Source organism: Prionailurus viverrinus, chromosome B1 (genome assembly GCF_022837055.1).
Source record: "Prionailurus viverrinus isolate Anna chromosome B1, UM_Priviv_1.0, whole genome shotgun sequence".
NCBI classification, from domain to species: Eukaryota; Metazoa; Chordata; class Mammalia; order Carnivora; family Felidae; genus Prionailurus; species Prionailurus viverrinus.
Window position 1 is genome coordinate 145,665,837 of NC_062564.1, and position 144,179 is coordinate 145,810,015.

General features: G+C 40.9%; 1 protein-coding gene across 1 annotated transcript; it reads left to right on the forward strand.

Moving 5' to 3' along the window:
• The first annotated feature begins 5,884 nt into the window (after positions 1-5,884).
• Positions 5,885-51,080, forward strand: BTC (betacellulin). Its single transcript, XM_047856287.1, has 6 exons — positions 5,885-6,236; positions 31,108-31,206; positions 41,298-41,415; positions 46,060-46,206; positions 48,299-48,409; positions 49,903-51,080. The coding sequence occupies exons 1-5, from the start codon at positions 6,173-6,175 to the stop codon at positions 48,405-48,407; spliced, it is 537 nt and encodes a 178-aa protein (XP_047712243.1). The 5' UTR covers positions 5,885-6,172; the 3' UTR covers positions 48,408-48,409; positions 49,903-51,080.
• Positions 51,081-144,179: the final 93,099 nt, after the last annotated feature.

Genomic DNA, 144,179 nt, shown 5'->3' on the forward strand with positions numbered 1-144,179 from the left:
CCTTTTACACTAAATTTGTTCATTGACACCAAGATGATGGCAAATGGTATTATCATCTCAACATGTTATCTCTCTCAGGTAACAACTCTGAAGTTTTTATGAGCCCCTGTGGGAACTTTATTCACTGGAAAAAATAATTTTAGTCAATGGGAGTTTTAGCAAACCAGAGAAGGGCAGTTGAATGTTTTTATTGGAGGCCCCTGAAATCACACAGCTGAGTCACCAGCATGTCTGCTGAAACTGTGCTGCCCCAGACCAGGAGATAGAGGAGTTTATAATTTTGAGTTCAAAATGCCATATTGTATCTAATATAAAATCCCATTGATAAGATGCATATTATTTTATAACAGTTAAGAAGGTTTTTGAATTAAAAAATTTAAACTATAACCCATCCTTTCTTTTTTTATAATGTTTCTCTCTTTTTTGAGAGAGAGAGAGAGAGAGAGAGAGAGAATCCAAAGGAGCAGAGACAGATGCTGAGCTTACGTTCAAACTCACAACTCACAAACCATGAGTCATGACCTGAGCCACCCAGACGCCCCGTATACTTTCTTATTACTTAGAATTTTAATTTTGCCCTAGTTGAGGTATATATACATAAACCTCAGGATTAATCACATTAATACATGAGTATTGATACACATATGTCAACATTAGATGTGCACAACAAGGAACACATAATAAGTGAAATAAATTGGTTAATATATTTCTAAGACTTTTTCAATTCCAAGTCCTACGTTCCCTAACCATGTTCAACTCTGAATCTTTGGCATTTTTGTCTTTTCACACATTATTTTCCCTTATGCCTTTAAAAATGTTGGTGACGTAGCATTACTTAAAAGGGTGTTCCCCTTTGCTCTACGGAATTTTCTTCTAAGCCTTTGCAACTGCTCACAAGCCATGGCGATTTCATTGTAACTGCTGCCCGACAGCAGCAGGGATACATCCTGACGTCAAAGTATCAAAAAATATGCAGCTTAGGATGGATACATTCTAAATTAGTCATGACTGATAAGGGTAAATATTTACATTTTCAATATGTATTTTTTTTCAGTGCATGAAGCTAAAATGAGAAATCACCATGATACTTGACCCTTGTGTATAACTAGTTGTCAGAGCATTTTTATACACATTATCTGATTAAAATTTCAGCCAAGAACCAAGGTTAGCAAGAGGGTTATTTTCTCTGGTAGTAGATAATGAAGATCAATGTATTCACCCATGTATTCCCTTTCATCTCATTTGCTAGCTGGGGCAGAGGCTCTACGTCCACCCAAATCCATTCTTCTCTTTCCCCAGGGCACAAAATCCAAACACAACAAATTTAAACAGAGATGTTTGCTTTGTTTTCTTTGGATTACAGTTCTTTGAATCTCAAAAGTAACTATTGGTGTGGACCACCATTAGGTGATAATGCTGAAGACTAAAATTATTAAAGACCTCCTGTAGTTATCAGGAGGGACAATAAAAACTTTTAATTCATCAAGCGAACAGAAGACCAAAATAGCAGGATACTCTGCAGGCACGATACCAAATTTTCTGCGAAGTCATTTGACAACATTTTACATCGGTTCTAACATTTTAAAAATACTGTATCAACGGACAGAGAGCAGGTATACATTACAGGGCTAAGGAAACATTTCAGAAAAAAAATTTTTTATGCTATGAGAAATGTGAAAACAATTTAAAGCTATCATTAAAAGAGCATGCATGGTTTCCTCTGAAAAACAAACTCCAGGGATTTTGAGGTTAGGACATAACTGAATTGTCTGTGGGAATCATAAGAGCCACTAAACTATACTGATCAGGTTAAAGAATTATTTCAAGCTTACGTCTCCTCTCCTTTCCTGTTTTGCTGCTTCCTACTTCTTACTGTCTCTTTTTTTCTTTCCCAAAAAGTTGGAGGAAGGAGAGGGAATGAGCTTCTAAAGCCTGGGGGGATTTATCTTCTACTTACTTGTGAAAAACTCATTGAACATTAATTTCTTTGACTTAAAAGATTAAAAATTTATTTCTTTGGTTGGAAAACTAGATAGCTCATTTATTTGGACCTTCAAAACATAGTACTTTCAATTTACTGTTTAATAAATTATTATACCTTGGGTTCTATGTCATCTTGGTCTCTAAAGAGGAGGAATGAAAAGGAGGGAGAAGAAGGTCAGAAAGGTCCAAGGGAGGATGAAGAGGGAGAATTAGTGCCCAAATCCCTGGAATTTCAGGCCTAGCATTACTTTCCCATCAGGGTTTTGCTGGGTACTGTTTCCTTCCCCCCAGCACAACTGTTAGCAAGAGAGGGCTAGTGAAAGAAGCCAGTTCCTACTTTCTACGGACCTACAAACAGATTTTGATAATAATATGACACCCCTAATGCCCTGAATAACTTCTAGTATGCAAGATTCTTGCCTTAGAGATATACATCATTGTGAATCATAAGGATTGCAAATCGTTACCATCACATTTTACAGATGAGGACACTGGGCTCAGAAAGGTGAGTAATCTGTGACCCAGGCCTCCAGCTCCAATTTGCACAGACCTAACATACTCAAAAACCAATTGTACATAATAGCCCACCTCTGTTGTCCTAGCCAGAGTGTCTGGGACCGCATAGGAGTGGATGAAGCCACCGTGGAAGGTTTTACTAGGTTGGGATGTCTAGGGCCTTGCCATATTATAGCTTTAAAATGACACCACTTAGGCACTTGCTTACTTTGTCTACACTAGGGCCAGCACAAAAGCCCAGGTTAAAAAAAAAAAAATCAGCATTTATCTTTTTGGTGTATGTATCAATGGGTAAAGACAAAGATCATAATGATGGGCTGAAACTAATAGATATAATATCACAGAGAAGATTATATCTTAGATTTTATTAAGTTTGTATTAAGCTGCCATTTTGAAAATATGGCAAGTCAAACAGATTGAGGCATATACATTAAAAAAAACAGCATCCCTAGGAAAGGGGGGGAATGGATGAAATAGGTAATAGGGGTTAGAGCGTGCCCTTGTCATAATGAGCACTGAGTAATGAGTAGAAGTGTTGAATCACTGTATTGTGCACCTGCAACTGATATGACACCGTATGTTAATACCTATACTGGTATTAATGACCTAACTGGTATTAGGTATTAATTAATACCTAACTGGTACTAAAATTAAAAAAAAAAGCTTAAAAAAAAATCCTTGAAAGACTGAACAGGAAGGTACAATACAATAGATAAGAAAAAAATAAAAATAACAATCCTCTCCTTCCAGAAAAACTAGATTGTAAAACCAAATCACTTGAACGCAACTTTTGGGCAGTGGTTTTTCACTGGTTTTCCTTAGAGACTAGGTCAGTGACTTCAAACGGAATATTTAAAAGCTCTCTACATAGATCACACTACTAATTTTCAACGAACTACAATGCAAAATGTTTACCATTACAACAGAATATTATTTTTGAAAACGTTTTTCACCGTTCATATTTCTTTTCAGTCGCCCACTCTTACTGGGTTAAATAAGGTTAGTAGCCGTTAGGAAGTCATCCTATACTACTGAATGCCTTAAAGCGATAATGGGGAGAATACAGGCTGACCTAGAAAGAATACATTCCCACATTTTCTTTTCTACCACCACCTGTGGCTTGTATGTTGTGCCCACAAATAATCACAAGCTTACATTGTCCTATCCAGAGGTGGGAGGAGTGTCCCAGCTGGAGGCTGATCTGTGTAGGAGAAGATTCTAGCATGAAGGCCCTCCAAAGGAATCCACTCAAGCCTCATACCAGATTTGGGAGGGCTGGTTTTACCAGCCTAAAGCTGGCACAGGAAAGACACCACTAAGCAGTCACGTGGCCGGGGACAGTGGGGATACAAATCCTACCTTGTGACTCTGGTGGGACTCTCCTTCCGTCCTTAGTTTACAATCTTAAGCTCAGCTTACAATCTGAAACATTCAGACACACCTCAGCTACCCGAGTGAGGCCACAGAAAGGTCAGTTCTTACCTTGTACTCTTCCAAACTTTATGGCTGAAAGCATAAGAGACTCTTAAAAACTGAGAACAAACTGAGGGTTGATGGGGGGTGGGAGGGAGGGGAGGGTGGGGGATGGGTATTGAGGGCACCTGTTGGGATGAGCACTGGGTGTTGTATGGAAACCAATTTGACAATAAATTTCATATATTGAAAAAAAATAAAACAAAACAAAACAAAACAAAAAAACAAAGTTTATGGCTGGATCACAGATTGACCTTCCTCCACCGAGTGAATGAATTGAGAGAGAGTGGGGGGGGGGGGGGAAGGAAGGGAAGGAGGAGGAAGAGAGGTAAGAAGGAGGTGAAGAAAGGTAGGAAAGAAGGAAGGGAGGAAGGAAAAGGAAAGTGGCTTGACCTTGAAGAGATTGGACCTCCAGTGCCAGGAAATTTGGAAGGCATATTCTCCAGAGTGCTTATTTTATTTCCAGCATTACATAAAACCCTTAGGGAAGGCTATTAATTGATCTGTGTATTAAATTACACTCTTTCATACTCTAGAGGCCTGAAAAAGTTAATTTACCATTTGAATGGTACGAATGATGAATACTTACACCAAGGCCAGGCACTTTACAATACTCGACAGGCATTTAGCCTTTTTTATTGTTTTGGTGTGCTTTATTTTTTATTAGTATCTATGGAAAAGGAAAATAAAATAGTTATGTTCTGTTGGGGATAGCAGGACAGCTCCTCGACAGTGAAAGATGCGTCAACATAGGGCCCTGGAGGAAGGAGAGACTATCAGAAAAGAAAAGAGAGGGAGGGAGATGAGGCCAAATCCCTAGCCTCCTGTGCACCTACCCTTTTTATTTGAGATGGGGTAACTTTCTTTCTCACAACCTTGGATTTCTTTAACCCCCATGCCTGTCCTATCAATGCTTTATGAGCTGTCATGTGGGGGCTAGAATGGGATTCTGAAAATGAACAGCTGATTTTTATTCCTCTGGATATATCAGTTGCCTGGAGCACTGAAATCATGGGAATTGGTTTTGAAATGAAATGTCACTTGTGGAAGACACGTGCATTACAATTTGTTTAATTTAAACAATGCGGGGGGACGGCCATCAGAACTGCATTTCACAGGCTAATGAATGTTTATTGGACTTTGGATACTATAGAACTGGGACTTCTGTACTGAGGGGGCGTGATTACATAGCGATCTTGCAAGACGAATACAGATCAGCATGAAAACAGCTGTGCCCTTTAGTTATTTTGCAGGCAAATATATTTAATCACATAAGGTAACACTGGATGTGGCGGTAAGGATGTCTTTCTGTTCCAGAAAATGATTGGTGCGGAACCATCGGATTCCACGTCTCCATAAAGAGAGGGTTTGATGAGGGAGCGAGTGCGGGAGGAGCCCAGGCAAAAAGCGTTTTTTAAATAGATCCAATACAGTGAATGAAAATACAGTGAATAAAGGAGTCACTGGGCACAGAAGAAAACAGAACGAAATTTCCAAAGTAGCTCTCGGTGAGCCAAACTTCCACACACGCAACACACGATCCATGTGAGAGAAAGGCTTGCAGATTGCCAAAGGCCTGCGGTTAACCACAGCGAATGTTGGCTCTGGTCCCTCCGGAGACCCCAGCAATTGGTTGAAATAAGGGAGGCTAGCATTCAGGTCGCGCGTGGGGCTCCAGGGCGTTCCAGAAGTCTAGAGCCCGCGTCCCTCAGTGCTGCCTGCCGGCCCAGCAAGTGGGCCACCCCTCCGGGAGCATTCTTCTCTGCTCCCCACCTACCTGGCTTACGCCCCAGAGGGGAGGGAAACCGAGAGCCAGGTGCGACCCAGCAGGGGGAGTGGGTGAGCTGGTCCCAGGGCAGCCCGCATGTGTCCTCGAGCGTGGGTGTGGGGTAATTTGGGTGGGAACAAAGTGGAGGCTACCGCGACCGAGTCCCGCGCCTCGCTGGCGGGGTGTGTGCAGAAAGAGCGAGGATAAATAGGAGGCTCCCTCCTCCCAGCCCCACTCCCGGAGCCGGCCGGCCGCCCGCCCCGGGTGTTTGCCCGCCCTGTGGCCGGGGTGCCAGCCTGGGGAGTAGTTTCGTTTCCTGCTGGCCCGAGAGTAGTTTCCAGGCCCGCCCTCGGGCGCCCGCGGCCCGGGAAGGGGCGCAGGAGGAGGCGGGGGACTCGGCCAGGGGCTGCCCGGCCCCGCAGCGTGGGGTTGATGGACCGGGCCGCCCCGGCCGGCGGCGCCAGCTCCCTGCCACTGCTCCTGGCCCTCGCCCTGGGTAAGTGGCGCGCCGGGCACTGGAACCCCAGGAGGAAAGTCTGGGGTGGAGTGGCCGGGAGGGCGAACCCTGATCCGCGCGGGCATCTGGACCCCCGGGCGCACTGGGGGCTGCAGCTCAGGGGCCTGTCGGAGCACCGGGACCATCCGGCTAGCGCTGGGTTAAGGCTTGGGCACTTGGCACCTAAGGCTGCACCTGTCGGGGTTTCCGGAGGGTGGAAGGATCCCGTGGGCCCGGCTGCTGGGGCTGCAGACGTGAGCTCAAGTGCCGTCGGGGCAGTGGGGGCGCCTTGACCTCCCTCGAGTGAGGCGCGTGGGAGGCCAGTCCAGCAAAGAAGGAGCAGGAAAGACCGGCCGGAGAAGGACCTTTGGAGGGAAGCAGAGGACCGAGCAAGGTGGTGAGCAGTTTGGCAGGTGTGTGCGTGCCCTGGGCGTGTGCGAGAGTTAGAGACTTAGGGGGATGGCTCCTGGAGAGCCGCATAGATTCTGACACCCAGATCTTGTCAGGGCAGTTGGGAGGGGCTGGAGGAGAAAAGGAGACAACTTCTGAGACCTCAGTCTCCTGCTGCTGATAGGGAAATGGCATATTCTGCCGAGGACACTATCTAAGAAAGGCAGAGGTGTTTTGCTTGGAATATATTATTTCCTATTTTCAGAAGAAAGTGGGGAGGGAAAACTTTTCTTCGTTGAGAAAAATTACACTTGGGCTGTTAGGTTCAGGAGCACTGGGTGCTTTGCTGGTGAGGAAGGGTGGTGGGGATGGGGGACGTCTCTATAACTGAAGTGTCTGCATGATTATCATTCCTGCCTTCAAGCCTGGGAAGGACTGGAGGGGTCCATTTCTCACGTGGAGGGGAAAGAGGTGGAATCTATATGGACACTTTGATTTGGCTGTGGTCCTTGGAGTAAGAGAGGTGGCTAGGTGTCACGACCTTGGTTGGAAGTGCATCTGACTTAGGGCCGTGATTAGAGAGAAGGGACTGACTGATTTAAGAAACCCAGCAGAGGAAGAAGTCGGTAACCATGTGATCGGGGCATCATGTGGAGTCTGAAGAAGAGCAATGGGGGTAGGGAGTTAGGCTCAGAAAACGGTGCTGATGCTTTGGACGGCATCACTCAGATGAAGCAGGTGTTTTCTTCCTCCACCTTGTCTGGACTGTCCAACAGAGTATTGACTGAGAATCTGTTACCATCAGCCAGATGTTAGAGTATATGGAGATAGGGGTGGGAAGAGGGCTCAAGAGATTCCTAAGACATGAGTCTTGCCTTCAAGATGTTATGCTGAATTTGGGAATGCCAGACCCACCGGTAGGAAACAGTAAGAGAAAAATTCATAAAACCAGGGAAGGGCTGGCTCACCAGTGACAGACGGAGTAGGGGAAAAGGCTGTGGTAAAGGACATGAGTGGGTGCTTCGATGCTTGGGTAACATTTGAAAATAGGGAAGAGAGGCCAATGATAGAAGGTGCGGTGTGGGTCGAAATGGGGGACCTGGGGGCCCAAGGACCTGATTGTCTGACAGGCAAAATCCAGGGGTGAGCGAAGCAAGGCCTAGGTGAGCGCACTGTGCCAGCAGAAAGGTTATGGTAGGAGGGGTTGATAGACATTCTTCCCCCTGTACTATCACATCGTGCTTTATTTTTTCCTCAAAACATGTCGCAAGGCAGAAATGGAAACAACAGCAACAACAAAACTCTCCTCCGGTGCTGTTGTACCCCCAGGATAACCTGGTTGTACATCTGCCCTGTTGAATGTTCAGTTTAGGGAACTGAATCTAGGCTCCAGATCCCCTAAGCTCCACTGCTTGCAAAATTCCGAAGGATACAAGTGGTTGGCGTCAGCGTTCCCATAAAGTGATTCTAGTTCTCTCGCACACGCTTAGCTTAACTTTTCAGTCTCATCCCTAATTTAAATCACATGTCCATGTTATTTACTTTTTGAACAAAATGTGAGCAATGCACTGTGTGCTGCACTAACGTGTGTGTGTGTGTGTGTGAGACTGTGGAAAGTGCCTTGAGAACTCTGTGTGTGTGTGTGTGTGTGTGTGTGTGACCGTGGAAAGTGCCTTGAGAACTGGCCTGGAGCAGACATGAGACCTGGTTCCAGCTGGGCCATCCTGTGACTCTGAGATGTCTATAAATGACAGGTTTCTGGACATTGTTTTTTTCATTTGTAAAATGAAGTGGTTGCTTTAGATGAGCCTACGGTCCTTAGCAACATGACATTGTACTCATCTTTAACTAACATTTCCACTGGGAAGTTTAAGAGAATTCTTTGTACAACACTTTAACTTCCAGTCACTTTGTAAAGGGATCTTTGTTTCATGCAAACTTTGTAATAACAGAGAGAATCATGGATGCATATTTCTTTGAGAAAGAAATTTCTTTGGGAAAGAGGCAACAACTGTGCTTAAAGTATTCTTTTTTTTTTTTTTATCTCAAAGCAATCAAACTATTCCTTTTTAAATTCTGTTTTTGAATTCCTTCCTCTCATCCAATTTCCGTGTAAAACTAAAACTGAGGGGCTCCTGGGTGACTCAGTCAGTTAATCAGTCCCACTCTTGATTTCGGCTCAGGTCATGATCTCCTGGTTCTGTGGGATCGAGCCCCGAGTGTGGCTCTGGCTCCTCACTCTCAGCATGGAGCCTGCTTGGGACTCTCCCTACCCCTCTCTCTCTCATCCCCTCCCCTCTAAATAAATAAATGAATAAATAAACAAACTTAAAAAAAAATAACAAAAAACTGAAATCATAACCAGTGAAAAAGTTAAAAAAAAAAGTTACCTTTTAAAAATTGAGTGAGTTTTAAAATTAAAAATATGTTCCCCTCCTCATTAGAATCAAACACATTAGTGTTTGTAAGTTGGTTTCAGTTCTGCTTGAGAATACAGGCATTCATGCCATTTACCTACCTTCCAAGTTATAGAGCAGGTAGGTGACAGCAAGCAAAATTCCCATTAAACAGATGCAGTAACTGAAGCCCCGAGTGCTGTAAGATTTTGGGCTTTTCCTCTTAAGTCGTACTTCCGGTTTAGAAGAACGGGAGGAGTGTTTTTTTTTTTTTTTTTCCTCTTCAGAATCCCAGGTTTTGCACATAAGCAGCTGTTGCTAATTGATTTTTGCTATTGCCCCATTCTCAGTTGTTGTGTGGAAATTCCCAAATAATTCTGGAAGATCCCACCATGGCAGGCCTGCTTTGTCATGCCCACAGGAGGTGCCCCTGCTGCTGCTTCGGCCTGCCAGTGTCTGTGCTGAAGTCAAAGGCCCTGAGGATAGAGAGTACCTACGTCTGTCCCAGAGTCTCTGCTGACACCACTCGTCCCAGCACCCCCGTGTTCCTCAAGTCCTCAGAGAACGCAGCGTGAGAACCTCGTCTTGTTTTTTCTCGCTCTTTTACTGTAGTCCGCTCGTGCCAGGACATAGACATGAGTGTCACGAAGAGGACAGTCAGGCGGATAGTCAGAGGCACGGGCACCCAGCTTGTACCTTGAATCAGCTCTCGGCACCACCAACTTGGCTTGTAAATGTCTCCATTAGGACTTAGCGTCTTCCCAGGAGGGTCCAGACAAGCCAGAATCTAGGCTGCATGCAGTTGGGTCTAAGCCATGGTCCTGATACGCTTCCAAAATTGTTATGACAGACTCCTGGATCCGCAAAGAATCCATAGACCAGTGTATCAGGGTCAGGAGGGCTCCGAAGTAATATGTAGGAGGAAAGCAATCTGATTAAAATGGGTATGCTTTGTAATGCTACTAACAGCTAGCTTTCCCAGGCATATTAGTATCTTAAAGAAGGAATCTTGGTAGCTCAAATGACTCTCTAATTGCTAAAACTTGAAGCAGTCAGAGGGTTTTTTAGATGGTTGGAGAGAGAGGGGGGATTTCCTCTTAATTCAGATCAGTTAGGCAATAACCTACTTTGATTGTCAGCAAAGTCCACTCAAATAGCCACGAAGTACTTTTGCTCATTCTTTACATTTTTTGAGAATATGTAGCATGTTATTTGGCTGACCTGTAGAGTAGAGGCACTGAGTCCAAAATAGTGATGAAAAGTGTAACAGATGTTTGTGTTCAGGCTTTTTATTGAAATGTGCCTGAGTTGGTGGTATAACAGGATGAGTTATTGATACAACATTTCCCCCTTTCCAAAGTCATGGATTTATTCATTCATGTAGCCTTATTTACTTTGGGGGGAAGGTGCATAAAGAGCGCCTGGCACATAGTAGGAGCTCAAAACATATTAGTTACTTGAGCGGGTGAATGCAAGTGTCTGTTGGTGACAATGCCCAGTCACTGAAAAAACGGCAGATTCGGTAAAGAAAGCTGTTCCATTTCTTGTTGGCAAAACACGTGCACAATCCAGAGATGCAGAAAGACTTGTCTCTTCGTCTCTTTTTACTTGGGACTTGCTTCCAGCAGCGCTAGAGATGCTTTCACAAAAGGACTTGTGTTCTGCCAGTAGGAAGTTTACTTCTGTTTCTTATGTGCTGTACGGTAAATGCTATAGGTCTCTCACATGTTTGCTTCGAGGACAGACCTCATCGTTCATAATAGGAGTTTTTAAAACAAGTGTTTAGGGGCACCTGGGGGGGCTCAGTAGGTCGAGAGTCTGACTTTGGCTCAGGTCATGATCTCATGGTTTGTGAGTTCGAGCCCCACGTCAGGCTCTGTGCTGACGGTATGGAGCCTGCACGGAGCCTGCTTCGGCTCCTCTGTCTGCCTCTCTCTCTCTCTCTCAAAAATAAATGAACATTAGGGGAGTCTGGGTGGCTCAGTTGGTTAAGCGTCCGACTTCGGCTCAGGTCATGATCTCATGGTTTGTGAGTTCAAGCCTCACATTGGGCTCTGTGCTGACGGCTTGGAGCCTGGAGCCCGCTTCAGATTCTGTGTCTCCCTCTCTCTCTCTCTCTGTCCCTCTTCTGCTCCTGCTCTGTCTCTCTGTGTCTCTCAAAAATAAATAAATGTTAAAAAAAATTGAAAAAAAAACATTAAAATAATGTTTAGGGGTGGCTCGGGGGCTCAGTTGGTTAAGCATCAGACTATTTCTGTTCGAGTCATGACCCTAGGGTTGCGGGACTGAGCTCTGTGTTTGGCTCCATGCTGAGCATGGAGTTTGCTTAAGATTCTCTCCCTCTTTCTGCCTTTGTTGCTATCCCCTTCTCTCTCTTGCTCTCAAATAGATAGATAGATAGATAGATAAAGTGTTTAAAGGGGGAAGCAGGAAGGGCATTGGATTTAGGGTGTTGTCCAATGGGTCACTTAAAAATGCCCTTTGAATCCTGTGAGGTGTGAGGTAATTTGCGCTCTCGTCTGATGATGACTTTTCCTAACACACGTACGTTGCATCGACTGGGCGTAACCGAGTTGCTATATTCGTGGCTTCTGCTTGGTATTAAATGGAATAAAAACTATGGAAGTTGAGATAGATTTGCTGTGCAGGCCGACTGCAGTCTGAGTTTTTAGTGTGGAGGAATCCTTACGTGATCTAACATTGTATGTAAATATCTCACAGCCATCATTTGTCACAGCCATCCCCTGTCTTGAGGTGAGTCACATAGTCCAGGCCTTTCCAGAGCAGGAGAGGACAGCCTGCCTCTGCCTCCTACTCCTGGAAGCCTAGTGGGAAGGCCAGGAAACTGTCATCAGAGCTGAATGAGGCCCCTTTAGGAGGATTCACCTTTGACTTTTTCATGACCACCTTCCCACTGAAATGCCATTTTGTGTTTCTGACACTTGACTGGTCCCGTCTCCTAGAGTGCCCGACCCAACACGTTGCTGATGACACAAGCAGATACCTGCTTGACCTTTGGTGATGGAATCTCCACATAACCCTTTACATTTTGGGGACGTTTACAATTGAAGAAGCATTTTCGTGTCCTTGTCTCATTTGATCTTTACACCAAAAACAACCAGAGGGCAGTTATGTGGTATGCACGCCCGGCACTAGTCTAGAACCTAATGACCTATTGTATCCGTATGACGCTATCCATCTAACACACAAGCTACACATCGTTCCCGTTCCCATTTATACATGAGGATATGAAGCACAAAGGCATTAAGTAACTGGTCTAAGATTCTGGCTCTATGAGCGTGACCTATGGAAGATCAAGTAATGGTGCCTGGATCGTAGTCGGTAAATACTTGTTGCTGAAGGAGGTAAACAGAGGGGAGATGGGACAATGATATCTCATTGCATTGCAGAGGAAGCATTGAACTTCATCCTAGCCGTTTTCTACCATCTTTGCTTTCCCTTGCTGCCTGCCCATGTATTTGTGGCATCCCCAGCTCTGGATACACCTCAGCTTCGTGGATTCCTGGCTCTTTATCCCAGCCAGGAAACCTGCCTGCTTATATTTTAGGCCCAGGCCATCCTAGCTGTTGGTGAACAGTTGGGGGAAAAATGTTCCTAATTGAATCGCAGGCCTATGGCTAAGAATGGCTAAAAACATATCCTGAGGCAGTATGGTGTTGTGGTCAAGAGTGTAGACTCTGGGATGGGCGATGTCTGGACATGACCCCCTGGTGCGGTGACTTACCAACTCCTTAACCTTGGGAAAATCTTTTAAACCCCCGGGCCTCAGTTTCTTCATCAATAAAGGTCAATAGTGATAGAACCAAGGCTATTGTATGGTTCAATTAGCTAGTGCATAAAGCACTTAAAATGTGCCCAGAACATGTAAATTCTGGATGAACATGGGCTATTATAATAGACAATACGAAATCACAGAAGAAATGATTAGTTATAATCTGTGTATTTTTAAAATTGTGAGTATTTTGATTTGGGGTACTTCTTTCATGTAATCCAGGTCTACCAGTTGATGGGGTAACTGTCTCTTATCTTTACTGAGAAAATTCCTTCTCCCAGTAGTTATGAAATAGGAACTAGACAAAAATTCTCAAGAGTTCTATTTGACTGCTTTGTTAGAAAGGAACAAATGTAAAAAAATAATCCTGCAAAAGCCAAATGCATGTCTGCTTTCTAAAAATGTCTCTATAGATTCTTCTTCATCTGCCAAATTTGATCCTAGTTTTATGCCATGAAAAGCTTTACAGCGCTCGCCTGGCATTGACACTGAATCCCAACATCTTAAGGTTGAACCAGACCCAAAAGTCATCCTGCACCAGCAAAGAAACATGAAATATTTAGGAGATCTTTTTAATATTTTAGGTACTCTCATCAAAATGGGGTTATGTCACTTATTTGAATTATACAACTAATTGCCTTAATTAAAAAGAAATAAAACTCATCTTGGCAAAATGGATGATAGCACAGTGTCAAAATTTGTTTCTAGAAAATCAGAAAAATGGAAAAATAACTAGAAATTATTTTAGGGAGTGCTCTTGTGACAAAATAATTGTTTTCAGGTTATAAAGTGTAAACAGCCATGCATAAATATTGTTCTACAATATTGTCTTGTAACATTGAGGAAGTTATTTAATCTCCTTGTGCTGCGTCATCTCACCTATAGAATGATAGTGATAATGATGTCTGCCATCTAGGGATACAGGATTGTTTTGAGGATAAAATGAGATAATTCAAGAAAAGATTTTAGCAGAACAATTGGCTACTAAATGTTCAGTATGTTACTAATATTCTCCCAACTTTGTGAAAATGTAGATAAGTTATTTCATAGGTATTGACTGAAGAGGAGAAATGGAATCATTGTGTTTTGTAAGCGAATTGAAGTATTAGTGTTTGTGCTTTGATCAGAGGAAATTGCTGTAATATTCACCACTGGAAGCAAAGGGGAAAAAAACAGGAATCTGCTCCATCATAACCATGCTTTCAATAGTGCTTTAAAGAGTTCCATTGGAATATAAGTTCCATCATGGCAGAGATTTTTGTGTGATTTGTTCCCATCTGTATTCCTAGAGCCTAGAACAATGACTGTACATCGTAAGTGCTCAATAAACATTTGTTCAGTAAATGAATCTGAGTGCCCATCAAGGAGTCCTCCTAGACCAGTAGCTTCTCATAGTGAATCACAAGGATTGTGATGTAAACTTTGTGTATACACACACACACACACACACACACACACACTAGCTTCTATATTCAAAAACAAAGAACACTTTATGTCTTCCAATAACTCTTTATATTTCATCTTCACTGTCTCTGAATTTGAGAACAGTGACTTAGGTAATTCTTCACTTGGATGGAAGCTCTGCCTGGTTTTACTGAGTAAGCTGACCTGATAGAATGAGATTTGCTCATGAAATTTTGGTATTGACTGTCACCACCAGCAAAAACATGAACTTATCCAAAAGCAAGGGTCTCTTGCCCATGGCATAGTGTTGGGGGGGGGGGGCTGTTGGAAAGTACTCTTTATTTCTAAACCATGTAATGATAAAGAAGACATAATCTAAAATTTTTTGCTAGCGTGTGTCTAATAGCATTATAAAATGTGTCTAATACTGTGTTTAGCATTAAGGAGAATGGTCTAAGTATGCCATTGTCTTTCCACAAAGAGTTTGCATTATAATGGGAAAAATGTTCAACAGAAATGAATACCTAATAATGTTCAAATTACATAGTAAAACCTAAATATGACCTCAGAGAAGGAGAATCTGTTATGGGCTGGAGGGATTGGGGAAAAAAAATCATGAAGGAAATAGGGAACTGCGTTAGTTTTTCCATGATGATGGTGGAGGAAACAATGGGAGAAAAATTAGAAAGTGGACAAATTAATAATTACCTTTTCTTTGTGAGTGCAGCAGAGAGTGAGCAGACCCAAATGTCTAGAACAAAGAGGTAATTTTGTTTGGTATTGAGGGAAATGTTGACTGGATAAGGACCTGGTTTCCAGGATGAGAATATTAGTTAGGATCCTGAATTCTTGATGCAGTGCCATTTTTTCAGGATTTTCTAGGAATTAGAGCCAGAAGATTTTGTAATTTAGATAAATACATGCATTTAGTTATATGTTAAGACTTTAACTTTAAAATGTTACATGGTGTCCTACCTGGGGGACTTGTTTGAATACTATGGAAACATCCAGATGCCATTTTACTGCATGCCCTGTAGCTTGGTGAAGAGCTGACCTCGTCCCTGTTTAAGTCCAGATTAGAGGCTGACCTGAGTGGTTTGTTTCTCATTCCTAACCATGTACTGCTAGGCTTTCCATGGCTGAGTGTGGCTTATAATCATGAGGTAGCCCCAGGCCCATCTTAGAGTAGTGAATGCATTTGGTGAAAGAGGCTAATCCAAGAGGACCGATTCAAGAGCGTTAACTCCTGACCATAGAACGTTTAGAGAAAAACAGAAGTGAATGAGCTTAATGTGCCTAGCTCTTGACAGAGAGAAAGCACATTAATGGAAAACTGGTGGAGTTAGAACGAAGTCTTGAGTTTATTTATTCTTCTCACTGGCTCCCCCACCCCCGTTTTCTATGACAGCTTCATTCTCTAACATTAAAGATGTCATTTAGTGCCTAACTCATGTCAGAAGGCCTCCTTCTTGGGAGTGTAATAATAATGGATAATGGGTAGCTATTGTAGTATTTTCAATAGGGGATTAATACAGGGAATGCAGTGGTTTTAAGATTGCTTTTCATTTGCAGAATGGATCAGATGAGGAGAGGTTAATAAGAGGCAAAGCAGAAGCTACTGTTCTAGGCTAGGAAGTAGCCTAGAAAGTCTGGGCCAGGCATCGGAGAGAAAAGAATAAATTCAATAAATAGTTTTAAGTAAGAATTTATGAGACATAATGACAAGTCATGTGTAGGTAAGAAAGGGGAAACAGGAATGAATTAAAGTTGTCTCCAAGACTGCTAACCTGAGAGAGAAAAAGAATTTATGATGCCATATGTGAAATAAAGCTGCTTTTTGGTTTTTTTGGGGTCTTGTTTGTTTGTTTTTTGTTTTTTTGGTGGGGATGTGAAATGCTTTTGAGACATTCAAATGTCTTACTTATGAGCATTTGGAAATTTGGAAATTGACTTCAAGTTAGAGCAGTGGTTCCCAAATCTGATTGTTTTCCCAAGAAATGTAAAAAGTACAAATTATCAGTCCTCTTCCTAGACCTATTAAAGTCTGGTAGAGATGTCCCTATGAAACTAAATTTTTAAAGACTTTCCAGGAGAAAAAAAACCCCAAGTATTTCTTATGGAATAATTGCAAATAATATATGTAGATTTTCCCCCAAGTAGGGAGTAGAGATTAATTCCTTGCTCCTTTTGAGTGTAGGCTAGTTTTAGTGACTTGTTCCCAAAGAATAGAGTATGAACAGGAGAAAGAAAATGGTATCTTTATAGTGTAAAAATCTGGCAAATGCTACTTTAACTAAGTGGCCAGGATTAACATAACAGGGTTAATGATGTCATATAGATATCATGTATCTTTCATATAATGTGATGAGGGAACACTTCTCTTTAGTGTTGTTCCTAAAATCCATAATCCCAGTCCAATCATTACAAAAATACCAGTCAAACCCAACATTGAAGGGAATTCTACAAAATACCTGACCAGTACACATCAACTTTGTCAATAAAATCATAAAACTAGCAAAACAAAGCACAGAAAGAATGAGAACCTGACACAGACCACAGGAGACTAGGAAGCTTGACAGAGAGAAAGCACATTAATGGAAAATTGGTGGCATTAGAACAAAGTCTTGAGTTTAGTTAACAGTAATATACCAATGTTGGTTCTTCATTTTGATAAATATACCACCTCGAATGATGACATTAGAAGAAAGAAAAGTGGGTGAGGGGAGTACAGGGGTACAGGAATGCTCTGTATTTGCAACTAGTCTATAAACCCAACATTATTATGAAATAAAAAGTTTAGTACAAAAAAAAAAGAGGCTTTATAGGAAATTCTAATGGCTACCTAGTTTGGACAGTCACCTGGTCAGAAAATACGGCTAAAAGCATAAAGTAATTATTTAGCTGATTATAATTTCAGGATCTACCACAGTGCCTAGCACATGATAAATTCTCAGCCAATATTTATTTAAATACTGAGTCCATGGGTATTTTGTGATATTGTCTGGCATTGTGAAAAAGAATACCAAGGCAAAATCATAGCGATAGAAAGTAGAATGGTGGTTGCCAGGGGCTGGAAGAGGCGAGAATGGGGAGGCATTATTTACTAGGTAAAGCATTTCAGTTTTGCAAGATGAAAAAAGTTCTAGAGAGGGATGGCGGTTATGGTTGTACAATGGGTATGAATATGTGTAGTAGCACTGGGCTGAACACTTAAAGATGGCTAAGATAAAGAATTTTATGTTATGTGTGTTTTACCACAATAAAAACATTTGGGAAAAAAAAAGACTGAGAGCAGAGTGCTGGTGGCACCAATTTATGTGGTGTGGGACAGGAAAAGGGTTGGCAGAGTTGAGTGAAAAAGGAAGGACAAGTCAGGAAGCCAAGAACGGGGGTGGCTTTTAGATGGAAGATTTGGGAAGGTCAACCATATCAAATACTATGGAGGTGGAGGAGGCTGAGGATCAAGAAGATGCCACCAGTCGGTGAGCTATGAGGAAATCACTGGTGCTCTTACAAAGTCCAAGACAAGACACTGGTGGTAACTGAAGACCCCCCCCTGCCCCACACACACATGACTGAGAGGATAGAAGTTGAAACGGTGGGTAGAAAAGACAAAAGTTTGGCTTATGAGAGCCGATTTCACCCCACTGAAAAGTTGTCTCAACAAAGGTTTCCTCTGTGCAGTTCAGAGGGCACAACTTGGATTAATGAACTAAAATTCCAGGAATACATCTCTCACCTTAATTTTCTCTCGTGTGGAGCTTTGAAAAAAGTGGAATCAGCTGCTTGGGATGTGGTGGCTTCCCATGCGTGGACATGTTTATGGTCTGCTTACACTTATGGAAGTTGTGTAAAAATGATTCCCGAGTTAGGTAGGAAGTGTGTCAAATGACCAGCAAGGGTTCCTGTGTCTCTGTGAACATACGTCATGTTACTGCACTTTGGGAATGCTTTGGAGTTTGGAAGATAGGGTTTTAAATCAAGACACTGTCAGAGGACCTCTCTGAGAAGAGAAGAGGCGGGACACTTGGAGCCTTGTGAACCAATGGTGTTGAATTTTGAAAAGTAGCTTGAGTTTTTCCTTCCTAAACTGTATTCAGCGACCTGTCTTCTCATGAATGGAGATATCAAGGTTAACATCATCAGTGATGTCACGTGGGTATCATGTACTCGTCACATGATGTAATAAGAGGATATTTTGGGATTTAGAACCAGTCCCATGCCCAGGCTATTTTGATCTTCTATTTTACCATTTATTAGCACAGTGATTTATCAGTGGGGATCTGATTATGAATGCAAAAAAAAAAAAAAAAAAAAAAAAGAAAGAAAGAAAACCCAAAACCTCTGGCATAACTTTAACTGATAAATTATATTGACAAAAGTTTCAACTGTGATTCTTTCAGGAGACACATGTTTAACATTGCCATCCTTTGTTAGGAAACATCTATGTGAAAATCCTGTAATCACTTTTAGATACCTGACAATTGTAATGGAGGGTAAAAAAAGTGATTGAATGTGTGATTTAGACGCAAGAAGAAACTACACCCAAGAATAAGCTATGCTTCCCATTTGCCTTTGCAGAAGCCCACCAAAGGAAACCCGTCCCTTTTTCTTACTGGTGTCTATCCATCAGCATTCACCACTATTAAATACTTCTTAAGTGGTTTTCTAGACTGGTCAGATCCTTCTGTTGGGAATCTGTCTTCCAGGATGTGGTGAACAGACACTACAAAGCTTCATCTGGAAATATGTGGTGTGACCATGTCTTAATGCATCTTATTTTCCTAGGTCACACAAGGAAATCAATTGAATTATTGCACAGTCACACCATGCACATCAAGAAGGCCCTTGTTCTTAATACCCTTGGTGGAATTCTTCCCTCCAGCTGGACAGCTTTACTCATTATCTCCCAAACACACTACACTCATTTCTATGTCATTGCCTTTGATTCAGTTTAGTTCCCAATCTCTGAAACCTTTCCCTATGATTTCTCCAGCTTAACACATTGCCTCTTTTTGGGGTTCCAATAGAATCTGTTTTCTATATGCCTGACACTTAAACTATATGGCCTAATATTTCTTTCTTTCTTTATACTTTTGGTCTCTGCAAATAGTTTTATTGGTAAAGAAAATAACTTATTAATGTTAAGTTGAATTGGCTTTCCCTAACGCATTTTTAAGACCCTAAATTCTGGGGCTTTTTCAGGTTGGGTAAGCATCTACTCTAAAATTCTATGTTCTTTTCCTTACCATTATTAAAGTTTGATGACTGTTTCGTCATGGGTCAGAGACTGTGTTATCACTAAATCCAGAGGCCAACTCCACATTTTCTCCTCATTCTGCAATCGGATAATCCTCCCTGATAACAAATTGTTCTTTTGGTTGGTTCCTTTCGCCTCCTCTCTATGAACTACTATGGAAATTCAGTGAGCCAAGAGCTTTTCATTTAAAGTATTATAATGTCTGACTGTCTGGAATGGTCTTATCATAAAGGAATGGGAATCAAAAAGTCAAGTTTTGACAACTGATGATTTCTAAGAAACTAGCTCTAGGTTATTATGGGGCTCCCATTCAATTTAGTCATTGTCACAGATTTAATAATGGTCATGGTGAGAAAAAAAGAGGTTGATTTACTGGCAAAGGCATTATTGTAGTGTTGACAGTTTTCAGATATATTAGTTTATGTGTGACAGGTTGTTAAATTATTTCCCTCTCTGGGCTTTAAAATATGAGATTGTGGAGTACTCATCAAAAAAGTGTTATCCATCATTCCTTAGCCTTTCTTAAATAACAAGATACTGTTTCTGCCATTTGGGGTAAAATTTTACATTGGAGAAGGAAAGAGTTTATATTTTAGTTTCTTAATTTTGAATGAACATAAAGTATTTGTGAGGACCCCCTTATTTTTTTCTGTCCTATCGCTGCTTCTCTTCCTAGCTCTGAAAATCCAGAAGCCTGTCCTTGAGTTTTATAGCATATGCAGTTTTCCGGGTGATTTGAGAGATCTTGGAAAAATACATCCTTATCTTAGAACATGTCTTTCCGTGAGATGTCCTGATGCCCCAAATCCTCACTGTCCTGGGACTCAAATATTACACCCCTCTTAAGAGTCTTCGACTATTTCCCTTGTCTCTGCTCAACTCCCTACCCATAGCAGACTGCTGTTCTTTTTTCTTTTAAAGTAAGCATTTGTGTTTTTTTTAAATGTTTATTTATTTATTTTTGAGACAGAGAGAGAGAGAGAGAGAGAGAGAGAGAGGCAGAGAGAGAGGGAAATAGAGAACCCCAAGCAGGCTCCTCATTGTCAGTGTAGAACCCGATGCGGGACTCAAACTCATGAACCATGAGATCGTGACTTGAGCTGAAAACAAAAGTCAGATGCTTACCTATCTGAGCCACCCAGGCACACCTAGGTTGCTCTGTTTTGGGACTTGGGTAACACCATGTCCCAGGACATCAGTTCTGGCCTCTCATTCAGCAGGGGCCAGAGATGGAAGGAGTTAGCACTCATTATAGGGAATTTTGTCCAGGAAATGGGTGATGAAAGTGATTGAGGCAGATAAATTTCTCCTTCATCCTTTTTTCCATGATCTACTTCAAGATGCATTCTTGAAAAATGCTTTGTGTAGCTTATGTATGAGTGAACATGTTGTCTGAGCAAATTTCAGTGTCTTTTTGTGGTGCAACCTGGAGCCGCATCGGTGTGATGAGTACACACATTGCATTCATTGCTTTGCCTTCTTCTTTGCTTCATTTCCTTTTTTTTTTTTTTCATTATCATGACCCCAGAGCATGTACCTCCCAAATAAAGTCATAATCCCTTCATTTGTATCTCAGACTTTGCTTTCTAGAAGACTCAGGTTGAAGCACTTGATTTTAGAGTATTTGAGTTAAGCCATTTCTCTCCTTGTATATCTGCACTGAAAGAAAATACATTTGGAAAGGAAATTAGATTTAAAAGCTATCCTCTATTTGGAGGAATTGCAGGCCAGGACAGAGATTCTGGTTTATAGGAGGGCAAAACAACAATGGAAAAAGAGGTAGTTAACAAAACATGCCGGAAGAGAACACTAATGTCAAACTTCACCTATTTCAGTTTTTGTCTCAGTCAACCACAAGCCCATGGTGATAAACATCATTCCATTCCCTTATAGTTTTTTCGACTGCATGTTAAACATTATTTCTTTTTTCACCTTAGAAAATTCTCTCTGTATAGTACGCATACTCAGGATTCTGTTTTTCTTCTTGACAATGAAGATACAATGAGAAAATCCCCCAGATCCTGATAGCTTTTACTCTGAATGTTGATTACAACTTCGAAGACTGTATGAACTTTAGTTTTTTTAACTAGAGATATGATTTATAATCCATTTGGTTGTTAGACAGACCATCCCAAGGATCTGCCTTTATCTATTGTTTTTGTATCACTGAATCACTTAACCAACCAACTGAATCAGTAATCCCATCAGACATACACAGTGTGCTAAGTCAGGAGCAGAAGTGTCCTGAGCCTACAAAGAAGCATACAAGTAGAAGATGCAATATTTCTATTCATCAATTAAAAATTCTGGAAAGGAACAGTGCGGGGGAAAGGCCAACACACAGTTTTGCCTCGCTAAGTACATACATATAATTACACTGTAGGAATGTGGTGTGGTATGCATACATATATGTGTATGTATCTTTTGTACTTTATTTCATAACCATGTTTTATACGTGGATCAAATCACAGCATAGGTGTAGAAAAATGTCAATATCCACTTATGAGAATGATAATTTACTGTTTTACCAGAGTAATTAGAATTCTCTTTTTTACTTCAGGTCTTTATAGCTGCCACCGTGTGGAGTACCTACCCTGTGCCAGGTGTTACCAAGGTTAATAATTCATAATTTCTTTTTCTTTTTTTTTTTTAATTTTTTTTTCAACGTTTATTTGTTTTTGGGACAGAGAGAGACAGAGCATGAACGGGGGAGGGGCAGAGAGAGAGGGAGACACAGAATGGGAAACAGGCTCCAGGCTCTGAGCCATCAGCCCAGAGCCTGACGCGGGGCTCGAACTCACGGACCGCGAGATCGTGACCTGGCTGAAGTCGGACGCTTAACCGACTGCGCCACCCAGGCGCCCCAATTTATTTTTCTCTAAGCACATAGCTCTATCTCTACCATGTAAGTTACTTACAGTTTACAGATGGAGACCCTGAAGTTCAATGTTCAGTGTCTTAATCATAATCACAAAGCTAGTGATGAGAAGGTGTATCCAGGATTCAAATGCAGTGCCATTTGACTCCAAACTTACTCTTTCCCCATTAATCTGTACTGCTCCTTTCTAATATAAATAGAATTTTAGGGATTTGACTATGAAATATTCTTCCAGTTTCTGCTTACATTCATAGATTGATAAATTCTCCTCTGACTTACAGTTGGATTCTCTTTCTTTTTCTTTCTTTCTTTCTTTCTTTCTTTCTTTCTTTCTTTTGAGAAGAAAGGAGGGTGCAAGTGAATGAGGGGCAGAGAGAGAGAGAGAGAGAGAGAGCGTGAATTCCATGAGGGGCAGAAAGAGAGAGAGAAGTGGGGCTTCCCTAAAGCAGGGCTCATCCAAAGCGGGGCACGAGCTCTCCAGAAGCAGGACTCGAGCTCCCCAACTGTGAGATCATGACCTGAGCTGAAGTCAGACACTTAAACTGACTGAGCCATCCAGGCACCACTACAGTTGGACTTTCTAGTGGGGCATGGAGTGTGGTTCAAATCCTAAAATCAGATATATATGATGTCGTAAGAAATCATTGGATTTGAAGTTGTCCTACATCATCAGAATACAGATGAATGGCCATTTTGTGATAATATTATATTTTTTATTTTTAAAATATAAAATGCTCTTGGCTCTAAAAATGGAAAATTCAGCTCAGAGATGAGGCAAACACAACGCACATGACTGTTTAGGTTGGTCACATTTGATTTTTTGAAATAGTTGACCCAGCTGGCGTATAACTTACCTCAGCATTTAGCAGTTAGCTGTGAGACAGTGGGTCATGCTTCTTGTCAAGCTGTGTCTCTTTCAATGCTTATATTGTTCCCAATGACTTCATTCTCCGTGTTGGCTGACAGGGATAATACTTTTAGTAAATTCAGTCATTTTTAATTTGAGCATCTTGTAAATGGAGCTTTGACGCACGAAAGTAGAATTGGGTTGCTTTTCTTTTTTATCTTTAATGTTATGAGTACGGTGGATATTTAAAAGCTAGCACCAGAAATACTCAATTTCCAGTCACTTTGCAAACAACTGATCTAACGTTATTTTGTTTTGTTTTGTCTTTATCGCGTTAATGCATCTTTCAGAAATTCTGCCGGCCACATGAAGTAGGTTGGATGAAAGAATAAAAAAGGAAAAAGACTGTGAAATATATGAATGATAGGTGACATCTAATACAGTTTTAAAAGGGACATCTAAAGAGTTTAGAACTATTTTTTAGGTAAAAAGTAAAATATGAAACAAAACAGAACAATGACAAAAAAGAACAAATAGACCATCAATATACCACTTCCCAGGAGTACAAGAGATTTAGCAGTTTCCTTTAATTGTACGGAGACTAAAACCCCCGTGTTTAATCAGACAGCCAAAAATGGCCAATGTGCTATGGGGCTGCATTACCAGAAATAAGGTGCCCTCAATTTGGGGGCTGAGAGCCCCATTCTATTCTGTCTTTGCCAGACCATGTGAAATGGCACCTTGGTTTGACCTTACATATAGAGGACCGTGGCAAGGCTTCTAAGGGTCTTGATGATGACAGGGAAAATGTACTTGAAGGATCCAGGATGTTTAGCCTGAAGAGAAATTCTTTCAGGGAGACTTGATAGCTGGTTTCAGATAGATGAGAATCTGTCATGGGAAAGAGTAGATTTATTCCAGGTGATTCTAATGAGCAGAGTAAAATTACAGGAAGGCAAAACCCAGCTTCACATAAAGAAGCATTTATAGAGCTTAAGACATAGGTGCTTAATAAACGTTTTAAAAAAGATGTTTTTTAATGTTTATTTTTGAGAAAAAGAGAGAGAGAGAGAGAGCACAGGGGAGAGGCAGAAAGAGAGGAAGACACAGAATCAGAAGCAGGCTCCAGGCTCTGAGCTGTTAGCACAGAGCTGGAAGCAGGGCTCGAACCTACCAACCAGGAGATCATGACCTGAGCCAAAGTCGGATACTTAACCAACTGAGCCACCAAGGCACTCAATAATCTTTCTGAATGAAGGAAGGACTGCAGTTGAAAGAATGGATGGATGGTCTCATTGAAGTGGACTGCCTTAGAAGAGAGTGAATACTCTCTCTACTGAAATTTTGAAGGCCAACTTGATGAACTCTCCCAGAGGATGATTTTAGTTGGTTGGTAGGATATTTTAATACGTGTAAAATTCTTACTAATTCTGGAACTGAAATTTAACAAAATTTGTGACTCTTCTGAATGAAAATCTTGTTATGTTTTCCACTCTGAGTACGATATTTTCTTTCATTTTCTCTAAAGTAGAATCCATACTTTCTCTGATGCAAATAGGGATTATTTTAATAACATGTTGTTTTAAACAAATTCTTTTACTCTATTATTTCATTTAATTTTAATGAACTAGATTATTGGATGGGCAGAGAACCTATGATTCTAATTTTTCTTGAGGGAAAAGGTCAGGAGAGGTTGCTAATTAGCTCAAGGTCACATAGTGAATTAATGACTGAGTTCAATGATCTTTCCGTGAGATAATGGAACTCTCCTTAAGAAAATTTTTAAGAAGCCAAAATTCGAGCCTTCAAGGTTGTGTGACTGATTTATATTAAAACAACACATTAAAAATGAAAGCTGTATTTTAGAGAAAAAATATTAAAACAGGTTGGAGAGATTGCAATGGTTCTCAACCAGGTCAATTTTCCTCTCAGGAACATCAGGCAATGTCTGGAAATTTTTTGATTGTGACAACTCAGAAGTAGGGGGCGGGGAAGGGGTGGGATGCTACGGGAATTTAGGAGATAAAAGGCAGGACTAATCATCCTAGAATGCACAGCCTCCCATAACACAGAATTATCCAGTGTGAAAGTTGAGAAACCTTTGGATGTTTTGCATCCATTTAAACCAGAACTTGGATTCCTTTGAACAGTGAGGTGAGATGTATAGCATGTAAAATACCTTTAAGCTCTTATTTTCTAAAGACTTTTCATTTACTCAGAATAAAGTTATATTTGCCAAATTGCTACCTTTGACTGCCAAGGATTATACGTTGCGGAAGAAGCCCTGCCTTTCAGGCTAAGCACTGTAAGTCTTTTCTGCCTCTACTAATAGTCCTTTCTTTGCCTCTTTCCTATACCTTTGGCATCTTTCTATCAATTTTCTCTCACAATAAAACCAAAAACAACCGGGGCCCCTAGGTGGCTCAGTCGTTGACCATCCGACTTCAGCTCAGGTCATGGTTTCACGGTTTGTGGGTTCGAGCCCCGCATCGGTCTCTGTGCTGACAGCTCAGAGGCTGGAGCCTGCTTCGGATTCTGTGTCTCCCTCTCTCTCCACCTCTCCTCCACTTGTGCTCTGTCTCTCTCTCAAAAATAAATAAAATGTAAAAAAAACCCACCAAAACTTAAACCAAAAACAACTCTCTTTTTTTCTTTATATATTGACTGATCTTTTGCCTCTCTTTCTCAGTTTGACATCTTTGAAGAGTCATCTGCAATTATTTGCATACTTTCTATGCATTAATGTTTCTTCCTAATGTTTGTTTTTTGGCATCCCTCATACCTGCTTGGTACAGCAATCCAGCGAATCACTCAAGCCACAAACTCCAGTCACTCTAGACTCCTTTTTTTTCTCACTGCCTACCTTATCCCACCAGTCACCGAGTCTTTTCTATTTTACTTTGTGACTGAGTCTCGCAGATTCATTTCTTCTCCTCCATACCCACTGCTGCCACCTTTGTGTTAAAGTACTGGTGTTAAAGTAACCTTTCCAAACCAAAAAAATAATTCTGTTGTTTCTCACTTAAAGGTTTTCAGTGACCCCAACTTAGGTGCCTAAGAATCCAAAGTAATTAATATGGTCATTTGTTGTTACCTACCCTCCCCCCAGCCTTCTCTCCAATCACAATCCCCACCAGACAAACCAGAATAAGTTGGGTTATGCATATTGTGTCTTCTTACAAGTTGTCCCTTTTGTTCAGAATGCCTTGGTCAATTACAACTTTATGTGTCCTTTTCGTAAAAATTAATTTTAGTTTAGGGCTCCTGGGTGGCCCCTCATTGGGCTCCACACTGGCCATGAAGCCTACTTAAAAATTAATTTTATTTTAATTAGTATGTATAATAAATCATCATAATATGTATAATAAATATTTTAATTAAGTTATGTATAATAAATATACATAGGTTTTTAAAAGTCCAACAGTACTAAAAGGTTTATAACCAAAAATAGCATAAAAACTTAAAAAACAAAAATAAAACACACAAAACAAAACAAACCAAAAACAAACAGCAGATCTTTGCACCAAAGCTTCCTGCCTCTCTGCCTCCTGGAAGCAACCACTTTTGTCTATTTGAAGTGTCTCTTCTGCATTTACCTCCCTCATGCTAAATAACTTGCTTGTAATGCTATTTCTTGGCTTGTCAACTTAAACTTTCCCTACTGAATTTCTCCTCTCCCATAATTTCAGTGGGGTTACCATTAGGGATGCCGCTGAGAACATTGAAAAACCAGCACAGCAAAGATACTGATTCATCGCAACGGTCTCCCCACATGGTGTAGGTGGGCTAATTACTGGCCTTGATTTTATGACAGTTTTTGATGTAATGGATTTAAATAATCAGTGTTTACATCACTATTACCATGTAAGTACTGTCTCCTGCAGAAACAAATAACATCAATGATTATGTCATCTTGCTTACACAATTTTGTTCTTTCTAGAAGTTACTGGTTGATGTTTACACCAATCATTTCTTCCTTCTTAAAACTCACCACAAGCCTCACCTGTTCTATCAAGTCTTTGCAGCTAGGTAGAGCCGATTCTCCATCCTGTGTTACCTCTGTTGGTGTCCTTGCTACATGCACGACCCTTCAAGATTTCTGTGTCTCTCTTCCTCACCAGAAGAACTCCTTCAGGTTAATGACAGTATCTGTTATCTTTGAACCCTCAGTGTCTTGTGCCAGTGCAAAACACATAGTACTTACTAAATATTTGTTGCATTATGGATGGAACAAGAGTGTCTTTTGTCTTTGAAGCTGCCTTCAGTATCGAGCAAAATGGTTTTGTGTGCATTTCTCTGATTTCTGAGTCACTTCGTATAGATCACAAACTGAAATGCCTGTCAAGATGTAGGCAGTTAAAATAAATGAGTGCGGCCACGTCTGATGGGGTCTGTGGCATTAAACGGGTCACCTGCTGCTTGACTCCGGCTAGTCGCTGCCCGGAAGGTGTTTCAGACCTGTGTTGCCAGCCCTTCTGCTTTTTCGGCGGAAGTAGAAAAATCCAGGTTTGCTAAGAACTGCCATGATTCAATTTTTTTAAGACTATGCAGACTGAGAACATGATTCCTGGGAGCGGATTTGGTTCGTGGCCACCAGCTTGTGACGGTGGCCTGAAGATTGTGGGTGAGCAGTGGCATAGCACATGTGACTCCAGTGCCTTGTGCTGGGTGTTTGGTTTGCCTGGGCATGGATCCTCCCTGGGGGGGTCCTCTCCAGGGCTGTCCCCAGTGGTGGCATCCCTTCACCAGCTGACGCCAGCGTGTGGAGTGAGTCGGAACAGGAGAGAGTCTGGGCACAGGCCCCAGCCTGCCAGAATGTTTGAAGGCGCTGGGCAGCGTTTCAGTGGAATCAGGGCTCCCACTGTTAGGTGGAAGTGGAGAACGATGGGTTAAATAATACGTGGTAGAAGAAAGCACAAGTAGACTAAAAACTGTATACTAGGTGCCAAGCCATGTGCCTTCTCATACGTTATTCAATTTTTTTTAATTTTTATTTATTTTTTAGAGAGAGAGAAAGAAAGAGATATAGAACATGAGTTGGGGAGGGGCAGGAGGAGAAGGAGACACAGAATCCGCAGCAGGCTCCAGGCTCCGAGCTGTCAGCCCAGAGCCCGATGCCGGGCTCGAACCCACAAACCGCGAGATCATGACCTGAGTGGAAGTTGGACATTTAACCAACTGAGCCACCCAGATTCCCCTTATGTTACTTAATTTAATTTTTACAATAACCTCGAGGAGATGGTGTCATCTCCAGTTTGCAGAGGTTGAATCTCTGTAAGATTTAGGGGTTTTTAGTAAAATTCCCGCCATTAAAATAGATTAACACCAGAATTAAGGCTTCCTGATTCTGCCCATGCAGAAAGCCCATGTATGGGATTTTAAAAATGAATTAAACCTATTTTATAATAATAAAGACATGGATTGAAATTTTCTACTAGAAATGGATCCTGGGATCTTTGAATCTGAAAGTTGTTTTCTTCATTTACAGATGGACTATTCATTCTTTCAACATTTGTAGAGTATCTATTGTGTTCTGTGTTAGTTACCAGGGTTACAAAGATGCATAAATATACAATCCCTGTGCTTGGAGAGCGCTAAATGATTGTATGTTTCTGGTTTGTTATAAGTGTGAAAGGAGGGTGGCAGGTGTTGGGATAAAAGATATGAAAACTCTAGAAATTTGGTGGCCAAATTGTTTTTTTTTTTAATTTGGGAGATACTCCTTTGTTTGTTGTTGTCACAGATAAAATATGCTAGTAGGAAATTGAAAAATGAAAATAAGGAAAATTAAGGCAAAAGTCTCCTAACCAGTGTGAGCAACTCTATGTACTTAATTACCTACCTTTTGATTATCTATCAATATAAACATTTTTTACATTTATCACACACAGATGCAGAGAAACACACAGATCACACTGCATTATTATTCTATAGCCTATTTCTCTTATTTAGGAATATATCAAAATGTTCTATTACTATTTGAATTATGCCTGAATAGTATTTTATTGCATGAAAACAGTTCTGTGTATTTAATCAACTCTATCTTGTTAGATATTTAGGGAATTTCCAATTTTTTATAATCTATGTCATAGAGAATTTTTACAGCTAAATCTTTTTATGTATCTTCAATTATTTCCTTAGGAAAGATTACTAGAAATGAAATGACTGGATTTAAGCATTTGTATATTTTTTGAGTTTTTTGCTTTTAGAACCTAGAGCACTAAATTGTCCTCCAGAAAAGTAGTGCCAATGTATCCATCACCAGTGGATTTGATTTTCCATTTTTATTCACTATTTCAAATGCTAGTTACAACCTTTTTTTTTTTTTAACTTTTCTAATTAGACAATTAGAAAAAAGTCTCTATATTGATTCTTTTTGAAAACTCTTTTGGCCTTTGAACTTGCTAGATACTATTGTCCTCTGGTATAATACTCTCACTTCTTATTATGGTTAATTGGTTGGCTGATTACTTGCCTTACTAGCTTTGGAACACTTTGAAGGTAGAGCATGTCCTCTCTGCCTGGGTGTTTCTGGATGCTCATGGATGTCTGTTGAATTGAGTTGAATTAAAGAAGATGCATAGCTTAGAAACCATTGGCTAGATGGATAAATGTCAATACACCCAGTGGGCAAGTTATTTGATTCCTGCCAGTTACATGATAATGAGTAATTTAAGTGATCATTGGTCACATGCCAGCACTGTGTTAAGTGCTTTGCATACTTACCTGATGGAATCCTCACAGAAATGCTCTGGAGAAGAGATAATAATTATCTCCACTTTGGCAATGAGGAAATTGAGAGATTATGAAATTTGCCCAAGGTACATGGCTGTAAAGTGGCAAAAAAGGTCATGAACTCAAGACTAGCTAACTCCCAAGCTCTCTTATCTTTTCCCATCTGTCCTCCCTTACCTTCTCCTCCCCTCTCCAACTTATAGATATTTAAATATATTTATACAAAAGTAGATAGAAGAGCATAATAAACCTTGGTTTAGCCAACACCCAGCTTTCGTAATTATCAATATGTGGCCAATCTTGTTTAATCTGTAAGTTTCTCCCTCCCCCTTGCACCCGTCTTCTCTTGTTGGATTATTCTAAAATAAATGTTGGATACATTAATTTCATTTATAAGTTTTTAAATATATATCTTTAAGAGATATGGACTCTGTTCTTTGACCTAAACCACAATATTATGAGCACACTTTAAGTTCTCTAGAACAATTCCTTAATATTACCTAATGTGTAGTCAGGGTCTGATTTCCCAGATTATCTCATAAGTGACTTTTTACATTTGACTTGTTTAAATACAATCTGCACATTGTATCCTAAACTGTGCTAACCACAACACAGTATTCCTCTCTCCCCCATATTTTTTCATGAGACCTATCCTTCTCAACAACAGAGATACTTAGCTGAGGGAAACTCAAACTTTCAAATAATTCCCACAAATTGAATATCTAGTTCACATCTCCCAAGAAGGATGTACAAACACTAGTTAATACCAGAGAAACACTGAGTCTGTTTGGAATGGAGAAAGTATGTTGCCACATGGGTTTGTCATTCATTCTCCCTGGAAATTCATCAGTGTATTTGTGCAGCGGCTGAGAAGTCTTATTTCTCTGCCTCTGTGATGTCTCCCTCACAAGCTATGGCCAAATCTCTTCACTTAAGATGCATACTTAGTTGCAAGTGTTGCTGGCTTTTAAATTCTGTCTTTGGCATTGAGCTTAAAAAACGAGACGTGCTGGCCTGTGTACCACCCCCCTTCCTGTGGGAGAATGCCTTGGGAATGGAAGGCACAGGCTTGTTATTTTCATAAATGGGTCATGGCTTCGATAGAGTATTTTGCATTGAGGAAATTTTCAAGTTTTCATGCTTGTTTGGTTCTGTTTTGAACTTGAAGGTCTAGTGATCCTCCACTGTGTCGTGGCAGATGGGAATGCAACCAGAAGTCCTGAAAAGGATGGCCTTCTCTGTGGAGATCCTGGGGAAAACTGCGCAGGTAAGGCTTAACACACAGTGCCTTAGTGTTTTACCAGCCTCGTGTTCAGTCTTGGAACATTGATTTTCCTAAGTTTTAATTTTTAATACTACACTAATCATAAGACTGGTTAGTTTTGTGAGCATATATAATGGACCAGGCTCTCTGCCAAGTGCTTTATATACAGTAATGCGTTCTCTCCTCGCGAGAGCCCTCTGAGCTGGATCATATTTTTGACTTTATTTCAAGGTGAAGTCCAGAAAGATTAAGTAACTTGCCAAAGGCTACCCAGCAGGTAAATTGCAAATCTGGGATTCATACAGGTCTTTCTGATTCTAGTGCTTCCATTTTTAATCATTACATTATTTTAGGTATTGCAGGTGTATGCTCCAGACTCTGGCATGGGATATTTTGGACTGGATGCATACAGAGTTGGCATATTCTATTCAAATTAACTTCTTTCTATTCCATAACTTAAAAGAAGGGAAGAAGGCAATGACTTTTGCATATTTTTGCCCTAGAGATGCTTCAATCAGTATTCTCAAAGTTGTTAGTCTAAAGCAAAGGTGAGCCTTAGTAAAGGGTCAGGTAATAAGTATTTTAGGTTTTGTGGACCATGCAGCGTTTTTTTGCAGCTACTCAAAATTGGCCACTGCACTGTGAAAGCAGCCATTGACACTTTGCAAATGAGTGGCGTTGGATATGTTTCAATAAAACTTTATTTAGAGAAACAGGCTGTGAGCCAGATTTGGCCCTTGTGCCATAGTTTGCTGACTCCTACTTTAAGGTTCTGTCTGTCCTTTATAGATGCAATGGTCTGTTCTTCTCCAGGGTTGTTTCTGATTCAAAACAAAACAAATCAAATCAAAACACAACCCAACACAACGCAACACAGACCAATTCTAAAAGTAGGTGGGAGAGATTCCTGTATTCCCTGGAAACGTTTTGGAGCTCGGAGGGTAGTGACCTGGTGTAAGTGCTCCTGTCCTAGCACCCTGGAGAAGTCATAACTGAGCTGGGAACATGCTGAGCAAGTCACCGTGACGTGAGCCATCAGTTCCAGCCCAGTCTTCTGCTTTCTTCCCTCACGCTAATGGGTGGTCTGGAAAGTGCCTCCAGGCTGTGGAATCTGTTGGTGTCTTAGATCATGCTTGTGTGGGTCTTTTCACTCGCGTAGAGAGAAGAACAAGGCCCGTGTTATGTGTTTGTGTGCTTTTCTTCAGTTGGGTTTTAAATATCTCCAATGATGGCATTTTCACATTTCCCTTGGGGGTTATTGCATGATCCAGTGACTGACAGTTCTAAAAAACTTGCCTCATCATTATCCTAAATGTGTTTCCTATTTTTTTTTTATTTTAGTGAGACTATTTAACATGAGATCTATTCTTTTAACAAAATTTTAAGTGTACAACCCAAGATCGTTAACTATGGGCAAGATGTACAGCACCTCTCTAGCAATTATTCATCTTGCATGACCCAGACTTTATACCCAGTGAATAATGACTCCTCATTCCCACCCCCCCTCCTCCCTGGCCCCTGGCAACCACCATTCTACTCTCTGCTTCTGTGGATTCAGCTGTTTAGATTTTTTTTTTTCTTTAATAAGTGGAATCATGTAGTATTTGTCCTTCTATAACTGACTTATTTCACTTTGCATAATTCTTTCAAGGTCCAATCATGTTGTTGCAAATGGCAAGATTTCCTTCTTTTTTAAGACTGAATAGTATTCCGTGGCTTGCATAAACCACATTCTATTTATCCATTCATGTGTTGATGGATATTTAAGTTGTTTCCACATCTTGGCCGTTGTGGATTGAATAGTGCTGCAATAAACATAGGAGTATGTGTGTTTCTTCGAGATTCTGATTTCTGTTCTTTTGGATAAATACCCAGAGGTAGGATTGCTCAATCGTATGGTAGTTCTGTCTTTAATTTTTTAAAAAAACTCCGTACTATTTCCCATAGCAGTTATAGGTTGCCTTGTCAGTCTATTGTTTCTATCCTGTGCAGAAGAATTTTAGCTCATTGAAGGTCACACAGTAAGCAGAGTAGCCTGACATGAATTTGGAGAGACTGACTCCATTGTTAATCACAATGCTAAACTCCTAGAATCGTGGGGGAAGGTCAGAATGCTGAATATGTGAAGGAAATTCTGAAAAATAATCCTTGAAAGTAAAGCCCAAATAAGGGCAAAATGTTCTTTTTTAAAAAAAAAATATTTTAAATGTTTACTTATTTTTGAGACAATGTGAAAGACAGAGTGCAAGCAGCAGAGGGGCAGACAGAGGGAGACACAGAATCTGAAGCAGGCTCCAGGCTCTGAGCTGTCAGCCCAGAGCCCGACGTGGGGCTTGAACTCACGAACTGTGAGATCATGAGCTGAGCCGAAGTCGGACGCTTAACCGACTGAGCGACTCAGGCGCCCCAAGGGCAAAACATTCTTAAAAAGGAATTAATATGGAGTAGGAGAAGATTGTCCTTATTGACTGTGTGACCGTGGGTGAGTCACTTAAGCTTTCAGACATCAATTTGTAATCTATAAAATGAAGGAATTGTTCAGATCATCTTTAGGAGTTGGTCTTTTTTTTTCTTTCAATTTTTTCATTTTTTATCTTTTAATTTTTTTAGAGAGAGAGCACTCAGGCATGCAAGCAGAGGAGGGACAGAGAGAGAGAGAGAGAGAGAGAGAGAGAATCTTAAGCAGGCTCCACACCCAGTATGTATCCCAACACAGGGCTCAATCCCACACCCCTGGGATCATGACCTGAGCTAAAATCAAGCATCAGGCAGTCAACCAGAGCTATCCAGACACCACAGGAGTTATTTTATTTATAAATGATTTTATTCTTTTATTGTCAAATAGCCCCAATCTCTAAGCATTTCACTTTTAGTTTGTCCTTTTCTATCTTGAGTAAGGAATTTGTTCATTCCTACCAATACTTCTGCAGCAGGCTCTGTCCCCGGTACCAAGGATGAAACAATGAACAACATAGTCAAAGATGAGGTCAGAGAGGTAATGCAGAAAGAGAGGTAATGAGTAATGTCATGCAGAGCCTTGCCAGGGATTATAAAGCCTTCAGGTTTGAGTTTTAATAGCATCACTCTGGTGTCTGTGTGCAGACTAGACAGTTAAGAGTGGACAGGATAGAAGCAGGGAGACTAGTTAGATGTTGTTGCCATGGAGACTACTTCCAGCCTAGAGATGCTGTCAGGCTTAGACCAGGCTAGTAGAAATAGAGGGACGATTCTGCATACATTTTTAAATACAGCCAATAGAGTTTTCTGATGAATTGGATGCATAGTAGAAGAGAAAGAAGTCAAAGTGGCTCTAAGATATTTGGCCTGAATAACAAAGAAAGTATCATTTACTGAGATGGAGAAAGACCAGACTTGAGGGAGAAAATCAGGTGTGCCCTTTGGAAGTGTTCATTTGAACTGCCAGTTAGGCAACCAAGTGTTGGTTGGACAGTTGGACACTGAAGGAAGAGATCGGGGATGGAAACATAAATTTGGGAATTGTTACCATAACGGTGTTTAAAACCAGGAAATGCCCAGAAAGGAGTGTAAAAGCCCTGAGTCCCAATGCATTGCAAAATGTAGAGGTTGGGGGATATAGGGAAGAACCAGCAAAGGAGACTGAGCAAAGGGGGCATTGTATACATAAGAGTTCCAAAACATGCACTCGTGAAAAACAAAAGAAACACAAGTTTTCTTCCCGTTCATTGTTCTTTGTTTGCCCCTCAGCTATGGATAATTTTTAACATGCAAATATACACACACATCTACACTAAACTCTTTTTTTTCTTCCTTTAGAGGGATGGCATGAAAAAGGACAGCTCTTTTTTGTTTTGTTTAGTTTTATTATTTTTTTTTGATTTTTAAATTTTATTTAAATCCAAGTTACTTAAGATATAGTGTAAAAATTTAGTGATTCATCACTTACATACAACACCCAGTGCCCATCCCAACAAGTGCCCTCCTTAATGCCCCTCACCCATTTAGCCCATCCCCCCCAACACCCCTCCAGCAGCACTCAGTTTGTTCCCTGTATTTAGGAGTCTCTTATAGTTTGCCTCTCTTATCTTATTTTTCCTTCCCTTCCCTTATGTTCGTATATTTTGTTTCTTAAAATTCTACATGAGTGAAATTATATGATATTTATCTTTCTCTGATTTATTTTACTTAGCATAATACCCTCTAGTTCCAACCACGTTGTTGCAAATGGCAAGATTTCATTCTTTTGATCGCTGAGTAATATTCCATTGTATATACACACCACATCTTCTTTGTCCATTCGTCAGTCGATGGACATTTGGGCTCTTTCCATACTTTGGCTATTGCTGATAGTGCTGCTATAAACATTGGGGTGCATGTACCCCTTCGAATCAGCATTGAAAAAGGACAGCTCTAAGTGAGGGCCCACTCTTGTAAGCTGAGAAATCATTGGCCTAATCCTCCTGCTTAAAACACATGCTACCTATTCTGATTAGCCCCCTATATGAACATATTCTAGTAACACTGGAGGGTTAGCAAGGACATCTGTGAGATCTATTTTTCTTTTCCTGGAAGAAACGAACTCTTTTACATTTCTGTAGGGAATGGCATTGGATATGAAACCAAATGGTAATCCTCAAATAAGAGAAATTTTCAAATTTTGCACTTCTTCAAGGGCATTGTGAATTTACCTTCCCCTGTCTCAGGGAGAGAGTGGGCAAGATAAGACGGAAAATTAACTTAGAAAATAAAAATTTTTTTCCTCACCTCCTGGCTTAACACGGTTGTAAAGTGAGGAAACTCATATTGAGAAGTTGCCAGGAAGCCAAGGACTAGATTAAAGGCTTAGGTTCTACTTCATGGAGTAGGAAGAAATTTTTCTTCAAATTTTTCTGTGACTACTTAAACTCTTCTGTGCATTAGCTCTTCCCTTTTTAAAAAATTGTTTATTCATTTTTGAGAGACAGAGAGACAGAGCATGAGCAGGGGGAGGGGCAGAGAGAAAGGGGGATACAGAATCCGAAGCAGGTTCCAGGCTCTGAGCTATCAGCACTGAGCCCAAAGTAGGGCTCGAACTCATGAGCTGTGAGATCCTGACCTGAGCCAAAGTCAGATGCTCAACTAACTGAGCCACCCAGGTACCCCTACCTGTTCCCTTTTTAAGATCAGATAGCTATGTGGGAAGATAAATTTATAGGTATTTGTTTCATTTCCTCTCTGTCTTTGTTAACACTTATGGGACTTTTATCTCAAAATTTAGCACCTCCTTTTAATCTCTTGCACAGAGATTTAACTATGTATTTAACTAGGGGGTTAGAGATACTATGAGGTTATCCACATTGTAATGAGAATTACATAAAATAATTGTATATTGTAATTTTATAATAAGTATATATTACCCTTAGAGTTGATTTTAGAAGAGCTGCTGATATTAATATTTATGAAATCATTAAATAAATTTGTAACAAGCACAACTAGAATAAGTAAGTGAACGTTTTATGAAAAATAAACCTAATGTGTCAATTCTGAGGAGTTTTTTTTTTTTTTTTTAGTTTATTTATTTATTTTGAATGAGAGAGAGAGCCAGCACGAGCAGGGGAGGGGTAAAGAGAAAATCCCAAGAAGGCTCCGTGCCGTCAGCACAGAGCTAGATGCAAGGCTCAAATTCACAAACTGTGAGATCGTGACCTGAGCCAAAATCCAGAGTTGGGCATTTAACGGACAGAGCCACACAAGTGCCCCAATTCTGAGGGGTTTTAAGCAGAAAAGCATCACAAGGCCTGTTTTGGTTTGAGAATAAGAGTTATGTACAAGAAAGACTAGAGAGCCATACTGTTTAATCAAACCATTCATCCATCTGAGGAAAATTCCACATTTAAACTAAGTCATTTGAGTGTGTGCTATATTCCTCCAATTTAGTTTGGCCCAAGAGAATCTCACGTCTCATCGAACTATTCATAGGATTCAAGAAAGATGACCACTTCTTGTCTGTCTGCCCATATGATGGAAGAAAGACGTTCTCGCTTAGAATTAGGTTTTGACGTACACCTATCTGCAGTAACCCTAGTAGTTCCTTATTTAACTGGCTTTAGCATCTTTGGAATATGGCGTCTCAAGAAGAGATTGAGATACATTACCCCACAAGTAATGTGGGGCCCATTCACTTAGGAGATCGTGTTGCAACCTGGCCTGCTAGTGGGTGTAGTTTTCCAGTGCGATTTTGTGGGAAAGACTCAATCCCAGAGAATGCTTTGGTTTTGGAAACGGGTTAGAAAAGAGTAAGGGCGGCGGGCGGGGGGGCGGGGGGGAAGAACGACTAAGTTCCAGCACCCCCATTACCAGGGGAATTTTCATGTCGCATTTTCCGGACCAGGCGATTCACTTCTCAACAGAGAAACACAGTACATGGGACTAATCATTCTTTTGTCATAGGATTAACTTTTCCTTCTTGATAAGCATCTCTGGAATGGAAGGACAGATTTTGCCATCCTCTACCCTATGTCATCGGGTCTCGTGATAGGCAGAAAATGTTAGATTTCACAGTTGTTCAATTTTCAGATAATGTGACCTTGATGAATATTAGATGAAAGCAACTGGAATTTTAGGTGCATTTTGAAAGGGGGTATGCTGATAAGCCTTCTCATTTCCATCAGAGAACTGAGATGATCCCATCTGTTTTGGGGAGGGGGCAGTGTGTGTGATGTATTATTTTTTTTTCCACGTTTTAAACTTCCATAGAGAAATCACTGGACATTTTCTGCGTGGTGGCATGGAAGGGTTTTCAAATCCAAATAATGCTGGGAATATTTAAGATCATGTTTATTTGGCAAAGGAGAGAGCTCTGGGAATGATCCGAACAGTGCCTGGCAACCGTTTCCCTGGCATGGATCTGTGCTGCTTGGATGGGCTGAGGCTGGTCAAATCCCTGCACCCAGCAGCTGCCGGTTAAGGCACTTTTTGGGATCATGCTCTGTATGATGTTTATTAAAAGGGCAGCTACATTTAAAGGGACATAACCACTAGAGAAATTAGTAAAGCTCAGGATACAGAGCCATATGGCTTATATTTAAAGTCAGGTATGCTTTGCAAAGTAGGAAGGACCTTCCTGGATCACAGCAGATCCGTGACTAAGTCTTATTGCTTCTTACATTCATCTCCTTGACCTCAGTTCCCCTCCCACAGGCCCACACGACATATATTTGCATGGCTCAGGCATGCCTTGGTTTTCTCCTTGCTCTTGGCATCTTCCTACTCTAACTCAGCCTGCAGATTCCTACCTAATACACTGAAAAATGTAGTTTTTACATATACCATTTAATTTAATTCATGAGAACCGTCTTCAGCTCTCCTTTGCCTTGTATTCAAATGTAAACACTTCAGCCTACTGCCATTTGATGACTCTAACTTCCATTCACAGACCCCCTTGGCTGTTCCCCTCCATTTCCATTAAATCTGCCTCCCACTCCCCACATGATGAGGCTTGCATGTTCCTGACCTTGAGTTTTTGCTCCTAACATTCTCCATAGCTGAATAGATTGCTTGCCTCCTCCTAAAACAAACAAACAAGCAAAAAAACCCCCAAAAAACAAAAACCATTTCCCAGAACTTTTTCTTTAATTAGATAAGTGCTCTTTGTAATGATACAACATTTCTCTTGGAATTGCTAAGATCTTGAAGATTCTAGAATCAACTCATTGACTGAGGACTCTTTATTGTGCAGGGTACTCTGCTAGGAACTTGTGCATGCACTCTTTATTTGAGTTCCTCAACAGCCCTTTGAGGTAGATGCTATTATCTACAGGTGAGGAAACTGAGGCTCAGACAGCTTCATAAGCTTGCCCGGACCCATCCAGCGAAGGAGAGGCAGAGCTGAAAATAAGACACGATTTTTCCTTCCTCATCTGATGTTCTTTCCTTCCCCTGTTTCCAGTGTGCCACAACTATCTATGCGGTTACTATGGTTGTTTTTACGGGTTGGTTGCTTATTTTGTTACCTTTTTGTTGTTGTTGTTGTTCTATTGTTCTAATTTAGATAGACAAGATATGCTTCATTCTTTTGATGTTTTCCAGTGCTCACTACAGGGCTCTGGAAATAGAAAGTAGGCATGAAAGTTGGCCAATACATTTATTTGCCAAAACCTACAGATCTTTGTTTTTGAGACACTCTGGAGTTATTTCCGGAAGAAATTTCGGTAAGAGTCCCATTGACCGGTATGCGTGGGAGCAAATGTCTGGCGTGTAGAAGCTGTCAGCCTAGCTGGTAATCAAGTCACCCTCCAAAACCAGGTCAGCTAGTTCCTCAGCAACATCCTGCCACCCCCTGAAGCTTTGTGACCTGGCATTGTGGGAATTGAAACTTTGTGACCTGGCATTGCGGGAATTTGCTGTGTATAGATTATCTGAAGTTCTTGGCAATTCCTCCCTCTGGTTGCCCTGGGGATTTTTTGTGCTCATTTTATAATACTAATTAAGAAGTTTAGCAGTCATTACTATTAATATCACTCAGATGCCAGGTGAGTGTGAAATGCCCTTCTGAAGTGAACATCACGGTCCTTCTGGCTTCACAGGTGGCTGAGTCTGTAAGCTGTTGGTCATAGCATGAATGTGAAAAAGTCCAACCCTGGGCTGGAGCTGGCTAGTTAGCTGTTGGCTCTGGGTGTGGGCACATGTCCGGTGTGAATCAGCACATGAAACAGCAAGTCAGTATTTCTGTACCGTTACTCTTGTCAACCCTTACTTATTAAAACCTTCTACATGCACGGATGGGAGAAACTTACATATCACCGTCCCTAGTTGAAAAATTAGGCAATGAAAACTCTAAATGGTAAGACAAGGAAGTCAGAGCAGGATGAAAATCTGGGATATGAGGCTTCCAGTATCTTCCTCTTTCTTTAGAGCAAGAGAAACCATTGAGGGGTTAAACGAGAGGGAGAATCTCCCATTAGGCAAGCGTGACTTCTGGATGCATCAGGCTGAGAGCAGATGACAGCTACCTGCTGAACGGCTGACTTGGCAGAGTGCCAGAGTGGAGAGGTCAAGAGCATGGACTCCGGGGCAAGACCTGTTGGGTCTGAGTCTCAGTTGGACACTTCCTAGCTGTGTGATCTTGGAAGATGACTTAGCCTCAATGTGTTGTGCTTTGTTCATCCATAAATAGCAGATAAGAATGATGCTTACCTCACAAGGCTGTTACGAGCATTAAATAAGTTACTATATATTAACTATTATGTATATAACTATTATAACTATATATAGTAGTACTATATATAGTAGATATATATATATATAAGTACTATATACTATATATATAGTTATAGTTATGATAGTTACATATATGTGTGTGTGTGTGTGTGTGTGTGTATATATATATATATAGAGAGAGAGAGAGAGAGAGAGATTGAGAAGATGACCAGTATCTAGCTCTTGGTTACTGCTACATGCATGTTTAAGGGAAGGGAAGGGGAGGGAAGGGAAGGGAAGGGAAGGGAGGGGAGGGGAGGGAAAGGAAGGGAAAGGGAAAAAAGGCCTTTTCTTTTTTTTAACGCCATGTGCCCCATGGCTCCGATAACCTTCACAGAAAGAATAGCCTTCTCTCACAAAAACTATGCTTCCCCCTTTAAACAACACCAAGGTTTCTAAGAGGTAGGTTGGGCACCAATCTTTGTTAAAATACGAAACATTCCCAGGGCATCAGGGTGGCTCAGTTGGTTAAGCATCCGACTTCGGCTCATCTCATGATCTCACAGTTGGTGGGTTCGAGCCCCGTGTCGGGCTCTGTGCTGACAGCTCAGAGCCTGGAGCCTGCTTCGGATTCTGTGTCTCCCTCTCTCTGTGCCCCTCCCATGCTCATGCTCTGTCTCTCTCTGTCTCTCAATAATAAATAAACATTAAAAAAAATTAAATATGAAACATTCCCACCAAGATCCCCATCACCCTATTGATAGAGCTATTTGGGGACCACAAAAGTCTGGCTTTTATCCCAGTGTTGAGAGAAAGGGATACTCTATAGGAGTATCTCCTATAGAAAAACCTGCAGCAAAGAGGGGAATATGATTCCACGCAGAAATAAATGTGTATCTAAAGTGAGTTGATTTATTGGGCTTTTTCTCATTTGTCAGCTACCACCATGCAATCGAAGCGGAAAGGCCACTTCTCTCGGTGCCCCAAGCAATACAAGCACTACTGCATCAAAGGGAGATGTCGCTTCGTGGTGGCCGAGCAGACGCCCTCCTGCGTGTAAGTGGACCCCTGAGCCAGCAGGCAGAGGGCTGCAGAGCAGTGCTGGCCGTGGACTTGACAGGGCCGGGAAGTCTGAGCTAACGGAGCCCTCTGTGTCAGGACACAGCTCCCCTGGTCCTGCCCTCGGCCATTTGTTTAGGGACCCTTTCTGCAGCCACTTATGGAGAAACTGACACACAATTTCCTTCTGAAGTAGGAGCCTGCGAGAGCCCAGATCGGCTCCCAGGCTGCGTCCTCTGCTGCCTTACGCAAGCAAGCAGAACTTTGTGTCCAGTGTTAAGGATGCTTTTCAGCTCCATTCATCTCCCAGGTGGTTCGAATGGAAGCAAATTCTTCTGGAACGTGTTAGGTGGTTTGCAGTTAATGTAAATATGAAGGATTTTCTGCCAAATTAAAAGTTACTTTTGCAGGTGTCAATTAAGTACCAGGAAATTAGTCCTGCTTCTAAGCAGAGATTTATTTGCAAAGCCTGTTTATTACAGAAGGGAATTGGAAGAAAAGTTCTCTTTCTGCCTCTTAGTAGACTGATTCCAAGTTTAGTTTTTATTCAGGCACAAACAACATTTTTGCACTTACAAAATATTTATTTTCTTCTAAAGAGATATCCTTCTAGGACATCTAAACAGATATCTAGGTGTTCTCTGAGACCTCTTCTGAAAGATGAGCAAGGTGATTGTTTAAGTATAATTTTGACCTAAAGTTTATAGAATGTTTATGTTTTTGTGTCGTTCCCTCGGTATACATTTTTTTTTCATAAGTGTCTCAAAACAGTGATTCGGAACCCTAATTTAGTGGAACATTTAAGGGTCATGGACTTCATAAAAATTTAATTATAATTTAATTTAAAAATAAATATACTGGACAATACTTTGAGGGGATAAGAATTGCTAATGTAAGGAAATAAGGGAAACTTGTGTGTGTGTGTGTGTGTGTGTGTGTGCTGCGTGTTGGGAAAGAATAGAGTTGTTTTTTTTTTTTTTTTAATTTCCTCTAATTGCTCACTGGCTTAGAAGAATATATTGCGTTTTGAAAATATTAATGCCCTTTAACCTAGTACATTTATCTAACCTGTCCCTACGTCTGCAGATTTGTTGTCCTTTAATCCTGCTGCCTTCTAAAATGAAAACCGCAATATGTAATCTCCCTGCCTAAGATCGATACACAGCTTGTCCCCTTCAGTGTGAGGCTAAAACTCATTTCCATGGTCTCCACAGCTCCTCTGATTCCGGCTTACCTTTCTAGCCACATCTCTCACCATATTCCCAGCTGTTCCTCTGAAATCCCACATTCCTTTCCACGGTTTATCACACAAGCTCTGCTAGTCTGGAAAGCTTATTCGCACTGATGTTTTGGATGCAGCTCAGACCTCAGCTCCTCCTGGATCCCTGCACTGACTTCCCTCTTCTCGGACACACACTCAGGTGTGTTAGACGTCCTGTCTCTGAGATCTAGTCTCCCTTCCATGAAAGCTCTTTTCCTCTGGAGCATAGCTGTTGGTCCCTGTGAGTGTCCCTTCCGTGTCTGCGAGCACCCAGAGGCGGGTCTCGGGGCGTATTCGTTTTTGTGTCCCAGGGCCAAGCGCAGTGTCAGAATTCTAATAGGTGCTCAGGAAATGAGTGGCGAATAAATGAAGAAGTCCCTCTAGCATGGCGCATCGAATGCTACGCTGACAACACCAAGGCCTTACTCTGAGCCAGGAACAGCTTCTTCGTGGTAAAATGGTGCAGAATGAACAGCAAGCAGAAGAGCAGAGAAGCCAGCACACAGATTTTGAAGCCAGGTAGACCCAAGTTAAGGTTTTGTTTGTACCGAAAGAACTGCTAACAACAGGTCAGTTACCCTTCCCGAGCCTCAGTTTTATCATCTGTAAAAGGGGGTAATAATATCTCCCTCTCAAGTGTCGAAAATAAAGCAGGAGAATTCATTAAGCAAAAATACTTTCTGTCGTACCCAGCACAGAGTAGGTGTTCCATACATTGTCCTGCTGACGAGCGGGGTGTATGTGACCTGGGCCTGACCTTTGAGGTGACTGGTCATAGCACAGGTTCGGGCAAAGCTGTGTTGCCATTGGTGACTCTGCCAGCTTGGAAAAGCACAAGTATCTCCTTTTGCTTGGAATTACAGGAGTGTGTGGACTCCTGCTTTTACATGAAAAAAAAAAAAAAAGTGTGCGTCTCAAATAACTCAAACCCCTTAGTCTTCTTAGTATTTTCTTGGAATGGGAATGATTTCTTTCCAGATACATATCTTCACGTATCAATGTGGTACAGTTCATTTAAGCAGTATTTCGTGTGCTTGGGGCATCAACTTGAGAGTCAAACAGCTTGAATCTGAATTTCTCTCTGCTCTCAGTTTCTCCACCTTCCAAATGGGTTAATAACGACACCTACCTCAGAGGTTGTTGTAAGGATCAATTGACTTAATAGTTACAAAGCCCTTACAACCGTGGCTGGTGATTATTTCAGGACAGTGATCCTAACTCTGATTTTTCAGAATCCTGAAGGGTCATGGGTGTCTTTAAAAGTGATTTTAAATGCTATAAGATGTTTACTAAATAAAAACTGATGTATTCAGCTACTCAGCGTTTCATAAACACCTGCTAGGATCTTGTACTCTTTGCCTCTTCTTTTCCCATTGAAATGACCATTAGCTGACATGTTATTGGTTTGATGAGAAGTGAAATAACATGAGAGCCATGGTAACTGCCTGTGCAAAGGTTAGCCTTCTGGCCTGGCCTCATTGGGTTATAGCTTTTGCAGGAAATCCTGCTTACTGAGAAATTCAATTAAAGCACGGCTACACCACTGAACCCAGAGCCATAATAATAATAAAAAAAAAAAAAGACAAAAAACATTCTAAAAGAGCAGCAAGTCATTTCTGTGTATTTTATGGGCAAATTGATGGTTTAAAAATGCCAGATTTAGTGAATGTGTTAGAGAAGCCCTTAAGCTAATTGGAAGAGACTCTATATATTGGTAAGATTTTCATTATGACCTTAAAAAAAAAAAAAACTCTTTAAAAAAAATCTCCCTCCCACACACGCAATAACAAGTGATTCCCCCCAAGAGTTCCAGTTCTATGTGCAAGAGATTTTTGATGTTTCAAGATCTTTCTAAGCTCTCTTCCTGTTATTTTGACCTTGCCAGGAAGGAATTTTCCTCACATACGCGGGGGTTTTCTGGCAATAGACGCCATCAGGTATCGTTTCTCTACAGCTTGCACTGATCGTCACCTTTCTGTATGGATGTGACCAAGCCAGATGTTTCTTCGTGCTGTTGTCTCAAGCATTATATCAGCGATAATGTCGGCATTATGGGATCTCCTTCCTTGTGCAGGATAGGCTTTGTGGGAATTGACTGCACTGCTCTTGTCAAACACGAACCAGAAAATGATCTGGCAGTAGATCCTTTCTTGCAAAAACAAAACAAAAAAAAAAGAGAACAAAATAAAACAATAGCTAAATAAATAAACAACCGAGGTAACACAGAAATCTTTTTAAGAAGCAGAATTTCATCTTTTGGGGATTTAAGCAATTATGTATATGACCACTATCTCTTTTGTTTTGAATGAGTCTGAGGAGAAAAAAGGGAAGATACTTGTTAATGCAAAGGTACTGATGTTACAACATAGGATTTCAGTTTTGCAGCGTCCTCAAACTTCTTACGTGCCTTTTAAGCGTCTAATGGGAGTCAGAGAATACTGTGGATAGTCCCCAAATCACTGAGCCTTTAGCTGAGTGTTGCTCACACAAGCCTTGGCTTGGACAAAGGGAATCTGCCGGGTTGGGGTAAATCCTAAGGCTGTATTGATAAAACGTTGAGAGATTGAGGAGAGTGAAAGTCACTCTTGGAGATTCCTTGACTTGTGGCCACTGCACTTTATGAGGGCCGCAGAGAAAGGGGCCATTTACAGGACAGTGGAGGGAACGTCTGAAAATGGGCCTTTGAGCATCAAATAAAGGAGCTGGAGAGGACAAGACCTATTGTATTTTGGGGAGGTTTTACTTGGAGGGGTGAAGAGCATCACGTAATCTGTGGCCACTGTGAGCAGAAGAATCAGAACTGGTGGGTGGCAGTTAAGAGAGAGAAAGGAATCCTGTGGAAAACATTTACGGAGCTTTCTATGTAGTTCATAGGCTATCGGTCTATGAACTTTCATACACGTTACCGCGTGTGATCACATGAAACAGTATAATTTCTAACAGTTTGGAGCAGGAGGACTTGGGCACATTGACTGCCCTCCAATGACATGGGCGGTCGTGGGGATTTTGAGTTCCTTGTCATGGCGGTATTTAAGCGCTTGGGGGGCACCACGGAGGGATTTTTTTGCCATCTCCTCTCTTTCCAACTCAGAATCTAAAATTTTAAAGTAAGTTTTAGTAAATTGTGATTACCTCTGTTTATTTAAATTAGCCATGTTGCGAATGTTCAAGTGATGACAGGCTTTCAGCAAAGCAAAGAAAGTGAAATTACTTGTGAACACAGCGGTATCCAGCTTTATTTGAAAAAAAAAATTTTTTTAAAGGAACTGAGCCCTTTATTAATTCCAGTAAATGACAACAGTGTTAGTTCCTTCAAAAACAGAAATAGTAGAGGTTCTTAAAAGTCTTGCACGGTTTCCCTTGTTGTTTTATTTTCACAGCTGTGATGAAGGCTACACTGGGGCAAGATGTGAGCGAGTTGACTTGTTTTACCTCAGAGGAGATAGAGGGCAGATTTTGGTGATTTGTCTGATAGTAGTTATGGTGATTTTTATCATCTTGGTGGTCGGTGTCTGCACATGCTGTCAGTAAGTATTTTTTTTTTTTTTTAGTATCATTTTAAGTAAATCTGAGAAATTTTTATTTTGCGATTTCTTTTCTTCTTGCCTTCTTTCCCTCCTTCCGATCTTTCTTCTTTCCTTTTTGTTATGATTGAAATAAATCACTTACAGCGAAGTGTCTACTTACAATGAAACACATGATATACGGCATTTGTCATTTTACTGAGCATAAGTATTATCATTGAAAATAAAATGTGGGGGCGCCTGGGTGGCTCAGTCGGTTAAGCGCCCGACTTCGGCTCAGGTCGTGATCTCGCAGTTTGTGGGTTCGAGCCCCGTGTCGGGCTCTGTGCGGACAGCTCAGAGCCTGGAGCCTGCTTCAGATTCTGTGTCTCTCTCTCTCTCTCTGACCTTCCCCTGTTCATGCTCTGTCTCTCTCTGTCTCAAAAATAAACAAACATTAAAAACATTTTTTAAAAATAAAATATGTATAAAACTCTTCATTAAAAGAAGAAGAAGAAGAAGAAGGGCAAAAAGTATGAAAGTGATCAAAGGTACAAACTTCCAGCTGGAGGATAAGATAAATAGGTCCTAGGGATGTCATGTGCCGCATGGCGACTGTAGCTAACAACACTGTATTGTATATTTGAAAGTTGCTAAGAGAGTAGGTCTTAAAAGTTCTCATCACAAGAAGAAAAATTTTGTAGCTGTGTGTGCTGACAGATGTTAACTAAGCTTACTGTGTTGATCATTTTGCAATATATGTAATATGTATTTGTGTATATATATATATATGTGTGTGTGTGTGTGTGTGTGTGTGTATGTAAACATTGTACACCTGAAATTAATCCAATGTTATATTTCAGCTACATCTTAATAAAAAAGCCAGCTATGTAGTCTTAAATTCAATCATGTTTTATGTGGGTTTGTTAGTAGGCAAACTAAGAGTTTTACTACCTTACATTGTATCATGACCCAGTAACTTAGGAAGGTAGAGACAAACACACAAAAACATTTTTTTTCCCCCTTGGCCACCATAAAATAATGGATTTTATTTACAAAAGATGATTGCACTGGTTTTCTTGTTTTTACTTTTCATGATGTACCACAACTTTGGAAATCAAGAAACACCCTGATTTTTTTCGCTGAGACAGTGTTTTGATACACTTCTTAAGTTAGTTTCTTTCGTGAAGCTATCAAAATTTGTATCAGACGGGGACTCCGACACAGTATGCTAAAAAGACCTTTCTTAACGTGCTGTGTTCTTGTCTTGCGAAGCTAGTTGAGCCTCCTGAACTTCTCCCTTTACTTTTGGGCTACTGGGCACACCAAAGAGGGTGTCTTGTGACTCCTTTCTTCACAGAAAAACTTCAGCGTAGCTACTAGGAGTCTAGAGTCTTGGATTTTTAGCCCAACTCTGCTATTCAATATCTTTGGGACCCTGGACAAATTTCCTAACATCTTTAAACTTGAATTTTATTTTTTTTGTAAAACAGAAAGATTAAACCAGGTAATCTGTAAGATTCCTTGTAGCTATAAAATTGCAGGGTATTTAAAAATTTTTTTTACCTTCAAAATGGCAAAAAAAAAAAAGAGCTTTTATAACAGCAGATTTGGACAGATCTGAGAAAATTAATTATGACATCAATTTTGCATTATACTTTAAGAAACTGGACTATAACCCAGAGGATCTAACACATGTTTTAATGTATCTATAAGCTTAATTAACAAATCCTGAGGCTATCTTCACCCTCTTGGTTTTCTTATGTCTGTTTCCAATTTGTGTTATTCCTTATTCACATACTACACAATGCTTATTAGTCTGTTTTGTAAAATGACGTGTCCTGAACATTTTTCTTGTGCTAACCAAGCTCCATCAACAGCCAGGTGCCCTATTCTTTCTATTTGGGTAACTCTATTCACCCTTTTGCCTACTGTGGCTATCATGGGAGCCTAGAAAAAGAGACAGGTTAAAAGAGAACTTAACATAGTTAAGAAAACAATGAACCTACAAATTTTTAACCATCTAGAAATAAGATCAGAGGCCCTCTTGATGGTTAATTTTGTGTTCATATGAATTAACAGGTCCATACTAACTTCTAACACCTTATCTTCCAAGCCCTCTTCGGAGGCGTCGCAAAAGAAGAAAGAAGGAAGAAGAAATGGAAACTCTTGGTAAAGATATAACTCCAATAAATGAAGATATTCAAGAAACTAGTATTGCTTAGTGGTAAGTATGAAAAATTTGGTAGGCGAGAAACTATTCAAGTGATAGTTACCTGGTGAGATTGGGCTTAACTTGATGTAGTAAATCAATGATTCGAATTTAATTATGCTTAGAAACATCTGAAAGTAAATAGATTTTTTTCATAGAATCTGAAGCCAAATGAAAGACTCTCATATCTTTCTTTTGCATATCTTACCTTTACCATATCTTTCTTTCTCATATCTGAAGCCAAATGAAAGACTCTCATATCTTTCTTTTGCATATCTTACCACATTGACAGGCATGCAGAAAGAGGACTTTTATACACTTTTTCTAGTTTACTGAAATCAACCTGCTTTCTAATTGTACATGGTTGTGGTGGTGATTTTATATTTTTTTCTTCCTTGCTTTTGGGCACAAGGAAGAGGTATTGTAGCTTAAATATCTCACGCTGAAGAAAAAAAATAATAGCTACGTTTTAATCATAACCACATTTACATAGCATTTACCGTATGCCCAACGCTGTTCTAAGCCCTTTCAACGTTACATCCGTTAGGATCCCAGCAGGATGGAACAGCGAGATTTATTGAGGGACTGGGAGGGCAGGGTTGAGGGACCCACAGGAACTTCAAGGCTCCTGGAGCCTAACATTGGCAGGAGGCCGCTCCCCTCCCCTGCCTGGAAGGGCCCGGGAAGCTTACCTTGGCACTGAGAGGCTGGCCACCAGAGGGCCTATACTCTGTAGGAGCTGTACCTGCGGTTAGAAGTAGTCACTGCTGGAACCTCAACAAGGAAGAGGAGCAAATGAAGAAAAAAACTCCCCAAACTGTCTCACCACCTGCTTCAGATCTTCAGCAGGTGCCTCCCATTAGCCAAACCCAATGAAGATCCAGGGGACAAGGGGGCCCTTGTGATGTGTCAGCCCCCCCCCCCCCCCCCGAGCTCAGAGCAGGACAAAGAATGGCTCCAAGGGGGCAAATGGATCACGGCGCTCGTACAATCGGCTAGGGTAGTTTGGCTGTGATAGCGTCAAACCCAATCGAAAGGATTTCAAATGAAGGAAATGCGTTGGCTCATGTGAACCGGCAGTCCGGAGGAACGGTACTCTGCACACTTCGGTGAACGAGAGGCTCCCACACGGGGAAACGTTATTTCTGTTTTTCTGCTCGCTCACCAAAGAGATGGCTTCATCCTTGGCCGGTTTCCCTTAAGTCATGGCAGTAGCAACGGGAGCCACATGCTTCCTTGTTCATAGCCAGCAAGAGAGAGAGCAGTGACTTTCCCTAGCTCTGCCAGCAGCGTAAAGCATCTCCTTCCCCCCCCAAACACCCAGCGGATGTGTGGGGTATAGTAAATGCTTATGGAGAAATCGTATGTTCCCCTAACTTATTACAGGATGACGCTAATCATTAATGAATGGAAAACAAAACTATTGGCTCTAGATTTTTTTTTTTTCTTTTAATTTGCACGATCCATTTGTATTAACTAGCGTGTTCTCTTTTCCCTTATTTCTCCAGGCTGGTGCAAGCTGCAAAATGCCTTGCTCATTCGAAAATGGACAGGATGTGTCTCAGGAAAACAGTCAGGAGAAAATGAATTTTAAATAATGTATTTACTTTTTGTTTGTAATGTTAGTCTGTGTTTTTTACTATTTTTGTAATAATAAGTAATTTCAGTATTGTTTCGGAATTGGGAAAAAGCGCTCACTTAAGACATTTTAATAAACTTCCACTTAAAGTTTTGTTACCAGGATTACTAGTCGAATAAAAAATAGAAGCGAAAAGGAGTTTAGATTTTAGGAATTGGATTAATCATAAAGCTGCCATTTAGCCAGCACTTGCCATGGGCCAAGAGTTTCAAGTATATCATTTCTTCTAAGCCTTTCAAGAACCTATGGGACATCTATCATGATCTTCATTTCCCACATGTGGAAACAGACACAAAAAAGTTAAATAATATAACCCTGATTTATACAGTTCGGAATTGGTGGAGCTAGAATCGGAGCCAAGATTTACCCAATTTCAGTTTGTGTTCTTAACTGTCATTTTTGTTGATCTGAGTGGGTGCAGCTTAACTCACTAACATAGCTCAGGACTTTATACTAAACTGTGTTTCGCCAAGACTCTGAGATGCCGGGGCTATTTTCCTGCAGATACTCAGAAGGCAGAGTCCTGGATTTATATTACTGTTACCATCGCGTTTTCTATAGCATTGACCTCTATTATGTTTCTTTGCTCTTTTGTAAATTCTCATTGACATGAATAAATTCCTACATTAGTAAAGCAAACAGGTTTTCCCCGTAGCTAGGGTAATGAATAGCGATGGAAAATAAAAAATAAACAGGTAAGTGTTTGCAGTCACTAAGGGATAAATGATAGCGCTGGAAGAGGTTGTTTATTCCAGAGCAGTGGTCAGTGATAGCACAGCAGAGCCCAGCAGACATGGCTTGTGACCGTATCCTCATTTTTCTTCTTCCTGATGGTTCTCAGGTGGATGTTGTTGCAATGAAATCACGACCATAAGAATCGACTACTTGGGACCATCTCGCCAGATGTTCCTTCAACTCCATAGCATATTTAATAAAGACTCTTTTAAAATTGAAAAAGCTAGGGGCACCTAAGTGGCTCAGACAATGAGCTTTTGAGTCTTGATTTCAGCTCAGGTCATGATCCCAAGGTTGTGGGATCAAGCCCCATGTCAGGCTCCACACTGAGCATGGAGCCTGCTTGAGAATCTCTCTCTCTCTCTCTCTCTCTCTCTCCCTCAGCCCTTCTCCCCAGCTTGCACTCTTTCTCTCTCTATATATATAAAAGCAATTTAAAAAGAAAAAAAAAACACTGATAAAGCTAAATCTCCCTTTAGCCAATATTACATAGAAACTGAAACTTTCTACATTGATCGGGTGGGTAATTTACGAAAACCAATAGAAGATGTCCCCAAATTGCTGTACTTTGGCTGTTGTGATGTTAGCCAAGCAGCTTCTTTTTTTCCAGAATCTTTTCAAATTTTACTTTGCAGTGTAGACTTCATACACAAAGTGAAGTGGAGAATTCAGACAAAAGGTGAAGTTGTGTATCACCTTCTAACACACATTGTGTTTTGAGAATGAGGCTGCCTTCACAGAAATAGCTCAAATGTATTAAGAACTAAGCCAAACAACTAATCATCTTCTAAGTCAATTTTTCTTCTGACTTAATAGCCATCCTTGAAACAGGATTATATCCAACTGATTCATGTTGCATATGCTTTATTCTCAAAAGTCTTTTGGGCTCATTTATGCCCTTGCTTTTTCTCGGTGTTCTTTGATGCCAAAGTGCTTGAAACAAATGCTTGTTAATAGTATTTAAAAACAAAAACACAGTGCTGTAAAGGTTCCTACCCTGAATTGTTGTTGGTTGACCAATGGACTCTCTTAAGCCAACCCAGGCTTAGGAATTTTGTTTTGATTCTAAAATGTAAATGGTGTCTCTTGAAATTTAGTAGGTCCCATATCAAGAAAGAACTTCAAAGATTTTCGTATCTTTTTAAAATGTAATTTTATAATTGTTTTGCATGTTCTAAATGGTGTTGTTTATGTAAACTGTCAACATTATCATATAATAAAATACGTTTATTTTTAAAACAAAGCAATCTTATTTCTTTGGAAATTTTTTAGTGGTACCATGAATTACGAAAAATAAATTTGCAGATTATTGCTTTGAAGACTTTATATTTTATAGAGATGACCATTGATACATTTGAAATAGTCCATTTTGATTATGTGTTTTTCTTAGAAACTAATGAATTTGAAAGTGTGGTGGACGCCTATGAGATTGTCTGCCCAACAGCCTGGCCATATTTTTGAACCCCACCAGCAGCTGCATTTGGTTGGTTTAAGGTGAGCGCTTCACGAAGGTGAGCAATTTGGAGTCATTCCCGGTAGGACGAGGAACCAGAACAGAAGTTAATCTTTTGGGGTTCTTGGTGCATAAAAAATGTACATTTTGAAGATACTGCCGTCATGTCTTGCTCCATGTGGTCCAGAAAAGCAAAAAATGCTGGTCAGAGAAGAACAGAGACCAAACTCAAGTTTCCTGATGGTCTGAGTCCCCATTATGTGTATTCTCAAAGTTTAGCCTCATTCTGCTCCTATCTGGGGGCTCTATGAGACATATTATCATTATAATAAGTACTCTGTTTGGATTTCTGGAACCTGGAACCAAGGTCCTGACCAACTCTGGTGCATCATGAGATTGTGGACAAGTTTCTTAAAACAGAAATGGCATCCTCTCTGAAACAGAATATCGAGCTATGGTTTCCAAACAGTGCCTTCGATTGTAGGAGAGGAACGTTTCCAGCAACAATATCCCATCTTCATCATACAGTCTTTCAAGACGATAGTTGCGACAGGTATGGAATTCAGGAAGCACTGACTGGGCACCTACTGTTTTTAGGCGCTGTGCCACCATGACAAATGCGAGGGCTCAATAAGACATGGCCTCTTAGGAAGTTTACGGTTTAGTGGGAGAAGCAACAACGCACTGATGATTTCAATATAATTTGGTGCTCTGGGACAGGTTCGAGGTAAAATGAGATTCGCGGACTAAACTAGCTTACAAAGAATTGGGGTAGGTTCCTGAAAGATATTACATCTGAACTGATGTCTCTGAGAAATAAAGGTTTCTGCCCCAAATTCTGGGCCAGGCCAAATATTTCTTGGATCCTTGTCAAATTCTATAGAATTTCTTAGGAAGTTCTAGCAGTGGAGGAACAGGGAATGAAAGAAAAGAACAAATTGAGCCTCTATACCTTTTTCCAAAATGCCCTGGGCATGACAGGCTAGGGTATACGGACGAGTGAGCTGAGAGGTGAGATGTTCCTGGTTCCAGTGATGTTATATTATTAATTGATGGGCTGAGATGGGGAAGAAATTTTGATGTCCTTCCTGAAGTGGATTATGTGGGCCTTTCACATTTCCCACTTCCTATCGTTGCCCATGGAGTAGGCAAGTTACACAGAAAATGGAGTAAATGCTCTGGGACACATGACTTGCTATTTGGACAAAGCTCTGGTTTATGCAAAATTTTGTGACGTTTCAGTGCCCATGGCTTTAAGACCAAGCTGATGCCTCAATGAGACCTTGATTTTAGTATGTTCCGCATATATTCTGTTATGAGAGCCTAAATATATTGGGGCATTGCTGTCATTCCCAGAATATTTAGTAAGTACCAAAAGGGCCAAGTATCTTAGATGTCGGGGCTACATCAGTGAAGAAAAGGTTAAAAAAAAAAATCTGTGACCTCATGGAGCTTATATCCCAGTGGATATAATCTTTCATAGCATGGAATTCAAAACTAGGCTTATCCACAAAGCATAAGAGACTGTTAAAAACTGAGAACAAACTGAGGGTTGAGAGGGGGTGGGAAGGAGGAGAGGGTGGGTGATGGGTATTGAGGAGGGCACCTTTTGGGATGAGCACTGGGTGTTGTATGGAAACCAATTTGTCAATAAATTTCATAAAAAAAAATAATAAAAAAATAAAACTAGGCTTATCCAGGAAGTTACGTTGCCCAGAGCACGTTGTCGTTAGACTTTTAACCTATGCCATGGTCTCGGAGCGTGAAACTCCAGATGAGCATTCACAGCAAAAAATTCGTCATATGGAAGGACTAGCAGATTCCCCTTGATCTCCAAATGATTTACCTGTTTTGATAGTGACTTTCAAGAGCAAAAAAAGTATAGCCATGTGTCTTTGGTGTAAAAATCTTGGTTTATGCTTTATTTTGTTTTATTTTTTTTGCCATGATTAATGAATAAGTTGTCACATTTGCGCATCTGTTCTTTTTCAAAGCATCCTCTATGCGTCAAAGAATTTTTCAGAAAAGGACCCTGTTCCCATGTGATCATCTTTGGCAGCTAAGCGTTAATACCAGAACATAATGTGCAAATAGTTTATTCTTGCCTGTTTGTTAATGTTACTGGATCCTGAGAATGCGTATCTTAACAATAATATCTAGGTGGCACTTCTGTAAACTGATTCTTCCCCAGAACCTTTGAGCTATTGGTGTTTGAAGCCATCTGAAATTCTGTATTAGGAAACTAAATAAATTGTATAACTTCGAAAAACTCTATCAGCAATTAATTTCAGGTGATAAGTTATAAGGAAACTTTCTGCTACTGGAAATATCAAAATGTGGATCTGTAGGTATGTTTAGCTAACAATTCCAGTCAGTACTTGTATTATAAAAACAACGGTAACCAAACATGTTTGTGAGGTTTTTTTTCCCTCCATGTTTTATTTCGTTTACTCAAGTTTAAGTCACAAAAAAGTAAATGTGCAACAGAGGTACTTCGAGAGTGGTTTTCTTTTTTCTTCTTTGGTTTATTTAAAAGACGTCAAACAGGATTCTTCACAAACACAGAGCTCCTTAATATTGCTTGTTGTGGCAAGTATAATTATTTTTGTAGGACGTGTGCAGAATAATGAAATATTCCAAAACTCTGTGATCCAAGCTAGATGAAGAATTTTCATACACTGGGTTTTAGTAAAAAGTGAGAGGGCACCTTTTTCTGACTTGCTCTGTAAAATTATTTTTGAAATACTGCAGTGTATAAACTAATTTTAGTAAGCCTGTTTCTGGCATATTCTTTTTTAACACCTAAAAACCTTTGTTTACTCAATGAACTAAAACTAACAATTCTAAAAAAAAAAAAAAAAGAAAAGAAAAGAAAGATCATTTACACAGTGTTTTTTTTGTTTGTTGGTTGGTTTTTGTTTTATTTTATTTTTTTGATGTTTATTTATTTAGTTTTGAGAGAGAGAGGCACAAGAGGGGAGGGGCAGAGAGAGAGACACAGAATGTGACGTAGGCTCCAGCCTCTGAGCTGTCAGCACAGAGCCTGATGTGGGGCTCAAACCCATGAACTGTGAGATCATGACCTGAGCTGAGGTCAGACACTCAACCATCTGAGCCACCCAGGTGCCCCTGTTTGTTTTACCCTTAAAGATAATCTAGTCTTGGGTACTGGACCTCCACCCCTCTGCCTCCTAACTCTGACTGCATGTCAAAGTATCTGAAGTCTTTTTTTTTTAATTAAAAATTTTTTTTAATCTTTATTTATTTGTGAGAGAGAAAGAGACAGAGCATGAGCAGGGGAGGAACAGAGAGAGAAGGAGACACAGAATCCGAAGCAGGCTCCAGGCTCTGAGCTGTCAGCACAGAGCCTGACACAGGGCTCGAACCCATGAACTGTGAGATCATGACCTGAGCCGAAGTCGGACGCTCAACCAACTGAACCACCCAGGAGCCCCCAAAGTATCTGAACTCTTAACCAATCCAGTGCCCCTCATCATTCCCTAAATGGCATAGAGATGGGGTAACTTGCTGCTGAGCTCTTAAAATGTAAAGGTTATGAGCACAGAATCTTTGTTCAGACAGACCTGGGCTTTACTCCAAGGTATCTCACTTACAGTGGGGCCCTGGGCAGTTTCCTTAACCTTAACTAATGTTCTCATCAACAGGTGGGAAAAAACAAACAAACAATAAAACCGGGTGGGCTGAGAGGATTAGATGAGATAACTCAAGCAAAATGCTTAGTTCTCTGCACCTGGAATATTTTAAACACTCTCTGGGGGAAGGGTTCACTTAATATTAGTTATTATTAGTAAGATCAATAAGAATAGTGATGATGATGATGTTCTCGAATAACTGTTATGGAAAACAAGGAATTCTTTTTGGAAGTTAAGTCATGGCACTGATACCGTGAAGGTTTCTGTATTTTAAGGATTCCTGAGCCCTATGGAAAGGCATGTCTCTCTACTGTTGTCTGAATGAGCCATGAGCCATAGGTAGGTGAAGAATTCCACCTCAGTGACTGACTCTGAGGTTGCCTCTTTTTTCTCCCTATCTTCTTCTCTCCCTCCTTGAAAGTACCCAATGCGAAAAATTGAAGAAGAATTATTACAATGCTGTTGAAGATACTTCAAAGCCTAATAATTTTTAAATGATGCAGAGATAAGTTTGCTGTTTTTGGAGATGGACTTTACTACTTGCACACTCGACATCACTAGAAAAAAAAAAGCTGGGGCTAGGGATGCCTGGGTGGCTCAGCTGGTTGAGTATCCACCTCTTGACTTTGGCCCAGGTCATGATCTCACCACAGTTCATGGGTTCAAGCCTCACACTGGGTGAGCTTGAGCCCCGTGTGGGGTTCCACACTCTCTCACCCTCTCCCTCTGTCTCTGTCCCTCACTTGCTTGTGCTCTTTCTCTCTAAATAAATAAATAAATAAATAAATAAATAAATAAATAAAATTCAATCTTCTGTGCAAGTTTACCAGGCTTGGCTATTTCTTCTTAAGTTAAAATATCGGAAAACAGGAGAAAAGGACCTTGAGCAGAACACATATTGATTTAGCAATATAGCATGCACACTAATGTAACATACGCATACCATGCTCTTACTGGAGAGTAGTTCATTTGGTGGGGCCAAGATAATTTTTCAAACCAGGAAGGATGTGAAGAGGTCAACAACCTGGAAAATATTTGGCTGTTCCTGAAGCTTTTATAATTAGTAGAGTTTTGTACACACCGATGTAATTTTTAAAAAAAATTTTTTTTTGCAACGTTTATTTATTTTTGGGACAGAGAAAGACAGAGCATGAACGGAGGAGGGGCAGAGAGAGAGGGAGACACAGAATCGGAAACAGGCTCCAGGCTCTGAGCCATCAGCCCAGAGCCTGACGCGGGGCTTGAACTCACGGACCGCGAGATCGTGACCTGGCTGAAGTCGACGCTTAACCGACTGCACCACCCAGGCGCCCCCACACCGACGTAATTTTAAGAATATCTTTTGGCAGCTACAATTAATTCCACATTGCTCAAGTCTCTTGAATTCAATGGAGCCTCATTAATGTAAACCCACCAATCCAGAATTTTCAACCATTCAGGCATGGACGAGGCAGATGTTTACCTACGTGATAATTAAGAAATAGTATTTTATAAAAATCAGTGCTGCAACCTTTTCCAGTACATTGAACATTACACTTGTACAGCAGCATCTTGTAATTGTCTTCATGGTAATATCATCACCTCATGTAACATCACTTATATGTTTAGAATCAAACTAATCATTTTTATAAACTACCTTCAGATCCTAATTCAATTGATTAAATACTCAAAAGCTGACAATGGGCACACACACAAAAGTGTCTTAAGTGCAGGGAAGGTGGGGAGGAGAACAAGAGACAGCATATTTTTCAAGTAGGAGAAAAGACAAATAGCTATAATAAAAATCAGAATAAATTCATTCATTCATCCAATGAATATTCAACATTTATTATGCATAAGGTAGCACCCAGTGCTTAGGATAAAAGGATGAATGGACTAGACTTAATCCAGGTCCATATGAATTTACCTTCACTACTAGAGAGTAGAGAAGATGAGAGGTTTTTTTTTGGGGGGGGGAGGGGTTTAGTTCATTTATTTATTTTGAGAGAGAGAGACAGAGGGAGGGACAGAAAGAGAATCTCAAGTAGCCTCTGCACTGTCAGTTTGGAGCCCCATGTGGGGCCTGAACTCACAAACCATGAGATCATGACCTGATCTGAAATCAAGAGTCTGCTGCTTAACCAACCGAGCCACTCAGGCACCCTGAGAAGTTGAGAGTTTTAAATCTATGAAGAATGCCTTGCTAGTTTGTGCAAGGGATTGTCGTGGTTAGGTAAGACACAGAAAAGGTGACATTTATCTAGTCCTGGAAGAATGAGTGGATGGAGTAGGCACGTTTTGGTAAGAAGACATTCTTGGAGGCAGGTTCAAGCTAAGACCAAACTAACCCTTTTTCCTGCTGGGTCACTGTCTGTATGGAGATGCTCCGAGTAACCCCAGTAGCCCACCTTGAACCGGTGGCTTGTCAGCCTGTGACCAGGAGAGGGGGGGCACTCATCAACTTTGCCTGAAAGTGAACATGTACTGGATTCCGTCCCTGAAGAGATTTCTGCAATTGTCCGCAGACTGTTCAAGCTAAGAACAGATGGGGAGGAAGCTGGCCTCAATCAGGGCTGTCCCAGGACTTCAGAGGGTCTTCCAGTGCCTAATGTCTTCCCCTCTACTTCCCCTCAGGTCCACTCTCCCTTCCCCATCTGTTGATCCCATTCCTCCTTGATCAAATCTCAGTCTCCTCAGGTCCTTCTGGCGTCTCACAAATTTAGCAGCCTTAGCCATAGAATGCCCATGTTTTTTTCACAAGAAAAGATGGGCTTCATCTCAAGGTTTGCCGGCTTCTTTTCCACCCCCACCCCAGGCAAGGTGGACAGGGATTCCACTCTTTCCCTATTTCCAAACAAACAAAGCTTGGCACTAGAAGAATTCATTCTCTGCCATGCGTCTCCCAAAGAAATCGGAGTCCCTTTTATGATGAAATTTTTACTCTTTTTTTTTTTTTGAAAAGTGAGTTAACTTGGCATTATCATGCTAGACAAGCATTTCTGCCTCCCTCTCATATCCCCTTGAGCTACATCACAAAACTTTCTCTCTTTAATAAAGGGCACCTTAAGAAAAAGGAGAGGGGACTCTCAGGTTTACCCCACTGCAGAGCTTTAGATGAGGTCTATGCCCCAGGAGGGAGAGGAGCTGGATCTCTTCTATTGGTAAGAGATCCATAGGATGGATGGGAGATAAGGGCAAAGAATTCCAAAGAACCACCATTACAGATGAGATCACATGGGTTTGTAAACGTGGGGCATATTTGGAGAAGACTGTATGGGACAGTGTCACAAGATAAGTGAAAGACACCCAGTCAAATCTGAATTTCAGATAAACAAACTTTTTGTATAAATATTTTCAGGCATTGCTGTCTAAGTGGGCATTCTGTATTTGTATTTATTATTATTATTATTGTTATTATTTTGCTAAGTCTGACAACCCTAGTGTGGGAGAGTGGATCATGGGGTGTTGAGGGGAACACAGTTGAAGAAGTGGCTGTCGGGTAGGGACGGGGCAAGATAATACTGTACCTGCCACGTCGTGCTAAGAATTCTTGGACTTTACTGGATGGGAAGGACAAAATGTTTTGGGCAAGAAAGTGACATGATAAGATATATCATTGAGGAAGACGAGTCTCTAGACATCATGAAGGATAAACTGGAAAGCTGGGCGATGAGAGCCAGGAGCACTGACAGGAGCTGGAATTGAAAGATATATGTATAAACACTGTGATATCCTCAGGGCATTTGGTAAGAGAATCCCCCATGATGTCGTGATCTGTTGCATTTGGGGATGTGAGAGGAGGAAGAGGCAGAGAAGACTGATAACTCTACATTGACAACCAGGAAGCTCTTGGTGTGATTAGTTGAGATATGGATCGAGGAGGAGGAGCAGGCAAGGGGAGAGGCTTGGGCGAGGGAGTCAAGAGGATGACTTGGGCTTAAAAAAATGGATTGAGGACTCCAGGAACATCTTTGTAGAGGAGCACCAAGCAACTGAAATGAAGACCTGGGGTTCCTGGCATGTCCAGGTCAAGAAAGAGGCAAGCCTTGAGCAGAGAAAAGATATAATGAAATTACAGCTTCAGGAAGCATCACCCGAGAGTGCTGGAGAGGGACCGAAGAGTATAGATGCTGAGCTCATGAGCAGAAACTTGCACGTTGGTGGGCATTATCTTGATGTGTGGTAGTAATGTAAAAATGGGAATGGAGAAGTAAGGGGTAAAACCTAGACCCACCTGGCACTGGTTGCAGCTTGGGACGAATGAGAAAGGGGGGAGACAGAGGTGCCTTTGATTCTGTGAGCACGGGACACTGGGATGTAGAAATGTCATGTTCATGAGAGCAAGGGCAAGGTAAAACTGGAACTGGAAGTTAGGGAGAGAAGACAGGACAGGGTCCAGCGGGCATTCACCGAGCTTGAGATTGCTTACGGACCATCTCCGCTAAGGTGCCTTGCTGGTAGTTTCAGTATATAAATTATACACAAGGACTGAGAATACAGATTTTGCCAAGAGGTAAAATCAGAAGTGATTGGTATTTCTGAAGCTATGAATATAGAGTAGGAGTCTTTGCTCTCAGAGGTGCTGTGGACTCCTTGAGAAGAAATGCAAATTTTGAGCGTTTTAGAAAAAAAAAAATGCAACTCACACTCCAAATTGGTTGTGCAGAAAAAAATCCCGTAAATTAATTTGGTTCATTACTAATTAGTTTTTCTCTCCTGAATGCTTATATGCTAGGAAGTGAGAAAACAAACTAATTAAATGTCCAATCTGGTTTAAGTTGAGCCCAGCTGAGTAATGTAAAATGCTCCATCCAGAAATTTCCTGGATCCCTCAGAATGCAAAGCTCAGGCTCTCAGAGATTCTCCATCTCCCCCTGTCTCTCTCAGTAAGGTGGTACACAGGGGATGAGTAAGGGGCCTTTGGCCTCGTGTGGGTCCTTGGAATGTTCTGGCAAGTGTTGTCCAGGGGCATCCTCCTTGGCCCCCCTGCTGTGTGTTCTGCTGCCTTGAGGGCTGACTCCTGAGATAGGTGACCGAGATGGGGGAAGAACAAAGAAAGTGTATTGTAAGGAAAGAGGAAGGAAATAGGCAGGAGCAGGTGACCTGTGGTGGCATCTGTCACAAGGATGAAACCAAGAAACAGTCAGGTTTCAACCAGTGACAGCAATGATCTATTCTCTACAGGATACCAAAAGTTGCGTTTTCAACCCACTTGCAGATGGGGCCATTCCGAGGAAAGCTTGCAGAGTCAGCTCTTAGTAGATGATGGAAAGCCTATGCGCAAGTGTCTCAGCACAGTGATTTAGCTCAAATAGAGAACCCAGGAGGAAGAGCAAGATTCAGGCACTCGGGGTCATGGGGGCTGTCGTGGGGTAAAGTGGTGAAAACGATTGCATGTTTGGAAGAGGTTTTGTAAAGGCTAAGATGTTTTGTAGCCTAGCTAGGGACATCTGACAAGTCAGGGTGACTAGTTATGTAAGTTTAGTACAGGCTTATTGTTCTAGAAGTCTCTGATTTAACTGGTTGAACTCGAACCTCTCTGCATTGGGGCACCTGGTGGTTCAGTTGATTAAGCGTCCAACTCTTGGTTTCAGCTCAGGTCCTGATCTCACGGTTGGTGGGATCGAGCCCCAGTGCAAAGCCTGCTTTGGATTCTCTCTCTCCCTCTCTCTGCCCCTTCCCTACTCACTCTCTATCCCTGTCTCAAAATAAATAAATAAACATTTAAAAAAAATGATATGATATGTGGTGGTCCTCATGGAGTCTAGAAAAGAAGAAAATGAGTAGCAAGGATCTGGGTTTATCCAGCACTGCCCGAGGTCAAGCTTCTGACCTCACCAGGGCATCCTACCTGTGTGTGCTGAATTATCTGCTATAATCTTAGCATGACCACTTCCTTTTCTACATTCCCCTCGGCAATGCAGGGCAGAGACCCGGAATCCTCTAGGATTCTTTTCCTCTTATGGTTCCAGGTGAGAATCTTCCAACCCCTACAAAATTTGAAAGGTGGAAGAAAAGAGAAGCTGTTTTCCTCCAGTGACACTGACAAGCCGATGTCTGGCCAGATGATGGACATAAAGTTTGTGGTGTTTTTCATGTGCATGCCCGAGGATCACAGGCTTCCGGCTGGAGCTTTCCTGACCTTTGACTCTCCAGCTCGTCCAAGGGTCGTACAATGGGCCTCCAATTCCCTGCAGTAACACTCTTCTACGTGGAAACCCAGGGTGGTTCTATGTCTCTGATGGAACCCAGAATGAGTCATTGGGGCAGCAGCAACCCTCTGAAATATCAACTTCCTTTTGCTTTAATTATCAATACTAATAATTACTAACATTAATTTAATTATTAATATTATTTCCCCTGTACCTTAATGCCAGGAAGGGAATACCCTAGTACTTTAGGTCCAACTCACCTAAAAGCAGACTTTGACACGAGGCCTTGGGAGAAACTGTTTATTTGGGAACCAGCTCCAAGATACACAAGTGAAGAAGAAGGGAAAATGAGGCAGGAGAGCAAGAGAAACTCCTGCCTAATCCTACTTGGGGCCATTTGAGGAACGATGTACAATGCCCCTCGGAAGCATTCCACCAAGGCTTGTGTCAAGATGGAGTTTCTATCCACAGACAGCCACCCTTCATTGAGAGAGGGTTACCTCCAGGAATGACATGAAATCCTCTGTGCTTTTGGGCTGTCCTGCTCACAGGTAGAGAAATCCTCGCTTAGGACGGAGGAACCCCTCAGGCAGAGAAGCAGAAAACTGGATGCACCTAAAGTGGGAAGGCGGCTTTTTTTTTTTTTAATGTTTATTTATCTATTTTGGAGAGAGAGAGAGAGGGAGGAGAGAGAGAGAGAGAGAGAGAGAGAGAGAGAGAATCCCAAGCAGGCTCTGCATTGTCAGCACAGAGCCCAATGTGGAGCTCGAACTCACTAACTGGGAGATCATGACCTGGGCTGAAATAAAGACTTGGACGCTTAACCGACTTAGGCGCCCCAGGGAAAGGTGGTTTTTCTCTGTGCAACTGACGTCCAGGCGTTGTGGTGACAGTGGCACATGGCTTCCCTGTTAAGTCATCTGGCCTCTCTTTTCTGCTTTGCTACAGTGACAGGAGCAGAAATCAGAGTGCAGAAAGAGAAGTGTGCATGTAGACAAAATGGCTAGAATTTAGCTGGTGTCGTCAGAGGAAATGCACGCACCTCACTTGTGTTTATTCCTTCCTCCTTCCCTCCCCCCATCCCTCTCATCTTCTCTCCCTGTTTTTCTCTCTCCTCCTCCTCTTTTCTTGTAATTGATTTTGGTTTAATTCATCTTTCAGATCATGCCTACCACAAAGTTTAAGAAGTGAGTTTAGTCATTTTAAAAGAATGTAGCCCGCGAATTGCCCCCAAATAAAACAAGATGCCTTCTTCTAAATGACCTGTCTCCAGATTGCCTTTCCCCCACCCCCCGCCTCCCCGCCCCGGGCTGAGCAAAAGCAATCACCTGCCTTCAGCAAATACACACCGAATTGCCCAATAAATATGAGTTGCCGTGGAAACCAAACCAAAAGAGAATAGAAAGATGAGGTTGAATATTAAGGATTTGTTTGGCCTTAGTGACTTGTTTCCCCCAGATCTGAAATTGTTCAGTCTGTGAAAATGTGAATCACAAGGTTCCCTCTCAGAGATACACCAAATGAATCCTAAAGGCATCTTTAACCCCAAGTTCTGAGCATTTTGGTGCCTCTGATCAGCCGCTCCTATAGTTCTTTGTCCCTTTTTGGGGGGCTCGAAAAAGAGCAATTGCAAATGACCTCTGGGGCAGCAGGTGTTGGTGGGAGTGGTGTGGTGGACAGACCAAGGGATTTGGGATCAGACAGACCTGGAGTGCAGGCATCCCAGCTCTGCAGGGTTATTTTCCTAGCGGCATTTTGGCACCAGAGGTTCATTCCATAAGGCTATCTTGGCAACTTATTTTGTAAGCAGAAAAGCTCTCGTTTGTCCTTAAAAGATGAAGAGCGATTCAAAGCATTTTTTCTCCGCACATCTTATTGCCCAGATTCAAACCTCAGACTTCCTTCCTGTTAATAAGGATAATTTCCTTAGCAATCTAGGTAAAATATCCTGACACAAGTAATCCAGAGGGACAAGAATCCCCACCTCTTTCTTCGCAGCTCAGACGCTCATCAGAAAATGCCTTTTTATGGATTTGGAAAGAACCAAGGGACACTTACCAATGGTTGTATTATTACATCAAGGGTTCTTCCCTGAGATTCCAAGAAGGCAACTTTTACTGGAGCTTGAGGAGGCCTCGTGGAGTGAGGTTAGAATCAGAAATTGTGGGTTCGAGTTTCAGATCGTGGAAGCGGTTAGCTAGGTAAACATGGGCAGGCACTTGTCTTTTTTGAGTCTCAATTTCGTTAAAAGCCATAGAATAATTTCTAAATGTTTGGTTGGACTGTTGAGATGTTTCTTTGTTCGTAATATAAGCTAACATTCCTGTAGCACATACTGTGTACCAAGAAGTGAGTCATGCTTCACGTAAGAACTCATGGGATCCTCCCAACAACCCAATGGGCAGGAACCTACTGTCATCCTGGAAGGGGAGCTGCAGGACACCAGGGGACCACGGTCTTGTCCAAAGTCACGCAGCTAGTTAAGTGGCACACCCAGGATTCAAACTAGGGAAATGTGGCTCCACACTGTTATGGCCACCAGAAAATATTTATTAAGTACTCACCAATGTCCTAGGTACAGTGTTAAGCACTTTGCAAATAACGTCTAATTCATTCCTCCTTAGAACGCTATGGCACAGGCACTGTTACTGTCCCAATTGTGCAGAGAAAGAAATATGTTCAAGGGATTGCCCAAAGCCCTATAATTTGCATGCAGAAATATTCCTTTTGCTCATAGTATCCTCCTTCCACCACTTACCCTCTCTTTCCTTTCTCTAAGTCTAAATATAAATGTTCTTCTGGTGGTCTTCCCTGAGGCCCCCACCTAGGCTAGGCCTTCTTTCATACGCATTTGTAGTAAGCTGTATATTTACCTATGTAGTAGCCACCAAAATCTTATTTAGTTGTCTTTATGTCACTATTTGCTTAGTATCTGTCTCTCCCACCAGCCCAGACTTAAATGGAGACAAGGAATGCATGTATTTCTGGTTAGCAGGGTATTTCTAGCACCTTGCACCCAGTAGGTATGCACCAAATATTCAATAAGTTAATGCATCCCTAACCTTCTTAGGTTGATGTCGATAAACATGAGAGCCTGAAATGGACAAAAAGAAGAATGAAATTGCTGAAAGAAACAATAAGAAGCAATTTTATTCATTCATTAGCTTATCAGGTGCCTACTGTGTGCCACATCTGAGTGAAGGAAAATGCTATGTGATCCCATTAGGGTATGGTAATTGCAACTTAAAAATTGGCTTTCTAAGGCATTTGCTATACTTGAAAGCTCTAACTAAAAGGCTCAGCGATTACGAAGGAACTCAATAAAATCGAAATAAAGTATTATCTGGGCAGTAATTTCACAGTAAATTTGGTTTAATAAAAATTTCACATGAATCATTTTTTAATTGACACTCAAACACTGTCAACTCTTTGGGAGACAAATGTCAAGGAAATGAAGGTTATGCATTGCTGATTTTAAACGCGCTTGCAATATGGTGGCTAATATAAAGAGATACTTTTATCTGATTTTTGCAATTTATTATCCTTTCCTGCTTTTCAGGTTGAGGAGGCATTATCGCTGTTCATAAGCTTTTTTTCTTTCCTTCTGGTATAAAATTCTTAGGCTGTTCCCACTGGAGGAGCTCTTTAAGAACACACAAAAATTAATTAACTATTCTTAAAATTCCTTCACATTTAGAGTCTGATTCATTTAAATCACTTTTAAAAATAAACTTTATTTTTTAGAACACAATAAAGATGTATAGGGAAATTGTAGGAAATTTACAGGGAAATTTTGAAGATGGTACAGAGAATTCTCATGCACTCACACTCAGTTTCTCCTATTATTAACATTTTATACTTGATTGTTATAATTAATGAACCAATATTAAAATGTTCTTATTAACCAAAAACCATACTTTATTCAGAATTCCTTAGTTTTTGCCAAGCTCCTATCTAGGACATCACATTGCATTTTGTCCTCACGTTTTCTTAGGCTCCTCTTGCTTGTGACAGTTTTTCAGCCTTTCCATGTTGTTAATGACCTGGAACATTTGGGGGAGTAAGGTATTTTATAAAATGTTCCTCAGCTGGGATATGTCTGTTGTTTTTCTCGTGATGAGACTGTGATCATGGGTTATTAGGAGGACAACCACAGAGGTAAAGTGCCATTTTTATTACATCATGTCAAGGATACATACTATCCACATGGTTTATCAATCTTGATGTTGACCTGGATCGTCTGGCTGAGGTCATGTTTGTCAGCTTTCTCCACGGTAAAGTGACTCTTTCTTTTTCATCTTTTCCATAATGTATTTTGTAGAAGGAAATTACTATGTGTGTTTCACCCATAAAGAGTGTGAAGTTATGCTCCGTCAAGTTGAGAGTGGAATATCAACACAAATTATTTGAAAGTCTTCTACATGGGAGATTCCTTCCTTCCTTCTTTTCTTTCTTTCTTTCTTTCTGTCTTTCTGTCTTTCTGTCTTTCTGTCTTTCTGTCTTTCTGTCTTTCTTTCTTTCTTTCTTCTTTCTTCTTTCTTTCTTTCTTTCTTTCTTTCTTCTTTCTTCTTTCTTTCTTTCTTTCTCTTTCTTTCTTTCTTTCTTTCTGTCTTTCTGTCTTTCTGTCTTTCTTTCTTTCTTTCTTTCTTCTTTCTTCTTTCTTTCTTTCTTTCTTTCTCTTTCTTTCTTTCTTTCTTTCTGTTATTCTTTCTTTCTTTCTTCTGTCATTCTTTCTTTCTTTCTTTCTTCTTTCTGTCATTCTTTCTTTCTTTCTTCTTTCTTCTTTCTTTCTGTCATTCTTTGTTTCTTTCTTTCTTCTTTCTTCTTTCTTTCTTTCTTTCTTCTTTCTTCTTTCTTTCTTTCTTTCTTTCTTTCTTTCTCTTTCTTTCTTTCTTTCTTTCTGTTATTCTTTCTTTCTTTCTTCTGTCATTCTTTCTTTCTTTCTTTCTTCTTTCTGTCATTCTTTCTTTCTTTCTTTCTTTCTTCTTTCTTCTTTCTTTCTGTCATTCTTTCTTTCTTTCTTCTTTCTTCTTTCTTTCTTTCTTTCTTTCTGTCATTCTTTCTTTCTTCTTTCTTTCTTTCTTTCTTTCTTTCTTTCTTTCTTTCTGTCATTCTTTCATTCTCCCTTTATTTATATTAATATGATTCATGGATCTTTATTATATACTTTGGGTTATACTAATCCAACACTACTTATTTTATTGCTTATATTGTCTCCTCTCTGGCCATGGGAGTTCTTTCAGTTGACGCCCGTGTCCCTTTGACATATTTCCATTATTGTGGGATCTTTTGTTTGTTCCCAAGTTTTTGAAAGGCAAGGTCTGCATAAATCTCACTTTAACTTGCCACATTCTCTGTTTTTGTCCTCCCACCCATCTTTGCCTCCCTCCCTTATCTTTTTCTCTCTTCTCTTTCTCATTCCTTTATTCACTATGATCAGAAAATGGGAAAGGATATAAGATCTCAAATTTTGCTGTTTTCAGGTAAATTATTTCTCCTTGGAGGCTGGCTAGTGTTTCTCAAATGTTAGTATGCAAAAGAATAACCTGGAGAGCTTATTAAAATGGCCAGGCAACATTTTGATTACTTAGGTCAAGGAAGGGGCAGGTTGGGATTCTGCAGGTTAACAGGTACCCCCAGGAAATACTAATGGAGTTCTCTGAGGGCTTTGCTTTGAAAAGCAGTGAGCCTGAGGCCAGATAACTGTTCTGACAGACACATTTTTTTTTCTAGTGGTTTGTTATACTTTTGGACATATATACTCACTGTTTGTGATAAAAGAGATATAGATTTGAGGATTTTCCAACACAAAAAACTACTTTGCCATAGTAAAGAACCTTAAAATATTCAAGATTTATGTTCAGTTAGGTTTTACATGTTAGCATTTGAGTACATACAAGGTCCCAGTTTTTCCACCAGAGTAAAGAACCTTAAAATATTCAAGATTTATGTTGTTAGGTTTTACATGTTAGCATTTGAGTACATATAAGGTCCCAGTTTTTCCCTGCTCATTATAGAGTGCTTAGACCCCCTGACAGCATTTTAAGTTTGGGAGGAAACTGAGAGATCATCAGCCCTATGCCTCTCTTCTCTTAACGTACAGAGGCAACTGGGAGGCCTGGAGGATTGGATTGTCCAAGTTCGCATGCCTCCTGGTGGCAGAGCTAGGTCTGAAAAAAGTCTTCCTAGAGATCGTTTCATCAAGACAGACACAATTCAATATAACCGGTTTAAGTTTTTTGTAAAATAGACCATTTGTATTTCTCTTTCTGTTTTTATATTTTCACATCAAGGTACAATTGCATCTGGGTTTCAGGATTATAGCTTTTGTTAGCTATAAAAGTAAATAATGTAAAATATTAGTCTTTCCCATTCGAAGTTCTCTGTTTAAGTGTTTTCAAACTGAGTTTTGAAAATATTAACACGGGCACTTAGTTCTTGACTTGGATGAACTTAATCTGAATGAAGTCGGCTTTTACTATGATACAGGCAACGGGGATTAAGACTTGGAAGGTAAGGGGGGGTTGGAAAAGGTCTCATGGCGGAGGTGTTTCTGGAGAAAACCCTTGTTTAATTAATTAATCAGGATTAGTTAATCACATGATGAAACTATTCATATCCCTTTTAGAATGCTTCATCACATGTAACTAGCTGCCAGAAATAAGACCCCCTTGGTGGAATGTTTCACTGAGACAAAGCGACACTAATTCCAGATGAGCTTGGAGCTGTGAGATAACATTTTTGTGAAACTCTGGGCCATAATTGAGTCCTGGCTTTGTCCCTTACCAGCTGTGTGACCTTGAGCAAGGCATTTTACTTTTCTGGTCTTCTCCATTTCCTTATCTAGAAGTTGAAGGGATTGGTTTCAATACCGTTAATTAACCCTTCATACTTACAAGTGTCAAGATTATGGATTTGTTATTTCTGGATCATTGCTAATAATAATCATGGCTTATTGATTGATTGATTGATTGTATTTTTCCATTCTGGAACTTTATTTGCCTTTCCGAATACTTAGTTACTAGAACTGGGAAAGAGTTTCAGGCCATTCTCCATTCACATTTTTGTTATTTTATGATCTACTTGATGAGGTTTTGGGGTGATAGTGGGGGGTCTGGAGCCGATGACGAAGAAAGAATTCTTGAAGATGGCTTTGGGGCAAAAAGGTGATTTTGGCACAAAAAGGGACTGGACCCATGGGCAGGAAGAGCTGTACTGTGGTTGTGAAGAATGGCGGGTTTCATACTATGGAGTTGGGGAGGTAAAGTCAAAAGGGAAGCCTCCAAAGGGACTTTGATATGTTAAAAAAATTTTTTTAACATTTATTTTTGAAAGACAGTAAGAAACAGATCATGAGCTGGGGAGGGGCAGAGAGAGGAGACACAGAATCCCAAGCAAGTTCCAGGCTCTGAGAGGTCAGCACAGAGCCCTAACCTAGAAACCAGGAGATCATGACCTGAGCCCAAGTGGGACGCTTAACTGACTGAGCCACCCAGGTGCTCCAAAACTTTGATGTGTTAAAGAGGACTCTTAAGATGCCTGAGGCCTTGCTATTGTCAAGCTAAGGTTGTTTTTCCTCTAGTAAGGCGTGAACATTAAGGCAGCAGGGGGTTTCTGGAGAAATGTTCTACTCTGTATTTGCCTTAAGTATTTGTCAGTGGGCTGCAAGGTTATAAGGAAATTTAATTTTACCTGCCATTTCTTTCTTGTCTTTGTTCCCCATATTACTATGGAGGAGCTCCAGGAAACAGACTACAGGCTTCTGGAGATTAGGCTATTGATAAGATTGCCTTTTTCTTGTGATTTACTAAGATAACTTGTAAACTTATGAAGACCCACGTCCTGTATGATTGTGGTCTCTAGCAATTGGTCACTTGTGTTTGTTTTTTTTTTTTTTTTTTCCTTTCCTTTGTCCTTGGGCAGCCAGCAGTGCCTGAGGAATATCACACACATCCCACCTGGTGGGAGGTAAGGGGTGGGGGGGAGTGCTCTAGCTTGTACTTTGTCCTCAGCCGTCCCCACGCTCCCTCATCATACTGAAGGTCATTTCATAAATGAAGTGCTCAGGACTGCAGAGCTGGCTGGCACCTTTAAACTGGAAAAGAGAGAGCATCTCAAGAGATGTTATTTCATATCAAGGCCATGTACCAGAGGGCTGCTTGTGTTTGTGTGTGTGTTTAAGAGAGAGAGGTCGTTGAGTAGAATTTGGAAGAAGATCATCTCTATGTCTCTATCTACAGGTCTACATTTATTTCTCTCTCTCTCTCTCTCTCTCTCTCTATTTCTACACATATCAGTTTTATCTATTCTATATATTTATATATATATCTGTATCTCTATAGAAAGATCTATGTAGAGATAGAGATTCGATATAGAAATATTTATTTTGTATATTATATATAAATATATACTTACAGGTAATAATTATTATATTACCATTAATATGTTTAATAATAAATATATTAAATATAAACATATATTTCTCCTCCTGGGCTTGATCTATCAGTAGATCTATCTATCCCTCCATCATCTATCTATCTATCTATCTTCTCCCAGGAAGAAAAAAATAGAGATCAGACTGGTGGGAATGTCTATCTCCAGAACGTATCATACGAGAAGGTGGGCAGAAACCTTCTGTACTTCCCTGATGTGGTGGCACAATTAACTCACAGATGTACCTGTGATGTGATGGGGGCCTGGAAGGAAGCGAAAGTTAAGAAAGAACTCTTGAGCTGTTCTGAGTGCAAAAAGGTGTTCTTATTAAAGCATGGGGATGGGACCCACGCACCGAAAGCGATGCACTGGGGCTGAGAGGAGTGATTGATTATATGCTTTTTAGTTGGGGGTGGGAAGTAGAGATAAGGGAAGTTCCAAAAAGAATTTTCATATGTTAAAGAAGACTTACAGGATCCCAGAGGTCTGGCTATTATCAAGCTAGTGTTGCTTTTTGCCACTAGCAGAGTATTAACATGAAGATAACTGGGAGTTCTTTTTTTTTTTTTTTCTTTTCCCTTTTTTTTTTTTTAGTTTATTTATTCATTTTGAAAGAGTGCTAGCAGGGAGGGCAGAGAGAGAGAGGGAGAGAGAGAATCCCAAGCAGACTCCATGCTCAGCATGCAGAGCCCGACTGGGGGCTAGATCTCAAGGACCTGTGAGATCATGACCTGAGCTGAAAGCAAAGGTCAGATGCTAAACTGCCTGAACCAGCCAGTGCCCCAAAGCAGTTGGGAGTTTTTGAGGAATAATAGCAAACTCTGCCTGTCTCAAGTATTTGTCCTTTTGTCTTTGTTCTCTTCATCACCTGGGTCTTCTCTCCCTCTTTCCCGCATCTCCTGCTTTTAGGGGAGTTTCCTACCATGTTAAGCTGGTTATTCGGGCTTTCTTGGTGAAGAATCCAGAGGACACGGGGCAAGAGGAGGGTGAGACGGGACTGAGCCAAGGAAAGAATTTTCTAGGGATCTTGGGTAAGAGAAGTACAGCAGACAGAACAGGAGAGATGTGGCTCCAGGACAAGGGGTGCTGAGAAACATTGTCACAGTTTCAGTATTTCCTTCCCATGGTTTGAGAAATCCAATTACTTCAAAACTCTTTTTGCTTCTGGAGGCTGTTTTGGATCGCAGTGCAGCTTGGTGACTGACCTACATGATCAATGGCTCATTAAGTGTCCCAATTGTTCAACTCTGTGGGGAGAACCCGAGGGCCTGCTGGGGAAGTATGAAGGAGAACTTCGGACTTGATCATTTTGCTCTTCTAAATCAATATTAAAGCTCTTCATATGATGTTCAAAAGACTGTGTGTAGTACTCCAGGGGCCCAGATCAGAAACCCCATGGGGATGAGGCTTGTCTCTGTGTCTGCCATATAGAAGGCTCAGTAGACATCTTTTTGGAATGAATGAGTGTTGAATAAATAGGCCAGTCTGTTTGAGGTCACTGATTCATACTTAGCGAGGGGAATTAATCTAGGAAATGGCTCTCTGAACAAGTCCAGAACAAGTCTTTATATATCATAAGCTATGAGAGGGAGAAAGAGTAAGATACGTAAGGGGTTTGGAGTTGAGAAAAAAATTAACTGGGTGGGAAAATAGAGGTGCCGGTCATGGGAGTGGATTTCTTGCAATTTACTCATTCATGGCTTGCGTATTCTGAGTAGAAAATAAGAAAGAGAAGGAAACTCCTGTGTGTGAAGCCATCGATTTCATCTGTAAACAGGAAACAATAGTGTGTCCTTCAACGTGGTTGTGAGGCCTAGAAGCCATGGATGTTGATGTAAAGCATTGATGGGTCCAGGCATCGTAAAATGCAAAAACACATTTTATTATTATAGCTACCATTATAGCTGCTATCAACCAGTCCCATTTTTCAATTCTTAAACAATACCCATCCCCAATCTTACTTCTTTCTAGCCAAAATTTGGGTGAGTTGGTATACTTAACAGATAAAAGCTGCAGAATGGGGACCCCAGGCCTCCCCTAAGGCACCTGCTCGGAGCCCTCCAGACTCCTCCAGGTGCAGCCTGGAAACCACTGAGCTGGTCCAAGGCCAGGGTCAGTCATGATTCACTAAGAAACCTGGTTCTCTCCTGAAGCAAGTCTCTTAAGTCAGTGAATTGGTTTCTCTCAGAGCAATGCAAAAATACCCCAAAAAACAAAACAAAATAAAAAACACAAACATCGTTGCATGACCGAGATTTCTCTGATCCCAAGAAAAATGCTTAACCTTTTTTTTTTCTCCCTCTTTTTTTCTCACTTTGTTTGGCTGCTTCTCTTCTCACCTTGCCCTGCTTCCTTTAGTAATTAGTTTTGGAAGGAAATCACTCACATAAGGAAAATGATCTAGGAACTCAGATTAAAAAAAAAAAAAATCTAGCCAACATGGATATGTGTGATTCACAGTTGCTTTAAACCCACAGAAATTTGTTTGCACAAATTAATAGCAACTTTTAATAAACAGACTTTACTGTTACTGCTAAAAATATTCCAGTCAGGCTTTAGTTGAAAAGAAAGATATGAGAGGAATCTATCCCCATGGCAACAGGACTTTTAAGAGCAGTTTATGCTACAACAAAGATCTGTGACAGCTTCTGAAGATGTTTGAGGGTTTGTTTTTCCAGACTACCTCAGTGAGAGGGAAGGAATAGAAGGACATAAAGCTGAATATGCGGAGTTTGAATTATCAGCTGGGTGAGCCTTCCCTTCCTTATACTCAGAGGCCAAACTGTGATGATAAAACTGGAAGTCTTTAGAAAGGTAAATTACCTCTCCAAAGGTAAGCTGCCAAACCTTGTGGATTAGTCTCTACCTGAATAGGAGTCCACGTGCAAGGGTTTGATAAGAATAAAAAAGATTTGCAGTTATTTAGAATGCATCTTGAGTCAAAACAATTTTCCTTGGACCAGCTCACCAGTCAAAGGGAGACTGAGAATTCATCTCAGTTAAAAAGACGTTGCTGTATGAAAGGCAGATCTTACTAGAAAGTGTGTTTCAGTGCTGGCTCGCTCCATTTCATCACGATAGAGACCTTAATAAGCCATATTGTAAAGTGCCCTTCGCAGCCCCGGTGACTCCGTGACTCTCGAGAAGAGTAATGTAGAGTCAAGGGGAGAACTCATTTTATGCAACCAGTGTCATCTTCAAGTGACTATTAAACCAGGTCTGGGACTCACTCGATGCAAAAGAGGTGACTTTGATGGTAGAAAAGCACGGAAGCAAAGAAACCAGAGCCCAGGCTTTCATTTTAGAATATGGATACAAATTGAATGCAACTTAAGGCACCCCTTTACTGTTATCGTTTTCTGGGTTTGAAGGGGAAGAGTGCATACTGTTGAAAATTTCAAGCTGTACAAAAAAGTACAAGAGAAAAATCCTCCATTATCACCAGCCAGAGGTGATGTCAATCTGATTTTGACATTTTTCTGATGCACTAGAGGCAGACTTTTAGAAAGGGAAGGTATCTTTAAAGGTCAGGTTGCCAGCCCCTGGGTTTCTAGATAAAGGACTATATTCAGGAGGGTTAGCTGGTGCTGAGCTCACACAGCCAAACGCACCCAAGTTCACAGACTGCTCATCCAGAATGTTCTGCCTAATACCACTATGCCTGTCAATGTTCAATTATTTTGTCTTCTAAGTATTTCAGGGAAAACATTAAACCTTACAATCCGGAAGATTTCCTGGAGAACAACAGCTTGTAGAAAGCAAACACCTATTCTGAGTTATAGTCAAAGCCCGAGCTATTCCAACTGGGATTACCTAAATGCATTTTACAGCTAGGACAGAGTCCTTATAAAAAAATGCCAATTAATGGTAAAGCTGGACAAAAAAAAGTTATCCACCTACAAAGCACATTTATTTTTTCTCTAGCTTTGTGCTTGATTTTGGTATTCAAGAGGGAGGGCAATGGATCTGTAGTTCAGTAATAAAATAGCCTTTAATCCTAATTACTTATCCTGGGAGATGTGGCAAGAGAAGTTCTGACGAAACAGGGACCCACAAATCGGGGAACGTTCTTTTATTTCGAAGGCTTCATTCTTCACCATATCCAGTATACTAAAATGCACCTACTTTGCATATCACACATTCTTTTGGGTATAAAATTCATGAAAGGTTTTTTTTATAAAGTTGAATGCTGCCAAGGGTCATGCTCCCTTTGGGGACTTTAGAGAAGCAGCCATTCTTTGCCTCTTTCAGCTTCTGTAGGCAGCCAGCATTCCGTGGCTTGTGGCCACACCACTCCAATCTTTCCCCTGCAGTTTCACTTAGTTCTCTTCTCTGGGTGTATAATCTCCTTCTGTATCTCTCTTATAAGGACACTAGTGATGGCATTTAAGGCCCACCCAGATAATTCAGGATTATCTCAGAACCCTGGAGTTAATCACATCTGCACAGAGCGTTTTCTCTAGATAAGGTCACATTTATAGACTTCTGGAGATTCTGATATCTTGGGGGCCGCCATTCAACCCACTACAGCAAAATAGGGCATTTTGTAGCTTTTCAGCTAAACAGTTTGGATTTAAGATTTTTATGTTTGCGTGTTGGCACCAAGAAAATTTTTTCCAGTCTCAAACCTTTCTGTGGTCCCTCCACAAGCTTCTTGCTTTGCGAATACTGGATAAAAGTCCAGGAGAGAGACTTTCTTCCTGTCTACAGCCAAGCTGGTTGATAGGAATCGTCTCTTTGCCACTGTAACCAGACCAGGTATTTTTCAAACAGGCATTTTGCTAGGAAGCATTGGCAAAGGAAGAGACACCATTCTACAGGGTCCTTGGATGTCGTGTGCCTGTGGCAGCAAATAAGAGAAATACAGCGAGTAAAGCACCTGATGTCAGCTCAAGTCCAGGCAGAGAAGCACTATACTTTAAATCCCAAACATGGAACAGTTGGCTGCATTCGCTAGCTCTCGGGAGCTTCCGGTGCTGCTGGGCACCCTGGTGGGCCTTTTTCCAGAATTAGTTCTAGTATTTGCAGCACCTCTTCCAATGAGGTAAAGGCTTCGTTTTATAGGAGAGGAAAATCAGGGGCAGAAAGGTTAAGTGATTTGCCCAAAGCTACCGGGGAAGCAGGTGTCTGAGTGAGGATTTGAACCCAGGGCTGCCTAGCTCCAGAGTTCCGCCTCCCATGGGTGCACTGTGCTGCAGCGTTTTTGAAACCAGAAACAGAGCACCTAAGACATCCGACAAAGAAGCAAAACGAAATGCAGCCTAAAGGACAACAGGACTAGAGCCAGGACATAGACTCGACCTCTGTTGCTCCAAACTAGTCTCCATTTCTATCCTGGGATGGTGAAACCACGAGATGACGTTGTTACTGGCACTGCTTGCCTGTGTATGTGCCGTTTGGTAAACCGTGTTTAACTGATTCCATAGTATGGGTTCTGGTCTTTGAAACTAAACTTTTTTGGTGGTCTTTAGTCATTAAATGTCTCGAATTAAAATGACAGCAATAACAAAGCCCAAACCATTCTCAGATAGTGTTAATACCCGAGCTTGATGTATTCAATTAATGTTAAGAGTTATAAGCACTGTGCCCAGAGCAGAAGAACCGGGAAACTCATGTCCCTTACAGAAGTCTTTCCCAGAGGTCGGGGCTTTGCTCAGCAAATCTCCTTCCATCTGTGTTATTGCCAATAGTATCATTTATTCAATATTCCTTTAATGCTTGCATTTTATTTATTTTTTTAAATGTTTATTAATTTATTTTGAGAGAGAGAGAGAGAGCAAGCAGGAGAAGGGCAGAGAGAGAGGGAAACAGAGAATCCCAGGCAGCCTCCGCAGTCAGCACAGAGCCCAATGTGGGGCTTGAACCCACAAACCATGAGATTATGACCTGAACTGAAATCAAGAGTTGGATGCTTAACCAACTGAGCCACTCAGGCACCCCTAATGCTTACATTTTAAATTTATACTTACTTTAAAAGGCAACTCTATCACATAAGTGGAAAATCAGTATCACCCACTGGAAATATTAATGCTCTGACAAGGAAACTATTTCTGAATTTTATTTTATTAAAATTTTTTTCAACGTTTATTTATTTATTTATTTATTTATTTATTTATTATTTTTGAGAGACAGAGAGACAGAGCATGAGCAGGGGAGGGGCAGAGAGAGACGGAGACACAGAATCCAAAGCAGGCTCCAGACTCGGAGCTGTCAGCACAGAGCCCGACATGGGGCTCAAACTCACTAACTGTAAGATCATGACCCGAGCGGAAGTCAGATGCTTAGCTGACTGAGCCACTCAGGTGTTCCTGAATTTTATTTTGTTTTATTTTATCTTATTTTATTTTATTAAACGGTTCTTTTTTTTTTTTTTTTTTTTTTAGTATTTACTTAGTTTTATTTTGGGAGAGAGAGAGAGAGAGTGGAAGAGGGATGTTCCCAAGCAGGCTTCATGTTGTCGGTGTAGAGCCCGATGTGGGGCTTGATCTCACCAACCGCGAGATGGTGACCCGAGCCAAAATCGAAAGTCAGATGCTTCTGAGTTTTAGCTCTTAGTCACCTGAGAAACAGGTACCTGGCTTGCTGTGTTACTCTCACAAGGGAATATTAGCAAATACCGTATGATCTCACCCCTATGTGGAATTTTAAGAAACAAAACAAAGGAAAAAAGACAGAGACAAACCAGGAAACAGACTCTTAACTATTGAGAAGAAACTGATGGTTACCAGAGGGGAGGAGAGTGGGGTGGGATGGATGAAACAGGGAATAGGGATGAAAGACTATACTCATCATGATGAAAATATACATAAATAAAATTAAAAAAAAGAAATGTGATGATGGGCATGTATGTGAGCTGCCTAAATACATCTCACTACCCCCATGACTCCCCTCCCTTCTTGTGGTCTAAAGCCCGAAGCCGAGATTTTATGTTATGTGCTGCTTTGACATCTGAAATTAGAGGGCCTTGAATAGCCTAACCACAAGCTCCCCTCCCTTACTCTAGCCTGTGGATAACGTTCTTGGTCAAACAACCCTCCTTATCACAGTGACCAGGCACAGTGCCTGCTTGTCCCTCAACCTCAGACTCCAGTTCCCTGACTACCTGTAAGATACAACAAGCCAATCTCAACCTTCCATGGGAGCCAGGGGTCATCCCACACTCTTGTTACTGCAAAGCCTGCCTTTCACAATCCCTGCTTACGTTCTGTCCCCAAGTGAAACCCCTGAGTGGCACACGGTGTCCTCCTCCCCCAGGCTATGGAGATATGACTACAAAACTGCTGGGATCTCATCTCTCCAGTGTCAGGTGTCATGCCTCTGGTCACCCCCATGATCCTAGGGAGGGAATCCTTTCCTCACCAGGGGAGTAAAGAGGACGTGATCAAAACATCCTTCACTTTGGGAAATACTACCACCCTAGAGAACAGTACCCAAACTTATTACCTTCCTATTTAAAAGAGCTCACTCTTTCCTCAAAGAATCATCAGGCCATCATAGAACGGACAGACAGACTGCAGGTGTCTTCAGGTAGGAAGTCGTCAAGATGACGGAAATGGTCTTTTGTCTCCTTAAGACTCTTCATTTAACCTTACGAAGCGGCCAGTGGACTAGGTTTGACACATAATTGATAAGCTCTTATTTACTGGGGCTGATGTGGGAACCTTTCTACATTAAATCCTCCTTCCCGATGGTCCTGCCAAGGCAGCTTTAACTCCTGTTACCACACTGCTTAGCATTCAAAGAGGCTTATTTTCCAAAGATGACAGATAAAATCCTAAAAGTCGTGTAATATGCGGGTTCAGAACACAGATTCTAGAAGCTCAGGAATCAGACTACCTGGGTTCAAATATCGACCAGTTATTTGCTGTGTAAGTTTAGGTAAGTTGCTGCAACTCTCTGAGCCTCGGTTGCCTTCCTAACAGAAGTGACTTCAGGGGGTGCATCTTTTTTTTTTTTAACTTTTTCGTTTTTTTTGAGAGAGAGAGGGAGTGCAAGTGAACAAGAGGCAGAGAGAGAGAATTCCATGAAAGGCAGAGGGAGAGAGAGACACAGAGAGAAAGAGAAGTGGGGCTCACCCAAAGCGGGGCTTGTGCTCACGGTACCTCAGGAGCCATGAGATCGTAACCTGAGCTGAAGTTAGATGCTTAATGACTGAGCCACCCAGGTGCCTGGGGATTGAGTGCATCTTATGTGAGTTACATATAAAGAATAGCAGCTGGAATGCAGGAAGCGCTTTAAAAATGTTATTTTAGAGAAGAAGCAACCCACTTTGCCTTTACCTGGCCCATAATGACTTTTTAAAAAGTCACCCAGGGCGTACCTGGGTGTCTCAGTCGTTAGCGTCGGGCTCTTGACGATGTCTCAGGTCATGATCTCATGGTTTTTGAGTTCGAGTCCCGTCTCGGGCTCTGCACTGACAGCACGGAGCCTGCTTGGGATTCTGTCTCTCTCCCTCTCTCTCTGTCCCTCCTCTACTCGTGCACGCACTCTCACTCTCAAAATAAATAAACTTAAAAAAAAAAAAAGTCATCCAGGTGGTAAGAACCTAAGGAGCAAGGACATTTGATATGCATTTTTGATGGAAGTATGAACATACCATATTATCCAAAAGTGATGGGGCTTTTCAGGGAGGCTTATAGTAGCACAAAGCCTCAGGGTACTCAGTGAAGGAAGAAAGGATCTGAAATGAGCAGGAAAGAGGGGTGAAAATAAGCTTCACTGTTCTTATTGTGGGGAAGGATGGCTCATCATTCCATATACTGGGTGCTGATAAGATACACTGTTGACTGGCACTTTGAGAGGCTGGCGGGACACTGTGCTGTCTTCCTGAAGCACTACTCTGTCCTTCCTTGCTTGTAAGTTACTCCTGTACATACCTTTTTCTACAGTTTTTAATCTCCTCAAGGGCAAGAACTATACTTTTTAATCATTTTCATTCCCCACTGAGCAGAGCACAGTGGCACAAAGAATGCAGATGACTGAATATATGTCAAATTAATTGATTTGGGGGGCGTCTGGGTGGCTCAGTCAGTTAAGCGACTGACTCTTGGTTTTGGCTTAGGTCACAATCTCACGGTTTGGGAGTTTGACCCTCTCCCTCACTCTCTGCCCCTCCCCTGCTTACTCTCTCTCTCTCTCTCTCTCTCAAAAATAAATAAATATTTTTAAAAAATTAATTGCTTTGGGTATCAGTAGGGATACAAACTGAACTGATGTCATGAAGAAACTGAAAAATACAGTGGCTCAAAGAAAATAGAGGCTTTTTTTTCTCTCCTGTAACACCACAGAAGCAGGTGGCTTTGCTCCATGATGTCTTTCAAGGAACCAAGAGGCTAGATCTTGTGGCTTTATGACCCCCCTCGAATTTGTCCTCTGTATGGTCAAAGTTGTTCAATCCAAAGGAAGAGGGAAAGAGTTGTAGAGGGCATGCACGCACCTTCCTTTCGGGGAGGACTCCCACTCATACTCCATTTGCCAGCACTTAGGTATGTGACTCCACCTTCATGGGAGAAGCAGTCTGTAGATGGGCAACGATTTGCTCAGCTAATACTCAGGAACAAAAAGGAAGAAGGACGTAGTACTGGGAGACAGTTAGCCGGCTCTGCACATTTTGTTAATTCTGGAATATTTACTCAACACCTGCTCTGTGTGCTCCAGTGCTCCTCAAGGATGGAGATTTAGATGGGGAGGGAGAAGATAAAAATCTTGGCTCCAGTTCCCTCTCATCATGGGGATGCTTGGCATACCCAGCCCTTTGAACTAGACCATCTGTGACTGACACCTCATTTTCCTAGGAAACCACGGATTTTGGGAATTTTTTGGTCTGAGGCCAAATGGCCTGTGTCAACTATGGTTTGAATGCCTTTTTTTTTGGCCTGTGGAAAAAAAATGTAAAGGGAATTGGGAACTATAATTACATGTAAAGCATGGTATGTTCTTTCAAAAGTAAATGTGCATATTTTGGTTTCTGATACAGTTCTACCAAATATAGAAAACATTTCAGAATTCTTTGAGAACAATCCTAGCTTGGAATGTGAATGTTGACTTGAGAAATCATTTATAGCACCAATGGACAGATACATACATGCAAATGAGCTTTCTAATTTGAGAGTTTTCCATTTTTGAGTCATGAAAACTTCTCAGTTAAACAATATTGAAGCACTAATCCAGTGATAAAACTTTTCCTGATGTGAATGCTCAAAATAAATGGCAATGAAACCAATGGTCCACGTTGGTAGACAATCCTTGACTGTTAAGATAGGGGGTTGGAGGTCTCAGAGTTGGAATCACTTCTCTTTTCTTTCCCTTCTTGCTTCTTTGTGGGTCATGGGAATTCAAATGTAATGTTGCCTACCTACATGTTGCCACGAGAACTTCGTTTTCTCTTTTCTTAGCTCCTTAATCACACTTGAGAATAATTGCTCTAATACAGTCTTTAAAAGGAAGTATAATTTTTGAGTTTGGAGAATAGGAAAGAACTGGTGTCAGAAGAAATGTTCTCATAAAATGTTACCCTTAAAAAAAAAAAAAAAAAAAGGTAATACATCTCCCCCCCCAGCCCCCCACCCCGTCCGGAACCGTACCATAGCATTAAACAAGCTTTAAAAAAATACTCTCAAGAAGCCTAGGGGTATGCTTTAACAGAATCTCTTCTACTCGAGCCAGAGGATATGATACTTAAACTGGAGTACTTTTGTTCACCCTGATATGGTTCCTCCATGAATGGGCCGCAAGAACAGGCGTGGAGGTGTGTGACTGCTATTTTATGTATCAACTTGAGTGCACTATGGGGTGCCGAGATTAAACATTGTTTCTGAGTGTGCCCCGAGGGCATTTTCAGATGAGATTTGCATTTGACCTGGTGGACTCAGTCAAGAAGATTGTCCTCCCCGTTGTGGGTGGGGATCCTCTAATCTGCGGAGGGCCTAAAGAGAACAAAAGAGGGAGGAAGGAGGAATTTTCCTCTTTTATTCCTTCCTGACTTCCTGAGCTGTGACATCTCATTTCCTCTTCTCTTGCCCTTGGGGTTTACATCATTAGTTCTCTTGGTTCTCAGCCCTTCAGACTCAGACTTAATTAACTACCAGCTTTCCTGGGTCTTCAGTTTGCAGATGGCAGATTGTGGGAATTTTTCACCTCCATACTTGTGTGAGCTAGTTCCTTATAACAAATCTCTATCTATCTATCTATGTATCTATCCATCTATCTACCTATCATCTAAATATCTATCCTGTTACTCTCAAGAACTCTGACTAGTACAAGGAGATTATGGCTCACAAACTCTGAAGTCTATCACTGAGATCACAGGGTGCTGACAGAAAGCTGTCCCCCTTGGCATGCGCTGCTGTATTTCCCCAAAGCAATCTTTCCCCTCTGAGGGCAGTCCTTGATGGGCAGCATTGGAAGCTCTGCTTGTCCAGATCTTAGGACAGATGTGTCACATTACTGAAGTTTTAACTCGTCTTGTGGCTACCTTTACCTGAAGTTCACTGCTTAACTTACCCCCAACTACTCTAGGCCATCACATTTAATTGTACCCCCTCTCTCTGCTCCCACTAGACTATGAACTCCACGATAACAAACCCAAAGCTATAGGTCACAGCTATGTCTCCTCCGCCTAGAACAGTGCCTGGCATCTATCCTATGCCATGACTGTTGGCTGAATAAATGAATGATCCTTGGTTATGAGTTGTACCTTGACTTAGTGACTTATGCTTCATTAAGTCTTCAACATAGAAAGCATAATTTTTGTAAATAGTACATTTACTATTTAGGAGGTTTTGTTAATGAAGCAGGGGCTCAGAGAGTTTAGTTAATATTCTCAAGTCACATAGCTAGGGTTTGTGGAGCTAAGGACCTGCTCTCTTGCAGTTCCTCCAAATGGGCTACCAGTCTGCTGTGAACCCAGTGGTGTAAGTAAGGCCTGTGAAATTGCCTTGGAAACTATGAGGGATTATGAGGTAGTAGCATTTAATATTCTTTTGAGCATAGATTATTTAAAAATTTTTTAAATGTTTTATTTATTCTTGAGAGAAAGAGAGATAGAGCATGAGTGAGGCAGGGGCACAGCAAGAGAGGGACACAGAATCCGAAGCAGACTCCAGGCTCTTAGCTGTCAGCACAGAGCCCGACGTGGGTGTAGAAAATGAATTTAAAATTTTGTTACATAATAAGTTACAAATAATCACTATTTTTCGTAATAAATTAGTTTTGACTTCACCACAAATTTATATAGTCGCTTTTACACGTAGCAGGAATAATATTCTGGTGGTTTTAATATTCTTTAATTTATTTCTTAATTTATTTTTTACTGTTTTAGGGGCTCCTGGGTGGCTCAGTCGGTTAAGCATCCAACTTCGGCTCAGGTCATGATCTCACAGTTCTTGGGTTTGAGCCCTACATCGGGCTCTTGGGCTGACAGCTCAGAGCCTGGAGCCTGCTTCTGATTCTGTGTCTCCCTCTCTCTCTGCTCCGCCCCTGCTCATGCTTTGTTTCTCAAAAATAAATAAATAAATAAATAATCTATATCTATATCTATCTATATAGATAGATTTTTTTTTTTTTAACTGTTTCGACAGAACTGAAAGAGTCCACACTCACCAAGAGCTTGGCCGATTGGAACTCATTTGAGAACCTTCTTAAGATTCTCTTTAAACTGAAGAGTTTCTATATTTTCCTTGGAATACTTCTGCTAGTGCCATAGACTAGTCTGAGCTGGAGTTTCTCCCTTCTCAGGAGCAACCAGAGGACTCCAGGCCCCACCCCTTATGCCCTGGCCTGCCCATCGCCCCAGCTGGTCACGTGATGAGGCAGCAGGGTTTTAAGCAAACAGGAGTACTTTACTGAACTGTGAGGCAACCTTAGAATAGTCATACTTTCCAGGTGGGTAAATTGCAGGAATGCAACTCTGTTGCTTAACACCATTCGTGAGAGCTTAACGTGTTCCCATCTGTTCCACATAAGTAAACAGAGTTCCACCCAGCAAAAATGTATTATGTTTTTCTGATTATGTAAATAATGTATAATAATTAAAATTTATTTAGAAGGTTTGGAAAAGTAAAATAAGTAGGTAGGTAAAATTATTCACTAGACATACCTTAGGCACAGAAATACATTCTATTATCTGTTTTTTTTTCACTTAGAAATGTTATTAGCTATTTTCTAGATTATTGGTATTTTATACAACTGAATTTCCCAACGTTTATGCTAGTGAACCTAATGCATTGAGATGGACAATGAAATGGAGTCCTGTGGTTAAGCTTGGTAAAAGCAGGATGTTATACATCTTTAAAGGAAGCAAGCTGTTTGATCTGACTTGTTTCCCAAACCATTTGATCACAGGACTTAAAAAAAATTAAATCTATTAGCATATGTTGATGAATACTCTTCTTTCTACAACATGTGCTTTATGACTATAGAGCATTTCACGACATTGTATCAGTTAAGAATTAATGCAGATCCAAATGGCAGAAAATTCAAACACCAAATAAGATTTTATTTTTCTCATGTAATAAGTAAGGAGTGTGGATTTGGAGCACCAGATTAATAGTGTCATAGGGGCTCCTTTTTTCTTCCCATTTCATTGTTCTTGAATTTCACCTCACTGCTGTAAAATGGCTGCTACACCTCCAGGTACGGTGCACATAGTCTAAGAAGAAGAAAAAAGGAGGGACCAGCAAAAAAAGAAGGAAGGGCTAGAGAGAATGGCAGCTAAGTCTGATCCTTAAAAACCGATCATATTTCCTAGAAGTCTCAAGAGTAACTTCCACTCACACCTCACTGGCCAGCTCTGGGTTACTTGGTCACGCCAAGTGGTAAGCAGGTCTGAGAAAGTAGGTGTTTTAGCTTTCCAGTCTCAGTGATAGAAGAGGTCAAGGGGGAGGGCATGGTGAATAGTCTTTGGCTGGATAGTCCAGAATATCTACCCATCCCCCTGGCTGCCTAACATCCGCAGAGGCCGTTCTTCCTCCTCATGAACACATTCTCCACATGGAGAGCACACCAGAATCTCGTCCAGTTATCACAGCTGGCTTAAAATTCAGGACCCTTGTGTGATGTGCTAACTTGTCCCTCAGGCCTGAAAGTAGTTCATGCTCTAGCGACCCGTAAACCAAATGATAAATTATCTGTCTTCACCGTATACAATATACAATGATGGAAAAAAGGACTTTTGTAAGGAAAAATCGGAGCATGGCAAACCAAGCTTCCATGTCTGGTTCACAGAAAATGCCAAATCTCGCTGCTGGCGAAGACCGCGGGACCAAGAAGTCTTAATGCACTTCTCAATTCACCAAACTGGGAGCGCTTAGCTCTTCCTTAGCGAGGATTCTCGTTATTCATTATCCTCCAATGACACCGGAAAGATGGCCTTCTTGGAGACTGTGCATCTTTTTTCAGCCCTCTTCCCGTGGTACCAATTTGGGGCCCCTGATCTTGCTTTATGGGTTAAACACTCACAGGCCTTGTTAGCCAAACCTGGTATCCTCTGCCACCACAATTTCTTAACCATGTAGTAGCCTTCTTGGCTATTTTCTCTGGGGTAAGTCCATGTGTACAAAATCACAGCCAAAGAGCTTGCTCCTCATGGGAGGCCTCTGTGGTCTGCCCATCCTCCTTTTCCTGAGATGAACTAGCTTTTGCCTTAAGACAATATGGAAAATAGTCTTTACCAGTGCACTTGGCATCTTCTGTGCCTCCCCGCAGGCTCACCCTCTGTCTTTTCAACTCTTAAATGAGTAAAAATTTCCCTTGCTTAAGCTCACACTCCTCCCCTTAGCCCCATATCCATCCCACATCCTGGCCACCCCTTGGTGAAAATATCCCATTACCTTTTCTACAAATATTATTCTCTGCTTTCATGAACATGCACATGTCCAGGATTCATACTGACAGCAGATGTGACCAGTTTATGAAGTAGGCTGAAGTCACTGGGGTCAAAAACAGAAGATGCTTTTAGTTTTCTCCCACTTCTTCCTTCAAACATTCTGATTTCTGATCTCCCTTCCAAACTTCAGGTATCATTTTAGGTATCCTCACTTATTTTCAGTTGGTTTCAACTCTTCAAACAGCCATTGTTGGTGACTCTGACCTTAGGTCCTTAGAAAATGCAATACATCCAAAATTTCAATCTCATATCCAATTGAAAACTTGCCCCCTCCCCAGCAATGAAGCACTGACCTTTGGTTTGGGGATTTTTGTGGAAAGGGGGACATGGTCTGATTTTTCATTCTTTATTCCCTATACAGTTTTCTACTTACGCCTTTTTCAGGATTAGCGCAGAGAAAGGAGAAATTATGGGAAGATGTGCAGAGTGGTATCTGTGATAGGATTGCTGGTATTTTCTGTCGCTCCCTTACATAGACAACATATACCCTAGATTAAGCCCCAACCCCTTGGTATACCTCATCCATTCCAGTGCTTACGCTTTTGAATAGTCAGCTCATGCTTGACTATTTTCTTTTTTTTTCTAAAATTAAAAAAAAATATTTATTTATTTTTGAGAGACAGAGAGAGACAGAGCGTGAGCAGGGGAGGGGCAGAGAGAGAGGGAGACACAGAATCTGAAGCAGGCTCCAGGCTCCAAACCATCAGCACAGAGCGCTTCGCGGGGCTCAAACTCACAAGCCATGAGATCATGACCTGAGCTGAAATCGGACGCTCAACCGACTGAGCCACCCAGGTGCCCCTCATGCTTGACTGTTTTCTGTGTCACTCCTTGACCCCTGGGAATTCATGCACCTTGCGTCACTAAATGGTGGGCATGTAATTTGCTCTACTACTGACCCTCTAACATACCAGGTCTCTTCTCTAACACACCAGCATTTTTCTGTCTTTCCACATTCACCATGTGGAAAACAGGCCTCAATCTTCATATTCTTGTAAGCCCTAAATTCAAGGGGATTTATGCCATGCTCCCCATGTCACCATTGACTCTCTCAGCATGTTTTTCTCCTTTCTCATAGAAGCTCTGAACTTGCATTTCTGTAGTTTGGTGACTAGGGGATGAGGTGCCCTATTTCTCTTCCATCTCTAATAACAGACTAGAAGTCTGCCCTTAGAGGGCTCTCACTTCACCTCTGTGAATTCCCTTTGCAGCAGCCCTCCTCTCGAAGGCTGAGTTTGTTTTAATACAGCCAGGATGGGGTGATGGGTTCAGTACTAGGTTTGCTCTCTCTTTTTGAATTGAATTGAATTGAATTGAATTGAATTGAATTTGTTTTAATTTTTATTTTAGAGAGGGGAGGAGAAGGGCAGAGAGAGAGAGGGGGAGAGAGAATCCCAAGCAGGCTCCCTACACAGCATGGAGCCCGAAGTGGGGCCCACTCCTACCAGCCTTGAGATCATGACCTGAGCCCAAATCAAGAGTCGGATGCTCAACCAACTGAGCCACCCAGACATCCCGGGTTTGCTCTCTTTGAATAATGTGCCTGGAAGCTGTAAAGAGCAGATCTCCAAGAACATAGGAAGCATTGTGTCCTTATCTCTTTAAGCTCTCCACATTCATTGGAGTTTCCCGGTTAGATCAAGTGATGCTTCTCTTGTTCTAATCTCATTAAGAACACCTGGGAAATCATTCTTCTAGACTTCGGGGGGGGGGGGGGGGGCGGGGAGGTTGGCAAACTGTGCAGCTCGTATTTGTAAAGGAGGTTTAATTGGAACACAGCCGCATCCTTCTGTTCTTCACGGCTGCTTTCACACTATAGCTGCAGGGCTGGATCGAGCCACCAAGGCCGAATGGGCTGCAAAGCCAAAAATGCCGCCTGTCTGGCTCTTTCCAGGAAAACTGTGCTGACCTAAAAAGTCTTCATTTGACATAAGCAATGATTGTCAGACTTTTGACAGACCTCTAAGCTAAGAGCTGGGTATTATGATGAAATTGAATACGTGAAATTGTCAATTGACTACTTTTGACCTACAAAAACAGCAATTCCTTATGTTTTCTCCTTTTTTAAAAAAAAATATTTTTAAGTAATCTCTACACCCAGTGGGAGCTCAAAATCACAATCCTGAGATCAAGAGCTACATGCTCCACTGACAGAACCAGGCAAGTGCCCCAATTCCATATCTTTAAACCAAAATATTATATAGTTTGCAAGTGAAGCCGACTTGAGGTTTAAATTTTTCATCCTTCACTTACCATGTATCTGACTCGGGAAGATTCATGTAACCCTCCCCAATCTCCCTCTCAGAACCTTTATGACAATTACATGTATTGGACAAAGCACTTACCACAGTTTCTGCTGGAAGTAAGTTCTTGATAATTGATAGCCGTCTTGTTACTGTTCTTATTAAGATAAGCAGTAAGGTGCAGACCAGAGAACCCTCTTCGTGAGATGCTCTGAGGCCCGGCCTCACTGTCGGTAATTTACCTGCCTCTGTGTATGCAGGTTTCCCTCAGAGTCTCCTTTTGCCACACATGCTTCTAGATACATTCCGCCTCTTCCCACTGTTTGAAGTTCAGCGTCTGCCCTAAAATACAGCATATTAAAAAACAGTTTTAGAATTGGCCGATGACACCGTGGTATCTCACCCAGCCTAATGTCCTTTCTGTTTCATCTTCCACAAAAGCGGGTTGGGCCTCTTTTCCATAAACGCATCCCCGTGTTCAACCAAAGACTGGAGAACACATCTGTTGTCAGTTTATTCACACGTGTGACTGAGAATAGCCCTTCAATCTGGGGGAGCTGTGTTCCAGGTGAAATCTGAAACTGATACGTCATGGCTAGAATAGTGGTGGTGGACACGGGTGGAGGGGAAGAGTGACTTATTTATTTTTATTTTTTTTAATTTACGTTTATTTATATTTGAGAGAGAGAGAGACAGAGTGCGAGCGGGGGAGGGGCAGAGAGAGAGGGAGACACAGAAACCAAAGCAGGCTCCAGGCTCGGAGCTGTCCACACAGAGCCTCATGTGGGGCTAGAACTCATGGACCATGAGATCGTGACCTGAGCCAAAGTTGGACGCCCAACCGAGTGAGCCATCAGGGCTCCCCGAAGAGTGACTGCTACGTAGACCGAGGGATGGAGGACCCAGGATTTAGAATTCGTATGCTAGCTAAGCACAAGTTAAGTATGCTCGTTCAAAAGTGGTAAGTATGAAATATTTGGAGAGGAAACTGTGCTTTAGCAAAATACATTCTAACATTTTCAGGGTACGAAAGCTGATCCCTCTTGGCTCTTTATAAGAAAAACAGCATGAATTGAAGTGTTGGGGACCACCAGAGGAGGGAGGAGTGTCAGCAGCGTGGAAAGGGACAGGAGCTAATGAAGTGTAGATTTCAGGGCACCCCATTTGCATGGATCCTTTCTGAGATGCTGTATAGAATTTTGTATTCCTAAGTTTGTAATGCTTGCCCTAAAAGGGGCCCTTTGGATAGTACAGGCTTCAGGACTCCTACAACTTAGTTTTCCCCAAGGAAATAGTGAGAAACAAAGGAAAGGGAGAGAGAGGAGGGGTAGGAGGAGGATGGTGAAGGAGGAGGATCCCAGAGAGGGAAGGGGGGGAGGGGGAGAGAATTGTCGATCCTGGTGGAGGGACGCAGAAGAAAATTTTAAGGGGCAGGTGGATGATGTGGATTTGGGGCTGACTGTCCTGCTGCACTGAGATGAAGATTCCTTGTGTGCTCACACTTTTGGTGGCACTTTAGGAACTTCAAGAAGCAAGTTGACTTGATGAGGGGAAGGGTCAGTGTGAACAGGATATGGAATGGGGGTGGGGTGTCAAGAATTCAGCAATAGATGAGCACAAACTGTGGCTAGGAGAATTTAAGGCCCCTTCTTCTTCAGAACTTTGGAGACAATGAGTTTTCCACTGTGTGTAACATGGGGAATTTTTATTTATGTCTTAAAGAAGAAGATTACTCTTGCAGGGTGGAGTACGTCGCAGCCATATGCATGTCTGACACTTGGGATACATCTTTAAATACAATCTATGAGTAATAATTAAGATCCGCGTTTGGTCTAGTCATTTGAGTGGTTCCAGCAGACTAAAGTAAAAGGTATGGTTGAATTGGCTGAGCTATGATCAACTGAGGGTGTTTATGGCATTAGTCTCTTAGATTGGGGTGGTAATTAGCCCTGGTAGATGGGAATTAACAGAAGATAAGCTGGATATGAAAAATGAGAAAAATCCAGGCAGGAAATAAAGACCCCTTAAAGTTATCTTAAAAAAGAAACTAATGTTTCTTTTTTTTATTAAAAAATTTTTAAATGTTTATTCATTTTTGTTTTGAGAGAGAGAGGGACAGAGCGTGAGTGGAGGCGGGGGGCAGGGGGAGCAGAGAGAGGGAGACACAGAATTTGAAGCAGGCTCCAGGTTCTGAGCTGTCAGCACAGAGCCCGTCGTGGGGCTCGAACTCATGAACCGCGAGATCATGACCTGAGCCGAAGTCGGACGCTCAACTGATCGAGTCACCCAGGCGCCCCTAAAAAAGAAACTAATGTTTTAAAGAAAGCTTTACCTGATACCCCCAATCCAAGTCTATTCTCCGCAGAATTAATTAGGCCTTCTGCTCTTTCATTACATTGGGTACAAATGCCTATTACTGCAAACTGTTTACATGTAAATCCTCTGTTCTCAGACAGGAAAGAAGAGTACAAATAGTTACGGAAAGAGTGCATTGCATGTGTTAAGCATTTGATACACATGGAAAGGATGTATGATTAGTGGTTTGTCCCCTGCCTGTCTTTGGAGCTCCTAAATCCTCCATCTCTAGTGAAACTCGTCTAATGTTTCTTACTATCTGTTTAAGTGGATAACTAAAGAAGTAATTGTCTCACCTGGTAAGCTGAGAGCTCTGCATGTAAAATGCTTCTTAAATTGGCCACACATTTTCTTCTACTGCGATGAAAAGGTGCTGTAGAGATTCCTTTTAAGATGCTCGTATTTTGGAAGCATTTGCAGATATCTGACTCAAAGGCAGACAATTAAAATTGTCGGAGACATCTCCAAAAACAATCTTTGGGCTGATCTCCAAGCCTCCTTCCCGTCCTCCTGGCTGCCTGGCGTCCTGCCTTCTCTGGTCAGACATTTCTCTAGAGGGGTTGCGGTGTTGCTGGTATTTCTCTGAGGACAGAGATGGATGAGGTGTTTGGGTTTGTTGATGTTCACTTGATATTTTTAGCCCATGCTTAGCAAAAGTAGACACGGCAGCAGGTTGGCTTTTTTTGAATCTGAAATTTCACATCTTTCCTGTGAAAGTCCCTTGCTTCCATTTTAACGGATTGCCCCCGCTGCCCTTGACTCTGATGCTGGGATTGCTGCCTGCACGTGGGCCTGTGCTACCAGGAACCTCCCGGCTCCTCAAAAGGTTCAGTGTGTAGTTTGCCATAAGAATTGACCTTAAAGACTACGATTATAAATAAATCAGTTAAGGATGTTTCTAAAAGATGTGGATTTTTGTCCATCTTAGGAAATGCCTGCCACGGGACTTCCCTGGTCGGCTCAGAACACAGTGTAGAAAGCACACTAGTTTTGCACTTCCAGGTCTGTCCTCACTCTCATTCAAATAACACATGGCTGCAAAATTGGTTTAAAGCTTCCTAACATACTGGGGCACCTGGGTGGCTCAGTCGGTGAAGCGCCCGACTCTTGATTTTGGCTCAGGTCATGATCTCACGGTCTTGAGATGGAGGGTCTGGCTCTGTGCTGGGTATAGAGCCTGCTGGGATTCTCTCTCTCTCTCCCTCTCCCTTTGCCCCTCCCCAGCTTGTGCACACGCACACTCTCTCTCAAAAATAAATAAATAAATAGATAAATAAATAGATAAATAAATAAATTTAAAAAATAACGTTTCCTAACATAAAATAAAGTAAAAATGGGTACACCTAGATGGTACACATCTCTACTCTATGACTAAATGAAGAAAAAGGTGTATGTGTATGTGTGAGTGTGTGTGCTCTTGTGTGTATATGCACGCACACACACACACACACACACACATATACTCTGTATGTATGTTAAATAGCATATATATGTGTATCTCCAGTTCCACCCGGTCACTCATGGTCTGTTCCATTTTGGCATTCCCACTGTTCATTTAGGTATCAAGTCTTCGTTTAGGTACCCCAGTCTTCGTTTGACTTCACATGTCATGTGCCGTTGAAAAAAGGGTGGTGGTAATTCACACATTCAGAACAGTCTGGGTAGGCTTTAGCAAAGCCTTGGGGTAGGGGAAATGTTCCGCTAGATTCCATGGGCATTAGGTAGGCAACTGACCAGAGGCCTCACTGGCCCAAGCTACCAGCAGAACAGGCTCCTGGTACTGCCTCCAAAATTCCCCAAGTGACCCTCCTCCATTTCCCTCACCCCCCAGGTCACTTACTTTTCCTCTTCAGGGTCAGGGAGACAGAGAGAGCAAAGTGATTTGGTTCTTTCCCTATTCTTTTTCCCATTCTTCTGCTATGATGCAATCTTTGAGTTTCCTTAAGACTTTCCTTCTGATTACCAAAAGCCTGCTTTATTTTATTTTATTTTTTAATGTTTATTTATTTTTGAGAGAGAGAGGCAGACAGACAGACAGACAGACAGAATGTGAGCAGGGGCAGGGGAGGGGCAGAAAGAGAGGGAGATAAAAAATCCGAAGCAGGCTTCAGGCCCTGAGCTGCCAGCACAGAGCCCGATGCAGGGCTTGAACTCATGGACTGTGAGATCATGACCTGAGCCAAAGTCGGACGCTTAACCGTCTGAGCCGCCCAGGCCCCCCACCAAAACTGTTTTAGAATAAAACTATACACACCCTCCACCTAACAGTACAAACTCTTTCTCTTGCTTCCTCTTTTTATTTTGCTCCACTAATATTACTTTTATTTTAGGCATTGTGAATGCTTCCAAGAGAGTAATGAAAAGGCCGCATACACGGAAATGAGAGAAGGAAAAGCACAGAAATTAACATATCATATTAGGTAGTAAATACATCTAAATATATGTTGATCTTAAAATCCAGAGATTATTTCATAAAATGAGCTTCAAAAGAATTCACTTCTTGAGGTGTCTGAGTGGCTCAGCAAGTGAAGCCTCCGACTTCAGCTCAGGTCATGATCTCCCGGTTTGTGAGTTTGAGCCCTGTGTCAGTCTCTGTGCTGACAGCTCAGAGCCTAGAGCCTGCTTCAGATTCTGATCTCCCTCTCCCTCCCCTCCCAACTTGTGCGCTCTCTCTCTCTCTCTCTCTCTCAAAAATAAATAAACATCTAAAAAAATTTAGAAATTAACTTCTTAAAATAATTGCTGATTTCTGGCAACATGGCAGATCAGATTCTCTAGACAACCCTCTTGCTGAAAACAGCATTGGATAAGATAAAAACTAGTCTTTAAAAAGATGTCACTGAGCTAGCAAGCAAGTAAGAAATGTGGAATCTGAAGCCTGGGCTGAAGATGTGCCCTCTAAAGTGGATTTATATTTACTTCCATTGGCTACTAGAACATAAGCTTCACAAGGGAAAAAAATGTGTCTGTTTTGTTCACAGCTCTATCTTTTCTAATTAGAGCAGAGTGTAGGGAATAGTAGGCATGTTGTAGGCGATCAAAATTATTTATGGAATCGATGAGTAAAGAAATCCCCAGAAGAGCCAGTTTTCTCACTATTGGAGTGCAAGTTTATAGGCAAGCAGGGATAAGGCTAGAATAATCCATGTAGTAAAAAATTGGAGCTGGAACTCTAGTTTACATTAATATTGATACAGATGGATACTCATAGAAATATTTATAGATAAACTTAGTACATGGAGTAGTATATACACATAGAGTACCTTACCCTGTGAGCTGAGAGGGCCTTGGAGCCATAATAGCACACTAGCAATGAGCATACTCAATACCTAGACGTTGGTTTTTAATACCTTTTTCCAATAAAAGGATCTAGGGAATCTTGGAGAAATGATTGATTCTAGGACTGGGGCAGGAAATACATGAGATGAGCCCGTGGTGCCAAAAAATAGGGAAGCGCTAAAACAGCAACAGCAACAACAGAAACCCCACAAAGATGGTGGGGGGGGGGTCTGTCAAAGGGAAGCAGGAGCCTACTGGAAGAGCTTCTCAAGGTCAAAGCTGGAATAATCTGATACCGAAAATAAAGAAGTCTCAGATTATAACTCAAAGCATAAAATACATCTTCATGAATCCAAATGGATATAAATAGACACATGAATGAATGAATAAATGAATAAATGGGAGAGACGAGGCAAAAATAACATGGGGGAGAATTTCAAATACATCATGTAGATACTCTGCGCTCAAGGATGTAGAGTGTATTGTGTAAGTAGGGGCTACTAGAATGACTTCGTTTCAAAGAGCACAGTCCGGAAAGTGGGAAAGAATACTTGCACAGTGGAGACACCTGACAATTATTGCCTCGGCCAGGTGACCAAGGTTACCATCATCAGTGATGAGTAAGGTTGATAGTATATCTACTAGATGTATGGTAATGAGAATGGCGATTTTTATCTCTGTGGTCTTCCTCCCCACCACCTATAACTCCGGGAGAATCATGAGAAAAACATAAGATAAACCTTCTACAAAATACCTGACCAGTAATCGTTAAAACTGTCATGTCACCCAAAGCAAGGAAATGTTGGAGAAACTGTGACAATCAAGAGGAGCCTAAGGACACATCATAACACACTGTAATGTGGCTTCTGGATAGGATCTTAGAACAGAAAAAGGATCTTAGGTAAAAATGAAGGAAATCTGAATGACCCGTGCAACGCACCAGTGTTGGCTCCTTAGTTGTGACAAATGTATCATTAATGCAAGATGTTGACAGCAGGGGAAAGTGGGTGCAAGACGTATGGGAACTCTCTCTACTCCCTTTGCAATTTTTCTGTGCATCTAAAACTATAAAATAAAGCATTTAATTAAAAGAGACGAAAGAAACATAACCTGCAAAGGGGCAAAATGAAACTGCAGTGCCTAGATACGTGCATTTAGTGATATAACCATTTTAAAAACAAGAACAAGGTTACAGTAAAAATGAGGATAGTGGTAGCTTTTGAAGGGAGGGAAGGGTTTGCGATTGGGAAGTGGTGTTTAGTTCTCTCAGTAGCTTTATAAGGGATGTACTAAGAGTTCCTCGATTTTAAAAAGAAAGGTGGGGCACTTGGGTGGCTCAGCCAGTTAAGCATCCAACTCTTGGTTCCGCTCAGGTCGTGATCTCAGTTTTCTGAGCTTGAAAATGAGATCGTGAGCCCCATATGGGGCTCTGCACTGACCCTGCAGAGCCTGCTTGGGATTCTCTCTCTGTCTTTCTCTCTCTCTCTCTCTCTCTCTCTCTCTCTCTGTCTCTCTCTGCCCCTCCCCAGCTCACACTCTCTCTGTCTCTCTCAAAAAATAACTAAACTTAAAAATAAACTAAAAAGAAAGGAAAGACTATGAAACTAGTGCATAGAGGAGTTGCATTTCAGACACAGACAGCTTGGCTCAGCAGCCTGACCTTTTGGCTGTTGCCTTGTCCAGTCTAACGCTCTGTGTATATAGACTGTAGACATTAATTAATTAATTTGTTTGTTTGCTTATTTTAAGTGTTTATTTATTTTGAGAGAGGGAGCATGAGCACGCAAGGGCGTGTGCATGCACGGGGGAGGGACAGAGAGAGAGGGAGACAGAGGATCTGAAGCGGGCTCTGCACTGACAGCAGAAATCCTGATGTAGGGCTTGAACTCAAACTGTGAGATCAGGACCTGAGCCAAAGTCAGGCGCTTAACCAACTGAGCCACCCAGGTGACCCTAGACTGTAGGAAACTAAAAATAAAATTAAGATGCATATAATTCTCTATTTTTTTTCTTAAGGACAAATACATTTCAGAAGTTATTTGCTAATTGGTTGTGGAAGGTTGTTTTTTTTTTTTTTTTTTTTTTTTGAGAGAGAGAGAGCGCAAGCTGGGGAGAGGAGCAGAGGGAGAGAGAGAGAGAGAGACAATCTTAAGCAGGTTCCACTATTAGCACAGAGCCCAATGCAGGACTCGATCCCACAACCCTGGGATCATGGCTAGAGCTGAAATCGTGAGTTGGATGTTCAACCGACTGAGCCACCAGGCACCCCAGATTTTTGTTTTTCAAGTTACTAACAGTGACAGAGACTATTGAATTTGTCTGGAAGTCTAGAAACAAAAGATAACAACAAGCAGCTGGGAGGAAAGAAATTGGTGAAAATCCTCAAAGTTTAGAGATGGGTACAGTTTTTGGGGGGACACTTAGATTGTTTCTACCTTTTGCTTATTGCACATAATGCTGCTGGGAATGTGGGTACACACATATCTGCTTGAGTTCCCGCTTTCAGTCCTGTGTATACACCCAGAAGAGGCTAATTCTATTTGTAATTTTTTGAGGAACTTCTGTATTCCCTTCCATAAAGGCTGCACCATTTTTCCAATCTCATCTGGTGCCGACAGTGGACAAGACTTCCAATTCCTCCACATCCTTGCCAACAACGACAAAACAAAAACCAAAACACACACGCACACACATACACACACACATTCAACTTAGAAAAAAATTTTTTTTTAATAACAATCATACTGATGGATGTGAAGTAGTATTGCATTGTGGTTTTGCTCTGTATTTTCTTAATCACTAGTGATGTTGAGCCTCTTTTCATGTGCTTTTTGGTCATTTGTATGTCTTCTCTGGAGAAATGTCTATTCAAGTCCTTCACCCATTTTTTTAACCAGACTATTTAGTTTTCTGCTATTGAGTTGTAGGAGTTCTTTATATATTCTGGATATTAACCTCTTATCAAATATGTGAGTTGCAGGGCATCTGCGTGGCTCAGTCGGTTAAGCGTCCGACTCTTGGTTTGGCTCAGATCACGATCTCGAGGTTTGTGAGTTTGACCCCCATGTCAGGCTCCACCCTAGCTCTGCACTGACAGCTCAGAGCCTGTTTGGGATTCTTTCCTCTGTCTCTCTACCTCACCCCCGCTTGCTCTCTCTCTCCGTCTGGAAAATAAACGAACATTTTTTAAATATACGATTCGCATATATTTTCTCCCATTTTGTGAGTTATCTTTTCACTTGTTGATTATACCCCTGCCCAACTGACTTTTGACAAAGGCACTGATGGCATTCAGTGGAGGAAGGATAGCTTTTTCCACAAATGGGGCTGGAGCAATCCAATATTTATAGCCCAAAACAGTGGACCTCGACCTAAGTCTCAGATGTCATACAAAAATTAACTCAAAATGAATCACAGGCTTAAATGTGAAACATAAAACCATATAATTTTTTTAGCAAAAAAAAATGGGAGAAAACCTTTGAGTTCTTGGACTTGACACCAAAAGCATGGTGCATCAAAGGTAAAAAGTGCTAAATCTGACTTCATCAAAATTTACGACTTTTTCCCTGTAAAGACCCTGTCAATTCAACACCATTTGCCATCAGTTAATTGCAAATTTAAACCACAATGTGATATCATTGACCACCTATCAAAGTGGCTAAAATAAAAAATAGTGTCAATATCAAATGCTGGCAAGGATGCATAGAAAGGACCACTCAGACGTTGCCAGTGGGAAGGTGAAATGGTACAGCCACTTTGAAAACCGGTTTGGTAGTTTCTTAAAAAGCTAAACGTCTACCTACCCTACAGTCCAGAAGGTGCAGTCTCAAAAGACATAAAAAATTTATGTTCACACAAAAATCTGCACAGAGATGTTTATAGCAGCTTTATTTTCGACAGTCCCAAACTGGAAACAAGCCAGGCGTCCTTCACTAGGTACATAGTTGGAGAAATGGTGGTATAGCCATATCAGGGAATACTACTCAGCAATAAAAAGGAACAGACTGGTCTGCACAACAATCTGGATGATTTTCTGGGTGATTATGCTGAGTGGGAAAAAAAGCTGGTTCCAAAAGCTTACATGCTATATATATATATATATATATATATATATATATATATATATATGATTCCAGTTATATAGTCATGTTCTTGAAATGACAAAATTATGGAAATATAGAAAGATTAATGGCTTCTACAGAGTGGGTGGGGGAGGAGGTCAATCGTTGTGGTTCTAAAAGGGCAAAATGAGGTATCTTTGTGGCAGAAATTTCCTGTATTCTAACTGCAGCAATCTTAATAATCCAGGTTGTAATATTACCCCGTAGTTTCCTAAGATGTTACCTTTGCTGGAAACTGAGTAAAGGGTACAGAGGATTTCTCTGCATCATTTCTTCTAACTGCACGTTAACTTATAATTATCTCAAAATGAAAAGTTTAATGAAAAAAGTAAAGCAGTTAGTGAACATGGAGAATGGCATACTTTTTAACGTCTTATGTTGCCAGCAATAAGAAGATAAACTGCAAATGTGTCTGACGGCTTTGAAATTGAGACTGAATGTTAACATTAATTTCAGACAAGCTGTTTCACATGGTAAAACCTACTTGAAGTATGTAGACTTAAAAGTCGCTGATAGCACTCAGACCACTCAACTTTAGACTCACTCTGAATAAGGCAGATTCAAACACCCTCTAGGGAGCAAAACATAGACGGGAAATGGTCCACAAGCTGGACAGCATGTCTCCTACTCTGCAGAACTTGGACTTCACCACAAGAGGGCACGATTATTCCAGCTATTACACGGGCAAAAGGGAACAGGTACAGAGATGACCTTGAAACAAACAAACCAACGAAAAAACAGACCTAAATGGAAATGATGCCACTTTATAGACCGCCTTTGTAACTGAATGCTTTTGGGGAGGAGGTATATTTGTGCTGAGTTTTTTCACCTACTGAAAATCGGTTGATGAAAGTTGGCAATTACTGGGCGAATCAAGGAAAGGGAAGCAGATCATAAAAGGCATACAAGAAAGATAACTTTCATTGGGACCCGGTCTCTGAAGGACCAGACAGCGGCTCTCTCCCTCACTTCCTGTGGAGATGCGTCTCCTACAACAGCTCACGCATACACAGGTTCTTGGAAGCATTGACACAAATAGGTATTGGATGTCTAACTGCGTGTAAAGCTGCTCTCCTGTGCTCTATAAGCATGCTTACAATGGAAATGATCTGAAAGAGAACCTATCCAAAACCTTTGGCCACTGAGGTTAAACCAGGGTTATAAAAAAAGTTTGGAGATGAGAGGGGGTGTTGGCAAGGGATTGTGGCTATGAGATTGATAAAGGTCCTTTTTTTTTTTTTTTTTGGAAGTGTAGCCTGCTGCTAGTCCCCATCCTCCTTCACTTTCGCTTTAGTAGTGGGATGGTGGGGTTTCTGTCATCCAAACCCTAGTCTAGAAATGGACTTCAGGGGACCCCTCGGAGAACCATGAAACGGATCCTCTGTTGGGGAGGCACAGACGACAGGTGTCCAACTTATGCCTGGAAAGCTGAAAGGGATTCTGGACAGAGCTTGACTCCCTCCCGCCGGGAAATCCACAGGGAGCACGTGGTGGGCGGGTGGCTGCCCCAGGGCTGAGAAAGGAGGCGCAGGGGACCAGCCCCCATAGAGCAGCCTTTGCCTGGCTCAAGGGAGCCAAAAGTGACTGTGTGTTTTACACTGCGGGGTTACCTTTATCGTAATCTGAGGTGTGAACTAATTTGTAAATGTTGATCCGAGGCTTGTTTTTGAATACATCTTATTTCCCTGGCTTCGTTTGGCAGAGTACTTCTGGAAAGCCAGCTTTCATTTTCTGAGCCCTTTCGATGAGTCAATAACGTGGAGGAAAATGTTAAAAACACCCGCAAAACTGAGCCACTCTCAGCAGCAATAGATAGAAGAGGTACAACGACCTGTTGATTAAATGTCCAAAAACCCCTCAACCTGCCCACGTCCCAAAGAGAATTGACGATTGCCTTCCATGCCCACCAACCCTGTTGTTCCTCTGTTCTTCCTCCTCTCAGTGACTGGCACCACCGTGTATTTGGTTTCTCTGGATCAACCCCTAGAAATCCTTCCTGATTCCCCATCTTCCTCCATCCTCCATCCAAACGATCTAAGAGAGTAGTAAGTCAGCTGTCCCTTCAAAATGCATCCACCTGTGACCTGTTCAGCTCTGCAGCCCCACCCATGCCCTAATCTCTCACAAGGACTCTTACAATAGCCTCCTCCCTGATCTCTCTACTTCTCTTGCCTGCTTCTCGTCTCTTCCCCCAACAGCTGGCCTGGTTTTAAAATAGAAAGCGAATTGCATTATCCCTGACACCAAACCTGTAATAGGAGTGGAACATCCAAATGTCTGCTGCGGCCTCCAAGACGTTCTGTGACCTGAGCCTTGTCAGAATCACTGGCATCGTCCTTCACTCTAGCTGCCATGACTCTCTTGCAGTCACACCCAGATCATTCGCATCATAGGGCCTTTATTCCCGCATTTTCCCGATCTTTCTGCATGGCACGCCTCTTAAATTATTCAAAACATAATTCGATTCTGTGTTCAAATGTCATCTTCCTCAGAGAAGCTTTTTATTACCAGCCCATCTGAAAAAATATATACTGCCTCCCCAGTCACTACTTAGCCTTTTACATTGCTTTATATTTCTTCTTAACAGTGATTGTCTGACATCTTATTACTTGTGTTGGTATATTGTCTGTCCCTATGAGAACAGGGACCACAATTGCTTTACTCTTTGAATCCTTGGGACAATCCTGATACTTAGGAAGCTTTCAATCATTTAAAAAAATATTTATTAATTAGTTGACTAACCAATTAATTTTTAAGTAAGTAAATATATGGCATAATAAAAAGAGCATTGGATTTGGAGTTGTGGATTCCTGATTTAGTTTTTCCACTAATTAGTTGTGTGGGTTTTGACAAATAGCTTTTACTTCCTGTCCTTCTCCTTCTTTGCTCAAAGATAATCTTTTTTTTTTTTTAATTTTTTTTTCAACGTTTATTTATTTTTGGGACAGAGAGAGACAGAGCATGAACGGGGGAGGGGCAGAGAGAGAGGGAGACACAGAATTGGAAACAGGCTCCAGGCTCTGAGCCATCAGCCCAGAGCCCGACGCGGGGCTCGAACCCATGGACCGCGAGATCGTGACCTGGCTGAAGTCGGATGCTTAACCGACTGCGCCACCCAGGCGCCCCTCAAAGATAATCTTTAAGGTAACCCAGTGCCCTGAAATTCTATGATCTTTAAAACACAGAGCCATCTCTGATATAGGAGAGTACTTTATTTCTTTGCATTTCTGTGCAGACATTATAATTTAATAAATTTACCTGCCTCCTCTGGATATATTTAGATAACTATACGCTTTTCTTCTCTCCCTCCCTGTCTTTCTTCTTTCATTAAAATTTTGTGGGTCCCCTTCCATGTGCCCTAGTATTGAGCCAGGCACTTGTGGGACAAAAATAAATCACACATTCTCCCTGCTTGCAAGAATCTCATAAACTGAAAAGGAAGGCAACAGTATAAACAAATGAATTAGAATTTAGCTTGAAAGCGCATAGGCAGAAATTTTGTCAGTATAGATGGGTGAGTCACTCTACCTAGAAGAGTAGTGTGTGAGAGGCAGATTGGATGATGTACCTTTCCGGAATGCTGCGCTGCTAGAGGAAAGGCAACAGCGGTAGCCGTGGAGGGTGAGGTTAATAAAAATAAACACTGAGTAATCAGTCCACTGGCCTATTGACTTGGAAGTCCTTGACAATATATATCATTGTAGTTTTGGTGGGATGGTGGGTATAAGACCAGGATGCCATGAATTGAGCGGTAGATTAGAAGGGGTGTTAGGGGAGCTGGGGTGGCTCAGTCTGTCAAGCATCTGACTCTAGATTTCGGCTCAGGTCATGATCTCACAGTGTCTTGAGTTTGAGCCCCGCCTTGGGCTCTGCACTGGCTGCGCGGAGCCTACTTGGGATCCTCTCTCTCTCCCTCTCTCTGCCCCTCCCCCTCTCATGCTGTCTCTGTTTCAAAATAAATGAATAAACTTTTTTTAAAAGGTGGGGTGGAAGAGGAGCTCAGTTGTTAGCTTCTCATTTGGAAAGTTTGAGAAGGAGAGAAAATGACTAGGCAAGGCAAAGGAGACAGAAAGACTTAAGGATGCAGAAAGCCTAGGCAGTGTTGAGGAATGAGCAAATAGAGCCCAACGGGCTGAAAGTATGGTCATAACGCTGTGTGAGAGGCTTTGCGTCTTCGTAAGGAGGTTGCAGAGGAATGAATGAGATCCACACGGCAGCTCAGTCAAAGGAGGGAACTCATCTTCCTCTGGGACCAAGGGGAAGACGGAAAGACGACTTCTGAGACTCAGGGGCATTTGTAGAGCACAGTTAGGAGGCAAGGCCATTCTTGCCAACCTGTATTTCCTTAGTGAAGTACATGGTAATGTCATGTGCTGAGATCAAGGGAGCAAAGATTGTGTAGGAGATTCGAGGCAGTGAAACATTGGAATATTCTCTACACATGAATGGCAGAGCTAAAGTCTATTGGCTGACTAATGCCTGGCAGTTTACAATTACACTGTCAGCTTAATGGGTTACTTATTTCTGATGATTCCTGTTTTCATCATGGGCTGTTAGTAAGCATTAAATTGTGCTTGGGCTTACTCTCATTTCCGAGGCTAATTACTGTTAATATTATTTTGCTGTTTTAACCTCTTAATAAGAAGGCATAATAAACAATGATGCTGAGAACAGAAGGCTCAGCACGAAGTCTTCCAATTGAGGTGTCGTGGATGCCTGTTAGCCAGCTGAAGCATTTTACCTGTCAGTAAACAAGTGCACTTATCTGTACAGCTTAGTTTCATGTTAACGAAACATATAGGCATATGTGTTCATTCATTCATTCATTCATTCATTCACTGCTCTATGTCAGTCACTCTGGTAGGCAGAGGATTCAGTGGACGTAGACCCAGGGATTTTATCCACTCTAAGTGTACTGAATTCTAATATTACAAGTAAATATTACACGCTTATAACAGAACCCACATGGAATATTTTTGTTCTATTTTATTTAGGTTTGGGGGGCACATTGGGTGCTGTGGCCCAATTGCAATCACTGAAACTACATTTTATGGGTTACTAAATTGCATTTAGTCCTCTAGAAGTGAACAAGAAATGTGAAAAAAAAAAAAAGCTTCTTGTGTACTTTATTGTGTGCCCTCTGACCTCAGCCTTCAAATTACCATTCTGGGACCAAGCCTGCCTTTTACCTTAGTCATTCCCCCTTGGATCTCCCTGAGCACTCTGCCAATAGGAAGGAAATCTTGGTTGCTTCCCAGGCTGCTTGCCTTTGGCCTCGGGGGGAGGGGGGGGAGCATTGTTGCCCTTTCTTACCCATTGATGTCTATAAATTATTTAGCTGAAATAAAAGGTAATTCATATGCAATAATAAAGGAAACCTTGTAAGGAATTTCAATTTTATTACATTCCTAGGGATCTGAGGCAATTTATTTGCCTATTGCTTATTTATCTTTAATTATTACAGTAGTTATTTCGCACCATACTTTTTAACCTTTCAGCCACTGAGGTTGGAGAGAACTTGTGTTGATCATCCCCCGAGGAAATTTCTAGTTTCCTTCTTCCCACTTTCCTTCTTTCTTCTCTTCCACCTTCTCTCTCTCTCCTCTGCTCTCTCCTTCCTTTGCCTTTCTCCCTCCAGTCTTTTATTCACTAATTCCACAAATATTTCTGCTTACTCTATGCTATGCTATGTTAGGGTCTGAGGATATAGGGCTGTGTAAGAATAAGGTTGAATAAGGTCCCTCTCAGGGACCTTACAGATGAGACAGATACTAGTAATGCAAGCAATGGTTGTAATACAGTGTGTTTAAGGCCACGATAGCAGTAGACACAGGACACTGAGAGAGAACATCATAGAACGGCATGGAGGTCAGGTAGGGCTTCCTTTCAGTTCTTTCATGGAGGTTGAGCAGACGATAAACAAGTGAAGTTGGATAGAGAGAAGGGAAAGATGGTGACTCCACGTGCACACCTTTTAGCTTGGATCCTTGATATAGAGGAAATTTACACATGCACACACACACACACACACACACACACACACATTTCTGTTTTTCTCTTTGAAATGTTGACTTCCTTTCTCATCTATCAATTCATATCTGCGTTGAAAATTATTGGCATACTACATACCACATCTACTTATCAGTTAATCTGGGATGAGAGGGTGTGAGACTTAATTTTTCCGACCCTACTGTAGTTCACTGTTTCTTATACTGTATGATGCGTTTGAAGGGTGAACACAAAGCCTAGACAGAAGCTTAATCCATAATTCTCCCAGCCAATACACAAGGATATGAATTCCTTCATTCCACTTAACTTTCTGCTGTGGGCAAAACTTTATTCTTATCTTCATCAAGTAACTTCTCAACTCAGCTTCCACATCAGACTCTCTCAAGATATCTAAAAAAAAAAACCAAAAAACAAAAAACAAAAAACAAAAAAAAACAAACCATGGATGGACCTACTATTTCCCCAGGAATTTCTGACTTGGTAAATCTATGTTGGTACCTAGATAGCTCTACTAAAACACAAAAACAAAAACAAAAACTCTAACGATTTTGATGTTGAGACAATGTTGAGAACCAAAGTTTGACAAATGCTCAAGTGGTATCCTCTGATGGAAGAGTTTTAACACTTGGAGTCACACAAATTTGACTCTGAATTCTGCTGCTGTCACATACTAATTGTGTGACCTCAGCCAGGTTACCAAACCTCTCTGAGCCTGGGATTCCTCATCTGTGACATGGATACATTGTACACCAGGCTTGTAATAAAAGTGGAATTTGGGAACCATCCTTTCTCAGCTGAGCTAGTGAACCAACCAGAACAGGAATAACCTTTTCGCATTTCTCAGTCCCTCCTGAGGATGAGGGGACACTGAAAGTGAGGGGGTCAGTGGGGACTCTGACGCTCAGCACATAATGGTGGTCATGCCTTTTTTGGAAGTAAGATTTCTGGAACACCTATTTTATGCAAGGCTCATTTAGCTTTTTTCTGAAATATCCACAAATCTCTATCCCTTGTGATATTTCCTAACTTAGTCTCCATTGGCTCTCTCTGTTCTAACAGGCTCCCACTGCTCATCCTGGCTTTATTCTCATTTATCTCCAGGGCACACAGCCATACCTCTTCCCTTTGGAACTCCTTCTCCGTGATCCCACTGGAAGCTCCTCGGCAGGGAGAACAAAGCCCCAAGAGTAGTTTACTTCTTCATGTTTACCTTCACCATCTCATTGTTGGGCAAGGACTGCGTCAGGCTCTGGGCTGATGGCTCGGAGCCTGGAGCCTGTTTCCGATTCTGTGTCTCCCTCTCTCTCTGCCCCTCCCCCGTTCGTGCTCTGTCTCTCTCTGTCCCAAAAATAAACGTTGAAAAAAAAATACAAGGCCATCTATGATCTCAAAATTTACTTCTTGGTGATTAGAATTTCTCATCAACAAGGCATTGTCTAATCGTTCAAGAGCCACTTCCTAATGAAGAAGAGTGGCAGAAAAGTAGAAATCAGAACTTGATTTTTAAGAAGAAGAGTTACGTGTAATTATTGGAGAATCTAACCTACCTAAGTGATGAATGACAACAAGCTGCACTCAGCTCATTTTTATACCAAGGAGGTTTTTTTTTTCTATTCAAACTATATTTTATGAAATAGCAAGATATATAGTTAGTGTATAAGGTGTGCCTGGAGGTCTAAGAAAAAACCTGAAGTTTTTAGTTTTCCTAAGAACCAGATGGAAAAATGGTCAAAAACAAAAACAAAAACAAAACTCAAAAGAGTGTTGGAGAATAATACATTGAGCTCAGTAACAATGAGCTGAGTGCAATTCGAAAGAATACTGGGGTACAATTAGCAAAGAGTGTAAGAAAGGAGATCAGTGAGTGTGGGTGAAGGTGCAGTGAAACAGGTGGTCTCACTCACGGGTGGTGTATGTTAGAAGGAGCTTTCTCAACAAGGCTCTGGCAGTCCCTGTACAGAATCTCTAACATGTCATGAGAGGTAATGCCATTTCTGATCATCTACTTTAAGGGAATGATTAGAAAACGAACCTTTGCACACAAACATGCTTATGGCAGCCTAACTTAAACAGCTATTAACTTGAAACAAACTCAAGATCCAGCAGGAAAGGAGTGGTTGAGGAAACAGGATGCATCATTTAAAATGGTATTTATGGGGGCGCCTGGGTGGCTCAGTCAGTTGAGCGTCTGACTTTGGCTCAGGTCATGATCTCATGGTTCGTGAGTTCGAGCCCCACGTTGGGTTCTGTACTGACAGCTCAGAGCCTGGAGCCTGCTTCGGATTCTGTGTCTCCCTCTCTCTCTGTCCCACCCCTCTTTGCACTCTGTCTCTCTGTTTCTCAAAAATGAATAAATGTCCAAAATTTAAAAAAATAATAAAATGGTATTTATGGAGATTAGTTGGTGTTCTTATGGGAAATGGTAATAATATAATTTTATTTGCTGCATGCTATAAACTAAGTAAAAGATTTTCCTCCTTCTCCTAATACTACTAACAAAAGTCAAAATTATCTGGCACTTGACATGTGTCAGGCACTCTTATAAGCCCTTTACATGTAATAAGTTATTTAACTCTTGCAACAACCTTGTAAGATAAGTGTCCTTACTAGCCCCACTTTACAGATGAGGAGACTGAGGCTGACTGAGATTCAATAACTTGGTTCCTGTCACACAGATAGAAAGTGACAGGGCTGGGTTTTTTATTTTTCTTGTTTTTGTTTTTTTAATTTTTTAATGTTTATTATTTATTTTTGAGAGAGAGAGAGAGAGCAAATGGGGTAGGGGTAGAGAGAGACACAGGGTCTGAAGCAGGCTCCAGGCTCCAAGCTGTCAGCAGAGAGCCTGACGTGGGGCTCGAACCCACAAACCATGAGATCATGACCTGAGCCAAAGTCAAACGCTCAACTGACTGAGCCACCCAGGCGCCCCAGCTAGGTTTTTTTTATTTTTTTAATTGAGATATAATTCACATACCATAAAATTCACTCTTTTAAAGTGTGTAATTCACAAAGTGAAGTTCAATAGACACTGGTCACGAGAAGTATCTTTTAAGTAAGAGGGATTACAGACCAGAATTTTCTGGAATCTGGGCAATTTCCTTGCACATAGTGCATGAAGACAAGGCACTGTGTTCTTTTCTTTCCTTCCTATGGTATCCCAGGGTCTAGCAGGGTGCCTGGCCCCTAGTGGACCTATTTTTTTGTGTGAGTGAATAAATAAGTGCCCCTGTGACCTGGAAACTAATCCTCAATGCCGACAATACCCAGGAGCCTGGGTTTCCTGATTCCACATTGCCTCTCTGCCTTTTGGCCAAAGTTGAGCTTCTGGTTTCTGAACTGCCTACCTTGTTCAGACCCACTGCCTTGTCTGTCTTACCTGTGCATTGTGACTCAGACTGACTGTTGACTGGGCTCTTGACTGCCAGCTCCATTTGAAGATAACCCAACCCACTCCTATGCTGACTGTCTGCTGTGCTCACTCAGCTCTGGCTTGGCTGTCTCAGGGTGGTTTCCATCTTGTTCCCATTGTTGCCAGCCACGCCTACCGCCAATGGAAAAATTCTCTTTGGGCTGGTACGGTTTCATCCCATGAATGTCCCCTTATATTTCCTAGTCTCATCTCCACACATGGTTAGAGGAGTGAGGGATTTGGTGAATGTAGAAGCTCCAGAAACTTCCCTCCTGAAAAGTGCCTCTCTCTTCTGTCTAGAAGACCAGAAAAGACTTGGAATGTGGTTTAGATTTGGTTTGAAGTTAGGAATGTGCTATAAATAAAAAAGTTAAAACAATCACTATTCTACCCGTTTTAAAAAGAAAGCCTGTGTAAAAGTATCGCCTATGACTCCAAACTCGTCCTCTCACTTAATCTAGAAGGCTTCTTTTTAACCATCTAAGTAGACATTTCTATGTGAATACCTCATTGTTAAGCTCAATGGCAACAAAACCAAACTTGCCATTTTTCTCACTCCATCTCTCTTTCCCACTTACACTAACTGAAGCCGCTATTTACATAGCTATGTAGTCATTCTTAACTCATCTCTGCCTCTCATGTTCTCGAATTTATCTAGATAGTAGTCTCAAAGGCACTTTTTTTCTTTTGAAATGGCTTTGACATTGACTCCTGGTTTTTGATACATATCCCAGAACTTACCGCTTCACCATACATGACTGTAAGTGTTTCTCTGTTGACGCCAGTCGCTGGGGAATCTTTTCTCTTATATTTTTCTTTCATAGCATTGTTAGAATAACTAATAAAGACTGTTTTTACATTATCCATGTCCACACTTCTCAATGCCTTTTTCCTTAAAGTATCAAATTGTATGGCCCCTATTTTTTTTTAAATAGTCATAAGTGTTTTATTTTATTTTATTTTTTTGAATACATGACATTTATTGCCAAATTGGTTTCCGTACAACACCCAGTGCTCATTATGGCCCCTATTTTTAATTTTTTTTTATATTTATTTTTTTTTTGAGAGACAGAGTGAGACAGAGAGCTAGCGGAGGAGGGGCAGAGAGAGAAGACGACACAGAATCTGAAGCAGGATCCAGGCTCTAAGCAAGCATTCAGCACAGAGCCCGATGTGGGGCTCGAACCCATGAACCGTGAGATCATGACCTGAGCCGAAGTCAGACATTTAACCGAGTGAGCCATCCAGGTGCACTGGCCCCTATTTTCAAAAATTCTCCACTATCTTATCCTAACCTACCAATATAAAGCAATTGGTTACTATTATTATTATTCTTTAAATTCAAGTTTGTTAACATACAATACAGTTTTGGCTTCAGGAGCAGAACCCAGTGATTCATCTCTTACGTATGACACCTAGCACTCATCCCAAAAAGTGCCCCCTTCTTAATGCCCATCACCCATTTAACCCATCCCCCACTCAACACCCTTCCAGCAACCCTCACTTTGTTCTCTGTATTTAAGAGTCTCTTATGGTTTGCCTCCCTCATTGTTTTTATTTTATTTTTCCTTCCCTTCACCTATGTTCATCTGTTGAATTTCTCAAATTCCACATATGAGTGAAATCATATGATATCTGTCTTTCTCTGACTTATTTCGCTTAGCATAATACACTCTAGTTCCATCCATGTTATTGCAAATGACAAGATTTCATTCTTTTTCATTGCCAAGTAGTATTCCATTGTATATATATACCACATCGTCTTTATCCATTCATCAGTTGATAGACATTTGGGCTCTTTCCATACTTTGGCTATTGTTGATAGTGCTGCTTTAAACATTGGGGTGCATGTGCCCCTTTGATTAAAAATGCTGATTCAAAGCAATTGGTTTCTAGCACTTTAAATCTTTCCTTGACTTTAGACAGGCTCATTGACCTATATGTACACTATTACCATGCCTGTCTCTGAAGCTTTGCTCTATTTTCTTTGTCTAGAATGTCCTCTCCAATTCCTGTCTCCCATCTCCCACCAAACCAAATTCCTCCCATTTTACAAAATTTTCCTTTTCAAGGAAAAACATATATAACTTAGTCATCACTAATTAGATATTGATAGTCTATGCAGCAAATACTGGGGTTTCTAACTACATGCATTACAGTGGATTTTAACTAGTCACTCACTTCTACTTTTTCTTCAACGTCAGTTGACCTTCTTTCCTGAGAAAAAATGTAATTCCTTTTGTGGTCAAAATTTGTGCTATCTAATCTTCTTGTATTTTCTTTTACCTAGCATATGTGCACAACAATTCCTTTTGCTTTAGTGATTGGGGAGGAGAGAAGATTTTACCCAAAAAGAGAACACTTATCATACCCTTCTGAAGAACTTTGTCATTTCCTTTGTATGACATTTGACCCAGAGATCAGGGTGATCTTGTGGTCAACCATTTTTGGTTTTGTGTCTTTAATGGTATTCAGATGAGATGTTTAACTTCTAGCTTTGAATCTTTTTAGACATTGGTATCAGAATATTTCTTTTTTTAGGTTTATTTATTTATTTTGAGAGAGAGTGTGAGCAGGGGAGGGGCAGAGAGAGGGAGGGAGAGAATCCTGGCAGACTCCATGCTGTCAGCACAGAGCCCAATGCAGGACTTCATCTCACGAACCTTGAGATCTTGACCCGAGCTGAAAGCAAGAATTGGATGTTTAATTGACTGAGTGCCCCAGTATCAGAATATTTCTCATTTTACTCTTGGTGTGTCTGCTGATAATTGTTTGGTGCGCAAGGGCCACCTTTGAAAAAAGAGAACTGTCAATTGCTTCTCCTATAATTATGGTCTTATAGGTCATGTCAGAATATTCTGGGGCTTGAGCTGAGACTCTTCATGTAGGCATCTGTGATTATCTCCAAAGCTAATGCCCTCTTCCTTCTAGGTATTTACCTTTCCCTCTGCCCAGAAAACCTTCTTTCTTTTTCTTAACTACTGTTTCTGTGCCAAATTCCCTCCACACCATCCTCAGAATTTCCTTCTCTTCTTCCAGTGAGCCACTTGGAACCTACAGGTGTGCATCCAATATGCTCCCTGAGCCCTTGCGTGCCCCATATCATAGCCCTTGGCAGGTGGCGATGTTATTGCTTGTTATCTTGACTAAATCTCCACTAGATTGTAAACACTGGAAGGCCAGGGAGTAAGCTAATCTTTTTTGAGCAATTATACCTTTCATACACTCTTGGTGTATGAGATGAATGTAAAGTATACAGCCATAAATCCTTACAATTTAAGGATGACTGGTTAGATCTCTTACATTAGTTTTCCATAGTTAATTCTTAACAGAATTTTCCTATAATAGAAAATTTTTCAATGATATATATATTCAATCATATATATTATTTTCAATCATATATAATGGGAAATTCCATAAAGCATGGAGTTTAGTTATGTTTCTCTATAACTCTCAATGCATTCTTTTGTCACTATTCATGTGCTGTACATTGTTGTAGCAATACTATTATGTTGTTTTATTTAATCTCACTGACTTTATGCACATACATCTTTATTTGAACACAGTCCCTTTAAAAACAAAACCCAAATCTTGGATTTATTGTAAATAATGTCAGCATTCAATCTCTAGTCTTTTGAGGCTGCTTGCATTTCTTCCAGGACTTATGTTTCTAAGGAGATAGGTTTGCTTCTTTTTATTTGGATTCTGTAAACAGCAACAATTATGAACTTTACACTTTGTGATTGTTGGCAGAACCCTTAGTAAACAGTTATACAGGAAAGTTGAAAGACAAGTAAGTATGTAGGATCTGGTCATTGGATCATGGTGATTACTATTAAGTTGGGTTAGCTTTACTGAAGGGAAGATTTTTTTATTATTAATTTTTAGAGAAGAGAGAGAGAGAGAGAGAGAGAAAGGGAGAGCATGAGTGGGGAAAGGCAGAGAGAGGAAGAGAGAATTTCAACTCAAGCAGGCTCCATGCTCAGTGTGGAGCCCGATGCGGGGCTTGATATCATGATGCTGAGATTACAACCTGAGCCAAAACCAAGGGTTGGACACTCAACTGACTGAACCACCCAGGTGCCCCAAAGGAAAAATTTATTTAAAAAGTGCTTTCCAAGTCAACTCATCATTTGTCTAGTGGGAATTTGTGTCCTAGAACAAATGGAGTAATCATTTATTTAAGTTTTCAAGTAAATACCCTTATGGGTGGAGGGCCTATGGTACAAACTTTTACTCAGATTTCATCATAACAGCCATCACACCTGGAGAATCCATAATGCATCATGGGAACTCAAGGTTGGGCTAGAATTTCTAGGAAGTTAGGATGAGGCGGAGTGAGTGGAAAAATCTAACATGTTTGTTAAAGATTAAATTATTCTCTTTACAGAAAAACTGCAGGTGGCAGAATGAGTCACGTTCAGCCTAGACCCCAAAATGGCACCTCTGGGCATTCTCTAGGGTCAGCAGATAATTTGTAGAACTGTGCAGAGAGTTTCCTACAAGGTGTTACGATAGGTTGTGTCCCCAGACCAGCAGTATGAGAAAACTAATGGCCTTTATCTTACCTGAGTGAGTCATGTGAAGAAGGAACCTTCAGTAACTGGCATTTTCCTCTGTGCCATCACTGCTGGGATTTGTGTTTCATCACATCTACTGCTTACTTGTCTTATCCTGTAACAAGTGAAAATGCCGTCTCGTTTGACTAGGAGTTTGTGTCACAGCCAACTTTCTCCTTTATAGTCAAAAACACATTCCTTTGAGGAGAAAGACTCCAGTAACCTGTAATGGTTGTGATGACTCTGTGAGGAGACAAATGAGGTCTTCGATAGTCACACATCAGCAACTGTTTTGCTGAGACCCAAAGGATTGTGACGGTAAACTAAACATAATGACATTGTTCTATTGCCTTCTGGCCCCGTCAATGCTCGGGGACAGAAAACACGGTTGTTATAAATAGTGCCATGGCCTTCAGAGCAGCCCTTCAAAAGCTTGGAGGCCTGGACGTAAAATGGGTCCCTGAAAGAACAACCCATTAGTCATGGTATTAAAGCCAGTACTCTAGGTCTGTGTTCATTTTCAGCTTTTCCGATATTAATGCATTTAAATATCTCAGGAGAGTTCACTTACCCCATCAACCCCTGTATAAAAACAAAACAAGACAAAACAAAAAAACAAAACAAAACAAAACATAAACAAGCAAAACAACTCACTTAAAGTTTCAATAAAACTTTCCAATTTGGCAGAGGTGCTAAAATAATTTTCACCAGTTACTCAGTAGGATAGTTATTCCCACACTTCTGGAGCAATGGCAATGGACAAACCAAACCGGAGCTTGGAAATCAGTGGGTTCAGAGACCCGGGATCAGATCTTAGCTTTGCTGCTTTGTAACCTGGAAAAAGTCGCTAACCTATTTGGACCGCCATGTTTTTTTGAGTGTATACTTCTGAAGGGATTGTTATGTGATTGGCACGGTCCTAAGCACTTTATATTTAATTTCTATGATGCTGTCGGGTGAGTAATGTCTCTCTCTTCACTTTAAGAGCGGGGAAAGTGAAGCATAGAGAGGTCAAAAGTTATCTGAGGGGATGAAGGAGGAGGCAGAACCACCATTCGGACCCCAGCTGGTATGACAGCCAGTGCTACTGGCCACGGTGCAATGCACTATGCCAACCCACTGCTCCCTTACCCACACACACAACGAAAGAGGTCCCTGTGAAGAGCCCATGTATTTCTTTCTCTTGTGCTTAGTGTCTAGTCAGTCAGTGTCTAGTCGGTAAAAGCTTAGGTATATCTACTTCAAAAATAACTAAGGGTAAGAAAGCTTTTCTTGAGAGCTAAAATCTTCAGCAAGATTACTGACTTATAAATTAAATTTTTATTTGCCATGGGTCCCCAACAGACTCATAAAAATCTTCCAAAATTATTTCTTTCCAAAAATATTTCAAAATACTCTCTGAGGAGAATTATTACCTAAATTCTAAGTCTTTCACTTTGGCCGGTGCTGAGCTGATGCCCTTGGAGCCTTAATGCCCCTTATCAGTGTTTTTTATACTCTCTTCAGATCTGCTGGGTTAAACTCCTGGATGTATATACTATGACTTATTTTGGGAATTTTTAACTACCAATTATAAATTACCAATTTATTTACCAATTATACCAATTTACCATTTATTTATTACCAATTTAATTACCAATTATAAATTAACTTAGAAGAATCAATTTGCATGTGCTCTGTTGAAAATCGAGTTCTGGTTGAACTTTTAAAAAATCTTTTTCCCATCAATCATCAAACGGTGTTCTTGATGTTTACATCAATTCTTCTAAGACCGTGCATTGTTTGATGGCCAAGCATGGGGGTGAAAAACTTGATTCATCCAATTAATCTGTAATCAATGATTCAGAATGCTAAGTTTAGCCATATGCTAGATAATGATGGAGAAAACCATGAAGAAAGCATATTTACAGTAGGGGGATTTGAAATGAGAGCTAAGTTTTCTCTTTCTGTCTTTCTAATGTTTGTGAGTGTTTGCGGGGGCCTGTTTGTGGGAAAGCTAAAAAAAAGATGACTTTGAGGAATAAAGAGAAGTCATTAAAACCTTGTTTAATTACTCATTCTTTCCAAAGTTTCTAGGGGAAAGTTGACTCTTGGTCTACTTATCCTTTTGACAATTTCTTGTGAAATGCACTTGGGACACCTGCCTCACCTTTCACCTCACTGCTGTTTCCCATTCTCTTGTGACTCATAGCAGCAATTCCACCCCTTCTTAAAAAAAAATGTGTGGCAGCTGCTATGGAAGCATTACTGAGTCAGTCAGAAGTGAGGCAGGATGCCAAAAGGCTGATTCACTCCCCAGAACATGGAGGAGGACAATTAGAGAATTAAAGGTCGTAACGTCAGTTGTGGCAGTAAGGGCTTATACAGTGGTTTATGCAAGCTCGCTTACTACCTGTGACACCACAGGAAATTCACCATGATTTTGCATTCAAACACCTACGTTACTCTTGTCTTAACCTGTTTGGTCTCGGTACATATCAGGTAAAAAGACTAGGACCATCCTTCCTAAGGTTTTTTGGACAAGTTTTAAAATACAAAGGAAAAAAAAAAAGGTCAGTGAATTACGTTTAGGATCTCTTCTGTTTCATTTTTCTTGGGACACATCCAACAGGGTAACCAAATTCCTTAGGTCAGGATTCTAGAGTAGGCCCAGAAAATTTGGATCAAGTACACCCAGGTATGTACTATTAAGTATTATAATTGTCTCATACATTTGCACTGAGAAACATTTCATTATGAAACTTGAAGTACCTAAAAAATAATAATCATAATAAAACCAAGCAAATACATAAAAAAAACCCGGGTACACAGAGCTCCTATGTAAAACTTTAATGTACATATTTGCATTATTCTGACTCTAAAACCCAATAAGGTGGGTCTATTTCACTGAAAAAAAAAAAGTTAGAAAAAAAGGTTAAAAATACATGGAGACAACTAGAGCATAGTTTGTTTGATCTTTGGTTCATTCAGATATCTTACCCAGTGAATCAGAGCTTTGTTTCCTATAAGTGAAGATTAATAGATCTGTATTTGATTTCATTGTAAGGCTGATAGAACAGTCTCTCTACCACTTAAGTCTCCGTTTTGTCTAGGGTCACTTTCTCAAACATGAGTTTAAATTCACCTGCTCACCTCTCACCTTTTCCAAATGAGAATTAAGCATGAATTTACATAGGTCAGCCCCTACAGTTGAGGGCTTGAGTAGGGTTTGAAATGCCACCTGACCATCTTTCACATGTGAAGCATAGAGCTTTGGCAACGTGTTACGTTCAAATGGACAAATGAGAAGTTTGAGCAAAGGTGCCAAGAATAGCATCCTTCTCCCACTGTCTGGAGTGGGAGAGAGAAATTGGAGGACACAGAGTTGAAACTAACTGACATGAAAGCGGTGTGGAGAATCAAAGCTTACGGATCAATACGTAGAAGACAACAAAAGTCAATGAACGTGTAAGAAGAATGCTGACTGTAGGTGAGCATTCTTCCCATTGGTCCGTCCCTCTTTTCTGTGTTGTGTGGATGCCCAGTTCTATGTAAATAAAGCATGGAGTCTTGAGGGACTCCAAACTTGTCAGGTGTTTTTTTTTTTTTTAATTTTGACATTTAGGTTTTCTATTCTGTCTGAGAAGCTGCTTTTCTTCTCAGCAAGGCAATATTTTAACACAAGAGATGGTAAATTTCCATGGTACAGATGGTGTCTTTATTTTTTCCTTTGTATCTTTGAGAGAAGCAAGTGCTATGTTCTGAGTAAGTATCTAAAGTTGGGGTTTCTAGAAGCTCTTCCCTCAAAAAAAATGGTACCTCATTTTTTTTCATCTTATTTTCAAACAAGTTGAGAAATCATCGACACGGAGGTCCAAATATCATCTTTACACCTAATAGAGACTAGTTGGGAGACCTGAGATTTGTTTGTTAATCAAGTGGACTTGCTTAGTTAGATTCACTTTAGTTGGACTCACCGACCCAGTCACACCAATGATGGTAGAGTGGGCCACAAGGATGGGGCTTGTCTAAGTAGTACTTTTGCCATAGAGGCATAAAGCAGAGTTTCTGCCCTCTATGGGCAGATTCATTCTCATGAGGAATATCTAGGAGCCGAGTCAAGCAAACCCAGTTATTCCTCTATTTACCAGTCAGATAAGTCAGTCACCTCCTTAATACGGGATGAGTAAAGGTGATAAGAGAGATGCAGAGCTATGTAATTTGAACTCCTTTCTTAGGAAGGAAATAGTAGGCTTTAGCAAGAACTGTGCTCCACCTATGTTTGCCCTTGATGGATATAGTGGATGGCCATTCATGGGCACATCATATGTTTATGACTGTGCATGTTACATATGCTATAGGATGCTTGATGCTGGAGATGTTTTAAAAGAAATGATCATAGTAGAAATGGCTAGTTTATTTGTTTTGTCATAGGATGTTGGTGTTTTGTGGTTATTCCTTTCCCTTCCAAATATAGGTTTCCGTAAGTAGTTACATAACCATCCTATCACTTCCCTTCCTGTTTAAATTGCTCCAGTGGTTTCCCACTTAGATGTAATCCATACTCTTCATGATGCACAAGGCCTAAAAGGCCTCTACAGTGTGGACTTTGCCTTCTCTGAACTCCCATTTCTCCTTAGTCACTCTGCTCCGGAAACAGAAGCATTTGGCTGTGCTTGTTTACAATTTTACATACACATGTTTAAAATTAATTGGCTATATAAAGTTTATTTCTACTTCAAGTGCACTTGCTGTCCCCTTTGCCTGGAATCTTTGCATGTTTGAGTCCTTCGTGCTATTTAAGTATTAGTTCAAATGTCATTTTCCCAGAAAGGTCTTCCTAGATCATCTAGTCGGAAGTAGTCACCCAACCACCCAGTCACCTGATTGCTCTACTGTGTGCATAGCCCTTACTGTCTTCCGATGGTTTTGTTTGTTGCTTATCATTTATCTTGTTTCTCTCATCAGGGGACTGAAAGCTCCATTAAACCAGTGGGGCTGTCCATCTGTTCACTTTTGTGCATCCCAACCATGCACTCAGTAGGAGCTTGTCAGTCTTTGATGAACAAACCAATAGTTCCCCTCATCCCACTACTGCTGAATGAAAACAACACCCTGTATATACAGCAAATAGTTCAAAGGCCATGCCAAAGCATAGTGTCAGTCTTGGATTGATGAAGGTGAGGATGCATTTCTTAACCAGTTTGGAGCCAGCTAACAAAAAGGAATACAGCATGTTAACCAACACACCTTGACAAAGTTGAGAAAAATTCCTATAGTTCATAAAATTGTATGAGATTTCACTGGTTAAAAGATATGAATGGCTGGAGAGTTTCCAGGATCCAAAGCAATTTCCATGCAACATTTCTTGTTTCATCAAAACTGTATTGAAAAGACGGGCGTGGAAACAGACCAGCTTTAGTTTGGATCTCAAGTGTTGTCTGTAAAAACAAGGCATTATATAGATTTCAAAGACCAGGTGTGCTATTTTTGGGGCATAATGTACCGGTGTAGATAATCAATTCCTAGGTCTTATATTTGGACCACCTCTTATGACTGGCTTTTAGGGAAATGACATGGTATCTTATGTTTGGAGCTGTAGCTTGGCCTCCCATTTTCTGCTTTATTTACCCTAATGGACCAACATTGGAAAAGTTGAGTATTTCAAAGGTAATGCTGATGGAACGGTTGAATGTTATTTGAAACTGAATTTCAGTTTTGGAGGTTCTGTTTGTGGTGCATCTTAGTGTGTGCAAGTACGTTTGAACTCTTATGCCACTTCCCACTGAGCAAACCTGGTGTTCTAGACAAATCTGGACTAATACATAGTGGTTAGGACTAATACATAGAGGTTCTCCTCCCCTCCTTCATCCCAAAGAATTTATTTAGTACCAGAAATGTGATAAGAAAGCCTGAAAGGTGGGGCCTCCTCCCAGGGCAGGGGCAACTCACAGGTGTAGGGCATGAAGCCAGGAAGGGAGCAACTAAATATTTTCCTCTTTTTCAACTTTAAATTATACAATTATATTTATACTTAATGTATATTTATCTGTGTATCTTTAATTCACACCTCTTCAGTTTTCTAGCATTAGTTGCTTTTTCATAGCTAATCCTTATTAAATCTTACTTTCCTTACTGGCACAAGAACAGACACTCAGATCAATGAAATAGAATAGAGAACCCAGAAATGGACCCACAAACGTATGGCCAACTAATCTTTGACAAAGCAGGAAAGAATATCCAATGGAATAAAGACAGTCTTTTCAGCAAGTGGTGCTGGGAAAACTGGACAGCGACATGCAGAAGAATGAACCTGGACCACTTTCTTACACCATCCACAAAAATAAACTCAAAATGGATGAAAGACCCCAACGTAAGACAGGAAGCCATCAAAATCCTCGAGGAGAAAGCAGGCAAAAACCTCTTTGATCTTGGCCGCAGCAACTTCTTACTCAACATGTCTCCAGAGGCAAGGGAAACAAAAGCAAAAATGAACTATTGGGACCTCATCAAGATGAAAAGCTTCTGCACAGTGAAGGAAACTAAAAGGCAACCAACAGAATGGGAGAAGATTTTTGCAAATGACATATCAGATAAAGGGTTCGTATCCAAAATCTACAAAGAACTTATCAAACTCAACACCCAAAAACCAAATAATCCAGTGAAGAAATGGGCCAAAGACATGAATAGACACATCTCCAAACAAGACATCCAGATGGCCAACTGACACATGAAAAAATGCTCAACATCACTCATCATCAGGGGAATACAAATGAAAACCACAATGAGATACCACCTCACACCTGTCAGAATGGTTAACATTAACAACTCAGGCAACAACTGATGTTGGCAAGGATGTGGAGAAAGAGGATCTTTTGCATTGTTGGTGGGAATGCAAGCTGAGACAGCCACTCTGGAAAACAGTATGGAGGTTCTTCAAGAAACTAAAAATAGAACTACCCTATAACCCAGCAATTGCACTAGTAGGCATTTATCCAAGGGATACAGGTGTGCTGTTTCAAAGGGACACATGCACCCCCATGTTTATAGCAGCGCTATCAACAATAGCCAAAGTATGGAAAGAGCCCAAATGTCCATCGATGGCTGAATGGATAAAGAAAATGTGGTATATATACAATGGAGTATCACTCGTCAGTCAAAAAGAATGAAATCTTGCCATTTGCAACTACATGGATGGAACTGGAGGGCATTATGCTAAGTGAAATTAGTCAGAGAAAGACAAAAATCATATGACTTCACTCATATGAGGACTTTAAGAGACAAAGCAGATGAACATAAAGGAAGGGAAACAAAAATAATATAAAAACAGGGTGGGGGACAAAACAAAAGAGACTCATAAATACGGAGAACCAACTGAGGGTTGCTGGAGAGGTTGTGGGAGGGGGGATGGGCTAAATGGGTAAGGGGCATTAAGGAATCTACTCCTGAAATCATTGCTTTACTGTATGCTAACTAATTTGGATGTAAATTTTTAAAAATAAAAAATAAAGTTAAAAAAATAAAATAAATAAATGGAAAAGTTTTCTTACTTTCCATTTCAAATTGTTCATTGCTAGCACATAGAAATACAATGGATTTTTATATATTGATCTGAACTCTTTTATTAGTTCTCATAGTTCTTTAGTGGATTTCTTGAGATTTTCTATATACAAGATCATGTCATATGCAAATAAACGAAGTTTTATTTCTTGCCTTGCCAAAAATAAATAAATAAATAAATCTTACTTTCTTATTCTCCACTCATGTGCCTGTAGTTCAGGAACACAGATTCATTTAGACTATGCGTCATGGATTTCTGGGGTCTGTACTGGATTTCTGAAGTTGGCTCAAGGATCGAGCTGCCTCATGTTAATATGGAATAGTCCAGGCATGGACAAGATAGTGTCATAAGGGAGAAATGCCAAGAGCTCATTCTGTCCCCCACCCAAATACCTCCAATTGTGGGTGCCTGAAAAAAAACTAAAGAAGCAAAATTAATATACCTAGGTCCAAAGGGGATAAGCTATATTCAGCTTTAAACTCAGAGCAGTATCCACAGGAGGAACCTGAATAGTGCCTCCCCCTCGAGTTGAAGGCAGCAAGCAGGATCCAGTAAGTTAAACTCCTTTGGAGAGCAGTCTGCCTTTGGATATGTCATCTTTATTCATCTCAGGGTCAATCCCTTTTAAATTCTTCTTCAAAGAGACAATTCATGGGCTATGGGCCCGGGTCTTAGAAATCTTTCCCAATTTAAAATTCTACCCTCTTTGGGGCGCCTGGGTGGCGCAGTCGGTTAGGCGTCCGACTTCAGCCAGGTCACGATCTCGCGGTCTGTGAGTTCGAGCCCCGCGTCGGGCTCTGGGCTGATGGCTCAGAGCCTGGAGCCTGTTTCCGATGCTGTGTCTCCCTCTCTCTCTGCCCCTTCCCCGTTCATGCTCTGTCTCTCTCTGTCCCAAAAATAAATAAACATTGAAAAAAAAAAAAATTAAAAAAAAAAAAATTCTACCCTCTTGGCAACGATTGTCAAGTAAAGAAATAAAGTTTGTGGAAATAAATTAAGATTCAGTTGTTGACCGCTATGTTATGTCTCATAGCATGAATAAAAGCACTAAATGTTTATTATCGTCTTTAGTATAGAGCTGTCAGAAGTCTATTCAATGAGAACAGGGATTTGGGCTTATTCACTGTTGTCTAGAAAAGTACCTGGCAAAAGATCAAAGCATATTTCTTGAAAAATTGCATCAGTGCATTGGTGAAGATTTTACATGCTGTCATACTTGTTGGAGTCGGAGAGTTCATTTGGCCCTAATAAAGAAACTCTCCTACCTCAGGTCTCAGGGCAGATCAAAAAAGGGAAACGTATCCTCATGATCTCTGACCTATGTGACACTCATCATTTTTGACTTACAAACGCTTAAGAGTTTGACGAACAGAATGCCTGACCATTCATCCCTGCCACTTCCTGTCAGCTCATGCATAGATAACTCACTCAACCAAGAGAACAGATAACCCGCGGGCTAAGGCTTCCACCAGTTGCATCACTCAGGAAAATAATTGACCAGAGAAGGAGTCTAGCTTTTTCTTGCACATAATGGGTAGGAGAGTGCAGAGAACAAGGGACCTGCTATAGAACTCTTTCTGCATTTCAAGTAGAAATTCTCACTTGAGCAGGGCAGAAGAAAGACATCACATAAATCATTGACATTGACTTCCTATGGGAATGGGCCCCTCTTTGACTTGTAGCCCCAAGTCTTTGCACAAATAGAACCGGTTAGCCAGCAGTTACCCCCAGAAGAAGCAGAACAAGCATCTCTCTGGATACTTGATGGCATTTGCTGCTTTACTCTCCCACTGAGTTATTTGAAAGTAGCTAGCCTTCTGCATACCTAGAGAGAGTCTAATGATTTCTAAAGACATAAGACATTATGTAGCTTCATCTCTAAGGAAAGGCAGTAGGAAAAGGATTCTGACTCTTTTATTTTTTTAATTTTTTTTCAACGTTTTTAATTTATTTTTGAGACAGAGAGAGACAGAGCATGAACGTGGGAGGGGCAGAGAGAGAGGGAGACACAGAATCGGAAACAGGTTCCAGGCTCTGAGCCATCAGCCCAGAGTCTGGCACGGGGCTCGAACTCCCGGACCGCGAGATCGTGACCTGGCTGAAGTCAGATGCTTAACTGACTGCGCCACCCAGGCGCCCCAAGGATTCTGACTCTTATCTGTGTCTTTCCTCTCAGCGTTTTGTGCCAATTTCTAGACATGTATACAGAGCATGATCTCAGCAACCAAAGAGTTATCAGAGCATTTTTAGTTATCCACAAAAATTTAGTCCTAAATGTGGACAAGTCAGTGTCGTGAGAAAGAAGATTCGTGCCATAGCACAGAAGAAATCAAGAATTGTTGGTTTTATTTAAAAATAAAAAAATTAAAAGCTAAAATTATAAAAATATCCCTTACTAGAGAATGAGCATTATTTTTAATTTTTGTTTAGATTTGCTTTGGAGTCTCTAAACATTTCCCCTTCTTACATCTTCCAACTCTTGGCACCTTACTTTACTTCTTTCTTTAAATGTTTATTTATTTATTTTGAAAGAGAAAGAGGTTTGGGGAGGGAGGGGCAGAGAGAGAGAGAGACATTGAATCCCAAGCAGGCTCCACGCTGTCAGTGAAGAACCAGATGGGCAGGGCTCAAACTCATGAACCACAGTCACAAACTGTTAGATCATGACCTGAGTCAAAATCAAGAGTTGGATGCTCAACAACTGAGCCACCCAGCCGGCCTGGCACCTTACTTAAATTGATAATATTCAGAGCTCCCTTTTCTGCTATGAGAGGATTTGTTGGAGGGATAAACCTATATATATCTATCTATATCTATCTATATCTATATAGATATAGATATAGATAGATATAGATATATACATATATATGTATATATCTATAGATATCTATAGATATAGATATCTATAGATATATATCTCCATGGCTAATAATTATTCGATAGTTATTGTGCTCCAGGCTCATGACATCTCTCTGAGACAGGTTCTATGTTGATCTACAATTTGGAATAAACATTAAAGTGACAGAGTTCTGATTAAAAACAAGTTTTTATTTGCTCAAAATTGACCATTAAGTCAAGAACTAAAACTATAAGCCCAGAAGAAATTATGAGAGAAAATCTCTGTAAATTTGGGTAGGCAAAGATTTCTTAGAGCAAAAAACAAAAAACTGAAAAACAGAACAAAACAAACAAACAACAAAAAATCCCACAAACAAAAAAATTCCTCGTAGTTTTGAAAGATGTTAAGAAATTAAAAAGGCAAAAACAGATTGGGAGCAAATATTGACAAAGTCCTATCTAATAAATAATTCTTTTTTTTTAACCTTTATTTATATGAGAGAGAGAGAGAGGCAGAGTGTGGGAAGAAGAGGGTCAGAGAGAAAGGGAGACACAGAATCAAAAGGAGACTCCAGGCTCTGAGCTGTCAGCACAGAGCCTGACGCGCGGCTCGAACTCACGGACTGTGAGATCACGACCTGAGTGGAAATCAGAGGTTTAACTGACTAAGCCACCCAGGTGCCCCTAATAAATAATTCTTATACATGAGTAAGAAGAGGATAACCAGATTTTAAAATATTTTGAACGACCATTTCTCTAAAAAAGATATATGGATGGCATAAAAGAATATAAAAAGATGTTCAACATCATTAGTCATCTGGGAAATGAAAGTTAAAAGCGTGACAGGTACCACTACCCACCCACAAAAATGTCCAAAATCCTACAGAGCAACAATGTCAATGGATGGAAAGGCTGTGAAGCAATTATAACCCTCATATATTGGTGTGGGAATGCAAAATGATATAGTCAGTTTGAAAAAGAGTTTGGTAATTTCTATATAAACATACACTTGCCATAAGACTAGACATTCCCAGTTCTAGGTATTTTCCAAAGAAATGAAAACATAGGTTAAAAACAAAAAAAGCATATACTTTATTCATATTATCAGCTTTTCAAAAGAGTAGACCCTCTCCTCTATGTTCATCTGTTTTATTTCTTAAATTCCCATATGAGTGAAATCATATAGTATTTGTCTTTCTCTGACTGACTTATTTTGCTTAGCATTATACCCTCTAGCTCCATCCACATTGTTGCAAATGGCAAGATTTCATTCTTTTTGATTGCCAAGTAATATTCCATTGTATATATACCACATCTTCTTTATCCATTTGTCAGTCAATGGACATTTGGGCTCTTTCTAGAGTTTGGTTATTGATAAATTCCAAAAGAAAGAAAAAGAAAAGGAAAGAGGAAAAAAAAGAGAGAGAGAGAGGGAAACAAACCATAAGAGACTCTTAACAATTGAGAACAAATTGAGGGTTGATGAAGGGAGGTGGGTGGGGAATGGGCTAAATGGGTGATGAGCATTAAGGAGGGTACTTGTTGTGATGAGCACTGGGTATTGTATGTAAGTGATGAATCACTGAATTCTACTCCTGAAACCAATACTGCACTGTATGTTAACTAACTAGAATTTAAATAAAAATTTGAAAAGAAAAAAAAAAAAAAGCAGCTCCAAAACAATATAACCAAAATCAACTTCTGAATGGGTAAACAAAATGTGTTATACCAATACAATGGAATGCATCTTAGCAATAAAAAGGAACAGCTCTTACACAAGCAATAGGTGAACAAATTTCAAATCCTTTGCTGGTTGAAAGAAACCATGCACAGAAGTCTGTATGTTGGACTGTACTTATATGAAATTCTGAAAAGGGCAAAGCAGTAATGACAGAAAGCAAATCAGTGTTTGACAGGGACAGGGAGTAGGGGCAGGAGAATTTGGGGGTATTTAAATCGTCTTTATCTACATTGTAGTGGTGGTTACATGACTGGAGACATTTGTCAAAATCCACTGGACTCTACACTTAAAATGGGTTCATTTTTATTACATGTAAATTGTGCCTCAATAACACTTATAAAAAATCTAAGTAAATGGGGCAGGATTATACGGAGTGATATTTAAAAGTTGCTTTTCGGGGCGCCTGGGTGGCGCAGTCAGTTAAGCATCCGACTTCAGCCAGGTCATGATCTCGCGGTCCGTGAGTTCGAGCCCCGCGTCAGGCTCTGGGCTGACGGCTCAGAGCCTGGAGCCTGCTTCCGATTCTGTGTCTCCCTCTCTCTCTGCCCCTCCCCCGTTCATGCTCTGTCTCTCTCTGTCCCAAAAATAAATAAACGTTGAAAAAAAAAATTTAAAAAAAAAAGTTGCTTTTCTTCTCCTTTTCTTGTATGCGTTACGCTTACCCCATGATGACCTCCAGCAAAGATTTTTTTTTTCAATAAGCTGCCACTGGGGAAGGCACAGATATAGCCCAGAACTGTGCTATCTAATCTAGGAGACACTAACCACACGTGGCTACTTGAATTCCAATTAATTAAAACTAAATAAGATGTAAAATTCAGTTCCTGTATCACGCTAACTACATTTCAAAAGCCAATAGTTGTATGTGACTAGTGGCCACTGTATAGTGGCAATTAGGGGCAGACAGAGGGAGACACAGAATCTGAAGTGGGCTCCAGGCTCTGAGCTGTCAGCCCAGAGCCCGACGCGGGGCTCGAACTCATGACCTGTGAGATCATGCCCTGAGCCGAAGTCAGACGCTTAACTGACTGAGCCACTCAGGCGCCCCTAGAAGAACACATTTCTAAATAAATTTTATAAGCAAATAGCACAAACAAGAATGTGAAAGACTTCTGATTTACAAAAGTCAAGCTTTGCTGACTATGAGAATGGATTACGGAGGGTGTCACAACTTTCAAGAGAAAGTGTCAACCCTTTCCTCCCCAAAAGGGACTCATCAAGATCAATGAATCCCCAGACGTTGTTAGCAAGGACAGAGAACATATAAGGCAGATCAACCATCCTCCTTAGAATGCCAGGACAACATCCAAGTTCACTCAAGCTTAATCATCTTGGAAAACAGAAGAGGAGGGAAATCTCAAAGGACTAAGAGTTCCTAGAATTTGACGGGATAGCTGCTTAAAGAAGGCATGGGGTTTGTATGGAGATGATCCAGTTACCATGACTTAGCAAGACAAAGTTGTCAGCCACCAACAGAAATAGGCCTTGTCAGAGGACTAGGAAGAAAAGATTGTTGCAGTTCATAAAATTGATCTAACGTTACCGAATCAGAATTTGCCACACATTTTCTAACAGTGACTCAAAAGAAGAAATGCATGTCTTGTCCCAACCTCAAATACATTCACACATGTGTGGTTGAAACAAGAATTTATCCTAGTTACAAGCAATGCCATATATTTTCTATTCTCATCTATTTTATTACATTTGAAGAAAAAAAAATGTTGGTCAAGATCCCTAAATGGTTTCATGATTCATTCATGGGTCAAAATCTACTATAAATACAATGTAATACAATTTTCATTTGGAAAGCAGGAAAGTGAGAATGAGTTAGCATAAAGGGTACTGAGTAAGAGCTAGACCACGTCCTTTAGGTAATCATGTCCTTTTCTGTAAGATAAGAGGTATGTGTCTTTGGTTAGTAGGGCAGTAGGAGAAATGATACCATCATTTCTCAATCTTTACAATTTCTAATCTAGAACGGGAAAGTTCAAACAGTAGAGAGGGGTAAAAAAGATGGTTTACTGCTTTCTCTGAAACCAGTTATTTATAAATGAAAAGAAGCAGCTGACAGAGGGGGCAATGCACCCTTAAATTTAAAGCAGTGTAGACAGCAGGAGGAAGTGATTAATGGATTTTGTTACCCAAATCCTACTATAAGACAAGGGGAAAAGGGAGTAAAACAGATGGAGTACCCACCCCACCATTGAAGGTTGAAAGAAGTATTTAGAGGTGTTATCAGAATAAGCTAAGCTAGCCATCTACAAAAAAGACTCACAGTCTAAGTGCTGGATCTGGAAATTTAGTTTTGTTGGATCCCTAAAAGTTGATCAGTTACTTGAATATACTCATACAGACATATAAGAGATCATACTACAAACCGTAATGCCAACACATGTATTTACAATGGGAAATGAAACTCCTAAGTCAGCCAGATACACACTTTCTCTGGATTACCCATTCTCCCCCTCTAGAGTGACATATTTTAGGGTGTGTTTCTGGGACCATTCATATAAGAAATCATGCAGAACTTGCTGAAAATTAAAATTTCTCATCTCAATCCTTCAGAATGAGCCTTCTGAGGGTGGGAAGGAGGGGCGAGAGGAAGAGATCTGCATTTTTAACAATCATCCTAACTGAATTCTGATCATATTAAAATGTTTGACACATGCTAGTTCAGGTCCCTGGGGACAAATGAATTCTAGATGGAGAGTCTTGTAAATTCATCCCTTCAAAAAATACTGAGTACTTAAAGCAAGTTGAGTTCTGTTTTAGGCATTCTGACCACAGATGACATTATTTTACTTATTGTAGTTATGTAATGTATGTTTTTAAGCTTATTTATTTTGAAGGGGAGAGAGAGAAAGACAGAGAGAGAAAGAGAGGGAGAGAGAGAGAAAGCACAAGCAGGGAAGGAGCAGAGAGAGAGGGAGACACAGAATCCCTAGCAGGCTTCACACTGTCTGGGCAGAGCCTGAGATGGGGCTCAAACCCACAAAATGGAAGATCATGACCCTAGCTGATATCAAGAATCACATGCTTAACTGACTGAGTCACCCAGGCACCCCATCATACTATGTAATGTACTTTAATATCTGGTAGACCAATCTTTGTTAATTACTTTTCTTTTCTAAAATATTCCTAGCTAGTCTCATAGATCTACCTGGGCTATGTTGTATGGTGGTTGATCACTTGGACTTTAGAGTTAAAGGGCCTTAATTTAAATCTCAGTTCTACCATCTACACTTGAGAAACTCTAAAGACTCTGAGGGAAAACAGCTCCCACTGAAGATAAACCCATGATGAATATTTACAAAGCACTGGAGGAAAGTTCTTGTGTGTTAGTAGGATCTGTTTCTGGATCCTTTATTTCTGTTTTATTGATCTATTGCTGTGCTAGTTCCAGATTGTTATTATTCAATGTGTTACGGGTATATTTCACCATATGAAAGGATAAGTCCTTCCCTATTACTGTATTTTTCATTCTTCTTGGTTATTTTCATTTTTTGTTTTCCTTCCGAGGAGACTTAGAATAAGTTTATTGGGTTAAGACAACTGAGAGTGTGATTTGAATTGCCTTCAGTCTGGGGAAAGACAGCCTTTCTACAGCATTAATTCTTTCCACTCAAACATGTGCCATGTGTATTTCTATCCACGTCTTGTTTTATGGTCTTATTATGCTTCACAGTTTTTGGAGGACTTTTTCTTTCTTTCTTTCTTTCTTTCTTTCTTTCTTTCTTCCCTCTTTCTTTCCTTCTTCCTTCCTTCCTTCCTTCCTTCCTTCTTTCCTTTCTTCTTTCTTTCTTTCTTTCTTCTTTCTTTCTTTCTTTCTTCCTTTCTTTCTTTCCTTCTTTCCTTCTTTCTTTCCTTCTTTCTTTCCTTCCTTCCTTCTTCTTTCTTTCTTTCTTTCTTTCTTTCTTTCTTCCCTCTTTCTTTCTTTCCTTCTTTCCTTCCTTCCTTCCTTCCTTCCTTCCTTCCTTTCTTCTTTCTTTCTTCTTTCTTTCTTTCTTTCTTTCTTTCTTTCTTTCTTTCTTTCCCTTCTTTTGAGAGAGAGAGAGAAATCACAAGCAGGGGAAAGGCAAAGAGAAAGGGAAAGAGAGATAGAGAATCCCAAGCAGGCTCCACAATGTCAGCCTGTAGCCCGATGCAAGGCTTGAATTCATGAACTATGAGATCATGACCTGAGCCGAAATCAAAAGTTGGGCGCTTAACCGACTGATCCACCCAGGCGACACCTGACTATATTCTATTATAAACTGTAACTTGCTCAATTTTTCAATTTTTTTGTTATTTCTTTTTAACATTTGTACATAATCATTTTATATTCTGTGCCAGGCAATGCAATATCAAAATTCCTTGTTTATTGCTTTTACTTTCTCTCAATCATGATGACCAATTGCCTTGTGTTTGTGCATGCATGTGTGAGTTATGTGTGTTTATCATGAGTTCTAAATTTACTGAACATAATATATGAGAATTAAGAGGCCTAAATTGGTGATGCTTGCCTGTAGAGAAGATTTGCACTAGATTCAGCCTGGAAATCAGTTAAGTGCTCACTTCCTGGGAAGATAATAGTCCCATGTGAAGATTAACTTCCCCATCTTGCAGGAACCTCTCTGACAGCAGACTAATATGAGCTCTTCTCTGGGCAAACCAACTTTTGCTGCCTGTATTTCCCTATAAGCTTCCTGCTATGGTCTTAGTTCACTTTATCCTCCCTTGTATTTTGTTTGTTTTTGTTTATTTATTTATTTTTTTTTAACGTTTATTTATTTTTGAGAGAGAGAGAGAGCAAGAGAGAGCGGGGGCAGGTGGTGGGGGGAAGAGAGAGAGGGAGACACTGAACCTGAAGCAGACTCCAGGCCCGAAGCTGTCAGCACACAGCCAAACGCAGGCTTGAACTCATGACTTGAGATCATGACCCGAGTCAAAGTCAGGCGCTTAACCGACTGAGCCACCCAGGCGCCCCTGTTTGTTTTAGTTTTTGATTTCGATGTTATCTTTGGTAGACTTTCTCAATTTCTAGCCAGGCTAACAATGCATTAACAAGTGTTTGCAGGAATTTATGCTTTATCTAATTATATCTTATTAAGAAGTTCCTTCAAAGTGCCCAGCCCACCATCCTGCTTACAGAAACTGAAGTTTATAATTGTTTTACTAGCTTCTGGAGTTGGCTTATTTCATTTTTATTCTTTCATGTAACAGTAGAAGAGTTTAATGCTTTGAATTTTCCACTGCATACACCTCAGGTACGATTTTATACAATGTGAATTGTTCATCATGACTTTACCTTTTAAAATGTTTTCAGTTGGTTCACAATTGCAGCTTCCCAGCGTTAACTAATTCTTGTCTAGATTTTGAAGTTGTGTCTTAGCTCTGCTAGGGCTTATGAAGTGCGAAACAGGTGCCAATGCTTATGCCAGATGCTAGAAGCAGATAAAGAACTCCTAGAGCCAGTGTGATGATGGTTGTAGTAATCAGGGAGAAAATTCTGGAACAGACGTATATTAATGTAAGAGTCAGAGCCATGAGATTCTATTTGCCCTTCCTGTGAGAAGTTCTCCATTGCTGCCAGATTTGGATCATTTACCTTTTATTGTATTAAGGTGTCTCTTTGTAATAAATTTAAATGTGTAATTGATGAAATAGTGGTTAATTTGCTTATTGAATTTATTTTTATATATGCTTAATGTTTATTTATGGAGCCATAATCTGTTACATCTGGAAAAATTGAGCATCTCTTCTTTATTTTCTTTCATTGAAATAGAAGCAAAGCCTTGTGAATGAAACAATTATTTAAGGACATGGTTAGAAAAAGAAATAGGGGCACTTGGGTGGCTCAGTCGGTCGAGCATCCAACTTCAGCTCAGGTCACGATCTCGCAGTCCGTGAGTTTGAGCCCCGCGTCGGGCTCTGGGCTGATGGCTCAGAGCCTGGAGCCTGCTTCCGATTCTGTGTGTGTCTCTCTCTCTCTGCCCCTCCCCCGTTCATGCTGTCTCTCTCTGTCTCAAAAATAAATAAATGTTAAAAAAAAAAAGAAAAAGAAAAAGAAATAAACTGTGAAAACTGAATGCCTTCCATTATATTATATTGATGTAGCATATACATTTTTGGAAAAAATGCTAAGGCTAAGAAAAGGGCTAAAAATTATTTAAACAGTTAACAAACACTGTTATCACATGAAACTTCTTTTTACAAATATAGAAGTCAAGAAAAGAGAGGAAAAATAAAACTAGAAGAGACTCTTTTTGGCTACTGTTTTTTTTTTAAATGTTTATTTATTTATTTAGAAAGAGAGAATGACAATCTTAATCAGGCTCCACACTGTTAGTGCAGAGCCCAACATGGGGCTCGATCTCACGAACTGTGGGATCATGATCTGAGCCAAAATCAAGAGTTGGATGCGTAACTGAATGAGCCACCAAGGCGTCCCAACCATAAGAAACTCTTAAGTATAGAGAACAAACTGAGGGTTGCTGGAGGGGAGGTGGGGGGGTGGTGGTGATGGGCTAAATGGGTGATGGGTATTAAGCAGGGCACTTGTGAGGAGCAGTGGGTGTCACATGTAAGTGATGAATCATTAAATTCTACTCCTATTACACTGTTTGTTAACTAACTAAAATTTAAATAAAAAATTTGAGGAAAAAACAAAGTAATAGGAAAAAATTAAAATATAGGAGTAAACTTTGCTCTCCGTAACTGTTTACTTTCAACCTTTCTGTGCTTAGTTCCAGGTCAAGATAGATAATAATGTGACCATTATTTCCAAGCCTTTATGACAACAAATAGATTTTACTGCCAGCTTGTTTTTGTTTTGTCTTTTTGGTCTTTGAGATCTCGTCAGAGGGGAAGAGCATGTTCATCAATCACCAGTAAATGTTAAGTTTGTATTTATACCTCTTTTTTATCTCACAGATCCTTCAACCTCTGAATCATGCCCAGTACATAAAAGGTATTCAAAAATGTATGTGACGATAAAGAAATGAAGGATCTCACAGATCCTTCAACCTCTGAATCATGCCCAGTACATAAAAGGTATTCAAAAATGTATGTGACGATAAAGAAATGGAAAGCAAGTGAAATCCAGAAAAAGAATGATATGGAATTATCCTTCTCCTCTTAAAGCAAAATAAAGCAGCTGAATCCTTTCAAGACATTAATGTGTCTTGCCTTCTGATTCAAGGCTGCTGTTGTGTTATCTCTCCTCAGAGGGGGTATCATCCTGAGAAGGCTTTGGGTGGCAGAACAGGAAGCCAGACCACCTGCATCCAAACCCCAGCTTTGGATTGCAGCATCCAAAAAAAAATTGCTTGAATCCTCTGTACCTCAGCTTTCTCCTCTGTAACATGGAGATAACGGTACTCCTCTCCCAGGCTGGTTTTGGGAATTAAGTTAGTTAAATATATGTAAAAATACTTAAAGTAGGTCCTGGCATATAGTAAAGAGTCAATGAACAGTAGCTACTTTTATTGTGGAGTTTTTATGTTTGAGAAAATCAGGGGTGACTGAGGCTGGCTCAGTCAGTTGAGCAAGTGACTTTTGATCTCAAGGTCACAGGTTTGAGCCCCACAGTGGGTGTAGAGATTGCTTAAAAATAAAATCTTAAAAAAAAAAAAAGGAAATCATAATCAAAAAGAAACTCTCAGAATCCTTGGCGTAGTATTGGAGGGTGGAAGGGGAAAGAAATATATATATTTTTTTAGACTTCCACATGGCTAGCCTAGAGTGTAGCTATTAATTTGTGGGGGTACTGTCTCAAAGCAGAATTGAATAACTAAGTTTTTCTTTTTCACTTCTATCACATTCCGTGGGAGAAGAATACCAGAGCTTGTTTTGGGTGGGGAACTGTAATCTAAGATGTGGTTCACATTCACTTCAAGTTATTTCTAAATGATAAAGACAGTAAAATGTAGAGGTTGCTGGTTTTCCTTATTCTTCATTTGTATTGTAAATCGCAATCTAGAGAACAAGCTATTTAGCATTCCAGGCAATTGTAGAAACGACAGCTAAATTGCTTGGCTCTGAGATTAAAAAAAAAAAAAAAAAAAAATGGAGGCAAGTTGCCATCCCTTCTTTCTCCCTTATTCATGTTGGGTGCAAGGAGCTACCTTTTCTTGAAGTCTAGATGCAGCCTCAGAATCCTCAATATGACATTCTAAGGTTCACTTGTAACTGATCAGACCTGATATTGAATTAAAATACAACTTGCCACCTTAGCTTAACTAATAACATGTAAGTGAAGATTGAGCGTGTAAGTGGAGAATAGAGCACATATCTTATAGGTTTCATATCCTTAGCTAAGTTAGTAGGAAGCATTTAATGAAAATCTGAAAACTGTATAGGGAATCCACTAGAAATTTTCTTTCTATCTTTCATCATCTGCTGCTTTATGATGGCAGATCTGGAGTCCCGCCTCTGTGACTGTAATGATAGGTAACTTTTTTGGAGATGGGGTTGGATTTCTTGTAGTCTTGTTCTAAAGAGGTATGCATTATGCAATTTAGCATCTCTATTTTTTCATGGAATCTGCTTATAAAAAGGAGAGTGTGCTTGCTTGAGACTGTGAAATCAGAAGAGAGGTTTCTCATGAAACTAACATTCAAGGAGGGAGGGCATGTGGATTATCTTACAGTTGCCCCTGGAATGAATTGATGAATAGTGAGGCAGAACACACAGATGAAGGCCATGTGTCAGTGTCAACGGGGGGCCTTATCACCCAGACGGTGGTTTGATGATGAGGTCATAGGTCTACATGACCAAACCATATATTTAGTCTTGGTGATTTGCCAAAGCTCATAAAAGTTAGTGACCTGACATTAGCTGAGAACCTTCTTGGAAAAATGGGAGGGTGAGCTAACAAAATCCACACTCTGACCTCACTCTCTCCTCAGCGTTCCATAGCCCATAGGTGGGTACATTTCCCACTGATGAGTCAGAAGCTTTAGCATCTGGGGTTGGGTGGTGATTCTCCCCCTAATCCCTTTCTTACCATATTAAGAACAGTCACTCACCTTATAAATTATGCTACTTTAATTTATCTGGTCTCTTTTAGATAAACTTACTTAAAATATCAAGTATTTAATCACTCTTATACTAATGATCAATTTTGTTTATTTAGTATCTCAAGATAGCTTTTAGCAGGATTTTATTTTTTAAATGTGGGAACTGATTATTTTATTTCATTTTTTAAATGTTTATTTATTTTTGAGAGAGAAAGCAGGAGTGGAGGAGGGACAGAGAGAGGGGGCCAGAGTCTCTGAAGCAGGCTCTGAGCTGTCAATGCAAAGCCCCACTCAGGGTTAGAACCCACGAACCATGAGATCATGATCTGAGCTGAAGTCAGACACTTAACCAACTGAGATACCTAGGTGACCCGGGAACTGGTTATTTTAAATGTAAGAACTGTATTTCACTAAGTGACCTTCCAAGTAGTGAACCTGAACACTTTTGGGACAGCTGTGACTCAGTAGGCATTTTTTTGATGTTATTGTGGGCATATAAAATTTAGATAGTAAAACCAAACTTAACATGCTTGATACTTCTTAAAAAATTCTATGTAATTCCTTATACAAAACAACAATTCTTTTTTATATAAAGTGAATAATAATAAAAAAAAAAAAGTTGGGTGCCTGGGTGGCTCAGTCGGTTGAGTGTTCAACTTTGGCTCAGGTCATGATCTCACGGTTTGTAGGTTTGAGTCCTGCATCAGGCCCTGTGCTGACAGCTCAGAGCCTAGAGCCTGTTTAGGATTCTGTGTCTCTGTCTCTCTCTGCCCCTCCCCTGCTCATTCTCTGTCTCTCTTTGTTTCTCAAAAATGAAGAAACATTTTTAAACATCAAAAATTTTTTAAAGATTTAAACAATTTTTAAACATTAAAAAAATTTTAAATATTAAAAAAATGAAGTGAATAATCATCCCACTAATTTATTCGCCTTGAGTTCAGGTTTTTATATTTTATATTTTCTTAAACATGAACCTCCAAATTTATCTTGATATAAAGAACTTATGCAGTTTTTCACCTGTGACTTTTGCTGCTCAGGTATTTACAGTCCATAGTCACTTTAATCCTAAAGTAAGAATATACATTATATTATTTCCCTGAGATTCAGTCTTCTTATCAGAAAAAAATAGAGATGGGGCGCCTGGGTGGCGCAGTCGGTTAAGCGTCCGACTTCAGCCAGGTCACGATCTCGCGGTCCGTGAATTCGAGCCCCGCGTCAGGCTGTGTGCTGACAGCTCAGGGCCTGGGGCCTGTTTCAGATTCTGTGTCTCCCTCTCTCTCTGCCCCTCCCCCGTTCATGCTCTGTCTCTCTCTGTCGCAAAAATAAATAAACGTTGAAAAAAAATTAAAAAAAAAAAAGAAAAAAATAGAGATGTATTACCAAAATCAAAGGTTTGTGGTAAGAGCTCTGTGAAATGGATTATGAATGTTCAAAGGCTTTATAAGTAGCAGCGTTCTATGCAAACACGGAATTATTACCTAAACCATCATTGTGTGTGTGTGTGTGTATGTGTGTGTAAATGATCCTTTTGTCAACCCTACCGACCTAAGCACTGTCAAACTAGGGACGAAGTGACGATTCTAAATCTTTAATGTCCTAGAGATTATATTTGTAAGATCAACTCAGTAGGACTTCTCTGAGCCTATGATGACTACATGGAAATTTAAGCAACCAAGTCCTTTTGTAGGCAATAGTGCCTATGTTTAGCTCAGTGAGAAAATTTCCCATGTAGGATGGTCAGATAAAAAATGTCTATAGCTCACCGACTGGACCAACTGTAGACACTTATTTGAAATCTCATGGCACTCTTCTACTACTTCTTAAGATAGTTCAAACTCTTGGTTATAGTGGTCATATGATTTCCCACATAAGAGGGAAATGAACACCAAATAGATAAGGCATAGAGAAATCCCCAAAAGGACAAGACGTTGAACTAGTAAAGTCTTAGCGCTGGCGCTCTGTTTAAAATGCCTCAGATGCTGGGTCACCCACCGCCTGTCTCACTTACGCAACCCTGTCAATAGTATCTGTGACAGTTTACTCACTCAGGAGGTTTAGGTTGTTCTGAGAACCTGGGGTTTCCTCTGACAAATGGAGGAATGTGAAGAGAATAGAGGTTTGTTTGATGTTCTTGCGGAAGGTTCATGATGTTGGAGTCCATACCAAGGTGACATGCCGAGACGGTGGGTGAAGTTAGAGTGATGTTGTTCTGCTCAGTAGGCTCAGGGCTTCGGAGAGAGACCCAGTCAATATTTACAGTAGTACAAAAATTTAGCTCAGAAGAATTTTGAGGGCTATGGTCAAAACAATTGTATTTCGTGTCTAGCCCTCTCTTCGGACAACTTGTCAGAAGTTTAGGGCATGTGTGCCTTGTTAGAATTTGCATTTCTAATGCCTCGTACAGCAACTGAGAGGGAATGAGTTTGCAATATTCTTATTGGGTGGATGAAGTGGCTTTTAAAGATTTCAGACTATCACCCATTTCCTCATCAAATGATACTGTGATCTAGCTGTCAAGATGAAGAGACAGAGAGAGAGGGAGACAGAGAGATAGAGAGAGATTAATCAATTTACAAGAGAGACATTGATGCTAAGGTTTAAATGATGTATAATAGCCTAACAAGCTAATTCTTTCCACAAGTCTAATAATAGAGAATAGAGTGATAAATTTGAGAAATATGTCCATGACAGTAGGATTTCTGACAAAAGAACCTGGAGAACAAGACATTCTTTTTTTTTTTGAAGTTTTTATTTATTTATTTTGAAAGAGAGCAAGAGAGAGTGTGAACCAGGGAGGGGCAGAGAAAGAGAGAGAGAGAGAGAGAGAGAGAGAGAGAATCCCAAGCAATCTCCATGCTGTCTATGTAGAGCCCCACGTGGGACCAATCTCAGGATCCACGAAATCATGACCTGAACGGAAACTGAGTCAGATGCTTAATGAGCCACAGAGGTGCCCCCAAGCCATTCTTTTTAATAGGGTAGGTGGAGCAGGACAAAAGAGGTTTCCTCCATGTCTCTCTAATAATGTTGCATTGCCGACTTCCTATTCTGCTTCTGCTCAAGTCACATGACAAATTTACATTCTCTAATTTTATTGTTTTGCTCTTTATCTTGATAAGGCAAGAGCATTTTTATGTTCTAATAGAGAAATCGCTTCCTAGTTGCTTTAGCTTAACTGAATTTCCTATCTTTTATCTTATGATTCCAGTATTCAAAAATGTGTTTCTCCTCTTGAAATGAAGAAAACATTTTAAGCTTGAAGATTAGGCTTGATGGAGCTTGCAGGGTGTAAGAATGAAGAGAGAAAAGAACACGCAAACCTGAACAGATTCCCAGAAGTCTCTCTGAGAAATGCAGGTGTCATATGCCCAATTGTAAAATCAACAATATCATTAAATATGCAGTAGGATGATAACACATAGAATGAGCCTGGCCAAAAACCACAAGCCCTGGAACAAGTTCAAACCACATACCGACAGGAAACCACCCACCCAGGCATAGAGAGGTTAGATGCTCCTTCGCAAAATGCAAGTGTGTCCGATGACTGACAGTCAACTCTTCTTGGTGAGTGAGTCTACCAGTCCCTCTGGACTTAGGGCTGGGGAAAGGACTAATGTTTTAGGGAAAAGTGGAGACACAAAATATGCAATAACTTAGAAATTTAAAATCATTCTAATATTTTACTGTTTTTCAAACCCCTGAATGGTTTTCTTTATTCATTTACCTATACTGCTGGAAACACGCTTCAGTAAAATATTGGACAGCGTGGGTTATAGATGGATAAGTAAGACCTGTTTTTCACTTAAAAACGGGAAAGCTTTAAACAAAACAAATGCATAGAGAAAGAAACGAACAAAAAGCAGAAACAGACCACCAATACAAGAGAACAAACTGCCAGAGAGGAGGGGGAGGGGGGATGGGCAAAATGGGTGAAGGGGATGGGAGATACAGGCTTTCATCTAGGAATGAATAAGCCCTGGATGAAAAGTACAGCATCGGGAACATAGTGGATGGTATTATGGGGGCAGAGGAGGGCTCCACTTGCAATGAGCACAGCATAACATACAGAGAAGTTGAATCACTATGCCGTACATTTGAAGCTAATGCAACGTGTGTCAACTGTACTTCGATTTTACAAAATGGGAAATAACACGGATAACACGTTTAACAGAGGCCAGGGGCCCGTCACTGCCCTCAGCACTTAACATATATTAGCTGCAATTTATCCATAGCAGCCCCATGAGTTAATGTTATTATCGTCTCCAATTTTTAGAAGAGGAAATTGAGTCACAGAGAGGTTAGGCAATTTTGTTTGGAAGTGGCCGAGTCAGGATGACTCCAATAACATGGACTTCCAATGACGGCAAAATTAACTTTTTTTTTTTTAAACGAGGAAGTCTTTTTTTTTGTTCCCTGAAAACTTTGTTGGATCTTGGAGGTAGTCATACATTTATTCATGTATTCAAGTACGTATAAGGTGTCTACTCTGTGCCAGGCACTGTGCTGGGAACTGGACCTCTCAAGTTGACCTGGGTGGCCATCCTCACTTACAGATGCACGACGATGAATGCTACTCTAGATCTATTTGTACATCCTTAAAACAGTGGTTGCTCTGCAGTGACTCTTGGGGAAAGGGTTGAGCAGCAACTTCCTCCCAAGCGTGTCAGCTTTTCCACTCCCAGTATCAACTGGGCTGCTTTGCTTGTGCTTTGCTGGTTCCTACACTTGTAGGAACACAGAATGTCTCTGGAGAAAGATGCTCCTTCCTTGTTTTCTGTTAATAGAGAACGATTTGGGCCCGACGTTCCTTGATGTCAATCGGCAGAAATGTGTCCGGTTGGACAGGGCTGATAGTTTGACACAGAACAGTTCGTTTAAGGCTGTGTTACTAGATCCAGAGTTTCCATGTGCACTTTCGTAGGAAAGAAGAGAATATCTGCTTTTCTTGTAACACCAAGTTCATTCAGCTCAGCCCACGAGAGGGCATGGGGACTGGCTGACAACATGACTTGCTAATCAGAAATATTCTCTGCCTTCCTTCTAAACCCAAGAGGACCAAGGTAAGCCAATATAAAGTTCTGTGTTGATTCTCTACACTACCTCCGTTTGTCTTCGGTATTAGGCAGAGTGCTGGGTTCTGTTCCTCAGCCCGGTGTGCTTGGAAGATGAGGATAAGTTTTCAACTCTCAATTACTGGGCGCATATCTCAAAACACAATATAATGTGTACTTGCCTATTGTCTTGGTTTGGGTCCCTCCAGATAGAGATTTGAAAGCAAGTCATTTATCTGGGACGTTTATCACTTTTAGATCGACACAGGCACGCTGAGTAACAAGCAACGGGTGCTGTATTTTGGCATAGAACAGTAAGCAGATATTTAGCTCAGGGAGCTGCAGCACTGAGCTGATCTGAGCCGGGGCTCAGCTGATTTTGCCAGGACTTGCTCACTTGTCTGGGGGTTAACTGGCTATCAGTTGATCTGGGAAGGCCTCAGACGGGAAGGCTGGAATGACTTCACTCTGTTCCACAAGTCTCTCATTTTCTTCCTGGAACCGGGGACAGAGCATGTCCTTCTCAGGAGGATGACACAGGGCAAGAACAAGCAGAAGCAAACAAGTATGTTTTAGAGCCTCCGATTTAGTCATATTTGCTAATCACCACAGCAAAGTCCCAGAGCAGGTCTGGGAAGCAGATGCCAAGATTGCTAAGATGGGATTAAACTTGTTAGCATGTTGTTATAGAAATCAGCTGTGAGAAAGAATGGGGGCAAGAGCCTGGAAACAGTGGGCTATCCGTGGGTCTATCATGCTGGATGAAAGAGGGAAGGAGAGTTGGATGGAAGTGTCCCAGACGGTCCTGTAATCTAAACCTGAGCTGGCAAGCCCAATGGGGAGTCCTCAAGCCAAAGCTGGCCATCAGAAGAATCTTGTGTCTCTCATGAACGGTCAGTCATTGGCTAGAAGGAGGCTCTGGGAGGCATTTCCTCACTACAGATGTAGCAATGAATTTTAGAGCATAGCAGCTGAGGGCTAGGGCCTGTGGTCAGTTATGTTTGATATAGTTACAGGCCTGTAAGGTGCATTCTCAAGGCTACAACAGAAGTGAAGCTTAGACTGAGAAGGTGGGAAAATATATTTTGACCTTTAGTGAGAGGAATTGCAAGTGACATGGCAAGGAGTAGGGATAGGAAGAGGGGTAAAGATTTGGGACCATTAATACAATCAGTCTACCATAGGAAGTGAAGGAATTGCCCACGGAGGACTGAGGGGAGTGAGGCAAGGGAAGGAAACAACCAAGAAAGAGTGTACCAGCAAAGTAGTTGCCACTGTGGGAGACCACACTTAATCCATTAGCAACATTCTAGAAGCCGGTGTAAAATACCCATTACGGAGACATCCCACCCCAGGGGTGAGGGAGATAAGTGTTTATAGTTCAGTCTGAATGGAATTTAGATTGAGGTACAGAAATCATGGAAGATAAACGTCTAGAAAGATAAGGGGCCAGATAACAGAGGGTCTTGACTCCTGGGCTAAGATGTTTTTAGTTTACTGATAAGCTGGGGGGTAGGGGATAGGTGGCATGTGAACATTTTAAAGCACAATCAGGGTTTTGTGTGATCGGAAGGTCAAGCTGACAATGCAGCAAGGATGGGTGGGATCATGGAGAATAGAAGGAAAGGGAACAAGTTAGGAGCCGGGAAGAGTTCAGGTAAGACGTTTGAAAGCTTCAGCTAGAATGGCATCCGTAGAAACAAATCAGTGTAGATTTAACAGACATCTTGACATCAAAGGGGAAGACTTGGTGACGGCCGATTCATTGTGGGCGATAAGGGCTAGCAAAGTCGGAGGTGACTGGAAGGTGTTAGTCTGTGTAACTAAAAGAATAGTGGGTCTTTGGGAAGAAATGGTAAAATTAGAAGAATAAAGTAATGAAAACTTGTCTTTGGGTGGAGGAAGGCTAGTGGTGTTAAGATGCTTGCTTTGGTTTTACTCTTGTCAGATTGAGGTGCTAACAGAGAACCAGGGCGACGAATACAGAATTAGGAATCACTTCAAGGACACCCATAGCTGTGGCCAGGCACGAAATAGGCAAGAGGTGCTATGGAAATGTTCTCACAGACTTGCAGGCCATAACACTTCCCAGGTCTGAACCATCAGAGAGGAGATGACTTCCCTTATGCTCAGGGCCAGCCCAGCACTTTCCCCCATCTGGAAGGAGCCATGGCATGGGAAGCAATCAGCACACAACAGAGAACTAAGGAAGAAAGGATCAATGTAAGAGATGGATCCTCTTTCATACAAGTCTCTGTTGACCCCGGGGCTCTGATTGCTTTTCTGTTTTTGTTCAGCTGTGCCTGTGTTTTTCCTCTGCCTTCTTTGTTTCTGGTTCCTTTGCAGGCATTTGTAAACCTTGCTATGAATTTGTCATTGAAAAACAACACCTATGAGAATACCGGTTTTCCAATTAGCATCAGAACTGGAGGGAAAGCCACACAGAGAGCTAGGTAAGTAAGACAGGGATAAATCCTTCAAGGTAAGGGGTATTTGCACCTAAACCTAGTTTCAGACTGTAAACCAAATGCAAATGCCAGTGGACATCCCGGGGTTTCTGCCAGACAAGTTTAAATAGGACCAGAGTCACACTGGGTCCTCTGATAGCTGATTCACGAAAGATGTTCTCATCATTTGCAGTGTGGGAGGTAGTTCGCGTCAAGGTTCCTAACAAAACGGGTCTCTGCTCCACACCTTGCCAGTATTCCTAGAAAACTTTTTCCTTCCCACCTGCAAAGCCATATCAGGCCACTTAGAGGAGTTCTTTATTAAGTTCACCAACATGGGCAGAGTAGTCTCCACTCCAGACTTCTTCCACTGTAGGTACATGTTCTCTTCCCCTGAATGATAGTCCATCCTTCTCTCGTGTTTGTGCTGTGTGTCCGCTTCCTTCCCAAACAATTATGTGCTTACTAATAACCATAACAATAGCTAGTCTACATTAAGCTAACCTCTGTGCTAAGCATCCTATCTATATTATTCCATGTTGATCTTCACCATGACTTTCTGAGGTAGATGTCATCATCTCTGTTTTCCGGGAAAGAAACAGATTCATTGACATTAGCAATTTGCCGAAAGCCATGAGAAGCAGAAGGGGCAAAGCTGGGATTTGAACCCACGGACTCCCATTTATTTAAAGAAGAGACACATCTACCTGCACAGGTGACGGTTGTGAGATAACTTCCATTATATTTCCTAGATCGTAAGCCTGTCAATTGACTTTATATCTTGTTTTTATACGCTATCTCCAACTTGCAATTATTGTACCACTGCTATTCATTACTTGAGATACTTGTGAAGCCATAAAGTAACAATAATAAGAATAATACTGCATCATACTCTGAAAACATTTGCCTCTGAGGTTTGTGTTATTTCTGTTTATGTAAGGTAGGGAATTATTGAGGAACCTGAATTAGACCTGCATTTTTGCCCTCACTGAAATTCATTGAATCCACGGACATCAGTTTAAAAGTGTTACGGCTTTGAGTGGACAAGATGATGTGGAAAAAGGCTAGACACGTACGTCATCCACTCAAGATGGGCTGGCCACCAAGAGGGGTCCGCACGGTATACCCTCGTCCTGGTCCAAGTACCACGGTCTAGGGTCTGGCCTTTAGCTGTGTTGATTTGGAAACCAGAAGATACAAACACAATGCAAATGGATCTGCTTCTCAAAATAGATTTAGTTAGCCTTAGAGAATAAGCTGTAAAATCAAGATGGAAACTTATTATTATATTTCCTAGATGCTTAACTGCATTTTTAAAAACACTTCAACAGTTTTGAAATGAGTGGCATACATATAATCAGCATCTTAGCACTGAGGAAATAATGGTAATTAAAATGTAAACCACAAGTCCCGAGAAGACTAGGATCCTCTGGCCAGTTCATTTTCTCCCAGGGAGCAAGGAAGACAGGAAGTAAACTTATAATCAGATGGTTGCTTGGGAACATGGAATCCAATCAGAAAGAGTTCTTTGGTATAAATATTGAAAGAAATCAGACTGAGCTAATTTCATGCATCCATCTCTGTGATCAGAATGTGGCCCTGGCAGATTGGCTCTGAACATCCTTCACACCTCTTAGTAGATATTTCTGCACTGGTTACCATTTCTGTTCTCCCCTCTAACTATAATTAGGGTTCTGGAGATGAAGTAGGTTCCTTCAGGGAGATATATTTGTGCGACATTTGGGAGAGACAGGAGGCTTGAGGCCATTTTTATTTCATGATGGTTTGGGCTGCTTTCTGGGAATAAGCCACAGTGTTCCAGCATCCAGTCTTCTGCTCTGAGAATTAGTTGCACTGGTGGCAGCCTTTTTGACCCTTGCATCATGGCTATCATGGTATGTTCTCAAATTTCAAAGTTTCAATGGCAATTTCTCAATTTCTTCATCCTCTTGACTGAGGCACAGTCAGTTCTTCAGGGTTCATGGGGAAGAGGGTCCATGGTTGGGAAGGGTTCCATGACCGTGAGTCCAGTTTCCTACACTGAACCCAGTGCATACAACGATTTCTCGTGGACAGTCACATTTCTTCTTTTGTGATAGTTTATCCAGCGACTAACAGTCAGTTTTGACAATCTGGGAGCCATTTGTCTCTTATGGGTAGCAGTGTACCTTTCTTCTCTGTCCTGTGATGTACTGATCCTATCCTTTGGCCCTTGGAGGGCAATGTTATTTCCAAGTTTTGGGGAGAAGCTTCATTTTTGCCTCTTTTACTATCTACAGTTAAAGAATGTAATGGGAAGATGTCTCAGCACATGTTATAGATGTAGCAGCCACAAGAAAGTAACAGAGAGCATCATCAAGTGTGAAAGCACGTCACACGATGACACTATTGCAAGCCATTTTACAACTGTTAAGCTTTACACTCCTCTTCACTCTTCAGGGGAAAGTGTGTCAGGCCAGAGTCCTCTCTTGCTTTCTTTAAGCATTTTCCCCCTGTGAAACAACTCCTTTTATTTTTTTCTCTCTCTCTTTGGCGGGACAGGTCCGCAGTATAGATAGAGTAGCTTAACAATTTTATTCAAGTCACAGCTGATACAGGCGGAGACCATGAGGCATGACACCTGTGTATTCATATGGCCAAGGACAATTTAGTTTGGAAGACTTTATATTTTGCATAGTCTCCTTTCATCTTTCAAAGAACAAGACAATATCAGAAATGGTTTCCGAATGAACATTGTGAGAAGTGAGTCCTCCTCCCTTTCCTCCAAAACCACCAGATTGATCCAAAGCAAAACCATCGTTGTGACTTCACCTAGGATTTGACACCATCTGATGTCCATCAAGAAGTGATAATCTGCTGACCAACTGGCCATTTGCTTCTTGTCAAGTATCGACAATTATTTCTATCTTTTGAAATCAGCGAAGACATACTTGTGCCTATGACACACCAGTCCCATTCCTTTTTATCTTCCAGTGAAGCTCCTTGTTTTATCTACTCATTATATTTAATTAGGTTTAAATTAACAAACCAAGGCTACAACTTTCTGTTCGCCACGACAGGGAACTCTAGCTCCCGTAGACAAAGGCAGGCTTTGTCGACTCTAAAACACTTTTTTTTTGTAAGGTAGTTGCTCAGAAAGGAGAAAGAGTGGGAAACATTGGAAGTTCAAGACTAGGTCTGGCCCACTAGGCATTTAGCTTTTTTTTTTTTTAATGGTTGGAAAAGAACCAAGGGCCTCTTTACAGAACAGAGAAGCGTGGGCTCAGTGATGTTATCTCTACAGGATGTGTCCCCAAATCCCATTAATGACTCATTATAAATTCATATTCCATCAGTACATCTAAACTCTTGCTTTGTGCAATATCTTGGAATGTTTATTACTAGGCACACTTTGTGGTTACTGAGGTTCTAAAATTCCTTCCTTAAATTTCCAAGTGTTCTGGAATTCACTGAACCAGACTGTTCCTAGTCTATTTTATTTTATTTTACTTTATTTTATTTTATTTTATTTTATTTTAGAGAGAGAAAGAGAGCGAAATCATGCATGCATGAGATAGGAAGGAGCAGAGAGAGACAGAGAAAGAGAGAGAATCCCAAGCAGGCTCCATGCTCAGCACAGAGCTGGATGCAGGGCTCCATCCCATGACCCTGGGATCATGAATTGAGCCAAAATTAAGAGGTGGACACTCACCTGACTGACCCAACCAGGTGCCTCCAGATTGTGCCCATTCTTTTTCTTTTTCTTTTTCTTTCTTTTTTTTTTTTGAGAGAGAAAGAGAGAGACAGGGTGTGAGTAGGGGAGGGACAGAGAGAGAGGGAGACACAGAATCAGAAGCAGGCTCCAAGCTCTGAGCTGCCAGCACAGAGCCCGACGCAGGGCTCGAACTTATGAACTGTGAGATCACGACCTGAGCCGAAGTTGGACGCTTAACCAACTGAGCCACCCAGGTGCCCCAAAACTGTGCCCATTCTTTAACAAGAAGGAGATGATAGTTGAAAACACAAAAGCAAGAATGTAGTTTTAACCAGGCACGGGAGAGATTAAATAACAGAAAGCAAAAGGAAAGGATTCCTTCTCTTCTTCCTTTGTCTCTTCTTCATCTGTCTCCTGCTAATGTTTGCCTTTTTCTTATCTTTTGGCCTTTTTCTCTCTTTGGTTTATAGATTCAGGTTTTCTTCCTCCTCTCTACGTTATTCTCTACATCCCTTTTGAAGCTGGGAATATTGACAGGTAACAGCATCATTAATACCACGTGTCTTGATATA

Bases quoted from the DNA above. Each gene is read 5' to 3' on its own strand.
- BTC (XM_047856287.1), top strand. From the start codon at position 6,173: ATGGACCGGGCCGCCCCGGCCGGCGGCGCCAGCTCCCTGCCACTGCTC. The intron at 6,237-31,107 runs GTAAGTGGCGCG...TTGAACTTGAAG, and splicing joins GCTCCTGGCCCTCGCCCTGG to GTCTAGTGATCCTCCACTGT. The intron at 31,207-41,297 runs GTAAGGCTTAAC...CTCATTTGTCAG, and splicing joins TCCTGGGGAAAACTGCGCAG to CTACCACCATGCAATCGAAG.